Raw genomic sequence first — 124393 nt, 5'->3', positions numbered from 1 at the left:
CACACAAGGCAAGGCTTTGCAACCCACCCACCCCCCAGCTGTGACACAGAGATCTTTCACGGTCTTCCTATCCACATCCCTGTCGTGCTTCTGCCGCACCAGAGCCGCAAGGAGACCCCCCCACCCATCTTTGGGCCTTCTGATCCAAGGTCCCTGGCAGCCACAGGCAGGACTCACATCGGCCTCCGGCGTAAGTTGGCCTCACCCATCTGCCGGCTCTTGACGATGAGGACGGTGCCCACGATGATGCCCATGATGCCCCCGGCCAGGCCCAGGCCACACACCACGTTCTCCCCGGTCTCTGGGAGGGGCTCAGCCATGTTGGCATCTGAGAGAGGAAGGCAGGTGGCTTACCAAAAGCAGGTAAAAGGGCCAGTTCCCGCGCCTCCTCTGCGATTTCTTTCCCTGGGATTCAGGGGCATCTCGAAGCATTCTGCTCCCCAGAAACTCTGTCTGTGTGCAGCTATTTAAGAGCAGCCCCCGCCCCCCGGTCCTTACTCCACTCCTTGGTGAGGGGCTGGGCCAGGCCCCAGTGCTCCACGCGGCAGTAGTAGATGTCCTCGGCCTCCGGGACGAAGGGCAGGTAGGAGAACTTGCGGAAGGCGTTGTCCGTCCTGGGGTAGAAGTCCGTCTCCTCCATGCCGGCCTCTACCTCCTGCCCGTTCTTCAGCCAGGTGAGCTTCACCACTGGGGGCGAGAACTCGTCCGCCAGGCAGACCAGCATGTTGGGCTCCCCCACCTCCACCGGCCTCTCTGGGTACAGCGTCACCTTTGGGGGGACTACATGGGGGGGGGGGACAGGGAAGAGTTTGCGTTGCAGGTCTGGATTGCAGACCAAGGGCCCCTTCACAGCTCCCCAAGGGCCCCAGAAGGGAATTTCACTCGCTCAGCTGATCATTTGGGTCAGTTTCAGTGTCTGAGCCATTAATTGGCCCTGCCTGTTGAAAGGCAGTGTGGTGTTATGGTTACCCTTAGTAGGATCTAGGAAGCCCCGGTCCCAACGTAGGAAAGCTTGCTGGCTGGTTGTCTCCCAGCCTCACCTACCTCACAAGGTTGTTGTGAGGATGCAGTGGAGCAGAGGAGAAGGATGTGAGCCTCTTTGGGCCCCCGCTGGGGCAGAGGCAGGGCGTCAAGCAAGCCAATAAAGTGTTGGACCCCTCGGGGGGGGGAGCTCGACAGAGACCCGCTTGGGGCAAGGTCTGCAGCCGGGCTCCAGGCGAGGCCTCCCAGCCCCGGGACACGAAGGGCCCTTCCGCGGTCCCCCCCCCCCTCCGCCCCCGGGCCCGGCGGTACCGTTCTGGGCCGGCGTGTAGTTGGAGCGGCGCATGAGGATGGCGAGGTTGGAGCGCAGCACGGCCACGTTGCCCGGGACGCCCTCGGCCTGGAAGCCGGCGATCTGGCGGAAGCGCGGCAGGCGCCACACCGTCTCCTGGCGCTGCAGGTCCATGTGGAAGAGCTCGTCGCCGTCCAGGTCGAACATGAACTCGGCGGGGCCCTTCTCGGCCGCCAGGCTGCGCTGCACGAAGGCCACCTGCGACAGCACCTGCTCCGCTGCCCGGGCAAGGAGCGGGGAGACCGGCGGGGCGTCAGCCGCGGAGGCGCTCCGGAGCTTCCCGTTCACACGCGCAAGATCCGGGAGAACGGAGGCCCGGCGCGCAAGCGAGCCCTCCGGGTGCACCCGAGCGCAGCTGCGTGGCGACGGGCCCCGGGCCCCAGCCTCGCCAGTACCGGCCCTGAAGCCTCGCCCTGCTGGAACTGGTCACGGAAACCCCCGCCCGCCTCGGGGCTGCGAGCCGGAGACAGCGGCTGCTGCCCCTTCCCTCCCCTGCGCGTCCCGGACGAAGAGGAGGAAGGGCGAGGAAGGAGGCGGCCCTCCCCTCCGGGCAAGGAGACAGGATCGGGGCCTCCCACCCACCCCCCCTGCAGCAGGTAGCAGGGCAGGGACCCCCCCCCCCCACACACACACACCCCATCCCCATCGGTCCTGTGGGGCTCCCTCGTCGCCTGTCCCAAGCCGGAGGAGAAGCGGGGAGTCTGGTCTCCGAACCGGGAGAACTTGCACCGGGTCTCAGAGGGGTGTGTGTGTGTGTGTGTGTGTGTGTGTGTGTGTGTGAGAGAGAGAGAGAGAGAGAGAGAGAGAGACACACACACACACACACAGAGGGGGAGGTCTTGGGGAGCCCACGGGGGGTAGGAAGTCCGGAGGGGGGGGCTGCTCCCCAGCCAGATTCCTGATTCTCCTTCCTATTAAACCCCCTGCAAGAAGATCTCTTGTGGGGGAAGCAGGAGAGGCCATTTCTAAGCCTGGAAGACTGAGGCTTCACCGCCCCCCGCCCCCCAGCTACTGAGAAAGGAAATGGGGGAGAAGACGTGTCATTCAGAGCAGAGAATCTGGTCCCTCCAATGTCGCTGGGGGGGAGGGGGAGGGGGAGTGATTGTGGGTTCCTTTTGCTGTTTGTTTGGCTTTTTTTTTTTTAGAAAGGGAAAGGTTTAAGGAAGAATTCCAAGTTGCAAAAAAGGAAATATTTTCTAATTTAAAGTGACCCTGAGATCCCAACATATTCCCTCAGAGAGAGCCGAAAACTGCCCACCAATTCCATGCCTGCCAATCTTCCTCATGCCCCCCCCCCACACACACATGTACCTTGGGGAGCTCTTACCTGCCACAAGGTGGCCACGCAGGAGCGGCAACAGGAGCCACAGGTACCCAGCCAAGCCCCCCATTCCTGTTGCCATCCCAGAGGCTCAATAGGGCCAGTGCAGAGGGCCAGGGGGCGATGGAGGCTGTGGGGCAGAGCCTGGTTCTAGCCCCATATGGGCGTTAACAGGGCCAAAACAGCCAATGAAGAAAGGTCTTGGTGCTGACCACCCTGTTGCTGGGTAGAAGAGCCATAAAAGGCAGCCCAAGCAGCAGATAAACAGAGGGAACTCCCGGCCACTGGAGCCAGGAGCTGCCAGCCCTCTGGACCCGAGGCAAGGGGAGAAAGCCAAGGGGATCCGGATCCTCTGCCTGGGCTGTCCCCCTGTGAGCATCCTGGGTGGGGGCGGCATCCCCTCCAGGCTTCGCACGAGGGCTGATTGTGAGCGCCCCCTCCCCCATCAGCAGTGTCTCCTCTTCCTGATGACTGCAGCCTCCCATGGTGCCAACGGTGCTAAAGAAGTTCCCCTGGAAACACGCGAAGCTGCGTCAGGCTCCGTCTGACCAGGAACAACTCGGGCCGGCTGGGCTCTGCGGGGTCTTCCCCACGTCTCTGGCACTGCCAAGGACGGAGCCAGAGGCCTTCAGCATGCCAAGCAGGGCTCCCCCACCACCCCCTGAGCTCCCAGGAGGCCGGCTGCCAGAGTGTCTGGATCCTGCCCCAATGGCTGCTGCTCTGCCTCCTGCCCTGACCTTGCCAGGAGGGAGGGACCTGTGGGAATCGGCACCGCCAGTGGGGGCTGACTGAGCATTCCCAGCCAGCGGAGAGGCTCCGCCTGCTCCCCCAAGTCCCGCCTGCTCCCCCAAGTCCTTGTTGACAGGCAGAGTGGCAGGAAGGGGGCGGGATCTCTGCCTTTGCTCCAGGCAGTGGGGAGGTGAATGGCAGCAGGTGGCCCAGGCGGCCTCTGATCCCCCCCACCCCCACCCCCACCCCTGGTGCCCCATAGCAGTGGCACCATCAGCTCCGTGGGCCCTTCCTGGGCTCTGAGGACCAGCACTGGCCCAGCCTGCCTTGCGTGGGCTCTGTGGGCCAGACCCCCTCTGGCTTCTGGGTGCCACCAGCCCACCCTTCCTGACCCGTCCCTGGACAAGCCTCCGTCTTCTCCCTCTTCTCTTTTGTACTCTCCCAGGCTGAGATGGGTCAAGACTGCAGGGGCAGAAGGGGGGCTCTTGGGGGGCCTCAGGGTTCAAGGCCAAGAGATCAAGGGAAGCAGGGGCCTGCCTGAGAAAGGGGGGGTGTTTGCCCCCTCCCCAAAAGAGGTCCCACGGCCTGCTGATCAGACCTACAAAGCTGCCCTACTTGAACAAAACAGGGGTTGGGGGCGGGGGGACTGCAGAGGTGGCCTGCGGTAGGAGAGGAAAGTGGCGCCCTTAAATGTGCCCCCTCTGGGCCCACAGACACCCGCACACACAGCCCCCTTGTCCTCTGCCTTCTCTTAAGGCTATCTTCCTTTGGGGAGCCTTTAGTGGAACTTCTGCCCAGAGACCAATGATGCTGCCTCAGAGTGAACTCTCATTGGTGCCTCTCTAGACTTGGGCCCCTCCCACTCCCCAGGATCGGAGAGGCAAAAGTGTCTCCCTGTGGCACAGAACAGAGAGTTCTCCCCCCAGGGCCGCAAGTGGGTTTCCCCATGGGGCAGCCATGGGGCCTGGCCGGATCCTGCCAGTGCCTCTCCTGCTAATGGTGCTTCTGGGTCCCTCCCTGGTCCATGGAATGGAAGGAAGATTTCAGCCCCCTGGTAAGCAGAGCTCCTGGGGGAACTGAGGGAGGATGCGGGGGGTGGGGTGCCATTGGCACAGGTACAGCTTAAAGGACATCAGACTGTCCTCCCTGGCAAATCCCTGGAAGCACCTCTGTTTCCTTATTTATAGTCCACTTTTCTTTCTGAGACTCAGGGCGGATTATGACATCTTACTATTTAAAAGATTCAAGATGACTCACTTCCTACCCTGGTGCACCACCAGAGGGTGCTGCTGTGGAGGGAGCCCTCCAGAGAGCATGTGGTGGTGGGAAGCCCAGGCCAGGATCAGGAGGGGAGCAGGTGGCAATGCCTGCCTCTGCCTTCACCCAGGTGGGATCAGGAACGGAGCAGGTGGCAATGCCCACCCCCTGCCTTAACCCAGCTGGGATCAAAAGAGGAGCAGGTGGCAATGCCTGCCCCCCACATTCACCCACCTCAGATCAGGAGTGGAGTAGGGGCAATGTCCAGCCCCCCTTCACCCAGCTGAGATCAGGAGAGGAGCAGGTGGCAATGCCCGCCCCCCACATTCACCACCTCAGATCAGGAGTGGAGCAGGTAGCAATGCTCACCTGCTGCCCTCATGCAGCTGGGATCAGGCGCAGACCAGGTTGCAATGCCCGCCCCCACCTTCACCCAGCTTGGATCAGGAATGGAGTAGGTGGCAATGCCCGCCCCCTGCCATCACCCAGCTTGGATCAGGAGCGAAGCATGTGGCAATGCCCCCTCACTTTGCCCAGCTGGAATCAGGTGCATATCAGGTGGTAATGCCCGCCCTCGCCTTCATTCAGCTGCTATCCGAAGTAGAGCAGGTGGCAATGCCTGCCTGTCTTTTACCCAGCTGGGATCAGGCATCGAACGGGGGAATACCTACTCTCTGCCTTCACCCAGGTGGGATCAGGTGCAGAGTAGGTGGCAATGCCCACTCCTGCCTTCAGCCAGCTGGAATCATGCACGGAGCAGGTGGCAATGCCTGCCCCCCCTTCAACCAGCTGGGATCAGGTGAGGAGAAGGTGACAATGCCCACCTCCTTCACCCAGTCAGGATCAGGAGCAGAGCATGAGGCAATGCCCGTCCCCCATCAGGTGTGGAGCAAGAGGCAATGCATGCCCCCTGTTCAACCTGCCTGAATCAGGTGCGTAACAGGCAGCAATGCCTCCCACCACTTTACCCAGCCAGAATCAAACGCAGAGTAGGAGGCAATGCCCACCCCCACTTCACCCGTTTGGGATTAGGCATGGAGCAAGCGGCAATGACCCCCCCCCCTTCACCCAGCTGGGATCAAACTTGGAGCAGGAGGCAATGCCTGCCTAAACTACACACAAGAGGGAGGTCCAGAGTAGGAGGCAAGGCCCATCCCTTCTTCACCCAGCCAGGATCAGGTGTGGAGTAGGTGGCAATGCCCACCCCCGCCTTCACCCAGCTGGTATCAGGAGCAGAGCATGTGGCCATGCCCGCCTCCCCATTCATTCCACTGGGATCAGGTGCAGAAGAGGTGACCATGCTCGCCCCCCATCCCACCTTCGTCAGGCCAGGATCAATGACAAAGGAGGAGGGAATGCCCGCCTGCCCGCCCTTTCCTTTCTAGAACCTGTTGTATTATTTACCACAAGGGGCTTTGTTTCTAGTTTCAAAATAATGGAATTGAAACAGGATCAGCCATAACCTACAAACAATGCAATCCCGGATCACCAAAGTTTGAAAGCAATGCTGTAAGAGCACAATAATAAAACAAAGTCAGCCATCAACCACGTCCCTTGCCTCTCCATAAAAGAGTCCTCCTGACCAATTCCAACTTTACTGTGCCCTAAATAAATCTGTTTCCACAATCTGCAGAATGGTAGAAGTGTGGGAGCCTTCCTCACCTCAGGCAGGCCATTCCACAGGGTGGGGGCCACAACCGAGAAGGCTCCGGTCTGGGCAACTGTTGGCCCTTCCCATTTGCGGGGTGGCTCCTTCGGAAGGCCCTGCTCAGAGGAGAGAAGCTGTTGAGACAGGGCATATTGGTGGTCTTGCAGATGTGTGGGTGGGTTTCAGGTGGTGAAGGGCTTTGGAGGTGATAACCAGTACCTTGAATTGAACCTGGGAACTAATCAATAACCAATAGAGTGCCTGCAGAATGGCACTCTCTGCCTAACTCCCTGTGAATAAGCCATGGAATTCTGTACTAAGCGGAGTCCCCAAATTGTTTTCAAGGACAGACCCAGACCCCCCCCTCAGCCCAGCTCCCCAGCTGCATTGTGGAGACTACAACAACACTGACTTCGTTCACTGCTTTGAGTGTGCCACTAATCTGTTCATCGGATGTTATATAAGCTCATTGCTTTTATTACAAAGAACTCAATACACTTCTTTATCATCTCCCCATCTTCCTTTAGCAATCGTTTTATTCCTTGGTCATCCAAAGGCCCAACTTGCCTCTCTGGCTGGTTCTTGTTCTGGATATATTTAAAGAAATGTTTGTTTTGAAGCTTTTAGCCATCTGCTCCTCAAATTCTTTTCATGTGCCTAATTATTAACTTACCCTTCTTTTGCCAAACCCTAGGGTGCTTCTGTTCACTTCATTGAGACAGTTTCAGGTGGGCGGCCATGTTTGTTTGTAGCAAAAGAGCAAGATTTGGGTCCAGTAGTACCTTAGAGACCAACTAGATCTCTGGGATATGAGCTTTTGATAGAGCGCTCCCTTTGTCAGATACATGGAGTGTAAAGAGGAAGGAGTCCTTATAATTCAGGCAGAGGGTAGGAGGGGTATTGCAAATTAGAGAGTCAGGAAGCTAGCTGTAATACTCTACTTTGCTTGACAGTGCAGGGGTGTGAAGTGCAGAAAATTAGCATCTATAATGCGAGAAAAATGCAATGTCCTGATTCAACCCTGGGGGATCCATTGTTCCAAATTTGCAATAATTTCAGCAACCTAGTGTTCTCATTTTTCTGTTGAAGTTGTTTTTTTAAGCTTCTCTGCTTGAGAGCGACGACTCTGAGGTTCGCGATGGAATGTCCTGGCAGATTGAAATGTTCTTCCACTGGTTTTTGAATGTGGTGGTTTTGATAGTAGATTGATGTCCATTTGGTCTTTTGCAAAGGGATCGGCCTGTTTGTCCCATATAGAGAGCTGAAGGGCATTACTGACACTTGATGGCATTTGTAATGTTGGAAGATGAACAAGTGAGTGAGCCTGAGATGGTACAGCAGGTGCCCACTGGGCGCAGTGCCCCTGCTGCTGGAGTACACATACAGAGCTGGCACCCCGGTTTATGGCAGGCCCTGGTCCCAGAGTTCAAGTCCCTGTTGGGAAGTGCCTTGTTGTGAGTGAGGAGTTGTTTAAGGCTGGGGGGCTGTCTGTGGCCAAGAAAAGGTCTGCCTCCCAATGCTCCTGAGTTGTCTAGCAGGACCTGCAACCTTTGCTGGACTTCAAAGGAAAATGACGTGGTGAGACTGCGGAAACGGGGTTTATTGGCAAATTTGGAACAATGGCTCCCCCAGGGCTGAATGGGGAGATAGGAGTTTTGTCACATCACAGATGCTAATTTCCTGCATTTAGCACCCAGGCGCTATCAACATGTATTATAGCTAGCCTCCGTCCTGACGCTTTCATTTGCAGTACTCTCCCACCTTCTGCCTGGATTATAAGGATTCTTTTATTTTTCCACTCCATGTATCTGAGGAAGGGAGCTCTGATTTTCCAAAGCTCACCCCCTGGAAATCCAGTCGTCCTTTCAATTGCCCCTGGGCCTCTTCTTCAGCCAACAGGGCTACCCACCTGAAGCTACCCGTTCTGCAGTTGCGCTGCCGGCTTCTCCTTCAAGGGGCTGGTTATCACCTACCGGCTATTAGCGCCTGAGACAGGTCCGCTCATGTGCTCTAAGAGCCTAGAAAATTGCACGCAGCTCCCCAGCGAAGGGGCTGGCCCGCTGCTTGCCTGCCTGCACGGCGCCCGCCCCCGGGCTAACCAGGTTCGTTCCCAGGGGGTTCCGCAGGCACGCAGGGGGTCCCTGCCTGGTGTGGAGGCAGCGGGGTGGGCGGGCGGCAGGAGGAGCAGCCGGGAGCCCCGGAGGCCTCCGGGGGGAGGCTGGGCGGGGGGCGCCTCCCAGGGGCAGGGAAGGGCAGGGGCTGCTTCCCGGCCTCTCCTCAACCCTCCCTCCCCGGACTCCGCAGCCGCCCAGTTCCTGCACCAGAGCAAGGCCGAGTGCCGCTTCGCCAACGGGACTCACGGCGAGGTGCGCTACCTCTACCGGCTCATCTACGGCCGCCGGGAGTTCGTGCGCTTCGACAGCCGCCGCGGGACCTTCGAGGCCGTCACGGAGCTGGGCCGGCCCGAGGCCGACGCCTGGAACAGCCGCAAGGACATCCTGGACTACAAGCGGGGCGCGGTGGAGCGCTTCTGCCACCACAACTGCCAGGCGTGGGAGGGGATCCTCACCACCAAGGGTGAGCGGGGGGGGGCATTGGGGGGGTCTTCCCTCCCCATCTGACCCTTCTTTGGGGGCACCTGGCCGGGAGCGGCTTTGGGGGGGGGCGATGGGCCGAAGGAGGAAAGTAGGGAGCCCCCCCTCGGAGAACCCGCAACGGGTCAGGATGGGGGGGGGTCTGTGCCTATAACGCCCCCGAAGTGGGGTTGCTTCTGGAAGGGAGGGAAACGCTGTGGCGCCCCAGTTCCATACAGAGGGGAAAGTCAGGAGAATAGGACCTTGCCTGAATTCCGCAGGCAGCTTTTCCGGGGGCGGCCCCTCGCCTGCGGAACGCCCTGCCCCTTGAAGCTCGCCTGGGACTACTTTGCTTTCTCTTTCGATTAAGGAGTCGAACCTTTAAAACCATTCCATAGCCTGCTTTTAGTCTGAAGTTATTAAAGTCGTTTTAAACTGATCAAACAAAAAAATTCTGCAGCTGGGCTTTCGTTCATAACTTTAATGTTTGTTTTTGGTCGTTGCTATTTTGTACGCTGCCTTAGGCTGGTTCCCCAGGAATGGGGGCATACAAATCCCCTGAACCAATAAAGTAAGAGCCAGACACTCACAGGATTAACCCCCCCCCCCCCCCATCTCTTAGAGGTGCGAACAGAGCCAGAGGCACACTTGTTAAAAAGGGGTCCAGAGAGGAACCGGGAGAGTACAGGCCAGTTGGCCTAAGGGCTGCCCCAGGCCAATTCACATAAACTGTAATCAAAGAGAGAATTATTAGGAACTAGTAACAAAGCTCGTTGTGTGTGGGGGAATACAACGGGCTTTGTCAAGCCGGCCACCGGCTGGGGTGCGTTTGTCCGCCAATCCAGGCGGCAAGGGGCAGGCGGGCGGCCGCCCCTCTTGCCGGCCGCCAGTTTGCAGGCGGGCGGGTTCCCCCCCCTTCCGATCCCGGAGTGGGTTTGCCCAGAGGGCGTGGGGAAGGCGAGCGGCCGCCCCTCTTGCAGCCTGGCCATCCGGATTCGGCCAAGCCACTTCAGAGGCGGGCCGTTTGTTTCCCCAGCCTATCAAAATGAGGAAGGGAGGGAGGTGGAAGTCTTTCCTTCAGGCACCCAAAAGGCGCATGCTCCAGCTATCCTTGTGAGTCGTCGGATAGACGCTAAGGGAATTATGTTATAGGATAGGATGCAGAGGAATGGAATAAAAACTGGTGAGGGAAAATCAGCCTGGCTCCTGCCACAGGGAAGTCCTGCCTCACCAGCCTCTAGGAATTTTTTGAGGAAAGTGAACAAGCGTAAGAAATCGCTGCTGGATGAGGCCAGTTCTCGGTGAATCTGTTTAGTCCCCTTTCAAAGCCAGCTGTGCCTCCGGCCCCACAGCATCCTCTGGCAGCGAATTCCACCTCTTATTCACTCGTCCAGTACAGAAGTATTTCCTCCATCCTGAATCTACAGCCCATCAACTTCATTGGATGCCCTCGACTGACGGTATTATGGGAGAGGGGGAAGTTCTCTCTGTCCACCCTCTCTACCCCATGCACAGTTTCGTAGACCTCCCTTTGGTCATGTCCCCCTTTGGTCATCTTTTCTAAACCCAAAAGTCCCAGAATCTTCCAGCTTTCTTCTCCACCAGAATTCACAGGCCCTCCTCAGAACACCTCTGTGCTGTTTCTTCTTGCCCTAATCTCAATATATTTAGGCTGAAATTAAATACATTTATAATTTCTTCCTTGTCCAGGCCAAACATATATGACTACTTCAACAATATAAAAATGCAGCCTTTAGAAATTAGTTGTTGTATACAGTTGTGCTATTGGCCATACTTACCCAATTTAAAACAATACATGGTTTCGTTTTCTACAGGCAAAATCACAAATGCATCCAATATCAGCTAGAGAGAGAGTCCTGCAGGCAGCTTCCCCTTCTGCTGCCTTAGCAAAAGCAGCAACGTTTTTCCATTTTAAGAGGCAAAAAGAAACACAAGTTAAAAACAGAAACACGCATTTGGTAGTAGAGAAAGGAGGGAGCGTTACTTGGAAATTCAGCTCCAATAGGAGCAGCAGCATTTTGGGACATGAGTTCAGCTTCAGCTTATCTATTCTGAGTAAGCAAAATCTTGTCTTAAAGAAGCATTTCGCTCCTTCCAAGGGGGAAAACATTTCCTAGAAGCTTTTCCTGTGATGCCCCAAGTCCCACATGTTTCCACTGGAAGAAAAACAAAAGAGTCTTTGACTAATTGTACTTTTTTTCATGGATTTCTCTGGGCCTCCCCAGCTCTCCTCGGGCCTTTCCTTTCCTGTCCAGGCAGCCCCTCACAGCATCTCTCTTGAAGTTTCAAACCTGACTCCACTCTGCATCTAACAGCAGGATATAAACATTTTAATGTTTCTGAAAGGGTTACTCGTGATATTTCAAAGTCCATTATACTTTGTCATTTTATTGCTTTCATATCCAGTATTTGGAGGAAAGGCATTGTAGAAATGTTTTATTTATTAATAAATATTATCGTCACTATTAATGACCACACAATAATAATAATGTTCTTAACAAGGCAGGTCTGTAGGATCACGCCCTTATTTCCAGGGAGTGATGAGTCTAGGGAAAGAGATTCCTTCCTTAACCCTGTAAAATCCAGTGGTCCTTCAAGACAGTGCAAGTATCGGGGGGGGGGGGGGTGCAGGCAATGAAGCACCCCAGGGCATTTTGGGAGGGGCCATTCAGCAAGGCCTTCTTCTCTCAGCCTGAGAAGCCCCCCCCATCTTTGATAGAAGGGGCATTGCTACACGTTTTGGACTTGCATAAAGCATTGGATGGACTCCCTCTCCAAAGGCAGTCCTAGGAGGAGAAGACCGGTCCTTTTGTAGAACACAGTTGTGCATGAATTGGAACCTGGGTCTAAGCTCTGTTGGCAGCTATGAGCCATGGTGGTAAATTAGAACCTCCCTGTGCAGAGGCAGTCTACGCTGAGCACCAAGTGCTGGAAACAAGCAAGTGGAGAAGGCCTCCTTCTTCGGAGCTGCCCAGAGGCAAGAACAGACCCCCCCCCCCACATATAGGTGACCTTCAGATAGGAGCCAAATTCTTATCAGAAAGAAAATACAAGACTGGATGGATGTTTTATCCTGCAAGGCAGGTTTGGGAAGCAGTCTGGAACTGATGGGGGGGGGAAGAGGTGTGTTTATGTACATGAGTAGTGGATCATCAGCTGTCCTGGGGAGGGGAAGAGACCAATGGATGGGGTCATTAGATATATTATCAGCTGCATACAGGATAACAGCTCCCTCTTCTTGGTCTGTCTGTGCTTTCCCAGTTCTCCTGCATCACTGAAGTTTCCCCCGTTCTTTCCCCCCTCCAGCACAGCCCACAGTGAAAATCTCCTTCACCAAGGCAGAGACCCTGTCCCACCACAGCCTCCTGATATGCACCGCGACAGGCTATTATCCCTCAGAGATTAATTTCAAGTGGCTGAAGAATGGGCAGGAGCAGACAGAGGAGGTGGGGTACTCAGAGGAGTTCCAGAACGGGGACTGGACCTTCATGAACCAGGTGATGCTGCAGACGGTGCCTGAGCGGGGGGACGTCTACGCCTGCCAGGTGGAGCACAGCAGCCTAACAGAGCCCATCACCGTGCAGTGGGGTAAGAGACTGGAGGGCTTCCCCCTTCTCCCCTTTCCCACGGGGACACAATCACACCAAGTGGGTGGGAGTTCCAAGGGCCTATGTCTGTAAGAACTGTGGCTAGATAATGTCCTTACTCCAGACTACCTTCTGCAATCAGACAAAAGCCCGTTGGGATCTGCTGGGATCTGTTACTTTGTACCTCATGCTCTGCCTGTCATTGGTAACAACTCACATGTTACCAATGGGAACATCCTGGCACCTGTGAAGAAAGCACTCATAATACTGAAAGGATTAAATGGAGTCTCTTTAGCACAAGCATGTCTGAAAGTATTCTGAACCTGACATTCTGCCCCCTCTAAGATGCTCCCCCCCCAGGTTTATAGGGATAGCGTTTATGAAATGCTCTGACTAGCCTAGGAGCATGTACATGTACAGAGTTCACCCACTCATCGAACCCAGAGTCAAAGTCCTTCCACCTGATGAGGTAAAAGAGCTGATTTCGTTTTAGTTTAGAGTCCAAAATTTGTTGTACTTCATAATGGGTCTGATCATCAATTAGAGTTGGAATAGGAGGGGCTCGGGTGTGCCATTGGTTTGCTGGAGGAGCTTGTTTCAGCAAGCTGACATGGAAGGTGTCATGTACGTAACGTAAATTCTTTGGTAAGTCTAGGGCTACAGTCACTTTGTTGATTACTTTACAAACAGGAAAAGGCCCTAAGAATTTCAGAGCTAATTTGCGGCTGGTTTGAGTTACTTTCAGATTCTTTGTAGAAAGATAGACAAGATCACCAGGTTGTAAATCCCATTCGGCTGCACGGTGGCGGTCAGCATACTTTTTGTAATCCTGTTTGGCTTTGTCGAGGTGTTTTTTAATTTGAGTCCATTGTTGAGCCACTTCCCCCCACCATTCTGTGACGTCTTGGGAAGCTGAAGTAGGAGGAGGGAGCGCATCAAACGGGAAGGGTTTGAAGTGGAAGCCATAAACTACTTTGAAAGGAGTCTCCCCTGTGGAGGCGTGTACGCTGTTATTGTAGGAAAATTCTGCTAATGGGAGCAAATCGACCCAGTTGTCTTGCTGGAAATTGATATAACAGCGGAGGAACTGTTCCAATATTTGATTAGTTTTTTCTGATTGTCCGTCGGTTTGAGGATGATGGCTTGAACTTAAACCTTGTTCAATACCCAGCATTTGTAAAAGCTCCCGCCAGAAGTTGGCAACGAATTGTCCGCCGCGATCCGAAATCACCTTGGACGGAAAAGAATGTATTTTTACAATGTGTTTTAGAAAGATATCAGCTAGTTTACGAGCGGAAGGTATAGTGGTGCAAGGTATAAAATGAGCTTGCTTGGAGAATAAATCCACTACGACTAAAATACAGTTGTGCCCCTTGGAGGGGGGTAAATCAGTAATAAAGTCCATAGATATTACTTCCCACGGTCCCCTAGGCGTTTCCAAAGGCTGCAATAATCCTGGTGGCTTGCCTTTGCGGGACTTGGCACTGAGGCAAACGGGGCAGGACACTACATATTGGGAAATGTCTTTGCGCATGCCTGGCCACCAAAATTGACGTTGTACTAAATGCAGCGTTTTTAAGTACCCATAGTGTCCTGCCGTAGGGGCGTCGTGACATCGTTGTAAAACTTCTTTTCTTAAACTTTTGGGTACGTAGAAGCGATCTCCCCAAAGCCATTCTCCTTGTTCAGATTGTTGCAGTTTGTCTTTGGGTACATTCCCCCCCTCCTTTTCCACTTCAACTTTCAGTTTTTGTCTCCACCCCTGATCGGGTTGAGGGGATTGGGTTGTGCAACTGCGCGTAGTTACCACACCCCCTAATTGCGTAGGCGAAAAGACGGTGTCAATTGTCTCCTCCCTTTTGCTTTTGTGCTGGGGCATGCATGATAGAGCATCGGCCAGAAAGTTGGTTTTGCCCGGTAGAAAGTTTAACGTGAAATTGAATTTGGAAAAGTATTCTGCCCACCGCAGCTGCTTGGCATTTAGTCTTCGGGGGCTGCGTAGGGCCTCTAAATTTTTATGGTCCGTCCAAACCTCGAAAGAATGGCGGGCTCCTTCTAACCAATGTCTCCAGGTAGTGAGAGCTGCTTTTACCGCAAAGGCTTCCTTTTCCCAAACATTCCAGTTCCTTTCTGCTTCAGAAAACTTTCGGGAAAGGAAGGCACAGGGCTTAAGCTTTCCGTCCTCCCCCCGCTGCAACAGTACGCCTCCAATTGCGGTATCGCTGGCGTCGACCTGCACTACAAAGGGGCGATTCTCATCGGGGTGTTGTAGGACGGGTTCTGAAACAAACTGCATTTTGAGGTGGTTGAAAGCTGCTTGGCATTCTGGTGTCCAAGGCAATTTGGCACTTGGTTTTTTGGCTTGGTCCCCCTTGTCTTTGGTTTTTAACAGTTCGGTTAGAGGGAGTGTAATTTGAGCAAAGTTTGCAATGAACTCCCTATAGAAATTGGCAAAGCCCAAGAAGGACTGCAGTTCTTTGCAGGTAGTAGGGGTTTGCCAATTTTGTACGGCTTGTACCTTGCCTGGGTCCATTTTTAAGCCATCTTTGGAGATGCAGTAACCTAAGTAAGTGAGTTCTGTTTTGTGGAACTCCCATTTAGATAGCTTAATGGGCAGTTTGTTACACATGAGAGTGGTCAAGACTTTTTTTACAAGTTCTATGTGTTCTTCCTCGGTTTCTGAATAAATTAACACATCATCTAGGTACACCACAACACCTTTGTATAAGAATTCATGCAGTACTTCATTGATCATGGACATGAAAACCGCGGGAGCCCCAGCCAGGCCAAATGGCATCACTAAATATTCATACTGGCCGTGGGGCGTGTTAAAAGTGGTTTTCCATTCGTCCCCCCCTCTGATACGAACATGGAAGTAAGCGTCTTTCAAGTCCAATTTCGTAAAAATCTTACCTTGAGCCACGACGTTGAGTAGATCTCTGATGAGCGGGATGGGATAGGCGTTGCTGGAAGAGACAGCGTTAAGTCCCCGAAAATCTGTGCACAGTCTTAAGCCCCCATCCTTCTTTTTGACGAAGACGAGGCGCCTGGTAAAATTTCCACGGCACAGTCCGTCCTCCTATGGGGAGGTAAGGTATTAGCTTCTTCCTCTGTGAAGGCTTGGGTGTAAGCTCTGTATTGCTTGGGAATTTGGTTGATTTCTTCCTGGGTGAGGAGAGCAGGTTCAGTGATGGTAGGATTATTACCCCAATTTTGATTCCAACGATGACTTTTGCAAGCTTCATGGGTGAAGGTGATGCTTCCCTCCGCCCAGTTGATGTAGGGGTTGTGATCGCATAACCATCGGCTTCCCAGGATCAAGGGGTATTTGGCAGTGGCACTAATAACGAATGATCTCACTTCCCAATGTTGTCCCATGCCGGTTAAGACCGGAGTGGTTTCAGTAGTGACTGGATTCATGTTAGTGCCATCCATTTGCTCAAAAATGACGGGCGTTTCCAAATCTTTAATGGGAAGTACTAGTCCATTCACTAGGGCTGGTGCAATAATGTCTCTAGAGCAGCCCGAGTCTATCAGAGCTTGCACACGGACGTGCATTTTTCTATCTGGGTTCACTAAGGTTACCGGTATGAAGAGTATGGACCCCTGGGGTCTGTTCGGATTAGGAACTGACTGAGGTTTGATCTGTCGTTTGGGTCCTTTTACGACAGATCCATTTCGTTTCCCGAGGTGGGACTCTCTGGATTCTCCTCCCCGGTTAGAGCTGTTGGGTCATATTCCATAACTTCTTCCAACTCTAACCCACGTTCGGGAGGGTTTTTTCGAGCTCCTCTGCCTCTCGCTGCTCTAGGAGCTGGTATTGAGCGCAGTGGCGCGGGGTAGGCTGTGGGGGCTGGGCGTCTCAATTGGAGCGGAGGTCTTTGCACAGGCCGGTACGGACATTGCGCCGCAAAATGACCACTTTGGCCACACTGCAGGCACAACCCTTGTTGCCATCTAGCATCTCTCGCTCCGCGAGTAGCATATCCAGCACCTCTGCCTCCTCTGACCAGAACTGAGGAGCGCCTTTGTCCCGTATGTTGCTGTTGTTCTACTAACCGGACTTCTAGCATGCGGTTTTCAACTTCGCAAGTTAATTGAATCCAACCTAGTAGAGTGGGAGGATTATCTTGCATAAGGGCTCTATCCAACAGCTTGGGATTTAAGCCTTGTTTGAACAGAATGATTTTGGTCGATTCTTCACACCTTGGGCATTTAGCGGCCAGTTGTCGGAATTTCGTAACATAGTCTCTAGCCGACATACTGCCTTGCCTAATAGACTGCAATTCAGTCCGGGCTCTGGTTTCTTCTAGAGGGTCTTCATATTGGGCTCGGAGTGCATCCACTAGCCCTTGAAGAGTATTTAACTCGGGGGCACCAGTATCATATAACCCTACATACCAGTCTGCAGCTTTGCCTTGAAGTCTCGATCCAAGGTGTTCGATTTGGCTGGCCTCACTTCCGAAAAGATGTCCCCACCGATTGAAGAATTGCACCGCTTGCACTAGAAAGAACCCCAACTTGGATGGGTCTCCATCAAAGGTAGCTTCCAACTTCACCCAGCCCATGGGGAGTTCTTGTCTGGGAGCTGGTGCTGGCATCGGATAAACATCGAGCGGGACGAGTTGCGGCGGAGGTTGTCGCGGAGGGGGGCCCCTCGGGATCGGCTGGGGAGGCCCTCTAGGCACGGGTTGTAGCGGCGCGGGCCGGAAAGGTGCTGGCTGGACTGGCGGAGTACCACAGGGCGCCGGCAATCTGGGCGCTGGTAACAGAGGAGCAGGAACCGGTCCTTGGGGTGCCGGTCGGAACGGGGGTGGGCGAGGAGAAGTAGGCTGAAGAGGTACCGGAGTTCCTCCTGGGACTGGCTCTCTCGGCCCCGGCGTTTGGTGAGGCCGGGGAGTGGCCCCTCTTCCCGTCTCGCTCGTCTCCGGGACAGGTCGCGGCGTGCCCCCGCTTGGTAGAACTGGTGGCTCACTGTCTTCAGTCGTGGGTGGCAGTACTATAGGAGAAGCAGACCCCGTAGGGCGTTCTGGCTCTTCCCCTCCGCCGCCGGCTCCATCGTCATCTGGCACGATCGGAACTTCAGGACAGGGGTTTTCTGGACAGGGTCCTACCCCGGTATCAGGCTCCGAATCTCCGGTTTCATCTGGCTGTTGCGGCCACGGCTGGATTGGGCCCTCAGGATGGGGCACTAGGCTTTGTAAGGTAGACAAACTTTGACTGATGTCTGGTAGTCCAGCTGGCGGTTCTCGCCCACCGTCTCCTGCCACCAGTACGGACAGAAGGTGCACGGCGTGGGCTAAACTTTCTTCCATGCTTGCTAGTCTGGTCTCCAACACTTGCACTCGGTCAGGATTTTCCCCCTCCTGTACCGTGTATCCAGTAGCCTGCGAGGTCGGCACATACTCGGCATGTGGTCTCGTGGCTTTCGTCTGTTGCCAAGGCAAAGGTTCTTCCATGCTTTGTTCGTCTTGGGATTTGGCAGCTAAGATCCCTTTCGCCAAACCAGTGACCGCTGAAATACCAGAGTCAATGGCAATAGTTCTGCTTTGCAGCTGCATCCAATGGTGCTCACTTACATCCGGTCGCCCCGACCACGGGGTAATTTCCGAATAATCCCAGTTTAGGGCACCGCGGTGGGACGTCTCCCACTCCGTTTGCTCGGTTGTCCTATTCCAGTAGAGCCACGGTTGGCTGCTGGCCTGCTCGGGTATCGACTCTAAACTTCGCCGAGTGTCCATCTGTGATTGCGTGAACACCTCACTAGCCCTTTGTTCCCTCGTCTCCTTTGGTCTCGCACCCCACTGCGTTGGGGTGGGTACGGAAAATGGTGGTTCGGCTGTAGCTCTAGGCCGGGTATCTGCACTGCTGGGAGCAAGGGTGTAGAGCGTAGTAACCGAGGAGCCGTTTCCACTTGGTACGGGTCCTTGAGGTCCCAATCCTTGAGAGCCGGGGGAGGCATACAGATCAAACAAAGGGTCCCTGACTGGAACTGCTTTGGAGTCTGTCTGATCCGGCTTAGGCATTGGAAAGGTGTGATTGGTAACAAAATGTCAGAACTGTGGCTAGATAATGTCCTTACTCCAGACTACCTTCTGCAATCAGACAAAAGCCCATTGTTTCCAAAAGTTTACTGAAGAAAGAATGCATTATAGTCCACGAGCCTGAATACAATATTCAGGATGGTACATGTGAGTTGTTACCAATGACAGGCAAAGCATGAGGCACAAAGTAACAGATCCCAGCAGGCCCAACCTCCCCCTATAGTTCTCAAAACAATCCCTTTGAAGCTTGGAAAGCGAAAGTCCTTCGAGGCTGGAACAGCGGTAGCCAAAACATTCCTCTTCTGGGAGATAGCTGCCTGGGAACGTCCTGGCACCTGTGAAGGAAGCACTCATAATACTAAAAGGATTAAAATGGAGTCTCTTTAGCACAAGCATGTCTGAAAGTATTCTGAACCTGACAATGTCAACTCTGACCAGCTCACAGTTTGAGTTGCCATCCCAGGTGATTTCCCAGGGAGGCTTCTGGCTGGCTGGAATGAGAATGCCGGATCTTGTTTGCATCCAGCAAAGAAATTCTTAAGAGATTGGCAAGCAAGATGAAACCGGAGGAGGGGGAGAGAATGATGGTGGTGGATTTTTGAGCTGTCCCCCATTCCGTGTGGAACGTCCTTGCTGTTCACTGGGGATTCCTGGCCCGGATTCGGATATTCTGACATCCTTCTGAAAACTGCCTTGTGGTCCCTGCAAACGTAACTGCAAAATCCCTTCAGGCTCTCCTCTGCTTTCTGGGAGGCTCATAATCCTGAGGAAGAATTCTTTATTTTGGGAGGTGGCTGTTAGGCAGAACGGGCTCCCCATAAAGCCACCTGGAGTCAGAGGCACTTCAGGCCCTGGAGGCCCCCTCTTTATCCACCAGCAAGGGGGAACTCCAAAGACCTCCTAACCCTCTGCAAAGTGTGGCTTTGCCTCAGTTTCGAACAGTTTTGTGTCCCTGAACTCTGTCCATTTCTTGCAAATGAATTACCTTTTGTTGGAGTTACCTCTGGACGTCTCCCTTTTCTCCCAGTTTAGTGCTTCACATTGAGAGCAGAAACACGGAAAATACCCTTGGAATCTAGTCCCCACTCCCTGGGGGTGGGGGGGTTCAGAATCTGAATGCAAATCCAGCCACTCCATCCTCATAGGTCAGCCTAGTCTCTGGGATCCAGATGTGGGCCGTGCCTTCGTATGCCTCATGGACCAAATCTCCTTTTGTGAAATCGAGAGGCCAAATCTGGCCCTGATCCATCTCCTCTCTTTCCACAGAGCCACGGAGGTCGGACTCTGCCAAGAGCAAAGTGTGGACGGGGGTCGTGGGGGCTGTGCTGGGGGCGGTCTTTGTGGCCGTGGGACTCTCCCTCTACCTGAAGAAGAGAAAAGGTAATGGGGTGGAGGGGTGGCCAGTGGAGGGGCGAGGATTATTCCACCCCACTGCCCAGTGCTCTTCTAGCTTCTGCTCCTCTGTGGTCCATCTGAACTGGACCCCCATTAAGATCAAGGGGTCTGGGCCTAAGGGGTGTGTGTGGATATTGGTCAGCGTTCTCCCTCTTCTCCGGGCAGTTCTAGTTCAGTTCTGCGTACCAAGCTGGCCTCCTACAATGACATTAACCCCTTCCCTCCCTCCAACGAAAACTGCACATGCTGGGTACCAAAGCCTGAAATAGGGTGGAAAATGCTGCGTGTTTTGCAGCCCTCTGGTATTGATATAAAACAGAGGGGCAGAGGTCTGCGGACGTGGGGTGGGGTGGAGGGTGGCTTTTGTACCTCTCCAGGGCGCATCTTGAGGGCCAGAGGGAATGTCTGGTTTGGTATTCAAGGTGGATTTAGCGGGAGGCTCTTCCTGCATCTCTCTCTGGGAGGGAAGAAGTGCCGGGGCCGGGCAGGGAGTGGGCTGAGACCTCAGAAAGGACCTCTTGACCAATGTAGGTGGGCTACTGGTCGGGAGCAGCCCTTAATCCCCAGGCAGAGGGTGGCACAAAAGGGCCCAGGACAAGGGGAGGGCCCAAGAATTAATGTATAAAGGATGCCCCATCTGGCAAGAGAACTGGGAAGCCTTTGCCAACAGGGCTGGCAACGTGGCATGGTCACCTACCTCAGACATCATCTTCTAGTTCCAAAGGTTCTTTTAGACAGGGCTCTTGTGCTTTGGGGGCTTGGGGGTCATGGCAGATAGTTCCATGGAAGTGATAGCAAAACATGCCACAGTGGTGAAAGAGTCAAAATCTACAAGGAAAGGGATTGAAAATAAAACTGCCAATATTATGGGACTCCTATAATAATGGGGCCGCCTCATTTGGCATACGGTGTCACCATATCTCCACAATGACATAGCAGAGCCAGATGAAAGGTTCAGAAGAGGGCAGCCAAGGTGGCCACGGGGTTGGGGTCCCTTTCGTATGAGGAAGGCTAAAAAGTTTGGGACTTTTCTGTTTAGATAAAAGAAGTCTAAGGAGGGACATGAAAGAAGCCTATAAATTTATTCGTGGAATGGAGAGGGCAAATGGGCACTTCTTCTCCCTCTCCCAAAATACGAGAGCTTGAGGGCTTCCAATGAAGCCAATGGGCAGTCAACTCCGGACAGACCCAGTGAGAGATTAAGATGTGGAATTCGCTGCCAGAGCGTGAAGTGAGGGCCGCAGGAATGGACAGCTTTAGAAGGGGATCAGACGGGTTCACGGAGGAGAGGTCCATCAGTGGCTACTACCTGGAGATTGAAGGGAGCCTCCACATTCAGAGGCAGTCTACCTTGGGACACCAGTGCCAGGAGCCAGCATCAGGGGAAGGCCTCGGCCTCCATGCCCTCTTATTGGCCCTCCATAGCAACTGGTTGGCCACTGGGCGAGATGGGAGGCTGGACTGGATGGGCCCCCACTGGTCGGAGCCAGCAGGGCTCTGCTTACAGGCTTATGGGGCAGGGCAGTTCATAGCAGGGGAAACCCAAAGACTTCAACACCCCTTCAAGGGCTTTGATTGTGTCTTCCTCTCTCTTTCTCCACAGCGCTTCCCACCGCACCTGCTGCAGGTAAGGGCCCCCCTGTGCATCTCCCCCAATGATTTTGTCTTTCTCCTGCCTGGGAAGCAGGAAAGGCCCACAGGTTAAAAGGGTTGTGCAGAGCTGTGAGACGTCACAATGACTAGGAGTGTTCCAAATGCTTCAGATACAGAATCTCTGTCATCCTTCCAAGAGCCCTGTGAGGTAGGCCAGTTGTTTTACGATTCAGACTACTGACCGCCACGTAGCCCCTGTGGCAGGGCCTGGGGACTGCTCCATCCCCGCATCCCAACACACACGACTCAGACCCACCTGCCTTTCTCAAAGTAAGAACAAGGGGTGAGATGAGAGAAGCATGTTGGATGCTGCTTGGAGACCCTCTTGGGGAGAAAGGTGGGGTATAAAATGAATAAATTCTCGCCCAGGGAACAGGGGGCCTTTTCTCTGCCTGTCCAGGGGGTCTTAAGATAAGATGCCCTTTGCATTCCATTGAGTCCCCCTGAACAACCCCCTGAACAGGAGATGGTCAAACTCTGGCTTCCTTCACAGTCTGTTGGAGTTAGGCTTGCCAGTTCCCCGCTGGGTTTGGGGATCCCCTGTTCCCACTGTCCACCTCTGGCCCCTGTTTACCTGGCCAATGGGGGGGGAATGCACCTCCTGGGGCATGCTCCCAGGCCCTATGGCGTGCCCCCGGGCCATGCAGTGTCTTCCTGGGCCACGAGGCACACTCCTGGGCCTTGAGGCTCACTCCCAGGCAAGATTGGGCCAAATAGGGGCAGATCCAAGCCAAATCAGGCCAGATTCAGGCCGCATCAAGCTGTTAAAAGCACACTGGCTTTGCATACACGGGGTTTATTCTTTTCAGTGCCGGCAGGTGGTGCTTTTACTTACAGGGTAAGAAAACATTTTGGTCAAATGCTGGAGGCCTGTCACATTTCTGATTGGGTAGAGGACGGATGGGAACGCCGCCGGATTGCCCGGTTGTGCTTTTTTTTGCTTTGCGTCCTATTTATTTATTCTTCCTCTTCAGCCTCTAAGGACCTTCCTCCCTCTTTCCTGACAGGCCTCATCAGTTAGTCCTCTGACGGTTCCAGATCTTACATCCTGAAACATCATTTTTTAACAAAGAAGATGCTTGCGTCATTCTACTGATTCCCCGCCAACACACACGGGACGTAATCTGCGTTCAGGCCGCGTTTTGACCGTCTGCGGCTAAAACCGCGGCGGAGATGGCTGGCACGTCCGTCGTTTGTCAGGATCTCCGGCTGACAACTGCGACTGGGCTGCAAAGAGGCATTCATGAATTATTGATGGCTTTAACTGGAGGAGAAGTTTCTATTTTTGTTTAATTAAAAAATACTTAATATGGAGGTTGTCTGTGTGAGTTTCAGCCCTTAGCCAGGTCTGCCGTCCTCTCCTTTTGGATTCTGTCCCAGCCTTCCTCGGATGAGCTCTGAGCAGATTGCAGTCTTATCACCTCCCTCACCCTATTTCCCCCACAACAGCCCTGTATGGTGGGCTCGGCAGAAAGCGTGAATGGGCCCAGTTCATCGTAGGGGGATTTAAACTTGGCTTTCCCAGGTCTAGAGTGCTATACCAGATCCTGTCTTTTCAAGGAAGGAAACAGGTGCAGACTCGGAGCATGAGCGCACCCCCAGATGCATCTGAGCCGAGCTGGGGGGCGACGCATCCCCACAACCCCCTCCTCAGTCCTGCTGGCCCTGAAGCCTAACCCTGCTGGGACTGGATGGTGGAAGCCCTTCAGCCCCCAGCCAGCCTCAGGGCTGGAATCCATAGACAGCAGCTGCTGCCCCTCGTCTCCCTTGCATGTTCCAGATGAAGAGGAGGGTGAGGAAGGAGGCAGCTGCTGTGGGGATGGGTCACCCTCCAGCTTCGCTCAGATGCATTGCGGGGGGGGGCGCTCACGCTCCCAGTCTGCAGCCCTCCCCTCCGGACGAAGGGAAAGGATCAGGGCCACCCACCACCTTTGCAGCAAGCAGTAGTGCAGGGACCCCTCCAAAGCCGGAGGTGAAGCAGGGAGCTAGCTCTCCGAACCAGAACTTGAATTGGGTCTCAGGTGAGAGAGAGAGAGAGAGAGAGAGAGAGACCCCTCCCCCTGCAGGTAGAGGGCTTGGGGGAGCCCATGGGGGGCAAGGGAGCGAGGGGCTGCTTCTGGCAGGGCTGGGCTCCTTTCCACCACCCCCTGGGCTGTCCATTACCAGCCAGATTCTTGATTCTCCTTCCAGTTAAACTCCATGCCACAAGACCTCTTGTGGGGCAAGCCCTGGAGTTATTGAGAAAGCAGTGGAGAAAATGTGCCAGGCCCTGTAAGTGGAGTCCCTGGACCCAGGCAACTGGCCTTCTCTATGGGTGACCTCTCTCCCCCCGCGCCCCCATCAGTCAGAGCATAGAATCTGGTCCACCCCTTAGACATTTGACATCGCTGCTGGTGTTTTAGGGGGTGGAGGGGTTCCTTTTGCTCCGCTTGGCATTTATTGGAACGGCAAGGTAGAAGTTGGAAGAAGAATTCCAACTTGCAAAAGAGGAGATGTTTTCTGATTTAAACTGGCCCTGGGAACAGCCCTTAATCCCCCCCACCCACCCTGGAAAATAAATCACAGCATCCGCCTCTCTCTCATCTCACGTGGCCCCCAAGCTGTTTATCAGCAGCTATATTAAGTATAGGAGTGCTAAGTATACAAAGTGTAGGAGTGCATCTCCTTAACTTTTAGGAAAAAGATGAACCAGGACCGAAGAGATGTTTTGGCTTTCGTATGTTCACCACTCTGTTTTGAGGAGCAGCTGATCTGTTTTATCGTATTCCGTGGCTGTGACACAGAATATCGGCCTGTCTGTCACACCGAAACCAGCTGTGTGTGTCCGGCTTGATTTTCCTCATGTTTTCTCCCTATAAATGCTGAAGCGATAAAGAGCCAAGGAGAGACAAGCGAAGGGGATCCTCATTCTTGACGCTCCTTTTGTCTGTGTTGCCCCCCCTCCTGTGAGTATCTTGGGTGGGGGCTGCAAAGGGGCTGATTGTGAGAGACCCCCCCCCCAGCATCTGCAATGGCTGCTCTTCACCCCCAAAGAGGCTTTAACGGCTCCCTCCAGGGCTCTTGCTCTGGGCTTTTGAAACAGCCCCCCCCCCCCAGGCCTTCCAACAGCTTCTTCTTTTTTGGGCTGCTCACCATCACCCCGCCTATGGCCAAGGGTGGTGGGGGGGGGTTGCCAAGGGCAGCATCCCCTGCATGGGACCCCTTCTGCTGAAGAAGCCCCCCCCCTTGAAACACACACAGCTGTCTCCTGCCCTGTTCGACCAGGGGCAGCTCTGGCCGGGTAGGGTCTTCCCTACCCGTCTGGAAATGCCAAGGACGGAGCCGGAGGCCTTCCGCTTGCCTGGCAGGGGCTCCTCCACCCTCCCTCCAGAGAAAGGTCCTCTTGAGCTCCCAGGACACCCGTTGCCAGAGTGTCTGGATCTGTGGCCCCACGGCTGCTGCCACCTGCCCTGACCCTGCGAGGGAGGCCCAGGGGGAACACACACCACCCCTGAGCGCTGGGCATCCGAACTGCTGTTCCCAGCGGGGACCTCCGCCTGCTCCCCCAAGTCCCGCCTGCTCCCCCAAGTGCTTGTTGACAGGCAGAGTGGCAGGAAGGGGGCGGGATCTCTGCCTTTGCTCCAGGCAGCGGGGAGGTGAATGGCAGCAGGTGGCCCAGGCGGCCTCTGATCCCCCCCACGCCCCCCCCCCGGCTGCCCCATAGCAAGTGGCACCATCAGCCCTGTCAGCCCTTCCTGGGCTCTGAGGACCAGCAGTGGCCCAGCCTGCCTTGCGTGGGCTCCATGGGCCAGACCCCCTCTGGCTTCTGGGTGCCACCAGCCCACCCTTGCTGACCCGTCCCTGGTCTGGAAAAGCCTCCGTCTTCTCCCCCTTCTCTTCTGGATTGGACCAAAATTGTCCCAGGCTGAGGTGGGTGAAGACTGCAGGAGCAGAAGGGGGGCCCTTGGGGGGCTTCAGGGCTGGCCAAGAGATACCAAGGGAAGCAGGGGCCTGCCTGAGAAAGGGGTGTTTGCCCCCCCCATCGAGGTCCCACGGCCTGTTGAACCTCCCCATCCTAAGCAGATCAGACCTACCCAGCTGCCCCACTCCCACAAAGCAGGGCTTGGGGGGACCCCACTGCAGAGGTGGCCTGCCAGGGATGAAGAATGGGGGTAGGTCAGGAAAGTGGAGCCCTTCAATGTTCCCCCTTTGGGCCCACACACACCGGCACACACACACAGCCCCCCCTCCCCTTTGTCCTCTGCCTTCTCTTAGGGCTCTCAGTAAAAAAACTAGAGGAGTTAGCCGTGTTAGTCTGTAGTAGCAAAATCAAAAAGAGTCCAGTAGCACCTTTAAGACTAACCAATTTTATTGTAGCATAAGCTTTTGAGAATCAAGTTCTCTTCGCAAGAGAAGCAGCTGTTGGTGCTTCTGCCTGGAGACTGATGATGCTGCCTCTGAGGGAATTCTCATTGGTGCTCCTCTGGACCTGGGCCCCACCCACTCCCCAGGGCTGAAGAGGGAAAAGTTTCCCCCTGCAGCTAGGAGCAGACCAAGTCTTCCCCCAGGGCTGCAAGTGGGTTTGCTGTGGGGCGGCCATGGGGCCTGGCCTGATCCTGCCAGCGACTCCCCTCCTGATGGTGCATCTTTGTCTCACCCTGGTCCATGGAGCGGAAGGCAGACTCCCGCCCCCTGGTAAGCAGAGCTGCTGGGGGAACGGGTGGAGGATTAAATGAGGGGCCTGGAGGCACACGCCCGTCATTATTTTATTCACAGACTTCCTTTATACCCCGCCTTTCTCCCCAGGGGGAGGCTGTTGGTGGGCAAGAAAAGGTTTGCCTCCCAATGCCTGCGAGAGAGCAGCAGCATTATTGAGCAAGACCCGCCACTTATGTTGAACTTCAAAGGAAAATCACGATGTGAGATTTCTGAAACGGAGTTTATTTGCAAATTTGGAACAATGGATCTCCCAGGGTTGAATTGGGAAATAGGATTCCTGTCTGAACCAGGCTTTTTTCTGGGAAAAGAGGTGGTGGGACTCAGTGGTTTGCCAGCACAGGGGGGAACTCCTGGAGAGAGGTGGTACCCCTGGTACCACATGCACACACGCAAAGTGCGCGCATGCTCCCAGGACGGCACAATGATGTCACTTTGGGTCAGCTGGAACAAGGAGTGGGGTTAAAGTTTAAATCGCCCTTGGCGAAAATGGTCCCATGGCTGGTGGCCCTGCCCCCTGATCTCCAGACAGAGGGGAGTTTACTCCGGGGGACGGGGCCACTGGCAACGTGCCCATTTTTAAGAGATGCTGGAACTCTGTTCCACCACGTTCCAACTGGGAAAAAAGCCCTGCTCCTGAAACTCCTGACATCTGCAATGCCCTCCCACCCTCTGTCTGGCTTATAAGGACTCCTTCCTCGTTCCACTCCATGTAATGAAAGAAAGGAGCGTTGACGTTTGAAAGCTCACCCTCTGGAAATGTAGTTGGTCTTTCAGGTGCTCCTGGACTCAGGGCTGGTGCGTCCACTGAGGCGGTGCTGGTAGCCACCTCGAGCGCTGAATTCTGAAGGAGGCGCTGTGCCAGCCCCCCCCCCCCCGCCCCCCCAACAACCAGGGTTCCCTGTGCGCTCGCGCAGGAATTCTCCTCTCTTGGCGCAGGGTATTTCTTCTGGAGCGCAGAAGGGCAGCCCTGCCTTCCCGCTCAGCTGGTGCCTGAGGAGAGGAGGAAGACGATAGAAGGCAGGGCCTGCCTGCCTGTCCAGCTCTCCCACCAGACGCACGAGGGCAGTGAACTGCCCAGAGCGGAGCTTCGAGTTCAGTCCCATCAGCGGGGACATGTCTCTCTCTGCCCTTTTCCCCCTCCCCCTCCTCTCTCTCTCTCTCTCTCAATTTAAGCCAATTTAAGCTTCCACAATGGAGCAAAGAAGAGACACTCTAGCTAGCTGGGGGGCAGCGAGCTCCCATCTGACCTTTTCTCCTCCCCTGCTGTGCTCCCTCCTTTCTTTGTTGCTCCCCCCCCCCTCCTGCCATGTACTAAAAGGAATGACAGGGGGATTGCTCATTGGAAATAATAGGAGAGGCTTGAAGGCTCATTGGAGATAATGGGAGCCAGGGAGGCCAATTTACTTGCCTGGGCTTCATTGACATGAATCACAACACAAAAAAAGTTGAAAAGAAAATGCGGAATGGATTTTTTTCCATAAAGGTCTCTGGGACCAGATGGAATACTCTGGCAGTGGAATGGCAGCCCCCAGAGTGCAATGACAGTCCCTAGCTATAGAGTTTGTGCTCCAGGACCAGAAGGACAGGTTTCAGAGTGGAATGACAGTCCTTGGAATAGGCTCAGTGCTCTAGGGCTGGAAGGACAGCCCCCAGAGTGTAGTGCAATGACAGCCCCTGGGAGCAGAAGTAGTATTCGGCAACTGGAATGACAGACCCTGGGAGGAGCAGAAGTGTTCTGGGACTAGAATGACAACTCCCAGAGTGCAATGACAGCCCCTCAGAGCAGAATCTGTGTTCTGGGAAGGAATGACAGGTTGCACAGTGGAATAACAGCCCCTGGTAGTAGAAGAAGCATTCTTGGAGTGGAATTACAGTCACCACAATGGGATGACAGCCCTTGGGAGGAGCAGAAGTGTTCTGGGACTGGAGTGACAACTCCCAGAGTAGAATGACAGCCCCTAGGAACAGAACCTGTGCTCAGGGACTGGAATGACAGGTCGAAGAGTAGAACGACTGCGCCTGGGAATAGGGTCAGGGCTCTGGGACTGGAATGACACCCCCTGTCATTCCACACCCACTGCCATTCCAGTCCCAGACCACTGATTCTTCTCCCAGGGACTGGCATTCCACTCTGGGGCCTGTGTTGATAGATCAAGATGGGTAGCTGTGTTTTTCTGTAGCAGTAGAAAAAAGCAAGAGTCCAGTAGCACCTATAAGACTAATAAAATGTGTGGTAGGGTATGAGATTTCATGAGCCACAGCTCACTTCTTCACTTCTGGACTCTTGCTCTTTTTTTGTGTTGTAATGCATTTCAATGGAGCCTATGCAACTAAATTGGCATTCCCAGCTCCCATTTTCTCCAATGGGCCTTCATGCCCCTCCCATTATTTCCAATGAGCAATCCCCCTGTCATTCCTTTTAGTACGTCCCTTTCCCCCTCCATGGCTGGCATCAGTTCTACTTCTTACCTTTCCTCCGGCTTTTGTGTGTGGGGGTTGCCGTTCACTTCAAACCCAAGGCGGGGGGCGGGGGGGGGGGGCGGGGAGAAGGATGAGCATAGAGGGTAGTACCTGGAAGGGATCTCTGGCAAAAGTGATCAAGGGGGCCCTGTAAGGGAAGCCCTCCTTCTACTGCCAAGAGTCTCTGGGTTCAGAGAGAGGGGGGAAGAAAGAGAGAGGGAAACTTCCTTACACACACACACACACACACAAAAGGAGGTGTGCTCAAAACTTTAATGCAAGTTGCTGTTTCTGCTCACAAAATAGATTTTTAGCTCACAAAAAGAAAAACAAAGATTGTTGTTATTTATTCTCACACTTACTTAAATAATTAAAACTTAAAACAAGAAACAAAAATTAAATTAAAAATGTAAAAAGTTTCAAGTTTTGTGCTTTTCATTTTTCCTACATTTCTTCTGTTTTTTAAAATTGGTTAGTGGGGATGGGGGCACAAATAGGTATCTCGCCTGGCCCCGGCCCTGCCTGGACTCCAATCTTGCTCCTCCACTGGAGGCCAACACCACTGCCCACGTGGAACTATATCGCTTTCCATTCCCTTCTGCAAGGTGCGAAGAGCCTAGAAAATTGTGTGAGGCTCCCAGCAAAGGGAGGGTCCCTGGGCTGCCAGCCTGCGTGCAGAGCCCGCCCCTCTCAGGCTGCCCCGGTTAGTTCGGGGGGGGGGGGGCTCCAAGGACATGCTGTAGGGTTGCCAGCCTCCAGGTGATGGCTGGAGATCTCCCATAATTGCAACTGATCTCCAGACCATAGAAATCAGTTCCCCTGGAGAAGATGGCTGGCCAGGAGGTGGACCATACGGCATGACACATGGCTAGGTTCTCTCCCCTCCCCAAACTCTGCCTTCACCTTCAAAATCTCCAGGAATTTCCCAGACTGGAGCTGGCAACCCTAGCAGCCCGGGGGGGGGCAGAGGCAGGGGAGGGTCTTCTTCACGGCCCTTCTCCCCTCCCCCTCCTCTCCCCCCGCAGCCGTCCAGTTCCTGCACCAGGCCAAGGCATCCGGAGGGGAGGCGGGGTCCTCCGCCCGCTGCCCCCGAGGCCGAGTGTGTGTGTGTGTGGGGGGGGGGGCTGCTGCTTCACGGTTTCTCCTCCCCCTCCTCTCCCCCCGCAGCCGCCCAGTTCCTGCTCCAGCACAAGTGCAACTGCCGCTTCGCCAACGGGTCTTCGGGCGAGGTCCGGCTCCTGGACCGCTACTTCTACGACCGGCAGGAGCTCGCGCGCTTCGACAGCCGCCGCGGGACCTTCGAGGCCGTCACGGAGCTGGGCCGGCCCGCCGCCGACCTCTGGAACAGCCAGCCGGACGTCCTGGACTACGAGCGCGCCCAGGCGGAGAACTTCTGCCGCTACAACTACCGGGCGTGGGAGGGGATCCTCACCACCAAGGGTGAGCGGGGGGGGGGCATGGGGGCTCCTGGCCGGGAGCGGCTTTGGGGTGGGGGGACGATGGGCCGAAGGAGGAAAGTAGGGAGCCCCCCCCCCCTCGGAGAACCCGCAATGGGTCAGGAGGGGGGAGTTTCTGGAGGGGAGGGGAAGGCTGCAGGCTGCGGTGCCCCAGTTCCGTACGTCGGATCTCCCTCCCCTCCAAGTGCAGAAAGGCCGAAGAACGGGATCTTTCCTGACTTCTGCAGGCAGCTTTTCCAGGGGCGGCCCCTCGCCTGCGGAACGCCCCGCCCCTTGAGGCTCGCCGAGGTCTACTTTGCTTTCTTTCAGCTGCCTAGCCCAAAACCTTTCTCTTCATCTAGACTTTCAATTAAGAGGTTGAACTTCTAAAAGTTCACGGCCCAGAGCCCCTGAGGATGGGCGGTTTATAAATCAAAGTAATAAAGAAATAAAACCATTCTATAGCCTGCTTTTAGTCTGAAGTTATTAAAGTCATTTTAAGCTGATCAAACAATTTTAAAAAAAATCTGCAGTTTTGCAAGTTTGGGTTTTAATTGATAACTTTAATGTTTTTTTATCAGGCTATTTTATGCACCGCCGTGGGAAAGGGGGCATACAAATCCCATAAATCAATAAAGAGCCAGACACTCCCAGGTTAAACACACACACACACACACCCATCTCTTAGAGGTGCGAACAGAGCCAGAGACACACTTGTTAAAAAGGGGTCCCGAGAGGAACCGGGAGAGTACAGGCCAGTTGGCGTAAGGGCTGCCCCAGGCCAATTCACATAAACTGTAATCAAAGAGAGAATTGTTAGGAATGCAGAGGAACAAACCCTGGTGAGGGAAAATCAGCCTGGCTCCGGCCAAGGGAAGTCCTGCCTCACCAGCCTCTAGGAATTATTGGAGGAAAGCGAACAAGCGTAAGAAATCTCTGCTGGATGAGGCCAGTTCTCAGTGAATCTGTTTCGTCCCCTTGAATCTGTTTCGTCCCCCTTTCAATGCCAGCTGTGCCTCTGGCCGCACTGCATCCTCTGGCAGTGAATTCCACGTCTTGTTCATTCATCCTGTACAGAAGTATTTCAATTCGTCCATCCTGAATCTACTGCCCATCAGCTTCACTGGATGCCTTCTACTAATAGTATGATGGGAGAGGGGAAAATTCTCTCTGTCCACTTCTCCACCCGATGCATAATTTCATAGACATCTATCATGTTCCCCGTTAGTCATTATTACATTTCTAAACTGAAACATCCCAGAATCGTCCAGCTTTCTTCTCCATCAAAATTCACAGGCCCTCCTCAGAACACCTCTGTGCTGCTGCTTCTTGCCCTAATGTCAATATATTTGGGCTGAAATTAAATATATCTATAATTACTTCCCTGTCCAGGCCAAATATATATCACTACTTCAATAATATAAAAATGCAGCCTTTAGAAATTAGTTGTCGTGTACAGTTGTGCTATTGGCCATACTTAGAGCAGAACCACAAGTGACAAAAAGGCACAGATTGGACACTTGCCAGCTTCCCTCAAGTTTTGATGGGAAATGTAGGCGTCCTGGTTTTACAGCTTGGCTCTCCATTACAGCTGCAAGACCAGGACGCCCACATTTCCCATCAAAACTTGAGGGAAGCTGACAAGTGTCCAACCTGTGCCTTTTGTCACTTGTGGTTCTGCTCTTACAGAATTTAAAACAACAAATGGTTTCATTTTCTACAGGCAAAATCACAAATGCATCCGATATCCCAGCAAAAGAGTCCTACAGGCAGCTTCCCCTTCTGCTGCCTTGGCACGTGCAGCTGCGTTTTGCCATTTTGAGAGGCAGGAAGAAACAAAAGTTGGAAACAGAAACACACATTTGGTAGTAGAGAAAGGAGGGAGCGTTACTTGGAAATTCAGCTCCAATAGGAGCAGCAGCATTTTGGGAGGCTGAGTTCTATTCAGAGTAAGCAAAATCTTGTTTTTAAAAAGTATTTCACTCCTTCCAAGGGGGAAAAACTTTTTATAGAAGCTTTTCCTGTGATGCCCCAAATATCCCATTTTTCGTTGGAAGAAAAACAAAAACGAGAGACTCCTGGGGTACCTGTCCTTTTCTCATGGATTTCTCTGGGCCTCCCCAGCTCTCCTCGGGCCTTTCATTTCCTGTCTAGGCAGCCCCTCACAGCATCGCTCTCGAAGATCCTAAATCTGCTCTGCGTGGAACAGCAGGATATACAAATTTTAAATTATCTAAGACTTGCTACAGGGAGGGGAAAGTTTTGGGGCCAATTAGATGGACACCAGAGTTAATCCTTGCCGCAATGAACGTCATGTACTCAAATGATTGCAATTCAATTCTTGCCGAATATCAGAATTCCAGGAATAGCATGGAAATGATTGAACTATTATCTAGTATTCTCAATCGATTTAAGCCAGTTTGCATAAAATCTTCATTGTCCTCCAAATTTAAACAGAAAATAACTGGTTCAATGGGGAATGCAGAGGTCATATCAGAAGAATAAGATCTAAACTCCGTCTATTTAAGACCACTAACTCATATAACCATTTATCAGAATTTATTTTATTGACGAAAATGTTTAGGACTTTGGTAAAGCACAAACAGTGGATTGCCGTCTGGAAAAGAGATCAGGTTGAACACCCCCCCCCCACTGACTTTTGCCCCCCAGTTCTCCCAGAGACACTGAGTCTCTTAATTAAACAAATGCACTCAGGCAAAGCCCCAGGGCCTGATTTAATACTAATCGGCCTCCTGAAAACTAACCTATCCTGGTGGAGGAACATATTGGCTCCCCTCTTCACTCAAATTAACAATATTGGAATTATTAATGTGTCCCAGAAACATGCGATGATATACAAAAAAGGTTTTAAAAATGACCCCGTAAGTTACTGACCTGGCGGTCTGCTTTAACAATGGGCAAAGTGTACGCAGCTTTTTTACATTCCAAACTACAGAATTGGATTGAAATAGAAGGTATAACATACCCCAAACAAGCCTCGTACTTAATCATCTAGTCCATAAATACTCCCCCTATCTGGGAGGTCGTCTCGATGCAGCTTTTAAGGATCTGAGAGCTGCTTTTGATTCAGTCCCTAGATCCCATCTTTTAACTAAATTGACTAAAACGACTATGGCTGATTTTTAAACTGTATGAGAAACCCACTGCTCAAATCCGTTGTGGTTCCGAGGGTCAGCTTACTAGAACTGTTCACCTCTTAAAAGGTGTAATGCAAAGGCTTCTTTTTGGCTCCTATGCTTTTTAATCTTTACATAAATTATATGATCCCCTACATATAGAAATCAGCACACCACGCACCTCTACTGGCTGGTTTTGAAATTCCCACACTGCTCTACGCTGATGATACAGTATTTCTATCTAGATCTAATGTTAGTGTCTGTGAAATGCTAAATGCGTTTATTGACTGTTGTAACAAAGAGGGGCTAACAATAAATTATGATAAATCCAAAATAATGGTATTTTAAAACAAACTGTGCTCCAGGCAGAAAATGTAGGCTGTTAACAACAACAACAACAACAACAACATTCAATTTATATACCGCCCTTCAGGATGACTTAACACCCACTCAGAGTGGTTTACAGAGTATGTTATCATTATCCCCACAACAACAAACACCCGTGAGGTGAGTGGAGCAGAGAGAGCTCCTAGAAGCTGTGACTAGTCCAAGGTCACCCAGCTGTCTTCAAGTGGAGGAGTGGGGAATCAAACCCAGGCAGTGAAATATCATGTGAAATTGAGTGAGAAGACGCTGTTATCACATCTTCTCATGCGATAACAGTGTCTTCTCGTGAGATTTCACTGTTTTCCAGAACAAGGTAAGCTGTGTGGAAATGGCCCAGATTAGAGTCCCACCGGTGAGAAAATAGAGCAGGTGCCCCACTTTAAATATCTGGGAGTAATACTTACCTGGAACCTTTCTTGGAGAACTCATATTCGCTCAGCAACCAGAATTGCTAGAGCAAATTCAAAGGCTCTCCTAAGATTTTTCTGTTCAAAAGGTGGTCAGTACATACCGGTGACCATTATAGCCTTCAGTGCCAAAATAATTCCCCAGATTCTATTTGGACAAATCAGGTTTCTGAATCCTTGGACCATGTGCTCACTCAATTCTTAGGACGGATGGCAGGAGCCCCCAATTGTATTGCAGGAACTGTGCTTAGCGTGGAATTTGCGCCATGTTCTCTGGAATCTCGGGCCTGGAGAGTGGCTACAAATGACGAATTACATGAGGACTCCACATGAAGGGATTCACAATGTTAGCCGGGAAGCTGAGTTTTAAAAGAGATCAGAAGACTTTGTCAATTTTGCCTCTCTACAGAGCTGGGAGATGCTCCTCAGAGGGTTTGTTAATTTCCTCTTCTCCTCCTAGGAGGGGAGGTGAAACTGACAGAGCCTTTGGGAGGCAAAGAAGAAATTAACCAACCCTCTGAGGAGCCAACTCCTCTGCTCTGTAGAGAGGGGAAATTGACAGAGCTGATCTCTTTTAAAACTCAGCTTCCCAGCTAACATTGCGACTCCCTTCCTTGTGTAATTCATCACTTGTAGCTTGGCTCTAAGACTGAAGGTTCTTTATTCAGTCTCTAATGCCCAAGGAAGTTTTCTATACTTATTAAAGGAGGATAGAAGCATGTGGGTGAGTGATTTGGTGTAGTGGTTAAGAGCGGCAGGACTCTAATCTGGAGAGCCGGGTTTGATCCCCCACTCCTCCACTCGAAGCCAGCTGGGTGATCTTGGGTCAGTCACAGCTCTTCCAGAGCTCTCTCAGCCCCACCTACCTCACAGGGTGTTTTGTTGTGGGGATAATAGGAACATACTTTGTAAAGTGCTCTGAGTGAGTGTTAAATTGTCCTGAAGGGCGATACACAAATCGAATGTTGTTGTTGTTATTTTAAACGTCAAACTCGAGTTGCTGGGCTTTTCTGCCACAAGGTTTAATAAGATAAATTATCAAGAACCGTTGAAGCAGATTAGACGGTGGGTGACTAACATTGATCAGGCCAGCGCTCTGACCCGTGCAGGATGGGTTTGTTCTACCTTTGCACCAGGGATTCCTCCGCCCACAATCCTCGCTTCATATATGAGATCCCTTACCACGCCTAGCCATAGACGTGCTTTTGCCCTGGCTAGGCTAAATGCCCTTCCGACTGCAGAACTAACGGAAAAATTTGCTAAGATACCGTACTCGGGTCACCTGTGCAACTGTGCATCTGGTGCAGCAGAGACCCTGAGCCATCTCATATCAGCAGTGGGCAGCTCCCAGATCTCTCTGGATGACCCCGGTTCTGCTCAAATATCATAGAATCATAGAATCATAGAGTTGGAAGGGGCCATTCAGACCATCTACCATACAGACCATACAGACCTGGGTGATATCCCTTCTATTAGCAGACTTGACCCAGGACTGACTCGCTCTGTGACGCAGTTTCTGACAACGGCAGTCTCTTTAAAACATCAGAAGAGTGGATCGTGTTAACTATAAATGGAAGTGGGTAAATTTACTGGATTTGCAAGTGGGCTCTTAGTTATAACTAACTTGCAAGTCTAGCGATTTTAATATCAGAATAAATTTTATCTTTATTAGATTTTATCTACCTTTTATTATCTATTTTATGATATATATTTATTATTGGGATATTTTAGCCTGAATCACAGAATCACAGAGTTGGAAGGGGCCATACAGACCTTCTAGTCCAACCCCCTGCCCAGTGCAGGATGAGCCTAAAGCATCTCTGAAAAGTATTCATCCAGCCTCTTCTTGAAAACTGTCAGTGAAGGGGAGCTCACCACCTCCCTAGGCAGCTGATTCCACTTTTGAACTACTCTGACCTTGAAAAAGTTTTTCCTAATATCCAGCCGGTACCTTTGTGCATGCAGTTTAAGCCCATTGCTTCGCGTCCTACCCTCTGCTGCCAACTGGAACAGCTCCTCGCCCTCCTCCAAATGACAGCCTTTCAAATATTTAAAGAGAGCAATCATGTCCCCCCCTCTTCTCCAAACTAAACATTCCCAAGGCCCTCAGCCCTTCCTCTTGGGTGCACCCCATCCGGCCTAGGGGATTTGTGTTTGTCCCATGCAGCCAGGTGCCTCTCCACAACCACTCTGTCAATATCAACTAGCCCCGCAGGTGTCCTGTCTTCTGCTATCTCTAGATGTGCCTGAGTTCTTCAGGGAGAAAACAGAGGCAAAAAAGTCATTAAGCCTGTCTGCTTTTTCTCTGTCCTGCATCAGAGTTTCTCCATCTACTCCCAGCAGCGGTCCAAGTGCCTCTTTTACCTCGCGTTTGCCTCTCACATATCTGTAGAAGTTTTTCTTGTTGTAGCGAGCCCCCCTGGCCAGGCCCAGCTCATACTGAGCTTTGGCCTCTCTGATGGCTGATCTGCAGTGCCTAGTAACCCTCATATACTCCTCTTTAGAGGTCTGTCCCCCTCTCCATTTCCTGAACATTTCCTTTCTCTCCCTTAGCTCATTCTGGAGCTCTCTGTGCATCCACATCAGATGTTTTAATGATTCCATTATGACTACATTTTCATTGATGTAACTGTTAATTCAGCTTAAGACCTATGGTTAATCAAGCTTGTAAATATAAGGAGGAAGAGAGAGAATACAGGACTGGACGGATGTGGGTCTAATACCGGGAAGCAAGACTGGGAAACAGGCTGGGACTGATTGGGGGAAAGAAGTGTGTGTGTTTATGTGTCTGTGCAGGGACGGGAAGGTGAGTTAGTGGATCAGCTGTGCTGCTGAGGGGAAGAGGCCAGGGGGTGGGGTCATTAGAAATATTATCAGCTGCATACATGATGACGTCTCGGTCTGCCTGTGCTTTCCCAGTTCTCCTGCATCTCTGAATTTCCCCCCTTTCTTTCCCCCCTCCAGCTCAGCCCACAGTGAAAATCTCCTTCACCAAGGCCGAGCCCCTGTCCCATCCCAGCCTCCTGATCTGCACCGCGGCAGGATATTACCCCTCGGAGATTAATTTCAAGTGGCTGAAGAACGGGCAGGAGCAGACGGAGGGGGTGGGGTACACGGAGGAGCTCCAGAACGGAGACTGGACCTTCATGAACCAGGTCATGCTGGAGACGGTGCCTGAGCGGGGAGACATCTACGCCTGCCAGGTGGAGCACAGCAGCCTAACAGAGCCCATCACTGTGCAGTGGGGTAAGAGCCTGAGCGCTTCCCCCTTCTCCCCTTTCCCATGCAGATACAATCACACCAAGTGGGTGGGAGTTCCAAGGGCCTGTGTCAACTCTGACCAGCTCAGAGTTCGAGTTGCCATCCCAGGTGATTTCCCAGGGAGGCTTCTGGCTGGATGGAATGAGAATGCCGGATCTTGTTTGCATCCAGCAAAGAAATTCTTAAGAGATTGGCAAGCAAGATGAAACCGGAGGAGGGGGAGAGAATGATGGTGGTGGACTTTTGAGCTGTCCCCCATTCCGTGTGGAACGTCCTTGCTGTTCACTGGGGATTCCTGACCCAGATTCGTATATTCTGACATCCATCTGAAAACTGCTAGTGGTCCCTGCAAACGTAACTGCAAAATCCCTTCAGGCTCTCCTCTGCTTTCTGGGAGGCTCATAATCCTAAGGTGGCTATTTGGGGAGGTGGCTGTTTGGCAGAAGGGGCTCCCTGTAAAGTTACCTGGAGTCAGAGGCACTTTAGGCCCCGGAGGTCCTCTCTTTATCCACCAACGAAGAGGAGCCAGTCCAAAGACCGTCCTAACTCTGTGCAAAGTATTCCTTTGTCTCAGTTTCAAACAGTTTTGCATCCCTGAACTCTGTCCATTTCCTTTAAATTAATTACCCTTCCTTAGAATTACATCTGGACATCTTCCTTTTCTCCCAGTTTAGCGCTTCACATTGAGAGCGGAAGCACGGAAGATGCCCTGGGCATGGGGTGTCTCTCTCTCCACTCCTTGGGGGGGGGGGGCGGGCAGGTGATGCAGGATCCAAATGCGAATCCAGCCACTCCATCCTCATAGCTCAGCCTGGGATCTTTGTGGGCCATGCCTTCGTATACCTCTTGGACCAAATCCCCTTTTGTGAAATCGAGAGGCCACATCTGGCCCTGATCCGTCTTCTCTCTTTCCTCAGAGCCACGGAGGTCGGACTCTGCCAAGAGCAAAGTGTGGACGGGGGCTGTGGGGGCTGTGCTGGGGGCGGTCTTTGTGGCCGTGGGACTCTCCCTCTACCTGAAGAAGAGAAAAGGTAATGGGGTGGAGGGGTGGCCAGTGGAGGGGCGAGGATTATTCCACCCCACTGCCCAGTGCTCTTCCAGCTTCTGCTCCTCTGTGGTCCATCTGAACTGGACCCCCATTAAGATCAAGGGGTCTGGGCCTAAGGGGGTGGTGTGGATATTGGTCAGCATTCTCCCTCTTCTCCGGGCAGTTCTAGTTCGGTTCTGCGTACCAAGCTGGCCTCCTACAATGACATTAACCCCTTCCTTCCCTCCAACGAAAAGGGCATGTGCTGGGTACCAAAGCCTGAAATAGGGTGGAAAATGCTGCGTGTTTTGCAGCCCTCTGGTATTGATATAAAACAGAGGGGCAGAGGTCTGCGGAGGTGGGGTGGGGTGGAGGGTGGCTTTTGTACCTCTCCAGGGCGCATCTTGAGGGCCAGAGGGAATGTCTGGTTTGGTATTCAAGGTGGATTTAGCGGGAGGCTCTTCCTGCATCTCTCTCTGGGAGGGAAGAAGTGCCAAGGCTGGGCAGGGGGGGGGGCTGAGACCAGGGCCGGCGCCAGAGGTTCCGGTGCCCGTGGCGGCGTGTGTGTGCGCCACGGACTGCGTGATGACATCATCACAGACATCATCACGCGCCGCAGGGGGGCTGGGCGCGCGCGGAGGAGTGCCAAGCGTAGAAGCTGCGAGCCACAGCTGCAGCGGCTCGCGGAGGCTGCTCCATGCGCCGCCCCAGCAGCTTCTGCACTCGGCTGGGGCGGAGGAGCGTGCAGCGGAGGTGGTGTGGCTGGCTGCAGCTGCTGCTGCAGCCAGCCAGCCCCATGCTTCTGCTGCCACCGCCACGCGCCCCAGCCGGGCACAGAAGCTGTGCTGCGCACTCCTCTGCCCCCGACACCCCCTCCTGTGCCCCCCCCAGTGCCCTCGCGCCCGAGCCCAGTGCCTACCTGGCCTCACTGTGTGAGCCGGCCCTGGCTGAGACCTCAGAAAGGACCTCTTGACCAATGCAGGTGGGCTACTGGTCGGGAGCAGCCCTTAATCCCCAGGCAGAGGGTGGCATAAAAGGGCACAGGACAAGGGGAGGGGCCAAGAATTAATGTATAAAGGCTGCCCCATCTGGCAAGAGAACTGGGAAGACTTTGCCAACAGGGCTGGCAACGTGGCATGGCATCATCTTCCAGTTCCAAAGGTTTTTTAAGACAGGGCTCTTGTGCTTTGGGGGCTTGGGGGTCATGGCGGATAGCTCCGTGAAAGTGTTGGCAAAACATGTCGCAGTGGTGAAAGAGTCAAAATCTACGAGGAAAGGGATTGAAAATAAAACTGCCAATATTATGGGACTCCTATAATAATGGTGCAGCCTCATTTGGCATACGGTGTCACCATATCTCCACAATGACATAGCAGAGCCAGATGAAAGGTTCAGAAGAGGGCAGCCAAGATGGCCACAGGGTTGGGGTCCCTTTTCTATGAGGAAGGCTATGTTAGAAATAACAATGTCTGGTGTACTGCAGCAGCAAGAAGTAAGAAGAGCCTACCATGCAGGGGGCAGCAAGGATCACTTAGTTAGGACAGTGAGAGTAGCACCTCTCTTGTTTCCTGGGGGTCATTTCCTTGTCTCCTATTGGGCTCAACAGGGCAATATCCTGCTTCTTCTCTCTCCTGCCACACTTCTTCTCTCTCTCTGCAAGATGTAGTCAGATAGCTAGGATCTATCTCTCTTCCCTTTCCCTCAAGTATGTAACTTCCTCAAATAAAGCTTTTGCCTCTCTGACCAGCTCGGCGTTTAATTCCGCAGCGTAGTTTAACACTCGCTCTAACAGGGTAATGGGCCACAGAGGCAATTAACGCAAGCTGAAGTTAAGAGAGAGCAATAAAAGTTCTGCCGTAGCCGCAGGCTAAAGCACAGAGGGCAGACAATAGAGGAAAGATGGCAGACTCCTGGGGAGCACAGCAGGGGTTCCAGATCGACCGACTACAAGACAGGAGAAACTACGATCTTTGGGCAGAAAGAATAAAAGCCCATCTTATTCAACTGGACGTCTGGTCTGCAGTAACAGATGAAAAACCGACTGGAGATCCTCAGAAGGAAGCCAAATGGGTCAAGCACGACAATAAGGCAAGATCTATTATCATTAATGCTTTAAGTGATAAACAATTGATAAGAGTTATTCATGAGCCCACTTCTAGACAAATGTGGACGTCTCTTCTAGAAATAAACCGTCAAGAATCAATTAAAACTAAAATTTTGCTAATGAGGCAATTGTATCGGATTGAGATGAAGCCACAGGAAAAACTGAAAGATCATATTGCAAATTTCATGGAATTAACACAGAAATTAAGATCCCTTGGAAAGGAGATCCAGGATGAGGATCTAGCTATAATTTTGCTATCTAGCCTTCCTCAATCTTATACAAACATAGTACATGTTTTGGAAATGAGAGAAAATTTAAGCTTAAACTATGTACTTGCAAGACTGCAAGAGGAAAGTTTTAGCAAACTGGATCATATAAGTGAGCCAAGAGAGCTAGCTTTAAGAGTCAGTTCAAGAAGGGATTTCTCCTGCAGCGTCTGCAGAAAGGAAGGACATTTAAAGGAAGACTGTTGGTTTCGTGATTCACAGAGAGTTAGCAAGCAACCGCCACGAGGGACGGGAACAAAGGGCTTTAGGAATGCTAATGCAGCCATTAAATCACCTAATGCCGATGGTCAAAGGAAAAGCAGATCTGATAAGAATTGTTTAAATGTTGGTAAAAATGATCAAAGCATATGCAAATGGGCAATTGACAGTGCATGTACTAACCATCTTTGCAACAACAAGAAGTTTTTTAATGAGATGAAAGAAAGCCACGACAAATTGTATACGGCAAATGGAGAGGCTTTAACGGCTCAGGGACAAGGGACCGTATCTGCATGTTGTGCACTACCCAGTGGCCAAACTAGAGAAGTGCAGATCACTGATTGTCTATACGTACCTGAACTTAAATCTAATTTAATTTCGGTTTCTGCAATGGCCAAAAGAGGAATTGCGACTGTATTCAAAGGAGAGAAATGTTTTATTAGCAATGATGGTGAATTAATTGCACAAGGCACATTAGAGGATGGCCTGTATATGCTGGATTGCTCTGAAGGCGCAGTGAATTTAATTGAAAAGTGCACTCACAAGAATTGTACTAGTCTTATCCATAGAAGGCTTGGACATGCTAATATGGATTATATATATCAGCTTGAAAGGCAGAATCTGACTAATGATTTGCAAATGAGAAAATGTCCTGATGCAGAGAAATGTGTTTGCTGTATTCAAGCCAAAGGCACAAGACCTTCTTTCACCAAACAGAGTGAGAAGCAGATGACAAGACCACTGGAGCTGATTCACAGTGATGTCTGTGGACCCATGGGAACAGAAACACCCAGTGGAAGTAAGTACTTTCTGACTTTTACTGATGATTTTTCAAGATTTACTGTGATTTACCTGCTCAAGGAAAAGAGCCAAGTACTGGAAAAATTCAAGATGTACCTAGCAATGGTGCAGAACAGATTCCAGAGAAAACCAATGGCTATCCACACAGACAATGGAGGCGAATACGTGGGGAAGGAGATGACAAGCTTCCTAGCAGATGAAGGAATAGAGCATCACCTGACCGTGCCATACACCCCCGAACTCAACGGGATCGCAGAGAGGAAAAATCGTTCTCTCACAGAGATGTGCAGGAGCATGCTGCAAGAAGCACAGCTACCTCAAAAATATTGGGGAGAAGCTATCAACACTGCTGCCTATCTGCAGAACATGCTACCTACAAAGGGTGCAAGCAGCACACCATTTGAACTGTGGTACAACCGCAAGCCCAATGTAAGGCATCTGAGAGTGTTTGGATCAAAAGCCTACACTTATGTTCCAAAGGAAAAGAGGTCTAAGATGGATCTCAGAACAGAAGCAGGCATATTTGTTGGATATGCACTGGGATGCAAGGGATATCGAATCCTCAACCCAGAGACAGACACGGTGAAGATCCGCCATGTGGTGCACATTGATGAAGAAGAGAAGGCAAGCAAGCCTGACACCAGAGAGTCTACACCAAAGGAAGCTGATGCAGCACAGCAGCCAGAGATTGTGCAACTCTGGGACCTGACTGAGACGCAAGAGACACCTGCAGAGGCCACAGAAAGAGAAAGGGAAGCAGAGCCAAGTGTCAGACGCTCAGACAGGACAAACAAAGGAGTTCCACCACTGAAATTCTCCTACCTGGCAAAAACAGAAGCTGTACCAGAACCTTCTAGCTGGGAAGACATAGAAGGAATGCCAGCAAGAGAAGCAGAGAAATGGAGAAAAGCTGCAAAAGAAGAAATTGACTCTCTGATCCAGAACAAGACATGGATTCTCACAGAACTACCACCTGGAAAAAGGACAGTAGGATGCAAATGGATTTTCAAAACCAAACTTGATGCAGATGGAGAAGTACAAAAGTACAAAGCAAGACTAGTTGCAAAGGGATATTCCCAGAAGTATGGAGAAGACTATGATGAAACCTTCGCACCAGTAGTGAAACACACTTCAGTGAGAACACTACTGAGCATAGCAGCCGCAAGGAAGATGCATGTGGAGCATCTGGATGTGAAAACTGCGTTTCTCCATGGAGAGCTGGAAGAAGATGTGTATATGACACAGCCTCCTGGATTTGAACAGTCCAAAGACAGAGGACTTGTATGCAAACTACAGAAGAGCATTTATGGACTAAAACAGGCTGCAAGAGCCTGGAATCAGAAACTGAACCAAATGCTCATCAAAGAAGGATTCAAGCAAGGCGGGGCAGAACGCTGCCTATACTCAAGAAAGAAAGACAACAAATGGACTTTTATTCTGATTTATGTAGATGATATTCTTCTTTGTTATGAAGATCAACAAGATTGTGATGAAATAATTCAGCACCTGAACCAAGAGGTTGAAGTAAAGCGTCTTGGAAATGTCAGCTTTTACCTTGGAGTTCAAATAGAGCGAGAGGAAGATGGAAGCTATCTTCTCAATCAAAAGCAAAAGATCATGGATTTCCTAGACTACATGGACATGAAAGATGGAAAACCAACATGTACTCCAATGGAAACAGATTTCCTGAAACAAAGTGGAAACAATGAACCTCTGAGAAACATCAAAGTATACAGAGAAGCAATTGGAAAACTGCTCTACATAAGTACAGTGACCAGACCTGACATAGCAGCAGCAGTTGGAATACTGTGCAGGAAAAGTGCATCACCAAGTGTGAATGACTGGCAAGCAGTCAAAAGACTGGCAAGATACCTGAGAGGTACTGCACAACTGAAGCTCAAGCTACCAGCAAGCGACAATCCCAGACTAGTGGGATTCATGGATGCTGACTGGGCAGAAGACATCACAGACAGAAAGTCTACCAGTGGACGAGTATTCTTTTATGGTGGAGGAGCAATCAGTTGGACAAGCAGAAAGCAAGACCTAGTAGCGGCATCAACTACAGAAGCTGAATACATATCAGCAGCAGAAGCATGCCAAGAACTCAAGTGGATTCTACAACTATTAGAAGACTTTGGGATAAATGAACCCAAACCTATACAACTCTTTGAAGATAATCAATCTTGCATAAAGCTTGCAAATACAGAAAGAATTGGATCAAGAACCAAGCACATCGACATAAAGAATCACATTGTGAGAAATATGCAAGAAGATGGACTTGTTGAGCTACAGTACTGCCCTACAGAAGAAATGATAGCAGACATCCTCACCAAGCCACTTGCCAAAGAGAAATTTCAAAGTCTACGAGAAAGACTGAACTTTGTGGACTTTGTACACTAGACATTGAGAAGGGTTGTTAGAAATAACAATGTCTGGTGTACTGCAGCAGCAAGAAGTAAGAAGAGCCTACCACGCAGGGGGCAGCAAGGATCACTTAGTTAGGACAGTGAGAGTAGCACCTCTCTTGTTTCCTGGGGGTCATTTCCTTGTCTCCTATTGGGCTCAACAGGGCAATATCCTGCTTCTTCTCTCTCCTGCCACACTTCTTCTCTGTCTCTGCAAGATGTAGTCAGATAGCCAGGATCTATCTCTCTTCCCTTTCCCTCAAGTATGTAACTTCCTCAAATAAAGCTTTTGCCTCTCTGACCAGCTCGGCGTTTAATTCCGCAGCGTAGTTTAACATTCGCTCTAACAGGGTAAAGAGTTTGGGACTTTTCTGTTTAGATAAAAGAAGTCTAAGGAGGGACATGAAAGATGCCTATAAAATTATTTGTGGAATGGAGAGGGCGAACAAGCACTTCCCCCCCCCCCCTCCCAAAATACTAGAGCTTGAGGGCGTCCAATGAAGCCGATGGGCAGTAGACTCCGGACAGATCCAGTGAGAGATTAAGATGTGGAATTCGCTGCCAGAGGAAGCAGTGAGGACCGCAGGCATGGACAGCTTTAGAAGGGGATCAGACGGGTTCACGGAGGAGAGCTCCCATCAGTGGCTACTAGCCCTGGAGATTGAAGGGAGCCTCCACATTCAGAGGCAGTCAGCTGTGGGACACCAGTGCCAGGAGGCAGCATCAGGGGAAGGCCTCAGCCTCCATGCCCTCTTGTTGGCCCTCCATAGCAACTGGTTGGCCACTGGGCGAGATGGGAGGCTGGACTGGATGGGCCCCCCCTGGTCGGAGCCAGCAGGGCTCTGCTTAGAGGCTTATGGGGCAGGGCAGTTCATAGCAGGGGAAACCCAAAGACTTCAGCACCCCTTCCAGGGCTTTGATTGTGTCTTCCTCAGTGCTTCCCACCACACCTGCTGCAGGTAAGGGCCCCCCCGTGCATCTCCCCCAGTGATGTTGTCTTTCTCCTGCCTGGGAAGCAGGAAAGGCCCACAGGTTAAAAGGGTTGTGCAGAGCTGTGAGACGTCACAATGACTAGGAGTGTTCCAAATGCTTCAGATACAGAATCTCTGTCATCCTTCCAAGAGCCCTGTGAGGTAGGCCAGTTGTTTTACGATTCAGACTACTGACCGCCACGTAGCCCCTGTGGCAGGGCCTGGGGACTGCTCCATCCCCGCATCCCAACACACACGACTCAGACCCACCTGCCTTTCTCAAAGTAAGAACAAGGGGTGAGATGAGAGAAGCATGTTGGATGCTGCTTGCAGCCCCTCTTGGGGAGAAAGGTGGGGTATAAAATGAATAAATTCTCGCCCAGGGAACAGGGGGCCTTTTCTCTGCCTGTCCAGGGGGTCTTAAGATAAGATGCCCTTTGCATTCCATCGAGTTCCCCTGAACAACCCCCTGAACAGGAGATGGTCAAACTCTGGCTTCCTTCACAGTCTGTTGGAGTTAGGGTTGCCAGTTCCCCGCTGGGTTTGGGGATCCCCTGTTCCCACTGTCCACCCCCTGCCCCTGTTTACCTGGCCAATGGGGGGGGAATGCACCTCCTGGGGCATGCTCCCAGGCCCTATGGCGTGCCCCCGGGCCATGCAGTGTGCTCCTGGGCCACGAGGCACACTCCCAGGCAAGATTGGGCCAAATAGGGGCAGATCCAAGCCAAATCAGGCCAGATTCAGGCCGCATCAAGCTGTTAAAAGCACACTGGCTTTGCATACACGGGGTTTATTCTTTTCAGTGCCGGCAGGTGGTGCTTTTACTTACAGGGTAAGAAAACATTTTGGTCAAATGCTGGGGGCCTGTCACATTTCTGATTGGGTAGAGGACGGATGGGAACGCCGCCTGGCTGCCCTGTTGTGCTTTTTTTTGCTTTGCATCCTATTTATTCCTCCTCTTCAGCCTCTAAGGACCTCCCTCCCTCTTTCCTGACAGGCCTCATCAGTTAGTCCTCTGACGGTTCCAGATCTTACATCCTGAAACATCATTTTTTAACAAAGAAGATGCTCGCGTCGTTCTACTGGTTCCCCGCCAACACACACGGGACGTAATCTGCGTTCAGGCCGCGTTTTGACCGTCTGCGGCTAAAACCGCGGCGGAGATGGCTGGGATGTCCGTCGTTTGTCAGGATCTCCGGCTGACAACTGCGACTGGGCTGCAAAGAGGCATTCATGAATTATTGATGGCTTTAACAGGAGAAGGAGTTTCTATTTTTGTTTAATTAAAAATACTTAATATGGAGGTTGTCTGTGTGAGTTTCAGCCCTTAGCCAGGTCTGCCGTCCTCTCCTTTTGGATTCTGTCCCAGCCTTCCTGGGATGAGCTCTGAGCAGATTGCAGTCTTATCACCTCCCTCACCCTATTTCCCCCACAACAGCCCTGTATGGTGGGCTCGGCAGAAAGCATGAATGGGCCCAGTTCATCATAGGGGGATTTAAATTTGGCTTTCCCAGGTCTAGAGTGCTATACCAGACCCTGTCTTTTCAAGGAAGGAAACAGGTGCAGACTCGGAGCGCGAGCACACCCCCAGATGCATCTGAGCCGAGCTGGGGGGCGACGCATCCCCACAACCCCCTCCTCAGTCCTGCTGGCCCTGAAGCCTAACCCTGCTGGGACTGGATGGTGGAAGCCCTTCAGCCCCCAGCCAGCCTCAGGGCTGGAATCCATAGACAGCAGCTGCTGCCCCTCGCCTCCCTTGCATGTTCCAGATGAAGAGGAGGGTGAGGAAGGAGGCAGCTGCTGTGGGGATGGGTCGCCCTCCAGCTTGGCTCAGATGCATTGGGGGGGGCGCTCGCTCTCCCAGTCTGCAGCCCTCCCCTCCGGACGAAGGGAAAGGATCAGGGCCACCCACCACCTTTGCAGCAAGCAGTAGAGCAGGGACCCCTCCAAAGCCGGAGGTGAAGCAGGGAGCTAGCTCTCCGAACCAGAACTTGAATTGGGTCTCAGGTTCGAGAGAGAGAGAGAACCCCCTCCCCCTGCAGGTAGAGGGCTTGGGGGCGCCCATGGGGGGTAAGGGGGCGAGGGGCTGCTTCTGGCAGGGCTGGGCTCCTTTCCACCACCCCCTGGGCTGTCAATTACCAGCCAGATTCTTGATTCTCCTTCCAGTTAAACTCCATGCCACAAGACCTCTTGTGGGGCCAGCCAGAGAGGCCACTTCTGAGCCTGGCAGACGGAGGCTTCGCCCCGGAGTGATTGAGAAAGGAGTGGAGAAAATGTGCCAGGCCCTGTAAGTGGAGTCCCTGGACCCAGGCAACCGGCCTTCTCTATGGGTGACCTCTCTCCCCCCGCCCCCCATCATTCAGAGCATAGAATCTGGTCCACCCCTTAGACATTTGACATTGCTGCTAGTTTTGTAGGGGGTGGAGGGGTTCCTTTTGCTCCGCTTGGCATTTATTGGAACGGCAAGGTAGAAGTTGGAAGAAGAACTCCAACTTGCAAAAGAGGAGATATTTTCTGATTTAAACTGGCCCTGGGAACAGCCCTTAATCCCCCCACCCACCCTGGAAAATAAATCACAGCATCCGCCTCTCTCTCATCTCATGTGGCCCCCAAGTTGTTTATCAGCAGCTATATTAAGTATAAGAGTGCATCTCCTTAACTTTTAGGGAAAAGATGAACCAGAACCGAAGAGATGTTTTGGCTTTCCTATGTTCACCACTCTGTTTTGAGGAGCAGCTGATCTGTTTTATCGTATTCCGTGGCTGTGACACAGAATATTGGCCTGTCTGTCACACCGAAACCAGCTGGGTGTGTCCGGCTTGATTTTCCTCATGTTTTCTCCCTATAAATGCTGAAGCGATAAAGAGCCAAGGAGAGACAAGTGAAGGGGATCCTCATTCTTGACGCTCCCTTTGTCTGTGTTGCCCCCCCTCCTGTGAGTATCTTGGGTGGGGGCTGCAAAGGGGCTGATTGTGAGAGACCCCCCCCCCAGCATCTGCAATGGCTGCTCTTCACCCCCAAAGAGGCTTTAACGGCTCCCTCCAGGGCTCTTGCTCTGGGCTTTTGAAACAGCCCCCCCCCCACCAGGCCTCCCAACAGCTTCTTCTTTTTTGGGCTGCTCACCATCACCCCGCCTATGGCCAAGGGTGGTGGGGGGGGGTTGCCAAGGGCAGCATCCCCTGCATGGGACCCCTTCTGCTGAAGAAGCCCCCCCCTTGAAACACACACAGCTGTCTCCCGCCCTGTTCGACCAGGGGCAGCTCTGTCCGGCTGGGGTCTGCAGGGTCTTCCCCACCCGTCTGGCAATGCCAAGGACGGAGCCGGAGGCCTTCCGCTTGCCTGGCAGGGGCTCCTCCACCCTCCCTCCAGAGAAAGGTCCTCTTGAGCTCCCAGGACACCCGTTGCCAGAGTGTCTGGATCTGTGGCCCCACGGCTGCTGCCACCTGCCCTGACCCTGCAAGGGAGGCCCAGGGGGAACACACACCACCCCTGAGCGCTGGGCATCCGAACTGCTGTTCCCAGCGGGGACCTCCGCCTGCTCCCCCAAGTCCCGCCTGCTCCCCCAAGTGCTTGTTGACAGGCAGAGTGGCAGGAAGGGGGCGGGATCTCTGCCTTTGCTCCAGGCAGTGGGGAGGTGAATGGCAGCCTCTGATCCCCACCCCCCCTGGCTGCCCCATAGCAAGTGGCGCCATCAGCTCCGTGGGCCCTTCCTGGGCTCTGAGGACCAGCACTGGCCCAGCCTCCGTCTTTTCCCTCTTCTCTTCCAGATTGGACCAAAATTGTCCCAGGCTGAGGTGGGTCAAGACTGCAGGGGCAGAAGGGGGGCCCTTGGGGGGCTGAAGGCCAAGAGGCTGAAGGCCAAGAGATCAAGGGAAGCAGGGGGCTGCCTGAGAAAGGGGGGGTGTTTGCCCCACCCCCAAAAGAGGTCCCACGGTCTGCTGAACATCCCCATCCTAAGCAGATCAGACCTACCCAGCTGCCCCACTCCCACAAAGCAGGGCTTGGGGGGACCCCACTGCAGAGGCGGCCTGCCAGGGATGAAGAATGGGGGTAGGTCAGGAAAGTGGCGCCCTTCAATGTTCCCCCTTTGGGCCCACACACACCGGCACACACACACACACAGCCCCCGCCCCCCCCTTTGTCCTCTGCCTTCTCTTAGGGCTCTCAGAAAAAAACTATTTTCCCCAAGAGAAGCAGCTGTTGGTGCTTCTGCCTGGAGACCGATGACGCTGCCTCAGAGGGAATTCTCATTGGTGCTCCTCTGGACTTGGGCCCCACCCACTCCCCAGGGCTGAAGAGGGAAAAGTTTCCCCCCGCAGCAGGGAACAGACCGAGTCTTCCCTTGGGCCAGAAGTGGGTTTTCTGTGGGGCGGCCATGGGGCCTGGCCTGACCCTGCCAGCAACTCTCCTCCTTGTGGTGCATCTTTGTCTCACCCTGGTCCATGGAACAGAAGGCAGACTCCCGCCCCCTGGTAAGCAGAGCTGCTGGGGGAACGGAGGGAGGGTTAAGTGAGGGGCCTGGAGGCACACACCCGTCATTATTTTATTCATAGGCTTCCTTTATACCCCGCTTTTCTCCCCAGGGGGGGGCAAAAGGGTGTACTTCATTCTCCTCTCCTCCATTTCATCCTCACAACAACCCTGCAAGGAAGGTTAGGCCAAAGCGGCTTCCTTGCTTCCTTCCACCAGGGATGGACCTCGGAGTGGCTGGTTCTTTGCCCCACTTGCTGCTCTGCCACCTGCCCAAGCCCTGCGGGGAACAGCAGGAAAGCCGTGGTGTTCTCGACTAACCGGAGTCCTCAAATTGTTTTCAAGGACAGACCCAGACTCCTCTCCGCCCAGCTCCCCAGCTGCATTGTGGGGATAATAATAACACTAACTGGTTCGCTGCTCTGGGAGCTAAGCAAGGTCAGCCTTGGTTAGTAATCGGATGGGAGACCTCCAGGGAAGACCAGGGCTGCAGAGGCAGGCAATGGCAAGCTATGAAAACCCTGCCAAGAGTCACCGTAATTCAGCTAAGACTTGAGGGCACTCTCCGCTACCATGTCAAATAAACTCGGTTTCGGCAATCTCCCACTGTAATTTCCCTTTGAAGTTTCTCTGCCTGAGAACTGCCACTCTTCGGTCAGCGATGGAATGTCCTGCCAGACGGAAAAGTTCTTCCACTGGTTTTTGAATGTTGTGGTTTTTGATACCAGGTTTATGTCCATTCATTCTTTTGTGAAGGGACTGGCCTGTTTGTCCAACATAGAGAGCTGAAGGGCAATGCTGATTTCTGATGGCATACAGAACTCTTGAAGATGAACAAGTAAAAGGGTTTGAGGAGGTATCGCTGGTGCTGTTGGGTCCAGCAGTTGTGTTGTTGAGGTGTTTATGGGGGCAGAGCTGGCATCTTGGTTTATTGCAGGCCCTGGTCTCAGAGTTTGTGTCCATGTTGGGATGTGTGTTGTTGTGAGTTGTTTAAGGTGTGGGGAGGCTGTTGGTGGGCAAGAAAAGGTTTGCCTCCCGGTGCCTGTGAGAGAGCAGCAGCATTATTGAGCAAGACCCGCCACTTATGTTGGACTCCAAAGGAAAATCACGATGTGAGATTTCTGAAACGGAGTTTATTTGCAAATTTGGAACAATGGATCTCCCAGGGTTGAATTGGGAGATAGGATTTCTGTCTGAACCGGGCTTTTTTCTGGGAAAAGGGGTGGTGGGACTCAGTGGGTTGCCAGCACAGGGGGGAACTCCTGGAGGGAGGTGGTACCCCTGGTACCACATGCACACACGCAAAGTGCGTGCACGCTCCCAGGACCGCATAATGATGTCACTTTGGGTCAGCTGGAACAAGGGGGGAGTTTTTTAAAGTTTAAATCACCTTTGGCGAAAATGGTCACATGGCCGGTGTCCCCGCCCCCCTGATCTCCAGACAGAGGGGAGTTCAGATTGCCCTCCACACCGCTCCAGGGTGCGGGGCTACTGGCAACGTGACCATTTTGAAGAGGTGCTGGAACTCCATTCCACCACATTCCAGCGGGGGAGAAAGGCCCTGTTCCTGAAACTCCTGACATCTGCAGTGCCCTCCCACCCTCTGTCTGGATTATAAGGACTCCTTCCTCGTTCCACTCCATGTAGCGAAAGAAAGGAGCGTTGACGTTTGAAAGCTCACTCTCTGGAAATGTAGTTGGTCTTTCAGGTGCTCCTGGACTCAGGGCTGGTGTGTCCACTGAGGCGGTGCCGGCAGCCACCCTGAGTGCTGAACTCTGACGGAGGCGCTGTGCCAGCCCCCCCGCCCCCCCAACAACCAGCATTCCCTGTGCGCTCACGCAGGAATTCTCCTCTCTTGGCGCAGGGTACTTCTTCTGGAGCGCAGAAGGGCAGCCCTGCCTTCCCGCTCAGCTGGTGCCTGAGGAGAGGAGGAAGACGATAGAAGGCAGGGCCTGCCTGCCTGTCCAGCTCTCCCACCAGACGCACGAGGGCAGTGAACTGCCCAGAGCGGAGCTTCGAGTTCAGTCCCATCAGTGGGGACATTTCTCTCTCTGCCCTTTTCCCCCTCCTCCTCCTCTCTCTCTCAATTTAAGCCTTGGGCGAAGCTTCCACACTGGAGCAAGGAAGAGACACTCTAGCTGGCTGGCGGGCAGTGAGCTCCCGTCTGACCTCCCCCCCCCCCCGCCGTGCTCCCTCCTTTCTTTGTTGCCCCCCCTCCTGCCATGTACTAAAAGGAATGACAGGGGGATTTCCCGTTGGAAAGAGATCCTGAAAGGGATCTCTGGCAAAGGTGATCAAGTGGGCCTTGTAAGAGAAGCCCTCCTTCTACTGCCAAGAGTCTCTGGGTTCAGAGAGAGGTGGGAAGAAACAGAGAGGGAAACTTCCCTACACACACACACACACACACACACACACACACAAAAGGAGGCATGCTCAAAACTTTAATGCAAGTCGCTGTTTCTGCTCACAACATAGATTTTTGGCACACAATAAGAAAAACAAAGATTGTTGTTATTTATTCGCACACAAGAAATAAAAATTAAATAAAAAATGTAAAATGGTTCAAGTTTTGTGCTTTTCATTTTTCCTACGTTTCTTCTGTTTTTTAAAATTGGTTAGTGGGGATGGGGGCACAAATCGGTATCTCGCCTGGCCCCGGCCCTGCCTGGACTCCAATCTTGCTCCCCCACTGGAGGCCAACACCACTGCCCACGTGGAACTATGTCCCTTTCGATTCCCTTGTGCAAGGTGCGAAGAGCCTAGAAAATTGTGTGAGGCTCCCAGCAAAGGGAGGATCCCTGGGCTGCCAGCCTGCGTGCAGAGCCCGCCCCTCTCGGGCTACCCCGGTTAGTTCTGGGGGGGGGGGTCCAAGGACATGCTGTAGGGTTGCCAGCCTCCAGGTGATGGCTGGAGATCTCCTGGAATTGCAACTGATCTCCAGGCCATAGAAATCAGTTCACCTGGAGAAGATGGCTGGCCAGGAGGTGGACCATACGGCATGATACACAGCTAAGTTCTCTCCCCTCCCCAAACTCTGCCCTCCCCAGGCGCCACCTTCAAAATCTCCAGGAATTTCCCAGACTGGAGCTGGCAACCCTAGCGTGCCGCCCTCCCCAGTGTGGAGGCAGCGAGTGGGCGGGTGGAAGGAGAAGCAGCCCCGGGGGGGGGAGCAGAGGCAGGGGAGGGTCTTCTTCAAGGCCCCTTCTCCCCCTCCTCTCTCCTCGCAGCCGCCCAGTTCCTGCTCCAGATGAAGTCCGAGTGCCGCTTCGCCAACGGGACTCGCGGCCAGGTGCGCTTCCTGGAGAGGCACTTCTACGACCGCCAGGAGACCCTCCGCTTCGACAGCCGCCGTGGCATCTACGAGGCCCTCACGGAGCTGGGCCGGCCCGACGCAGACGACTGGAACAGCCAGAAGGAGTGGCTGGACAACAGGCGGGGCCGGGTGGAGCTCTACTGCCGCCACAACTACCAGGCGTGGGAGGGGATCCTCACCACCAAGGGTGAGTGCGGGGGCGGGGGGCTATGCAATAATAAAAATGATCTCAACAAGGTGGGTCTGTAGGATTATCCCCATATTCCCTGGGAGTGGGGAGGGATGAGCCGGAGGGAAGAGATTGCTTTCCTCATGCCTGTAAAATTCAGGGGTCCTTTGGGAAGACAGAGCAGGTAACTGAGTGGGGAAATGAGGGTGAGGGAGCTGCAGCCTCTAAAGCACCCCGGGGCATTTTGGGAGGGGCCACTCAGCAAGGCCCTGTTCTCTCAAGCTGAGTCGCCCCCCCCCCATCTTTGACGGAGAGCATTGCTACACGTTTTGGACTTGCACAAAGCATTGGATGGACTCCCTCCCCAAAGGCAGTCCTGGGAGGAGAAGACTCTTGCAGAACAGAATTGTTCATGGATCGGGACCTGGCTCTAAGCTCTGTTGGCAGCCCTGAGCCATGGTGGTGAACTGGAACATCCCTGAGCAGAGGCAGCCTACTCTGAGCACTCACTGCTGGGGACAACCAAGCGGAGAAGGCCTCCTTCTTGGGAGCTTCCTAGAGACAAGAAAGCTGGGACTGATTGGGGGAAAGAAGTGTGTGTGTTTATGTGTCTGGGGAGGGACTAGAAGGTGAATTAGTGGATCAGCTGTGCTGGTGAGGGGAAGAGGCCAGTGGTTGGGGTCATTAGAAATATTATCAGCTGCATACATGATGACGTCTCCCTCTTCTCGGTCTGCCTGTGCTTTCCCAGTTCTCCTGCATCTCTGAATTCCCCCCCCTTTCTTTCCCCCCTCCAGCTCAGCCCACAGCGAAAATCTCCTTCACCAAGGCCGAGCCCCTGTCCCACCCCAGCCTCCTGATCTGCACCGCGACGGGCTATTATCCCTCGGAGATTAAGATCAAGTGGCTGAAGAACGGGCAGGAGCAGACGGAGGGGGTGGGGTACTCAGAGGAGCTCCAGAACGGAGACTGGACCTTCATGAACCAGGCGATGCTGGAGACGGTGCCTGACTGGGGAGATGTTTATGCCTGCCAGGTGGAGCACAGCAGCCTAACAGAGCCCATCACTGTGCAGTGGGGTAAGAGCCTGAGCGCTGCCCCCTTCTCCCCTTTCCCATGCAGATACAATCACACCAAGTGGGTGGGAGTTCCAAGGACCTGTGTCAACTCTGACCAGCTCACAGTTCAAGTTGCCATAGCAGATGCTTCCCAGGGAGGCTTCTGGCTGGCTGGAATGAGAATGCCGGATCTTGTTTGCATCCAGCAAAGAAATTCTTAAGAGATTGGCAAGCAAGATGAAACCGAAGGAGGGGGAGAGAATGATGGTGGTAGATTTTTGAGCTGTCCCTTATTCTCTGTGGAACGTCCTTGCTGTTCACTGGGGATTCCTGACCCGGATTCGGATATTCTGACATCCCTCTGAAAACTGCTAGTCGTCCCTGCAAACGTAACTGCAAAATCTCTTCAGGCTCTCCTCTGCTTTCTGGGAGGCTCATAATCCTGAGGTGGCTATTTGGGGAGTTGGCTGTTTGGCAGAAGGGGCTCCCTGTAAAGCCCCCTGGAGTCAGAGGTGCTTCAGGCCCCAGAGGCCCTCTCTTTATCCACTAACAAAGTGGAGCCAGTTCAAAGACCTCCTAACTCTGTGCAAAGCGTTGTTTTGTCTCAATTTTGAACAGTTTTGCATCCATGAACTCTGTCCATTTCCCGTAAATGAATCGCTCTTCGTTAGAGTTACCCCTGGACATCTTCCTTTTCTCCCAGTTTAGCGCTTCGCATTGAGAGCGGAAACACAGAAGATGCCCTGGGCATGGGGTGTCTCTCTCCCCCCTCCCTGGGGGGGGGGCAGGGAAGTGATGCAGGATCCAAATGCGAATCCAGCCACTCCATCCTCATAGCTCAGCCTGGGATCTTTGTGGGCCATGCCTTCGTATACCTCTTGGACCAAATCCCCTTTTGTGAAATCAAGAGGCCGAATCTGGCCCTGATCCGTCTTCTCTCTTTCCTCAGAGCCACGGAGGTCGGACTCTGCCAAGAGCAAAGTGTGGACGGGGGTCGTGGGGGCTGTGCTGGGGGCGGTCTTTGTGGCCGTGGGACTCTCCCTCTACCTGAAGAAGAGAAAAGGTAATGGGGCAGGGCGTGGCCAGTGGAGGGGCGAGGACTAGTCCACCCCCCTGCCCAGTGCTCTTCTAGCTTCTGCTCCTCTGTGGTCCATCTGAACTAGACCCCCATTAAGATGAAGGGGTCTGGGCCTAAGGGGGTGGTGTGGATATTGGTCAGCGTTCGCCCTCTTCTCCGGGCAGTTCTAGTTCGGTTCTGCGTACCAAGATGGCCTCCTACAATTACATTAATCCCCTCCCACCCCCAACGAAAACGGCACATGCTGGGTACCAAAGCCTGAAATGAGGTGGAAGATGTTGTGTGTTTTGCATCCCTCTGGTATTGATATAAAACAGAGGGCCAGAGGTCTGTGGGGGGGGGGGGGCAGTCTTTTGTCAGTCTCCAGGGTGCATCTTGAGGACTGGGGGCTGGGGCTGGTTTGAGATTCCAGCTGGATTTGGGGGGAGGCCCTTGCAGCATCTGTCTCTGGGAAGGAAGAAGTGCCAGGGCCGGGCAGGGGGCAGGGGGGGGGACGCCCGCTGGCTGCCCAGTGGTGCTTTTGTTTTGTTTTGTGTCCACCTTATTCATTCTTCTTCTACCACATCTGATGACCTCCCCCCCCCCCGCCTCTTTCCTGACAGGCCTCCTCAGTCAGTCCTGATGGCTCCAGATCTGACACCCAGGAAAGGATTTTCTTTCGCAAACAAGATGGTCGCGTAGTTCTACGGATTCCCCTCCGGCACACATGGGAAGCAACCTGTGCTGCTCAGGCCGTGTTGAGACTGACTGCTGCTGAAATCATGAACTTTCCAGCAGAAGTTCGTGATTTCTCAAGATCTCCTGCTCACAACTGCAGCGGCAAACGGGCTGCAAAAAGGGCATTTATTCATCTTCATGGGTGACTTTAACTGGAGGAGCAGTTTCCTCTTTCAGTCTAATTTTGAAAAATACTTTTTATAGAGAGTTCTCTGTGTGAATTTCTGCTAAATGGAAGCTGCCCCTGGGGAGCCGCGGAGGTTCAGCTTTTGTAGCTGAGCCCTTTAGTCACCATCTGTCTTGCTCCTGGGAAAGTATTCTTAGGACTGAAGCAGAATTTTAATTAAACATTTATCAAAATGCCCCCTCTCTACAAGACTCGGGGGTGGGGGGCAGGTTGTCACTGGCAGGAACCCTGTGCCGCCCCCACCTGAATCCTCAGAGGGAATTTACCACCAGAATCTCTCGCTCTTTCTCCCCCTCACACACACACCCAGCCCAGACCAGCCGAGCCCTTCACTCTTTGCTTCCTGAGGCTGGCAATGAGCTTAGCCCCAGCAGGATGAGAGCAGCAAGGCCCCCCACCCTCCACAATGAGCCCCAAGTTGGATGCTGAGGGTGGAATGAAGGGGGAGGTATTCAGGGGTTTTACTGCTCTGTGACGGTTGCCAAACCCCTGGAGAAAGGACAGGCTGTCCCTTCAGTCCAGGCTGGATGGGACATGATGGACCAAGCTAAGGAGGAAGGCTGAGTGAACCGGCTTCCGCCAGGATCGAACTCAGGTCGTGAGCAGAGCTTGGGCTGCGGTACTGCAGCTTACCCCTCTGCGCCACGGGGCTCCTATGACGGACCTCCGTCTGCCCATTTCCACTCATTAAGGTTTCTGTTAACAACCATCTGACACTCGCAGATACTGGGATGGAGCCGAGGCCTGTGGCTCTGTGGCTGATACTTCGGTTCTCCACTCTGTCATGGAATCTCGCCTGGTGCCCTCGGGCTGGTCGCACACTCTCCGCCTGACCTACCTCACAAGGTTGTTGTGAAGATAAAAAATGGAGGAGAGGAGACTGATGTGAGCCATTTGGGGTTCCCGTTGAGGAGAAAAGCGCAATATGAATGAAGTAAAAACAGAAATAAAATCATAAAACAAAGAGTGATGTTTTGGGCTCTTGTAGGTGTCTGTGGGAGAGAATTCTGCCCTTGAAGTTGCCCTGAACAATGGGCCCCACGTGAGACAAGGATGGAAGAGGAGATTCCACGTTACCTGGGATGTTGCATGTATTTGCGGCAGGATTGAAAACCAGCCTCCCCCCCCTGCCTGCCTTCGCTCCCTCCAGCCTCCCTTTCGCCTTCCGCTGCAGCCAGGAGTTCCCGTTCATTCCAGGGTGCCCGGCGCTCCCCTGACCCCTGTGGGGCACCGCGCAGTCTGTGGGGAAGCCAAAATGAAAGAACCTCAGACGGTGTGCCCTGCTGGGTCATACACCTGGGCGGTCTACTCCAGCACCCTGTTCCACACAGCAGCCCCTGATGCTCCCTCCTGAGGACTGAGATTCGGAGGCGGACTGCCTCTGACTATGGAGGCTCTCTTTATTCACCAGCACCCCTGACGGGAGGGTCTGGGCAGGATTTGAGCATTGCACTTGGCAGCCAGCCCTTCCCCCCCATGCTGCCCCTCTGGATGCTGAAACTGAAGGCAGAGAGACACCGGCAGGGCTGGGCACATCCCCTCTCAAGGGGGAGCTCCCAAGGCAGGCGTCTTCCACCTTTTCGCACCTGGTAGAACCCCACCCCCCCGTCATGCCCCCTGTCAAGTATGCAGGGCCCCCACGGCACTGCAAGCTGGTGACGAGGGTGTGTGCCAGAAAGGGGGAGCAGTGTTATGGCTATGTTGGTGTGGGGGGATTCTCTGGTGCAAGTGCCTGGAGAGCATTGGAAAAGCAAGTGGGGGTGGTTAGGCGGAGGGGAGGATTGGGGGACCTGTGGGGGGGGGGAGTCTCTGAGCTGGCCTGTGCTGAGGATCCCCCCCCACTCCTCTCCTGGTGCATCCCAAGGGGGCAGGAGGGCAGGGGTGCCTGTCCCCTCGTGAGGCTGGTAGCCAGCAGTAGCCCACCTGAGACTTCGATTCTGCAGATCACTTCAGGCCCCTCCTGTGCCCCCCACTGTACCTCCATTCCTCCCAAATCACCCTTCTTCATCTTCCTGATGGCGTGTGTTACGATGAATATGCAAGGTTTTGTCAGAGGAGGGGGCCTGGGAAGGGAGGGGGCCCAGAGGGGAAGAGCTGGAAAGAAGGAAGAGGGGGTAAAGTTTGGGGGAGTTGGGAAATTGTGGTGGGTGTGGGGACCAAAACGGGGAGGGGGAAAGAAGAAAAAGGATAGGGGGGAGGAAAAGCAAAGCTGGGGCGGGGGGGGGCTTTCAAAGCACGATGCCCTCAAGGTACACAAAAACACAATTATCTGAAATGCAAGTTAAAATTCACAATGTTAGCCAACGGGCTCCGCCGCTTGCCTGTTTCCTTTCATTCTTCCTCTTTCCAAGGGAGGGGACTTTTTTCTCCGGGCTCGTTTGTTTGCTCGCTTCGATTCTGTCCCACCTTCCTCCCAAAGCAGTTTACTTCATTCTCCTCTCCTCCATTTTATTCTCACAACAACCCTGCGAGGCAGGCTAGGTCGAGACTGCTTGACTGGCCCAAGGCCACCTTCCATGGCAAAGTGGGGAGTCAAACCTGGGCCTCCCAGATCCTCGCCCGACACTCTCACCACAATGCCACGCTGGGTCTCTGGCCTGTTGGCAATCTTGACACCCAAGCATATTTTTGGATGGGTTTTGCTTCACTGTGTGGTCAGCACCATCTCCCGGGTCGGGGCCAGTTTCTCTGTTTCGTTTTCCCAAAGGCTGAGTTGGGCTCGGGGCGTCAGGAAGCAAAACCCGAGCCCCTCTGCAGCAGCATTCAGCCGGTCTCCAAGCAGGGGCTCCTGGCAAAGGAAGCACGGGCGGGGCGGGGGGGGGGGGGTGTCCCTGACAAAGGACTTTTTCCATGAGGGCTTGACTGGGGTGTGTGTATTTCTTTCTGCTGCAACTGTGCAAGTAGAAAGATTTCTAGAATTGGGGTAGTGTCTTATCTTTCACACTCTTCACAATTCGGGAACTCTCCCCTCCCAGCATCTTTATGTAGTCCAGAAAGAGCTTTTCTTCCCAGGCAGGTTCTACTCGTACAGCAGAACGAAGTGGTGGAGGGGACTGGGTGACTTCTGAATGCAGAAGGGGTGATATTTTTGTAAATGCACCCCCCACACACACACCCACAAAACCCTTCTACTTCCTGCAGGCAGAAAACTAGTGCATGGTTGCTTTAGCCCCGTCTGTCCCTGTTGTGCTGCCTTTCTGCTTGCAGGGACCTCAGACTGGGATGGCATTACTTGCAGTGGCAGTCATTTAAAACTTCAGCATTCCTTTTTTTTTAAAAAAAAAATTTTTATTGGATTAGAACATTAATATTTTTACATTACATTCAATTTTCCCCTAATTTTTCGTTTCTAACCCCCTCCCTTTCCCCCCCTTTTATTGACTTCCAACAGCTTTCCCACCCTCTGTCCCTTTTCCCTTACTTCTATTAACTTCCTCTGTCTAAAACAAATATATATTCTTCATTATATTAAGCAGTACATCTTTAACTCTTTTACTTGTTATACATCCAAACTATACTTCTTTAGATAAACAATTTATCCCATTTTCCAGTTTTGAATATTTCTATATATCATAAACCATAAAAATTTCCCACATTTAAATCAAGCAATTTGATTTGTTCTCTATATATTACCCATTTTTTCTTTTTATGGTATTTCTATATAACTCATCACATAATCAGTCGATTTAACTCTTCTATACATTCAGTTTGGTGCATATAAACCTTATCAAAAAAAGAAAATATTATTAATTACTCAATCCTCATGTTTAAACCATTAATTATTCTCTATTAATATTCTATCAATTAACCTTTGCATATCTATGTATATCTCAATCAATTAATCTAACTGCTTATAAATTCACATTTCTCTTCCTCCCCCGGTAAAGTCACCCCTCTCTTTTATACTTTTATTGTACTTCAGTAGTTCTCAAACTGCCACAGTTTTCCTCCCACCTCCCACTTCTTCTCCAGATATTGTTTCAGCTTCTCCCAATCTGTGTTAAACTGCCCTGAGTCCAGATCTCTCAGTTTTCTTGTCATCTTGTCCATTTCAGCCATATACAGCAATTTGTAGATCCAATCTTCAATAGTTGGCACTTCTTGTACTTTCCATTTCTGCGCATACAAAAGTCTAGCTGCTGCAGTCATATAGAATATCAACGTCCTATGATGGGCTGGAATTCCCTCCAATCCCAAGTTTAGCAGCAGGAGTTCTGGGTTCTTATTTATTTGAAACTGTAAAATTTCACTCATTTCTCTTATTATTTCCCCCCAGAACTGCCTAGCTACCTCACACGACCACCACATATGATAGAGGGAACCCTCATGCTTCCTACATTTCCAACATTTATTAGAAGTGTTCAAGTTCCCTAGCGCAATCTTCTTCGGTGTCATGTACCAACGATAGATCATTTTGTAAATGTTCTCTTTAATATTAATACATATCGTTGTCTTCATTGTAGTTTTCCACAAGTATTCCCATGCCTCCATTGTTATTTCTTTATTGAAATTTATAGCCCATTTCACCATCTGTGTTTTAACTATCTCATCCTCTGTATACCATTTCAACAGTACTTGGTATACCTTGGATATTCTTTTCCTGTCTTCTTTAAGAAGGGTCTGCTCTAGTTCCGAGTTCTCTATTCGTATTCCCCCTTTTGCAGAGTCCGAGTTATATAAGTCTCTAATCTGTCTATACTGGAACCAATCATAATTAGGTGATAGTTCCTCTTGCGTCTTTATTCTAAGTTTAGATACTTCGATTTTAGTTATATCTTTGTATGTTAAACATTGTTGTTCATTATCAACAGCTCTCGGATCTATCACCTCATATGGAACTACCCACAAGGGGGTTCCTTCTTGTAAGTAAATTCTGTACTTCTTCCAGATTGTATATAAACTTCTCCTTACAAAGTGATGCAGGAACATCGAGTTGACCTTTACTTTGTCATGCCATAGGTATGCGTGCCATCCAAAAATTTTTTTATATCCCTCTAGGGCTAATAATTTCTTATTCTTTAATGTCATCCACTCTTTTAACCAAACTAGGCAGATTGCATCATGATAAAGTCTCAGGTTGGGCAGTTGCATTCCGCCTCTTTCCTTTACATCTTGTAGAACTTTTACTTTCACTCGAGGCTTCTTGCCTGCCCAAACAAAATCTGATATTTTCCTCTGCCATTTTTCAAATTGTTTAGAGTCTCTGATGATTGGTATTGTCTGTAGCAAAAACATTACTCTTGGTAACACATTCATCTTAACTGCTGCAATCCTGCCCAACCATGACAAGTTCAATCTGTTCCATTTGATCAAGTCTCTCTCTATCTGAGTCCATAATTTTTCATAATTATTCTTGAACAAATCTATATTTTTTGCAGTCAGCTCAACTCCCAAGTATTTCACCTTACTAGTTACTTCACAATCCGTTATTTCCATTAACAATTGTTGTTTCTGCTTAGTCATGTTTTTGCATAATATCTTTGACTTCTTTTTGTTAATGAAGAAACCTGCCAAATCACCAAACTCCTTGATCTTATCTATCACTTTTGGCATGTTCTCCAATGGATCTTCTACAATTAACATTATGTCATCTGCAAATGCTCTAACCTTATATGAATAGTCCTTTATTTTTATTCCTCGTATCTCCTCATCTTGTCGTATTTGTATCATCAGGATCTCCAATACTAAAATGAACAACAATGGAGATAACGGGCAACCTTGTCTTGTTCCTTTACTAATCGTCAATTTCTTGGTCAGTTCATCATTCACTACAATTGCTGCAGTCTGGTCTCTATAAATTTCTTTAATTGCTCTGATGAATCTTTCTCCCAGTTGTAGCTTTTCCATAGTGGCAAACAAAAAATCCCAGTTTAAATTGTCAAACGCTTTTTCAGCGTCTACAAAGAAGAAACCAACCTCTTTATCACAACGCTTGTCATAGTATTCAATAGCATTGATCACTGTCCTTAAGTTGTCTCTTATTTGTCTGTCTGGCAAAAAGCCTGCTTGTTCTTCCTCTATGACTTCCGAGAGCCACCCCTTCAGTCTCTCCGCCAATATCTTCGCAAAAATTTTATAATCATTGTTAAGTAATGATATAGGCCTGTAATTTTTCACATTAATCAGATCTTGGCCCTCTTTTGGGATCAATGATATATTCGCTTCACTCCAAGTGTCTGGAATCCTTTGATCCCTAAAAACTCCGTTCATCACCTCTTTTAGGAATGGTGCCAGTTCATTGGCCATTGTCTTATAAAATTTTGCCGTAAGTCCATCTGGCCCTGGCGCCTTTCCTAGATTTGCGGATTGTATTGCCTTACTTATTTCCTCATCAGTTACTTCACTGTTCAACTTATTTCTCCAAGCTTCCGAGATCTCTGGAAGTTTGGTTTTCTCCAAATATAATGCTATTGATTCTTTGTTTACTTCTTTTTTATTATACAGCTTAGCATAGAATTTATAAAAGGCTCTACTAATGGTAGTCTGCTCCAGATACGTTTTGTTTTCTTCACAGATTTTATTTATTATTTTCTTTTCCCTTTTCTTCTTCAATTGCCATGCCAAATATTTCCCAGGTTTATTAGCACCCTCAAACGCTTTTTGATTCAGTCTTTTAAGGTTCCACTCCAATTCTTTATTACTCATTGCTGTTAGCTGTTCTTGAAGAATTTTGATTTCCTGATGTATTTTCTTTTTCCCTGGTCTCTTTTTTAACTGTACTTCTTTGGCCTTTATTTTCTCCTCAATCTCTTGTCTTTTCTCCTCTTTCTTTTTCCTTGCTCTACCATTTAAGTCCATTAGTATGCCCCTTACAACCGCCTTATACGCGTCCCAAACTTTACTGGTTGGTACTTCTTTATTCACGTTGTATTGTATAAAAAACTTTGTCTCTCTTCTCAATATTTCCATATTCTCACTTTCCTGTAACAAGTCCTCATTTATTCTCCAGGCTTTCCTTTTTCTCCTTTTTCCAAATTTCCACATAATTGGGTTGTGATCTGAGCCTACCATCGGCATTATTTCTGCCTCCTTAGTCCATAACGCTAAGTCCTTTGAGGCCCAGATCATATCAATTCTTGATAATGTAAGATGCCTTGCAGAATAAAAAGTAAACTGTCTGGTTTTAGGATATTCTCTCCTCCATACGTCTTCGAGAGTCTCTTGTTGAATCAACTCAAAAAAAAGCTTTGGCAATAGTCCTCTTTTCTTTTGTGCTGTTGTAGTCTTTTTGTCTAGTTCCAAATCTGTCACTCCATTGAAATCTCCAGCAAGAATTATCTGGTCATATACAAGATCGTCTAAGTGCTTCCTTAAATCCTCAAAGAAGCTTTCCTTTGCACCGTTAGGTGCATAAAGTCCGACTACCAACACTCTCTTTAAATTCCAATTACATTCCACTGCTACAAATCTAGCTTCCACATCTCTCATAACAAATTTTGGTTGCAGCTCCTCTTTTATATACAACACCACTCCTCTTTTTTTCTTGTTGGAGGCCGCTACAAATTCTTTGCCCAATTTTCCAGATTTTAAATATTTTACATCCTGTTTTCTAATATGGGTCTCCTGCAAACAAACAATATCACATTTTTGTTTTAGTAGCCAATGAAAAATATTTTTCCTCTTATTCGGTGAGTTTAGTCCATTTACATTCCAAGATAATACTTTACACTCCATATTCATGGTTTTGTTGGTAAGTCTTTTTCATTGTCCTTAATAAATCTCTCCATCTCCCGCTCAGATCTGATGCGTTTTTTTGCCCCTCCAAACTCAAAGGACACTCCTTCCGGTAGCTCCCATCTGTACCTGATGTTCATGTCCTTCAAAGTCTGAATTAACACTCTATATTTTTTCCTGTCCAGTAACACTGATCTGGGCAATTCCTTCATTATGATAATCGTCTTGCCATCAATCTCCAATGGATCTTGAAATTGTTTTGTCACAATCCTCTCTTTCATGTTTCTAGTTGTAAACTGCACGATCACATCCCTTGGTAGTTTCCTCTGGGTTGCAATTCTCGAGTTCACACGGTACGCCACATCTAGGATAGCCACAATTTCCTCCTCCTCCTTCCCCAGGTATTCAGCCAACACCTCAGTCATCTGTTCTTGCGCTGACTTCCCTTCCACTTCTGGCAGACCACGAAAACGAAGCTGCTTCTCCATGTGTTTAGTTTCTGCAACTGACATCCTCCCCTTCACCAGTCTCATCTCTGTTTGTTGCGTGTCTATTAAATTCTCCATCGCGTCTTCTACTGTTTTGACTCTCTGCTTCGTTCCTTGTAATTCACTGCTAATCGTTTCCACGCCTTTTTTCACTTCTGACAGCTCCGACTTTACTGTCTGTGTAACTTCTTTGACCTCTTTAATAAGCTCCAATTTCGTGTCCTTAAGTTCTTTCATCATGTCTATAAGTTTTTTGTCCAAATTTTCTATTGCCGATTGCCACTCTTTTTTCGACATCGTGGGGCTTGCTTTAGCTCGCTCCCACGAATCTGCTCTCTTCCTTAGCTCCGTGGCGTATAATTAAACGTTTTCCTTTTTTTCAAATGTCCCAATCTTTGCCAAAATTAATTTTTTTGTATCCAAAATGTCGGGCGTCTTTTCTCTATGGTTTCTCTATGTTATTATAATCCAAGATGGCCTACTTCCTCTTCCGCTGAAGCCGCGACCCTTCCCCTTTCAAAAATGGCGATTCCCCACTTCCTGTCCGTCGGCAAGGGCCGCTTCCCTCCAGCCACTCTATTGTTGTTACGCACTTCCTGTCTCCCGTCTTCCCACAGCAGGTCTCGCGATGGTGTCTTTTTCCCACAGCTCCAAAACCACAGGTATTCAAAACAATAGTCCGATTTTTGTAATAACTTCTTTAAACTTAGTCTCTTTTAAAATACAACTCCTGCCGAGTCTTCACCTCCTTTTCACTAGTCTGTTGCAGTTTAAAAATCTACTTTCTTTCCTCTCTGTTTTTGTCAATCTGTCCCGTTTCAAAAGATAGCGATCTTTACCTTCTCTTCAACTTTCTCGGGTTGTAATCGCTGTTTCGATCTTAAATTCTCCTCTCGACTTCCCTCCCCGATCGAAGCTTGGGTATGTAGGTCTTATGCCAGCCGAATTGGCCCCAAAACTGCCGCAGAGATTATAGCCGACCCGTCGCAAGGTGGGACCTCAAGGATCGGGGGGGAGACTCCTTGTGTAGAGCCCCCCCTCGTCCGAGATCTAGCTCACCCTAGGGTCTTGAGCGTTCTTTGCCTGCTCCCCGCCTGAGAGCAGTCGGCCGCGGGTTATTTTCACCCCTCCGGCCGGTTAAAACGGCAGTCCGGTCAGCTCCACAAATGGAGCTGCGTTAGACCTCCATGGATCCCAAACCGGAAGTCAAAACTTCAGCATTCCTTTCTTTCTCATGGCTGGGACTCCCAATCCTTGTCTCGGGGCCCCTGGGGGGCTCTTGGCCTACCTGGATGGGTGGGATGCCCTGGAGCAGAGTCCAAGGCAAGAGACACTTGAGAACCTGTGATTGGCTCAGAGAGCTCGAATTCTGGCTTCAGTGAAGTGTCCCCCCCCCCAAACTTCAATGCCAAGCCCTTATCAGGTGACAAGCCAGCCCTGGGATGTCCCTGGCAGGCCTCCAGCAGGCAGGGGGTGGTGGAGGGAGTGGCAAAAAAGGAACGCTCAGCAGGGCCAGCATCAACAAATCTGCCTCACCAGCAGGGACAGTCAAGGGGCTTAGCTGCTAGCACTGCCGAGCGGCCTTTCCAAAAATACCGGAGGGAGGCCCAGGTACTTGCCCTTCAGCTACTTTTCTCTGAAAGTCCCATCATCGCTGGAAGGCAGGAGGCCCATGGGCAGTTGCCCCAGTGTGCCACGAGGAGGCTGGGAGGGCCAGCTGGTCACATCCCAGGTGCACGGTCTGTCCAGTGTTTTAACCCTGTTTTCACTGGACAGTCTGGGAAGGTTTCAAAACTGGCCACCAGCTTCAGGCTGACGGTGGGACTTGCAGTGCCAAGAATGAAGGGCATCGGAATAGCCTGGCCCAAGTTATGTCAAATACTCTGCTTGGAGTGTGACCGGCTCCAGCGTTTTGCTCAGTCACCAACATACATTCGCGAACACACAACATGCAGAGCGGCCGCGGTGCGTATGTGGTCCTGATACACTTTTGGTTCTGCCAGATTCATGCTGTAAAGCAAAGCAGTAAGACTCAGCAGCACTTGGACAAGACAAAGATCCAATTTATTCCTTTTTCAGAAAAATGGCAATAGGGAAATGTTGGGAGGGGCATCGCTACGGAGAGGCCTCGCCCCCCCCCCCCCCGAGCAGATTTATATAGCGAAATCATTCCCCAAACGCCTCCCCAGCCCTGAACCATGGAAGAGGAGCCTGGCCGGAGTGTGGGAGTGATTTCCTCTAGAGGAAGCGGCTTTGGCTTCATGCTGCAGGCTACGGAAGGGTTCCTTCCCAGGACCAAGTGCAGTATTATGGGATGGGGGGGGGTGCTGAGTTCACGGTGAGCACTGAACCTTCTGGTGGCTTCTCTGCCTCTCCACACCTGCACGGATCGTGTCCGCTCCCTCCCTGACAGGGACTTCCTGGGATTCCTCTCCAGGTTGCTTCTTTTTCTACTGGTTCTGCTCCTGTGCCATTAACAGCAGCGAAATTGAACATCTTCCTCCATGCCAAGTTTCACCTGCATTACATCTGCCTGCCAAACTGCTGTTAAAGTCCCAGGAGAGAAGCCAGTCCAAAGGAGGCCCAGCCAGCTCCCCTTCCTCACCAACTGACCTCTACCAGGGACACTGAATGCTACCTAATAGTATAATGCCCAGAACCAGAGCAGGCTCTCTCCAAATCCCAGACACGGTAGGAATAAAATGGCCGGCATGTTCTACTCAGGAGTCCAAGCAGGTTCTTCCCAGAGGTTCTCTGGGCCCAGAAACAGGGCAGGAGAAGTTACCCCCGCACCCCCACCCCCACCACACACCAAAAGAAGTGGGGAGGGACAGAAAGCATCTCACTGCAAATCTCTGCCCGGCCCCCTGGAGTGATGAGCGCCTCCGAGCAGTGACCAGGGGATGGAGGCCCCCCTCTCTTGGGAAGGGCCACAGGAACAGACCTTATGAGGGCCATTAAGGCACGCTTGAAAGAACCGTGTCCCACCTGATCATGGCAGAAATGGAAAGCAAACTGGTGGGCCCATTGGGGGCAGGAGCTAGTGGTCCTTGGGGGGCACTGCTGAGAGGGCACTCTGGCCCCTTTCTGGCTCACTGCCTAGCTAAGCCCCTGCAGGGCCATTTCAGTGTGGGCACCATATTGGTGGGAGGGGCCTCATTGAAGGGTGTGGAGGATCAGGAAATTGCCCCCCTCACTCAGGTTCTCTGAGCTGAGCTGATCCAGGAGGAGGGGGCTTTGCCAAGGAAGGAGCAGCAACGGATGCGGGTCGGGAGAGAAGCAGGTGCAGATCTCAACAGGAAGGGAGTGGCACGATTACCTGGAAGGGAAGAAGGTGGCACGAGAATGCGCGTGGCCAGGACATGCCCCTATGGAGCATGTGATGCAGCCAGACCCCCCACACTTAAGGCAAGGATTTGCAATCCCCGCTTGCAGCCATGATACAGAGATCTTTCACGGTCTTCCTGTCCACATCCCTGTCGTGCTTCTGCCGCACCGGAGCCGCAAGGAGACCCTCCCCCCCCCCATCTTTGGGCCTTCTGGTCCAAGGTCCCTGGCAGCCACAGGCAGGACTCACATCGGCCTCCGGCGTAAGTTGGCCTCACCCATCTGCCGGCTCTTGAGGATGAGGACGGTGCCCACGATGATGCCCACGATGCCCCCAGCCAGGCCCAGGCCACACACCACGTTCTCCCCGGTCTCTGGGAGGGGCTCAGCCATGTTGGCATCTGAGAGAGGAAGGCAGGTGGCTCAGCAGAAGCAAAGGGAAGGGCCAGTTCCCGCGCCTCCTCTGCGACTTCTTTCCCTGGGATTCAGGGGCATCTCGAAGCATTCTGCTCCCCAGAAACTCTGTCTGTGTGCAGCTATTCAAGAGCAGCCCCCACCCCACCCCCCCAGTCCTTACTCCACTCCTTGGTGAGGGGCTGGGCCAGGCCCCAGTGCTCCACCCGGCAGTAGTAGATGTCCTCGGCCTCCGGGACGAAGGGCAGGTAGGAGAACTTGCGGAAGGCGTTGTCCGTCCTGGGGTAGAAGTCCGTCTCCTCCATGCCGGCCTCCACCTCCTGCCCGTTCTTCAGCCAGGTGAGCTTCACCACTGGGGGCGAGAACTCGTCCGCCAGGCAGACCGGCATGTTGGGCTCCCCCAGCTCCACCGGCCTCTCTGGGTACAGCGTCACCTTTGGGGGGACTACATGGCGGGGGGACAGGGAAGAGTTTGCGTTGCAGGTCTGGATTGCAGACCAAGGGCCCCTTCACAGCTCCCCAAGGGCCCCAGAAGGGAATTTCACTCACTCAGCTGAACATGTGGGCCAGTTTCAGTGTCTGAGCCATTAATTGGCCCTGCCTGTTGAAAGGCAGTGTGGTGTAGTGGTTACTGTTAGTAGGATCTAGGAAGCCCCGGTCTGAAAGCAGGAAAGCTTGCTGGCTGGTTCTCTCCCAGCCTCACCTACCTCACAAGGTTGTTGTGAGGATGCAGTGGAGCAGAGGAGAACGATGTGAGCCGCTTTGGGGCGCCGCTGGGGCAGAGGCAGGGCGTCAAGCAAGCCAATAAAGTGTTGGACCCCTCGAGGGGGGGGTCCACTGGGGGCAAGGTCTGCAGCCCCGGGCTCTCATTCCCCAGCCAGATTCTTGACTTTCCTTCCTCTGAAACCCCCTGCAAGAAGCTCTCTTGTGGGGCAAGCAGGAGAGGCCATTTCTAAGCCAGGCAGACTGAGAGAGGAGGGGAGAAGACGTGCCGGGCCCTGTAAGTGGAGCCCGCAGACCCGGGCAGCTGGCCTTCTTCATGGGCGACCCCCCCCCCAGTCATACAGAGCAGAGAACCCGAACCTGAACCCTCAGCACTGGACATCGCTGCTGTATTAGGGGGGTTAATTGCGGGTTCCTTTTGCTGTCCTGGGTTTGGCATTTCTTGGAACGGCAAGAGAAAAGTCTGAAGAAGAATTCCAGTTGCAAAAGAGGAAATATTTTCTAACTTGAAGTGACTCTGAGATCCCAACTTGCCCCCCCAGGAACAACCGTTAACCCCCCTCCCCCTGGAAAATCAATCAAGGGCTGCCACTTGCCCTTCTCCCTGCCCATGAATTCTGCCCTCCAACTCCATGCCCGTGCCAATCTTCCCCATGCCTTGAGGAGCTCTTACCTGCCACAAGGTGGTCACCCAGGAGGGGCACCAGCAAGCACAGGTACCCGGCCAAGCCCCCCCATCCCTGCTGCCATCCCAGAGGAGAGACGTGCCTAGCGCAGAGTGCCAGGGGGGCAATAGAGGCAGCGGGGCAGAGCTCGGTCCTGACCCCAGAGGGGTGCGAAGGGTGGCAGGGCCAAGGCAGCCAATGAGAAAAGGCCTCGATGACGACCTGACTGTTGCCGGGTAGAAGAGCCCTAGAAGGCAGCCCAAGCAGCAGATAGGCCGAGGGAACTCCCGGCCTCTGGAACCTAGAAGTTGCTACCCCTCCCTTATTTCATTCATTCATTCTCTTCAGTTAAGATCTTGAAGCAATAAAAAGCCAAAGGGAGACAAGCAAAGGAGATCCGGATCCTTGAGGCTTCCTTTGCCTGGCTTGCCCCTGTGTGAGCATCCTGGGCGGGGGCTGCAACCCCTCCGGGCTTCGCACAAGGGCTGATCCTGAGAGCCATTCCCCCCACCCCGCACCGTGCATTTGCAGTGGCTCTTCTGGACCCCCAAAGAGGCCCAAGCCAGCCCCTCCTGGGCTCTTCCTCTGGGCCTTTGAAACAGCCCCCTGCCCCCCAGCCTTCCAACGGCTTCTTGTTTCTTGTGCTGCTCACTACCCCTCCCCCCCAGCTGGGGGGTTGCCAATGGCTGCATCTCCCCCCGCCCCCATGGGGCTACTCGTACCAAAGAAGTCCCCCTGAAAACACACGAAGCTGCCTCATGTTCCCTCCGACCAGGGGCAGCTCTGGCCAGCTGGGGTCTGCAGGGTCTTCCCCACCCACCTGGCAATGCCAAGGATGGATTCTGAGGCCTTCCGCTTGCCTGGCAGGGGATCCTCCACCGCCCCTCCAGACATTTAGGTCTGAGGATGGCAGCTGGGTCTGTCCTCCAGGCTCATATTCTGTCACCTGCCCTGAACCTGCAGGGAGGGCCTGTGGGAATCTGCACTGCAGCTGAGTGCTGAGCATCCAAATCTCCGTTCCCAAGGAGAATGGTCCATCTGCTCCCCCCTGGCCTTGTGGATAAGAGACTTGTAGGGCAGGAAAGTGGCAGGACCTGTCCCTTTGCAGAAGGGGGGGGGGGGGCCTTGGGGGGCCTCAGGGCTGAAGGCCAAGAGATACCAAGGGAAGCAGGGGCCTGCCTGAGAAAGGGGGGGTGTTTGCCCCCTCCCCAAAAGAGGTCCCACGGCCTGCTGAACCTCCCAGTCCTAAGCAGATCAGACCTACCCAGCTGCCCCACTCCCACAAAGCAGGGGCTTGGGGGGACCCCACTGCAGAGGTGGCCTGCCAGGGATAAAGAATGGGGGTAGGTCAGGAAAGTGGCGCCCTTCAATGTTCCCCCTTTGGGCCCACACACACCGGCACACACACACACAGCCCCCGCCCCCCCCCCCCTTTGTCCTCTGCCTTCTCTTAGGGCTCTCAGAAAAAAACCATTTTCCCCAAGAGAAGCCGCTGTTGGTGCTTCTGCCTGGAGACCGATGACGTTGCTTCAGAGGGAATTCTCATTGGTGCTCCTCTGGACTTGGGCCCCACCCACTCCCCAGGGCTGAAGAGGGAAAAGTTTCCCCCCGCAGCAGGGAACAGACCGAGCCTTCCCTTGGGCCAGAAGTGGGTTTTCTGTGGGGCGGCCATGGGGCCTGGCCTGACCCTGCCAGCAACTCTCCTCCTTGTGGTGCATCTTTGTCTCACCCTGGTCCATGGCACAGAAGGCAGACTCCCGCCCCCTGGTAAGCAGAGCTGCTGGGGGAAGGGACGGAGGATTAAGTGAGGGGCCTGGAGGCACACGCCCGTCATTATTTTATTCATAGGCTTCCTTTATACCCCGCCTTTCTCCCCAGGGGGGGACCCAAAAGGGTGTACTTCATTCTCCTCTCCTCCATTTCATCCTCACAACAACCCTGCGAGGAAGGTTAGGCCAAAGCGGCTTCCTTGCTTCCTTCCACCAGGGATGGACCTCGGAGTGGCTGGTTCTTTGCCCCACTTGCTGCTCTGCCACCTGCCCAAACCCTGCGGGGAAGAGCAGGAAAGGCAGCCCACTTGGTGTCTGGCTGCTGGGAAGGGCAGAAGCCGGGGAGCCTCCCCCCTGCCCCGTATGTTGCACCCCACACACACAGAGTTCCCATTTAGCCCCCCACCCCACCCCCAATATGTGCATCCTTGTCGATATGAAAACGGGGCTGGAGGAGCTCTTCCTCTCCAGGTAGTGGGGAGTTGAATGCAAGGGGAGGGGCCCGTCCAGGCTGCCTCCACCCTTTCCAGGGGCCCTGTGTGGCTAGAGAAGGGGGGCGCCCTCAGCCCCATGGGCCCCTCTCAAGCTTTGAAGCACTTGCTCAGCCTGGGGGCTCCTGTGCCCCGTCACCATCTGCTTCTGGGTGCCACTGGCACAGACTCAGCCTGAAGGACCTCGGACCCTCCTTCCTGGCCCGTCCCTGGAAGCGCCCCCGTTTCTTTCTCTACAGTCCCCCCTTTTCGCTGAGACTCGGGGTGAGTCACAACTTTTTAAAATAATGGAAGAGAAAGAGGATCAGCCATAACCTACAAACAATGCAAACCTGGATCACCAGAGTTAGAAAACAACACCATTAAGAACACACTAATCCAACAAACACAGCCATCAACCACACCCCTTGCCTCTCCATAACACTACAGAGTGAGTCCTCCTGAACAATTCCGATTTTGCTACAGCCTGAACAATTCCATTTTGCACATTCAATGGAGCGCTAAGAATGTGGGGTCCTTCCTGGCCTCTTCAGGCAGGCCTTTCCACAGGGTGGTGGGGCCCAAAACCGAGAAGGCACGGATATGGGCACCTGCTGACCCTACCCATTTGTGGGGTGGCTCCTTCGGAAGGCCCTGCTCAGAGGAGAGAAGATGCTGTCCAGACAAGGCATATTGGTAGCCCTGCAGATATGTGGGTGGATCCCAGGTAGTGAAGGGCTTTGGAAGTGCTTTGGTTTGACCTGGGAACTAATCGGTAACCCACAGAGTGACTGCAGAATAATAGGCCCACTACCGAACTCCCAGCAGTAAATAAGCCGTGGTGTTCTCGACTAACCGGAGTCCCCAAATTGTTTTCAAGGGCAGACCCAGACTCCTCCCAGCTCCCCAGCTGCATTGTGGGGATAATAACAACACTAACTGGTTCGCTGCTCTGGGGGCTAAGCAAGGTCAGCCTTGGTTAGTAATTGGATGGGAGACCTCCAGGGAAGACCAGGGCTGCAGAGGCAGGCAATGGCAAGCTATGAAAATCCTGCCAAGGGTCACCGTAAGTCAGCTAAGACGTGAGGGCACTCTCCACTACCATGTCAAATAAACTCGGTTTCGGCAATCTCCCACTGTAATTTTCCTTTGAAGTTTCTCTGTGTGAGAACTGCCACTCTTCGGTCAGCGATGGAATGTCCTGCCAGACGGAAAAGTTCTTCCACTGGTTTTTGAATGTTGTGGTTTTTGATACCAGGTTTATGTCCATTCATTCTTTTGTGAAGGGACTGGCCTGTTTGTCCAACATAGAGAGCTGAAGGGCAATGCTGATTTCTGATGGCATACAGAACTCTTGAAGATGAACAAGTAAAAGAGTTTGAGGAGGTATCGCTGGTGCTGTTGGGTCCAGCAGTTGTGTTGTTGAGGTGTTTGTGGGGGCAGAGCTGGCATCTTGGTTTATTGCAGGCCCTGGTCTCAGAGTTTGTGTCCATGTTGGGATGTGTGTTGTTGTGAGTTGTTTAAGGTGTGGGGAGGCTGTTGGTGGGCAAGAAAAGGTTTTCCTCCCGGTGCCTGTGAGAGAGCAGCAGCATTATTGAGCAAGACCCGCCACTTATGTTGGACTCCAAAGGAAAATTACGATGTGAGATTCCTGAAACGGAGTTTATTTGCAAATTCGGAACAATGGAACTCCCAGGGTTGTATTGGGAGATAGGATTTCCTCCTGAACCGGGCTTTTTTCTGGGAAAAGAGGTGGTGGGACTCAGTGGGTTGCCAGCACAGGGGGGAACTCCTGGAGGGAGGTGGCACCCCTGGTACCACATGCACACATGCAAAGTGCGTGCACGCTCCCAGGACGGCACAATGATGTCACTTTGGGTCAGCTGGAACAAGGAGTGGGGTTAAAGTTTAAATCGCCCTTGGCGAAAATGGTCCCATGGCTGGTGGCCCTGCCCCCTGATCTCCAGACAGAGGGGAGTTTACTCCGGGGGGCGGGGCCACTGGCAACGTGACCATTTTGAAGAGGTGCTGGAACTCCATTCCACCACATTCCAGTGGGGGAGAAAGGCCCTGTTCCTGAAACTCCTGACATCTGCAATGCCCTCCCACCCTCTGTCTGGCTTATAAGGACTCCTTCCTCGTTCCACTCCATGTAGCGAAAGAAAGGAGCGTTGACGTTTGAAAGCTCACCCTCTGGAAATGTAGTTGGTCTTTCAGGTGCTCCTGGACTCAGGGCTGGTGCGTCCACTGAGGCGGTGCCGGCAGCCACCCTGAGTGCTGAACTCTGACGGAGGCGCTGTGCCAGCCCCCCCGCCCCCCCAACAACCAGCATTCCCTGTGCGCTCACGCAGGAATTCTCCTCTCTTGGCACAGGGTATTTCTTCTGGAGCGCAGAAGGGCAGCCCTGCCTTCCCGCTCAGCTGGTGCCTGAGGAGAGGAGGAAGACGATAGAAGGCAGGGCCTGCCTGCCTGTCCAGCTCTCCCACCAGACGCACGAGGGCAGTGAACTGCCCAGAGCGGAGCTTCGAGTTCAGTCCCATCAGTGGGGACATTTCTCTCTCAGCCCTTTTTCCCCTCCTCCTCCTCTCTCTCTCAATTTAAGCCTTGGGCGAAGCTTCCACATTGGAGCAAGGAAGAGACACTCTAGCTGGCTGGCAGGCAGTGAGCTCCCGTCTGACCTTTTCTCCTCCTTGCTCCCTCCTTTCTTTCCTGCTTCCCCCCCCACCATGTACTAAGAGGAATGACAAGGGGATTTCCCATTGGAAATAGCAGGAGAGGCTTGAAGGCCCATTGGAGATAATGGGAGCCAGGTACGCCAATTTACTTGTCTGGGCTCCATTGACATGAATCACAACACAAAAAAAGTTGGAAAAAAATGCGGAATGGATTTTTTTCCATAAAGGTCTCTGGGACCAGATGGAACGCTCTGGGAGTGGAATGGCAGCCCCCAGAGTGCAATGACAGCCCCTAGCTATAGAGTTTGTGCTCCAGGACCAGAAGGACAGGTTTCAGAGTGGAATGACAGTCCTTGGAATAGGCTGAGTGCTCTAGGCCTGGAAGGACAGCCCCCAGAGTGCAGTGCAATGACAGCCCCTGGGAACAGAAGAAGCGTTCTTAAACTGGAATGACAGGCACCAGACTGGAATGACCCTAGGAGGAGCAGAAGTGTTCTGGGACTGGAATGACAACTCCCAATGACAGCCCCTCAGAGCAGAATCTGTGCTCTGGGAAGGAATGACAGGTTGCACAGTGGAATTACAGCCCATGGTAGTAGAGATGCAGTGGAATTACAGGCACCACAATAGAATGACAGCCCCAGAGTGGAATGACAGCCCCTAGGAACAGAACCTGTGCTCAGGGACTGGAATGACAGGTCAAAGAGTGGAATGACTGTTCCTGGGAATAGGGTCAGGGCTCTGGGACTGGAATGACACCCCCTGTCATTCCACACCCACTGCCATTCCAGTCCCAAACCGCTGATTCTTCTCCCAGGGACTGTTATTCCACTCTGAGTGCTGTGTTGATAGATCAAGATGGGTAGCCGTGTTTGTTTGTAGCAGTAGAAACAAGCAAGAGTCCAGTAGCACCTATAAGACTAATGAAATTTGTGGTAGCGTATGAGCTTTCAGTAGCCACAGCTCACTTCTTCAAATATGTATCTCACCTCAGGCGCCAGAAACCCCAGCACCAACCCTGCCTCGACTCCAGTCTTGCTCCCCTGCTGGAGGCCAACACCACTGCCCACGTGGAACTATGACCCTTTCGATTCCCTTCTGCAAGGTGTGAAGAGCCTAGAAAATTGTGTGAGGCTCCCAGCAAAGGGAGGATCCCTGGGCTGCCAGCCTGCGTGCAGAGCCCGCCCCTCTCGGGCTACCCCGGTTAGTTCTGGGGGGGGGGGGTCCAAGGACATGCTGTAGGGTTGCCAGCCTCCAGGTGATGGCTGGAGATCTCCTGGAATTGCAACTGATCTCCAGGCCATAGAAATCAGTTCACCTGGAGAAGATGGCTGGCCAGGAGGTGGACCATACGGCATGATACACGGCTAAGTTCTCTCCCCTCCCCAAACTCTGCCCTCCCCAGGCGCCACCTTCAAAATCTCCAGGAATTTCCCAGACTGGAGCTGGCAACCCTAGCATGCCGCCCTCCCCAGATTGGAGGCAGCGGGTGGGCGGAAGGAGAAGGGGGCCAGAGGCAGGGGAGGGTCTTCTTCACGGCTCTTCTCCCCCTTCCCTTCCTCTCTCCCCACAGCTGCCAGTTTCCTGGCCCTCCAGCTCATTTTTGCAGGAATGTTCTGCAGAAAGGGGGGGGGGGGGGAGAAAGCGGGAGGGTGGGGCAGAGGTGAGGCTGCCCATTTGGGAGTGGGATTGCTTGGTTAGTTTAAGGGGTGATGGGAGGGGATGCAGGTCCTGGCCTTGTTGATATCTAAGTGTCAAAAGCCAGTGTGCAGAGGCTTTAGATCAGAACGATCAGTATGACAGGTAGACACATCAGGTGATGTGGAGTCAGATGGTTAACATAAGGGTCAGGAGACCATGAAGTGAATGACTCAGCTAAACTCATGCATGTATCTGATTGGGTGTCTACATGTATATATAGCTACCATGTACAGTATGGTTGGGGCTTCTTGCAAGTCCAGGTGTAGGCGAAGCACTTTGTCTCTCTGGACTGTAAACTTGTATATATATTGCTCTTTATCCACCTATAAATAAATTGTATTATACACCTTTACTAAACAAACAAGGTGTGGACTCTTTGTGGATCCTCCTTAAGCTGGTGCAGTCACGCTGAATACACACTATCCAACAGGCCTAGCTCCCCTGCAGGGGAGATGGACAAAGAGGCAAGGCAGGGCGAGTCATACTAAGGGAGAGGCAGCTGGAATGGCAAGGGGCGGAGAAGCCCTGGTCTGGGTTGAAGCCAGGACTGTACTGGTGGTTCAGGGAAGGCGCTGGTGGGGGGTGGGGGCATCATTGCACTTTCCAGCATGCGGAGGCCCCTCCTCGCAAGGACTCCCGTGCTTGGATCAGACCGGGGGGGGCTGCAACCCCCCCTTGCGCTTTGTATGCGAGTGCGGAGGGGGCGGATGGTGGGAGGGGGGGGCTTCTTGCTTCCTTTTCGCTGCGCCCCCCCGGGAGTTGTGCAGTCCGGGCGGGGCAGGGGCGGCGGCGGCTCCTCTCCCGCCTGGCCCCGGGGCGCCCCCTCGGCTTCTCACCTCCCCGGCCCGCTTTCTTGCGGGGGGTCCTGGAGCTGACCGGCCTTGGTGCGCCTTCTCCCTCCTTTCCCCCCACAGCCGCCCAGTTCCTGGCCCAGTTCAAGTCGGAGTGCCGCTTCACCAACGGGACAGTGGGCGAGGTGCACTTCCTGGAGAGGTACTTCTACGACCGCCAGGAGACCCTCCGCTTCGACAGCCGCCGCGGCACCTACGAGGCCCTCACCACGCTGAGCCGGCCCGAGGCCGACGACTGGAACAGCCAGAAGCAGACCCTGGACAGAGTGCGGGGCGCCGTGGAGTTCTACTGCCGCTACAACTACCAGGCGTGGGAGAGGATCCTCACCACCAAGGGTGAGCGGGGGGGACATGGGGGGGGTCTTCCCTCCCCACCTGACCCCTCTTTGGGGACTCCTGGACGGAGCGGCTTTGGGGTGGAGGGATGATGGGCCAAAGGAGGAAAGTAGGGAACCCCCCTCGGATAACCCGCAATGGGTCAGGAGGGGGGGGGGGTCTGTGCTCATAACTCCCCGGAAGTGGGGGAGTTTCTGGTGGGGAGGGGAAGGCTGCAGGCTGCAGTGCCCCAGTTCCGTACATCGGATCTCCCTCCCCTCCAAGTGCAGAAAGGCCGAAGAACGGGATCTTTCCTGACTTCTGCAGGCAGCTTTTCCAGGGGCGGCCCCTCGCCTGCGGAACGCCCCGCCCCTTGAGGCTCCCCAGGGTCTACTTTGCTTTCTTTCAGGTGCCCAGCTCAAAACCTTTCTCTTCATCTAGACTTTCAATTAAGGAGTTGAACTTCTAAAAGTTCACCGCCCAGAACCCCTGAGGATGGGCGGTTTATAAATCGAAGTAATAAATAAATAAAACCATTCTATAGCCTGCGTTTAGTCTGAAGTTATTAAAGTCATTTCAAGCTGGTCAAACAGTTTTTAAAAATATGCAGCTAGGGTTTTGCAAGTCTGGGTTTTGATGGATAACTTTAATGTTTTTATCAGGCTATTTTATACAAATCCCATAAATCAATAAAGAGCCAGACACTCCCAGGGCTCCCCCCCATCTCTTAGAGGTGCGAACAGAGGTATACTTGTTAAAAAGGGGTCCAGAGAGGAACTAATAGATTACTGGCCAGGTAGCCCAACGGTTGTCCCAGGCCAATTCACATAAACTGTAAAGAAAGAGAATTATTAGGAACTAGCAACAAAGCCCATTGTGGAGAATAATACAAGGGGGTCTAGAAAGGGGAGGGTGGATAGGCAGGCATTCCCTCCTCCTCCGTCACTGATATTGGCCGGTGAAGGAGGGAGTGGGCATTGCCACCTGCTCCACATGTGATCTCAGCCACGTGAAGATCTGCTCCACTCCTGATCCCAGCTGGGTGAAGGGGAAACGGGCATTGGTTCCTGCTCCACGCCTGATCACGATCATGGGTGGGGGGCTTTGCTACCTGCTCCACACCTGCTACAGACCAGGTAAAGGGGGAGTGGCATTGCCACCTGCTCCTAATCACAGATGGGTGAAGGGGAAACGGGCATTGCCTCCTGCTCCACACCTGATTGCAGATGGGTGAAGGGGGTGGGTATGGCTGCCTGCTCAGGGCCTTATTCCAGTAGGATGAAGGGAGTGAGTATTGCCACCTGCTCCGCTCTTTATCCTGGCTGGGTGAAGGGAAGAAAGGCATTACCTCCTGGTCTGTGCCTGATCCCAGCCAGGTGAAGGTGCAAGGTAGACACTGCCACCTGCTCCACTCCTAATCCCAACTGGGTTATGACAGGGGGACGGGCATTGCCACCTGCTCCGCTCCGGATCCCAGCTACTGGAAGTGGGAGTGGGCATTGCTATCTGCTCTGCTCCTAATAGCAGCTGTGTTAAGTCAGGCGGTGGGCATTGCCACCTACTCCCCTCCTAATACCAGATGGGTGAAGGAATCTAGGTATTGCCACTTGCTCTGCTCCTGATTCTGGCAGGTTGAAGGGGGACAGACATTGCTGCCTGCTTGGCGCCTGATCTCATCTGGGTGAAGTGGGGCAGGCATTGCCTTCTACTGTTCCTGATCTCAGCTGGGTGAAGGGTAGTGGACATTGCCACCTACTCCACTCCTAATAACTGCAGCATTATGGTGGGGGGGGCATTCCCATCTGGTCCTCTCCTAATATCAGCTAGGTTAAGGCGGGGGTGGGAATTGCCAGGGGTGGGCATTGCCACCTGCTCTGCTTCTAATATGAGTTGGGGAAGGCATTGCCACCTTCTCCATTCCTGATCCAGCTGGCTGAAGAGGGGTGGCCATTGCTACCTGCTCTGCTCCTTATACCAACTGAGTTAAGGTGGTGGATGGGCATTGCCACCTGCTCCGCTCCTAATACCACTTGGGTGAAGGCAGAGGGCGGGCATTGCCACCTTCTCCGCTCCTGATCCCAGATGGCTGAAGGGGAAACAGGCATTGCCACCTGCCCCGCTCCTAATACCAGCTGGATTGTGAGGGACGGCCAATACCACTTTCTCCACTAATAATACCAGCATTGGACAGGCATTGCCACCTACTCTGCTCCTAATACCAGCTTGGTTAAGGCATTGGATGGGCATTACCACGTACTCCACTCCAAATACCAGCTGGGTTAAGATGGGGGTGGGCATTGCCACCTGCTCCGCTTCTAATATTAGCTGGGTTAAGGCAGGGGGTGGGAATTGTGATTCATAACAAAATGTCAGACTGTGGCTTATTAAAAGTTGCAATCCAGACTATCTCTTGCAATTAGACATGAGTCCATTGGTTCTAAAAGATTTTACTGAATATAAACAACCAGTATAGTCCACTGGCCAAGATTCAATATCCTGGCTGGTACACGTATATTGTTACGAATGAAGGTAAAGGTTAAGATACAGAATAGCATAGCCCAGCAAATCCCATCCTCCCCCCACAGTTCCCAAAACACGCGGCATGAAGCTGAGAGAATGAAACTTTCCCAAGGCTGGAAAGGCTGTAGTCAAAACATTCCTCTTCTTTGAGATAAGTGTTGCTGTACTGCTTGGCACCTGCTAAAGAAGAGCTTAAAACACTGACAGTATTAAAATGGAGTCTCTCTGGTTAGAACATAAAAGGAACATATCCCAGACCTGACACAAAGAACTCCGTTCCCACCACGGCGCCCAGCCCCTGCCACCCTTCCCCAGCCATCCCGCCCGATGCCCGCTCAGCGAACTTCGCGTGGGAGAGGTACGTTCCGAAGGAACCCTCCTGAAAGAGGATTAGAGCTAGAGGAAGTTATGGACCTTGACCCAACCGCTCTAATCGGCGAAGACGCGCCCTAGAGTCCTAATTCAGGAAACGAGATGGATCTGTCGTAAGCGGACCCAAACGGCAGATCAACACTCAGTCAGTTCCCATAGTGGATAGACCTCAAGGGTCCATACTATTCATGCCTGTTACATTAGTTAATCCTGAACGAAAGACTCATATTCGGGTGCAAGCGCTTATCGACTCTGGGTGCTCCAAAGACATAATTGCACCAGCTTTAGTGAATGGACTAGTACTCCCAGTAAGACAACTTGAAAACCCGGTCATTTTTGAACAAATGGATGGCACCAATATGAATCCAGTTACTACCTAAACAGTACCGGTCATTACAGGCATGGGCCAACACTGGGAGACAAGATCCTCTGTAATTAGCTCTACAGCAAAGTACCCGTTAATTTTGGGAAGCAGATGGTTGTGGGATCACAACCCGGACATTACTTGGGCAGCTGGAAGTATCACTTTCAAAACGGATATTTGCAAGTCTCATCGTTGGGACCAGAACTGGGGTAATAATCCTACCCTCACAGAGGTTGCACTCCTGACCCAGGAGGAAATCAATCAAATACCCAAACCGTACAGAGCCTATTTACAAGCTTTTACTGAAGAAGAGGCCAACACCTTACCTCCCCGTAGAAGAACTGATTGTGCAGTGGAACTTATCCCAGGAGCCACCTTACCCAAAGGTAGACTTTATCCCATGAGCCCAAATGAGAGAGAGGAGCTCCGCAAATTCATTGACACTAATCTCCAAAGGGGATTTATCCGACCAGCAAACAGCCCCCATGCTGCACCGGTGCTGTTTGTTAAAAACAAAGATGGGGGATTGAGACTGCGCACGGACTTCAGAGGACTTAATGCAGTCTCCTCCACAAACACCTATCCCATTCCTCTCATCAGGGATCTCCTCAACGTCGTGGCCCAAGGTAAGATCTTCACAAAATTGGACTTAAAAGATGCTTATTTCCACGTTCGTATAAGAGAGGGGGATGAATGGAAAACCGCGTTCAATACGCAATTGGGACAATATGAATATTTAGTTATGCCTTTTGGCTTGTCCGGGGCCCCTTCGGTTTTCATGTCCATGATCAATGAAGTACTGCATAAATTCTTGTACAAGGGGGTAGTTTTTTACCTAGATGATGTATTAATTTACTCTGATTCTGAAAAGGAACATGTTCGCCTAGTGCAGCAAGTATTAACTACTCTCATGTGTAATAATCTACCCATCAAACTGTCTAAATGTGAATTCCACAAAACTGAACTTACTTATTTGGGATATTCTATCTCGAAAGATGGGCTAAAAATGGATCCGGGCAAAGTCAAGGCTGTTCAAGACTGGCAAACCCCCACAACTCGTAAAGAATTGCAATCCTTCCTGGGGTTTGCCAATTTCTATAGAGAATTTATACAAAACTTTGCCCAAGTTACTCTTCCCCTTACTGAACTTCTAAAAACTAAAGATAAAGGGGAACAAGCTAAAAAACCAAAAGCTAAACTGAATTGGACGCCACAATGCCAATTACCTTTTAATCAATTAAAACAGCAATTTGTATCCGAACCAGTGTTGCAGCACCCCGATGAAAATCGCCCATTCATAGTGCAGGTGGACACCAGCGATACGGCCATTGGAGGCGTCCTTCTCCAGCGGGGAACAGACAATATCCTCAAACCCTGTGCATACCTTTCTCGTAAATTTACTGAAGCAGAAAGAAACTGGAATGTGTGGGAGAAGGAGGCATTTGCCGTAAAAGCGGCGCTCTCCACTTGGAGACATTGGCTAGAAGGGTCGCGTCATCCGTTTGAAGTCTGGACAGACCATAAAAATTTAGAAGCGTTACGCAGCCCTCAGAGGCTCAATGCCAAACAGTTAAGATAGGTGGAATATTTTTCAAAATTCAACTTCACCCTCCAATTCCTGCCAGGCAAAACCAATTTCCTAGCGGATGCCCTTTCGCACATGCCCCAACATAAAAGCAAACGGGAGGAGACAATAGACACAGTGTTTTCGCCTACCCAGCTAGGGTGTGTGGTTACCACGCACAGTCGCACAGCACAACCTCCTCAGACAGACAATGGGTGGAGACAAAACTGAAAAGCAAAGTCGAGAAGGAGGGGGACAATATATCCAAAGACAAATTAATTCAATCCGAACAGGGGGAATGGCTTTGGGGTAATCAATTCTATGTCCCGAAAGCTTTAAGAAAAGAAGTACTACAACGCAGTCATGATGCCCCAACAGCTGGCCATTATGGATATTTGAAAACTCTTCATCTGGTTCAGAGGCAATTTTGGTGGCCGGGCATGCGCAAAGACATTTCACAATATGTAGCTTCATGCCCCATTTGCCTCAGCGCCAAAACGCGGAAGGGAAAACCCCCTGGGATTTTACAACCCCTTGAAACTCCAAGTAGGCCGTGGGAAATTATTTCTATGGATTTCATCGCAGATCTTCCCCCCTCCAAAAATCACACCTGCATTTTAGTAGTCGTGGATCTGTTTTCTAAGCAAGCCCACTTCATTCCTTGCACCACAATGCCTTCGGCAAAAAGATTGGCGGATATTTTTCTGAAATACATTGTAAAACTCCATTCTTTTCCATCTAAGGTGATATCCGACCACGGCGAACAATTCGTTGCCAACTTCTGGCGGGAGCTTATGCAACTAATGGGAATTGAACAAGGTTTAAGTTCCGCACATCATCCGCAAACCGACGGGCAGTCTGAAAAAACTAATCAATTGTTAGAACAGTTTCTTCGTTGCTATATCAATTTTCAACATTCAATTGGATAGATTTGTTGCCTTTGGCTGAATTTTCTTACAACAATAGTGTACATGCATCTACCGGAGAAACACCCTTCAAAGTAGTGTATGGCTACCATTTTAAACCGTTTCCATTTGAAGCTCTGCCCCCTGCAACTGCCTCCCGTGATGTTTCAGAATGGTGGGGGGAGGCAGCTCAGCAATGGACTCTTATTCAACAACATCTTAACAAAGCCAAGCAAGACTATAAGAAATACGCTGATAGCCATCATGCGGCCGACTGGGAATTACAACCTGGAGACCTCGTTTATTTGTCTACAAAAAATTTGAAAGTCGCCTAGACCATCCGTAAATTAGCACTGAAATACCTGGGGCCTTTTCCAATCCGAAAAATCATCAATAAAGTGACGGTAGCACTCGATTTGCCAAAAAACCTTCGCCACGTCCATCCGACTTTCCACATCAGCTTATTGAAAAAGGTCCCTCCAGCAGACCAATGGCACACCCGTGCTCCTCCCATTCCAACTCTAATCGATGACCAGGTCCATTATGAAGTACAACAGATTTTGGACTCTAAAATTAAATGTAATAGACTGTTTTACCTTATCAGGTGGAAGGACTTTGATTCTGGGTTTGATTAGTGGGTGGAGGATATTCATGTTCATGCCCCCCAATTAATTAAATCCTTTCACAACCTCTACCCTCTCAAACCAGGGGGAAGAGCATTTTAGAGGGGGCAGAAATGTCAGGTCTGACATAGGTTGCTTGTATGTTCTAACCAGAGAGACTCCATTTTAATCCTGTCAGTGTTTTAAGCTCTTCTTTTGCAGGTGCCAAGCAGTACAGCAACATCTCAACGAAGAGGAATGTTTTGACTACAGCCTTTCCAGCCTTGGGAAAGTTTCATTCTCTCAGCTTCATGCCGCGTGTTTTGGGAACTGTGGGGGGAGGATGGGACTTGCTGGGCTATGCTATTCTGTATCCTAATCTTTACCTTCATTCGTAACAATACCCATGTACCAGCCAACATATTGAATCTTGGCCAGTGGACTATAATGGTTGTTTATATTCAGTAAAAGTCTTTTGAAACCAATGGACTCATGTCTAATTGCAAGAGATAGTCTGGATTGCAACTTTTAATAAGCCGCAGTCTGACACTGCCAACCATACCTAAACGGTAAGTCCTCGTGGGCCTTCATTTTAAAAGAATCTCTGTCTATCCACAATAGTTCTTTGTAGGTTATCCAGTCTTCTCCCTTGTACTCAGTATATGGATTTACAACTTCTGCCAGAACAATCCACATGGGCCTTTTCTCCCCAATAAACTTCTTATACTTTTGCCAAACCATAAAAACATTTCTTCTCACAAAATGATGTTGAAACATACCGTTCATTTTATGCTTATCATACCATAAATATGCATGCCAACCAAACATTGTTATGACCCTCCAGAGTTAACAATTTATGATTAGATAATTTTGCCCAGTCTCTCAACCATGTTAAACATATCGCCTCATGGTACAATCTCAAATTTGGTAATTGCAATCCACCCCTTTCCTTTGCATCACACAACACCTTCATCTTGACTCTTGGCTTTTTCCCCGCCCACACAAATTCTGATATTTTCCTTTGCCATTTATCAAAATGTTTCTTGTCTTTTACAATTGGGATAGTTTGTAACATGAACATAGCTCTAGGTAACACATTCATTTTTACGACTGAAATACACCCCAGCAACGACAAATTCAATTTGTTCCATTTCAGCATATCTCTTTCTATCTGCGACCACAGCTTTTCATAGTTGTTCTTAAATAAAGCTATATTTTTCATTGTTAATTCTATTCCCAGGTCTTTTGTTTTTTGAACCACTTCACAATTTGTAACATTCATTAGCTCCACTTCTTTCTTTTTCGTCATATTTTTACAGAGCAGTTTAGACTTTAATTTGTTAATATAAAACCCTGCCAGATCTCCAAATTCTTTAATTTTTTCTAACAATAATGGTAAAGTCTGGACTGGTTTTTCCACTATAAACATCACATTGTCTGCAAAAGCTCTGAATTTATAAGAAAAACCTCTGAGTCTTATACCTTTAATACTGTCATCTTCCCTTATTTGCCTCAGCAATATTTCTAACACCATAACAAACAACAAAGATGAAAGTGGACATCCTTGTCTTGTACCTTTTCTTACCTCAAATTTTTCTGTCAGGTCGGAATTTATACATAATGATGCTCTTTGATCTTTATAAATTGCTTTCACGGCTTCTATAAATTCTTGCCCCAATTCCATCTTTTCCATTGTTAAAAACAAAGTTCCAATTTAAATTGTCAAAGGCCTTCTCCGCATCTACAAAGAAAAAACCCACCTCCTTTTCGGGGTGCTTGTCATAGTTTTCGATGGCATCCATCATGACTCTTAAATTGTCCCTAATTTGCCTGCTAGATAAAAATCCGGTTTGTTCGTCCCCCACAAAGTCCATTAAAAATCTCTTCAGCCTTTCCGCTAAAATTCTTGCAAAAATTTTATAATCATTATTTAATAGAGATATGGGCCTATAATTCTTCATGTCTGTTAAATCTTGCAACTCCTTTGGGATCCATGAAATATTTGCTTCATTCCACATATTTGGTAGTCCTTTTTTTCTTCATAATCTCATTCATCAGCTTCTGTAGGGTCTGCACCAGGTCTTTTTTCATTACTTTATAAAATTTTGCAGAAATTCCGTCTGGACCTGGTGCTTTCCCTACCTTAGTTGACTCTATGGCTTCTAAAATTTCTTCTTCAGTAATTGGAGCATTTAATATTTCTTTCATAGTATTTGAAATATTAGGTAACTTAGCCTTTTCCAAATACCTATCTATTTCTCCTGGTTCTATTATCCTTTTCTGAAATAGTTTGTCATAATACTTGTAAAATGCTCTTTTTATAACCTGATGTTCCATTAGTTCTTTCTCTTCCTCCACTATCTTACCAATTATTTTTTTCTCCCTTTTTTTCTTCAGTTGCCATGCTAAATACTTCCCTGGCTTATTTGCCCCTTCAAAAGATTTTTGCTGTAAACTCTTTAATTTCCATTCTATTTATAAAGGCCCTTAGCTGCTCCTGTAGTATCTTAATTTCTTGAATTGTTTTTTTCTTTCCTGGTCTCTTCTTTAATTCTTGTTCCTTCTTACATATTTTTTCCTGAATATCTTGGAATTTCTTTTCCCTTTCTTTTCCCTCTCATCACTGCTTTATAGGCATCCCAAACTGTATGTATTGGCACTTCCTGCCCGATGTTATATTGAAAAAATTACTTTGTCTCCCTTTGAACAAATTCCATATTCTCTTGACTCTGAAGGAGGTCTTTGTTTAGTCTCCACCTAAATTTTTTGTGTCCCGTCGAGGCTTTCCACACCATTGGATTATGATCTGAACTCACCTTTGGCATTATCTTTATTTTCTTTGTCAATAGACTTATATCATTAGTTGCCCAAATCATATCAATTCTTGAAAAGGACTGATGTCTTGCAGAGTAAAACGTAAAGTCTTTTATTTTAGGATTCCATTTTCTCCAAATATCTTCCAAATTTTCTTGTCCTATCAGTTCGAAGAAAGATTTTGGCAGCTTCCCTGTTTTTCTTTGAACTGACTTTAGCTCTGTCTAACTGTAAATTAACAACACCATTAAAGTCCCCAGCCATTAAAATTTGGTCATAAGAGTATTGATCCAAATTTTGAATTATCTCCTTATAAAAATCGTCTTTAGCCCCATTGGGCACATAAATTCCTAGAACCAGTCTTTTTGAAATTCAACATTATTTCTACCGCCAAATATCTTCCATCTTTGTCTTTAAAAATGAATTTGGGATCCAATTCTTCCTTGACATATATCACCACTCCTCTTTTTTTCTGTTTTGCAGAAGCCAAAAATTCTTTTCCTAACTGTCCATTTTTAAGAAATTTAAAATCTTGGTCTTTAATGTGTGTCTCTTGCAAACATACTATATTGCAATTTTGTTTCTTTAGCCAATGAAAAATTGCTTTACATTTTTGGGGTGAATTTAGTCCATTAACATTCCAAGATACCAATTTGTACTCCATAATACTATGTTTTAATAACTCCAGGAAAGTCTCTTTCATTATCAAGCAGGAACACTGTCATTTCATGTCTTGACTTGATGCTGACTCTTGCAGATTGAAAATGGAAGCTCAAACCTTCGGGTATTTCCCACCTATACCTGATATTCTTCTCCCTCAATTTTTCTGTTAATTTTCTATATTTCTTTTGTTCTTGGAGTATTTTTTTAAGAAAGTTCTTTCATGATTCTAATTCTACTTCCTTCCATTATCAAAGGACTTGCATAGTGCTTTCTCAAAATTTCCTCTCTCATTCTTTTAGTTGTCAGTTGTACAATTACATCCCTCGGTAAATTCTTCTGTTGTGCATAGCTGGAGTTCACTCTATATGCTAGATCCAAGTTTACTTCTATTTCTTCTGGCTGCTTGTTTAAAAATTCTACCAAAATAGCAATAATTTGCTCTTGCACATTCTGCGTTGTACTCTCTAGCACTCCTCTAAATCTCAGCTGATTTTCAGTGACTTTACACTCTATCACTGCCACACATTCCTGGAGTCTTTGATTTTCCTCTTTTAAACTGGTAGTCTTTTGCTCCACCTCCTGGACTGTTTGGGTAGTTGCTTGCAGCTCCTTCTTCATTTCATCTATATTCTATAACTCTGTCACCTCTGCCTTTATCAACTCTTTCATATTTTTAATCAGGTTTTCTTCCCATTTTTGAATAGATTGGCCTATTTCTTTATTACTATCCAGCACTTTCTTTTCTAGCGCGTCCGTGGCATTCTGCCAATCCCTATCCGCTATCCTTGTCATGCCTGGACTGACCTTTGTACCACCCCAAGTCTCGGCTCTCTTTCTAAGCTCTGTTTTTAAAGTCCGCCTTGTTAACTGCTTTAAGCCAATCAGTCTTTCCCCCCTTTTTTCTTCTTTTTTTCCCTTTTTATTTTATAAACTTTTCAAATTTGACCTCACCAAAATGTCGGGCACAATTTCTCTATGGTAAATTCCTTTCTCCTTTTCCCTTCTTGAAATGGCGGGCATTCGCTTCCTCTTGACCTCTTGTCTCCTCTGTCTCGCGATCTTTCCCCGCCTTCTCTTCCCTGTTCTTCCGCACTCTCAGCGCTTCCTTCACAACATCCTGTATTGACTCCCATCTAGGCAAAAATTCACTGCCCTCAATTTCCTTAACAGTCTCGCAATAGTTGCTCCATCTCCTCTCGCGCTCCCTCCCCTTTCTCACTGCCAATATCTCCACCAAAACCACAGGTATGTGTAAACAATTCTATTTTTTCTTCTTTAATGCTTTAAAATTCCATCGAATTCTCCCAATTTTCCCTTGATTGCCTTCCTCCTCTTTTCTGCAACCAGCTCAGTCCATTAGTTTCACTTTTTACTGGCTCTTTCTTTCAATTTTTAGTCCAAAAAATAGATAGTAATCTTTACCTTCTTTTGTTCCGTTTGGATTGTTCGTGCTGCTTCTTACATTCAAAGTTGATCAAATCCGATACTGAAGCCTGGATTCTGGAGGCCTTACGCCAAATTTTGACTCAAAAGAGCTCTGCAGAGATTGTAGCTCGCCCTTCTCAGAGGGGACCTCAAGGCGCCAGGAGAAATCCTTTATTCAGAACCCCCCCCCCCAGTGCCGAGATCACTCGCTTTCAGGGTCTTGTAGCATCCCGGCCCCTCTCCTGCCTGGAGAGGGGTGGCAGCAGGTAATCTGTGCACCTGGCCTGCCCGAAACAGTCGCTCTTGATTGCCCAGCTCCCTAGGCAACGTCAGGTCTCTATTATTCCAGACTGGAAGTTCTGCCATCTGCTCCACTCCTGATCCCAGATGGCTGAAGGGGGGTGGATATTGCTACCTGCCCGCTCCTAATACCAGCAGGGTTAAGGAGGGGGCGGGCATTTCCACGTGCTCCACTCCTAATAACAGCCGGGATAAGGCATTGGGTGGGCATTGCCACCTGTTCCACTCCTAATACCAGCTGGGTGAAGACAGGAAGTTGACATTGCCACCTGCTCCACTCCTAATACCAGCTTGATTAAGGCAAAGGCAGGTATTGCCACCTGCTCTGCTCCTAATATTAGCTGGGTTAAGGTGTGGGGGGGGGTGATTATTGCCACCTGTTCTGCTCCTAACACCATCTGGGTGAAAGCAGGGAGTTGGTATTGCCACCTGTTCCCCTCTCGATCCCAGCCTGGCCTTCCTGTCACGGCCCATTTTCTGGAGGGACATGGTGCCTTGCCTGGGCTTCCCTGTGTGGCAGTGCCTTCTGGTGGTGTACCAGGGTATAAAGTGAGTTGTCTGAAACACGCTTACTCAATTATATAGTAGGATGCAAAGATACAAACCCTGGTGTGGGAAAATCAGCCTGGCTTCAGCAAAGGGAAGTCCTGCCTCACCAGTAGAGATGGGCATGAACCACAATACAAACTTCAAAAACCCACAAAATTGGCAATCGCGCGATCGCAATCTGGCAGTTCGTGATTGTCCTCGTCCAAGGAACCAGCGATCGGAAGAAGCCTAGTTCGGTGCTTTCGGCTGCGGTTTGGGAAGCCAGACAGTCAGGCACCAGCAATCAATTCCCCTGGAAACAGAGCCGGGGGAATGCCTGAACTCTGTCTGCGCTCCTTCTGTTGCCCTGGAAACCCAAATGGAAGCCCAGCTTACCTTGATTGCCAGGACTTCCTTCCAACCACAGAGCTACAAAGCAGTTACAAGTTGGGAGAAGACTCCCAGAGAAGGGAGGGGGAATGGGGTGTTCTGTAGCCATGGGCATTCCAATCTCATCCCTGCAAACCCTGATAGGCAGCTCTGACGGCCAAACACAGAACTCCTGCATTGCTCAATGCTACACATTTTGGACTTGCCCAAGCTTCAGATGGACTTCCTCCACAAAGGCAGTCCTGGGAGGAGAAGGCTGTTCCTTTCGTAGAACGCAGTTGTTGTTGTTGTTGTTTTTTTAAAAAAATTATTGGGCGAGTAATAAAGTATAATATTACTTCTTATATCTCTAATTAACTTGCTTAATTAATTCTTATACCCTTAATTACCTTCTTTAAGTACTTTCTTTAATAAAATACATTTCTCAACTAGATTACATTTCTAACTTATCTATATTTCTTGTAAAGATCAGCATCTCCTCTTTTATTGCCCAATTAATAATTATCAAACAACCATAACTCTCCCTTCACGTCCCATTTCTTCTCTAAATATTGTTTCAATTTCCCCCAGTCATTAAAAAATTCTTTTGAATTCTGTTCTCTTAACTTCCTCGTTAATTTATCCATTTCTGCCATGTGCAGCAACTTTTGTATCCAGTTTTCTATAGATGGTACTTCTTGCGTCTTCCAAACCTGAGCATATAAAATCCTTGCCGCCGTTGTCATATAAAATATTAATGTCCTGTCTTGTATAGAATTTCCTTCTAAATTCAGATTTAGCAGTAGCAATTCTGGGTTTTTATTTATTTGCTTTTGTAATATTTCTGGCATCACTTCTACAATATTCCCCCAAAACTGCTTTGCTATTTCACAAGTCCACCACATGTGATAGAAAGAACCTTCCTTTTTCTTGCATTTCCAACATTTATCTGACATTTGGTTATTCCCATTTGCTATCTTCTTTGGCATCAAGTACCATCTATACATCATCTTATAAACATTTTCTTTAATGTTGGTACACGTAGATATCTTCAGTGTATTTTTCCACAGGTATTTCCATGCCTCTATTGTTATATCTCTATTACAATTTATAGCCAACTTCACCATTTGTACTTTAACAGTTTCATCCTCTGTGTGCCATTTTAACAAAATCTTATAAACTTTAGATATCATTTTTTTGGCATCCTGCAATGTACATTCTTCTAATTCAGAGTCTTTCAATTTAAATCCAATTCTCTGGCGATCCGAATCATACAAATCCTTAATCTGTCTATATTGAAACCATCCATATTGAGAGGGTAACTCCTCATTCGTTTTAAGGTTAATCTTATTTTGTTCCACTTTCAACACTTCCTTATAAGTCAAACATTCTTCTCTATTGTAAATTGTTCTTGGGTCGATAACTTCCAATGGCACCACCCACATCGGCATACCTTCATCTAAATATTTTTTATATTTTAACCAAACAGTGAAGAGGCTTCTTATATAGTGATGCAGAAACACAGAATCAAATTTAATTTTATCATGCCATAAATAAGCATGCCAACCAAAGAGCTTTTTGTAACCTTCGAGTGTTAAGAGCTTAAGATCCTTTAATAACATCCATTCCCTAATCCACACAAGACATATTGCTTCATGGTACAGTCGTATATTTGGTAATTCTAGTCCCCCTGTTTCTTTGGCATCACATAACACTTTCATTTTCACTCAGGGTTTCTTCCCTGCCCATACAAAGTCCGATATTTTCCTTTGCCATTGATCAAATGGTTTATGATCCCTTATTATTGGTATCGTTTGCAGTAGAAACATGATTCTTGGTAACACATTCATTTTGATTACTGCTATTCTTCCTAGCCATGACAGATTCAACTTATTCCATTTAATCATATCTCTATCTATTTGCTGCCATAGCTTCTCATAATTGTTCTTAAATAAGTCAATATTCTTTGCAGTCAATTCTGTTCCTAAATATTTTACTTTCTGTGTTACCTCACAACTGGTAATATCCATTAGTTCTTGCTGTTTTTGTTTAGTCATGTTCTTACACAAGAACTTTGACTTTCTTTTGTTGACATTGGCAGCCCAATCCTAAGAGGGGCAGGGAAACTGAATAGGAACTGAACTAAGGCCTGTGACGGCGTATCTGGGCTTTACGCCCACGTAAGTTGCCCTCTGCCGGCGGGCCGGCACCAGCGCAAGCCTCAGGCGGCTGGGCAAAGGCGGAGGAGCGGCGTAGAGCCCTGCGCCAGCATGGGGGGCATGGGGGGAGGGCAGGGCCAGAGTTAGTCTGCTCCCTAAGCCCCTCCAGAAGCAGGAACGCCCACAGCAGCACAAAAAAGCTACGCCACGGAAAAAGAAGGCATAGCCCATAGGCGCTCATGGAACGGCGAAAAACCGTCCCCCTCTCCGAGCGCCCAGCCCCGCCTCCATGGCCCGAAGGAGCATAGGATGAGAACTATCCCGGGGACCAATCAGCGTGCGCGCCCGGCGTGGACGAGCCCCCCTCTCCGCACCCAATCACCTGCGACCGCGCCCTACAAAACATCTGGCCTGCGCCGGCCAAAACCCTCAGGTAAGTGAGCACGTCGCCGGAGGCTCTGTCCCTCTGTCCGTGTGCTGAGCGGTGTGCTGAGTGGCATTGCCCCTTTGAACACCGAACGGGGGTGAGGGCATTCACGGTGGCAGGCACGGAATGCACTCGGGGGACTTTGCGAAAAAGTGGGCGGACTTCTCGTAAAAGGGAAGAAGTGCAAATGTCTGCCTAACCCCCTTTCTACCCTGACAGGAAGAACAACTCAGCATCTAACTGGACTCATGCAAGCTAGTTGCTTCTAACTAAGCACAAACAAATTAACCCTTCCGTGACAGAAGGGAATTCCGCAGATTAGTGCAAACCGCCCATTCACCTGAACCCACCCGCTCACTTGCCGCTTTGGGTGAGGCCCAGCAGGGGTGGGGGGCAACCATGGCCGCCCCTGGCTGCCTCAGAGGCAGGCGCCTCGAAAACCACATGTGGCCAGGTGTTTGTTGTGACCAGCTCATTCTCTCCCTTAGAGGTAAAGGCTTGCCAAGGCCGAGTGCATCCTCACCAGACCGTCATGCATCAGCTGCTGCCCTCGACCATGTGCAACCCCCCCCCCGGATGGCGGAGTGTGGGGCTTGCCTTGCCAGTGGAATGAGGCAAAGCCCACACGTGTCTTTTTCCCCCACAGGCACGTCCAGGGCATGGCTGCTCCCCCGCGCCCCGCCCTCCCCAAACATCTCTGACGGACGGTTGGCTGCAGCCCAGGAAGCACCGTCGCGCCGCGGCCTGCATCCCAGCCCCGCCCCTCCGAGCGGGAAGGAGGGCTGTGTGGAATGCTCCGGCTCCCTCGCCAGCCTAAACGCAAGCCCGCTCTTTCCAGTGCAATAAAACGAGATGTACAACAACTGTTTTCTGTGTCTGCGAGTCTGACTTCGTCCTCCGCCCCTCCCCCAACACTCCCGTCACATCTCCCCACCTGCACATTGCCACAAATGTATCCGACACACCCCGTCTTGCCTCCCCGCCCCCTCCCTCCCTCCTCCCCCCCTCCTCCTCTGTATTTGACCAGTGTCTGTACCACCCATCTGCCGAAGAGAACTTGATTCTCAGAAGCCTGTGCCACAATAAAATTGGATAGTTGTAAAGGTGCTACGGGACCCTTTTTGAATTCGCTACCACAGGCTAACACGGCTAACCCCCCTGTATCTATGGCCAGGTAGAGGGTTGGGGCGGGGCATGTGAGCGGGGATCCCCGGTGGGGAGAGTAGCTGGCACACGATAAGCCAGGGAGAGGGTGGTGCGAGCTGCAGCTGCAAGGGGGCGGGAGATGGCAGGGCAAACGGTCCGCTCGCTGGAACCCTAGCCCCCACCAATGGAGAATCCAGGGTGGTGGCAGGTGGATGCCATATCCCGGGCAGGAGGTCTCGCGCGCCTGGGGAGGGTCGCCCCCATCGCAGCCGCAGCCCCAGCAACACAGTCCCATGAGCGGCCGCCTCCCAGAGTGGGTCCAGCCCCTCGGGCGTCTGCAGCAGCCCCATTGGTCATTCCAACACCTTCCACCCCAGGGCGTCCTGCCTCGCATCCAATCCCGTGGAGCAGTTGCCAGCCTCCCACGCCAACAGGCCATGGTTGTTGGGAGGGGTGGGGTGTGCCTCTCAAGTCCGTGCCGAAGCCCTGCTCGGGCGGCTCGTCGCCATCCTCGACCCTCCGGCCCCACCCGCTGCAGCAGCTCCACCCGCCCCAGAGGCACCCCTCCCTCGGGCCCAGTTGCGTGCGAGAGGCCGGGCCCGTGGACGGCCAAGGGGGTCCGGCCGCCGGCCTCGCCGGTGACCGCCGCTGCCGCCTTGGGGGTGGGGTGGGGTGTTTTGCTGCACAGACGGCTCTCCTACACGCCTCCCCTTCCTCACGTCTGCTGGGGGAGGTGGGATGATATAATAATAAAGGCTGATTTCTGTGCAATGGGTGTCTGTGTTCTTTGCCTTGGGATGGGGACGAGGGGGCAGGCCCGCTGTGTCTGCCTCTTGGTGGCGGCCTCAGGCCAGCCCTCCCCTTCGGCACCACTTGGGGGCTGTCCCCTGCTGCCAGAGACTGGCTGCTGCCCTGGATTCCTCATGGCAGGGCGCCTGCCAGTCCCATGCCAACCTCTCTGGACGCGGCCGCCAGGGACTTGGTGCTACATTGGGCAAACGGGGGAAAGGCTTCTCAGACTACGCCCACCCCTCTCCTTCCCGACTGCGAGCCCCGCCCGACACACGAGCCGAGGCAGTCTGCCAGCATGGGCGCGGTTTGCCTGCTGCTCTGGGGCCTGGCCGGGATCGCGTGCTGCCCATAGGCTGCGCCTTTCCTGGCCCCTCCCCCTGACGCTTGTCAGGAACAGCGCCCTTTGGCTGCGCCTGGCGGCGGCCGTGGATCAGACCCGCCCACAACACTTTCTGGTTCTCCAAAATTGCATCTCTGCGCTGCTGCGGGCGCCGCTGCGGCCACACTTTGCTGGCACAGGATCCGGCCCGGCGGCGCCGCCACACCACCAGTGCAGCCGCGTCGGCGTTGGGGCCGGCCATAGGATTGCGCTGTTAGTCTAGTTGTTTCAATAATTCCTTAAAAAAATTGTCCTTAGAGCCATTTGGCTCATAAATCCCCACTATCAATGTCTTTTGGGAGTTCCAAATAAATTCCACCGCTACATATCTGCCTTCCAAATCATTAAATATCATCTTGGGTTGCAGCTCGTCTTTAATATATAAAACAACTCCTCTTTTCTTTTGCTTTGTTGCAGTTACAAATTCTCTACCCAATTTACTATTCTTTAAGTACTTTAAGTCTTGTTTTTTTACGTGGGTCTCTTGTAGACAAATTATACTACATTGTTGCTTAACTAACCAGTGAAAAATAGCCTTACGTTTGGAAGGTGAATTTAGTCCATTTACATTCCATGATACTACTTTACACTCCATGATTATAATCTAGGTCTCTTAGGTAAGTCCTTTTCATTGTCAAAGAAGAACATCTCCATCCCATGTCGTGATCTAATGGTTCTTCTGATTGTTTTAAATTCAAAGCTCAGACCCTCTGGAATCTCCCACCTATATCTTATATCTAACTCCTTCAGAGTCTGAGTTAAGTTTCTGTATTTCTTCCTTTCCATCAAAATTCTCTTGGGTAATTCTTTCATTATTCTCACCTTTTCCCCCTCCATTACCAATGGATTTTGGAATTTCCTGCTAACGATTTCTTCTTTCATTCTGTTTGTAATAAACTGTACAATCATATCTCTAGGCAGATTCTTTTGGGCTGCATATCTTGAATTAATTCTGTATGCCAAATCCACATTGCTTGCAATCTCCTCCATTGTTTTGTTCAAAAATCGTGTTAATATCTCCAATATCTGTTCTTGGACCATTTTCCCCTCCTCTTCCGGGACACCTCAAAATCTAAGTTGCTTATCCATATATTTACACTCCATCACAGCCAATCTGTTACTTAGGACTGAAGTTTCCACTTTGAGAGAAGTAGCTAGTTTCTCTGTCTTTTCTTCAACTTCTTTAACGTTTTGCTGCGTCGTTTGTAGTTCTTTCTTAACCTCTTCCATGTTCTTCGCCAGTTCAGCCACTTCAGATTTAATTGTTTCCTTAAGATCTTTTAACATCTCTTGCATGGTGTCTTTTAACTCTTTATTGCCTTCCATCATTTTTTTATCCAAATTGTCAAAAGCTGATTGCCAGTCTTTTTTTGACATCATGGAGCTTGATTTACTCCGCTCCCACAAGTCCGCTCTCTTCTGCAACTCCATGGTTTAAACACTTTATTTCCGCTGTTTTATGTGTTAAAATCCAAATACTTTCTTAAAATTTGCACTTTATGTCCAAAATGTCGGGCGTCTTTTCTCTATGGTTTTTAAACTGTAGTTTTGCCCTTTCCCTGCTTCAAAATGGAGCACTTCAGTTTTCAATGAAGCTTTGCCCTTTCCCTTTTCCGAAATGGCGCTCTTGCACTTCCTTCCCCGTCAACGATCCCTCTATAGTCGCAGCTCGATGGTTCTTGACGCACTTCCTATTCCTTCTTTCTCTTCACTCAGCTACCCTCTCTCAATGTTTCCTCTGTTCCCACAGTTTGCTATCTCTCCAAACCACAAGTATGTAAACAATTAACCTTTTTTTGTGTCTAGCTCTTTTAAAAAGTCTTATTTTCATATAATTTCCCTTCCGGAGTGAACTTAATTAGTTTTTGCTTAATTTCAAAGTCTAATGTCCGATTCAACTTTAATCTTCCGATCCAAATTCAAGCTTACAGAAGAGATATTGATCTTTACCTTGCCGGTTCTTTTCTGGGTTGTAAACACTGTTGCAGATGTTCAAATTAGTCCAGATTTGTTACTGAGGCTTGGGTACGGTGGTCTTAAGCCAATCCGATGACTCCAAAGCTGCTGTAGAGATTTCAGCCACCCTTCTTTGAGCGGGACCTCAAGGCTGGAGGGGAGTCCTTGATTCAGGGCCCCCCTCAGCCGAGATCAACTCACTCTCGGGATCTCAAGCGTTCCTGCCTGTTCTCCGCCTGAGAGCAGGGGGCCGCGGGCGATCTAGCACCCCACCAGCCCAGAAAAACAACAGCTCGGACAGCCCAGCTCCCTGAGCTGCATCAGACCACCATGAAACCAAACCGGAGTTCCTGTAGAACACGGTTGTTCATGGATTGGGACCTGGCTCTAAGCTCTGTTGGCAGCCATGGTGGTGAACTGGAACCTCCCTGTGCAGAGGCAGTCTACTCTGAGCACCAAATGCTGGAAACAAGCAAGCAGAGAAGGCCTCCTTCTTGGGAGCTTCCCAGATGCAAGAACAGACCCCCCCCCCACATATAGGTGACCTTCAGATAGGAGCCAAATTCTTATCAGAAAGAAAATACAAGACTGGATGGATGTTTTATCCTGCAAGGCAGGTTTGGGAAGCAGTCTGGAACTGATGGGGAGGGGGAAGAGGTGTGTTTATGTACATGAGTAGTGGATCATCAGCTGTCCTGGGGAGGGGAAGAGACCAATGGATGGGGTCATTAGATATATTATCAGCTGCATACAGGATAACAGCTCCCTCTTCTTGGTCTGTTTGTGCTTTCCCAGTTCTCCTGCATCACTGAAATTTCCCCCGTTCTTTCCCCCCTCCAGCTCAGCCCACAGTGAAAATCTCCTTCACCAAGGCAGAGACCAAGTCCCACCACACCCTCCTGATATGCACCGCGACAGGTTATTATCCCTCTGAAATTAATTTCAAGTGGATGAAGAATGGGCAGGAGCAGATGGAGGGGGTGGGATACTCGGAGGAGTTCCAGAACGGAGACTGGACCTTCATGAACCAGGTGATGCTGGAGACGGTGCCTGAGTGGGGAGACATCTACGCCTGCCAGGTGGAGCACAGCAGCCTGACAGAGCCCATCACCGTGCTGTGGGGTAAGAGCCTGAGGGCTTCCCCCTTCTCCCCTTTCCCACGGGGACACAATCACACCAAGTGGGTGGGAGTTCCAAGGGCCTATGTCAACTCTGACCAGCTCAGAGTTCGAGTGGCCATCCCAGGTGATTTCCCAGGGAGGCTTCTGGCTGGATGGAATGAGAATGCCGGATCTTGTTTGCATCCAGCAAAGAAATTCTTAAGAGATTGGCAAGCAAGATGAAACCGAAGGAGGGGGAGAGAATGATGGTGGTAGATTTTTGAACTGTCCCTCATTCTCTGTGGAACGTCCTTGCTGTTCACTGGGGATTCCTGACCCAGATTCGTATATTCTGACATCCATCTGAATACTGCTTGTGGTCCCTGCAAACGTAACTGTAAAATCTCTTCAGGCTCTCCTCTACTTTCTGGGAGGCTCATAACCTGAGAAAGAATTCTTTATTTTGGGAGGTGGCTATTTGGCAGAACGGGCTCCCTGTAAAGCCACCTGGAGTCAGAGGCTCTTTAGGCCCTGGAGGCCCCCTCTTTATCCACCAGCAAGGGGGAACCAGTCCAAAGACCTCCTAACCCTCGACAAAGTGTTGCTTTGCCTCAGTTTCGAACAGTTTTGTGTCCCTGAACTCTGTCCGTTTCTTGTAAATGAATTACCTTTTGCTGGAGCTACCTCTGGACATCTTCCTTTTCTCCCAGTTTAGTGCTTCACATTGAGAGCAGAAACACAGAAACACAGAAAATACCCTTGGACTCTAGTCCCCACTCCCTCTGGGTGGGGGGGGTTCAGAATCTGAATGCGAATCCAGCCACTCCATCCTCATAGCTCAGCCTAGTCTCTGGGATCCAAATGATCTGATGCAGGTGGGGGCCGTGCCTTCGTATGCCTCATGGACCAAATCCCCTTTTGTGAAATCGAGAGGCCACATCTGGCCCTGACCCATCTTCTCTCTTTCCTCAGAGCCACAGAGGTCGGACTCTGCCAAGAGCAAAGTGTGGACGGGGGCTGTAGGGGCTGTGCTGGGGGCGGTCTTTGTGGCCCTGGGACTCTTCCTCTACCTGAAGAAGAGAAAAGGTAATGGGGTGGAGGGGTGGCCAGTGGAGGGGCGAGGGTTATTCCACCCCACTGCCCAGTGCTCTTCCAGCTTCTGCTCCTCTGTGGTCCATCTGAACTGGACCCCCATTATGATCAAGGGGTCTGAGCCTAAGGGGGTGGTGTGGATATTGGTCAGTGTTCACCCTCTTCTCCAGGCAGTTCTGCATACCAAGCTTGGGGGCTTGGGGTCATGGCGGATAGCTCCATGAAAGTGTTGGCAAAACATGCCGCAGTGGTGAAAGAGTCAAAATCTACGAGGAAAGGGATTGAAAATAAAACTGCCAATATTATGGGACTCCTATAATAATGGGGCCGCCTCATTTGGCATACAGTGTCACCCTATCTCCACAATGACATAGCAGAGCCAGGTACAAGGTTCAGAAGAGGGCAGCCAAGGTGGCCACAGGGTTGGGGTCCCTTTTCTATGAGGAAGGCCAAAGAGTTTGGGACTTTTCTGTTTAGATAAACGAAGTCTAAGGAGGGACATGAAAGAAGCCTATAAAATTATTTGTGGAATGGAGAGGGTGAACGGGCACTTCTTCTCCCTCTCCCAAAATACGAGAGCTTGAGGGCTTCCAATGAAGCCAATGGGCAGTAGACTCCGGACAGACCCAGTAAGAGATTAAGATGTGGAATTCGCAAAGAATTAAAAGACTTTAAAGTGACCCTTAAATTGGAGATGGCAGAACTGACAAAAGGTATGGATAAAATACAAAATGATCTACAAGTTACACAGCAGAGAGTCAACACAGTAGAGGAATCGGTGGAAACTTTAGCAGATGTGCAAAAGACTGAAATGAGGGGGATGAGAGACAGAATGGCCGTGGCAGAAAGTAAACAGATGGAAAAACAACTCAGATTTCGCTCGGTCCCAGAGGTAGAGGGAAAACCAGCCCAAGAACAGATTACAGAAATTTTGGCAGAATACCTGGGGAAAGAGGAGGAAGAAATTGCAGCTTTCCTGGGCGTGGTGTATAGAATCAATTCCAGATTCGCAGCTCAGAGGAAGTTACCAAGGGATATGATTGTTCAATTTACGACTAGAAGCACAAGAGAATTAATTGTGAGCAAACAATTTCAAGATCCATTGGAAGTCGATGGAAAAGTGGTGAGAATCATGAAAGAGTTGCCCAGATCGGTGTTGTTTGAGCGGAAGAAGTATAGAGAACTGGTTCAGATGCTAAAGGAGTTGAAAATCAGATACAGATGGGAAATACCAGAAGGACTGACATTTGAGTTTGGTGGAGTCAGAAAGAGCGTCAGATCTGGACATGAGATGGAGACTTTTATTAGGGAAAATGAAAAGGACTTACCAAAAACTACAAGAAAGTGATCATGGAATGTAAAGTTATATCTTGGAATGTTAATGGACTAAATTCACCTTGTAAACGCAAAGCTACTTTCCACTGACTATCAAAGCAAAAATGTAATATAGTTTGCCTGCAAGAGACACATATTAGAAAGCAGGATGAAAAATATTTGAAATTTGTTAAATTGGGAAAAGAATTTGTTGCTGCTTCTAAAAAGAAAAAGAGGGGAGTTGTATTGTACATAAAAGAAGAATTGCAGCCCAGACTAGTTTTAAAAGATGCAGAAGCCAGATATTTAGCAGTGGAAATCATTTGGAACTCTAAGAAAATATTGATGATTGGGATCTATGTACCTAATGGTGCAAAAGAAAATTTTTTTAAGGACTTAGAGAAACAACTAGATGAATTGACTTATGATCACATAATATTGGCAGGTGACTTCAATGGTGTCACAAATTTGGAAGAGGACAAGCAGTCTAAAGCTGCTCACAAAAGAAGAGGACTATTACCAAAAGTATTCTTTATGCTTAAGGAACAAGAGAGTTTAGAAGATGTGTGGAGGAGACAATATCCTAAGAACAGACAATATACATTTTACTCTGCAAGACATTCTACATTATCAAGAATAGATATGATCTGGGCCTCTAAAGAACTGACGTTATGGACCAGAGAGGTGGAGATAATGCCAAAGGTAGGCTCAGATCATAATCCAATCATGTGGAGATTTGGGAAAAAATAATAAAAGAAAAGGATGGAGAATAAATGAGGACTTGTTACAAATAGAGGAAAATATTGCATTGCTGCGAAGGGAGACCAAATTTTTCATACAATATAACCTGAATAAAGAAGTGCCAACCAACAAAGTTTGGGATACATACAAAGCGGTGGTAAGAGGCATACTAATAGACCTGAACGCAAGAAATAGGAGGAAAAAGGAGGAAAAGAGATCTGAAATTTTGGATAAAATAAAAGCCAAAGAGATACAACTCAAGAAAAGACCGGGGGGGAAAAAGATATATCAGGATATTAAAATTCTGCAGGAACAATTGACAGCAATGGACAATAAAGAATTAGAGTGGAATTTAAAGAGGATAAATCAGAGGTCCTTTGAAGGTGCAAATAAACCTGGGAAATATTTGGCGTGGCAACTAAAAAAAAGGAAGGAGAAGAAAGTCATAAGTAAAATCCTAGAAGACGATAAGGTGCTTATGGACCAAGCGGCTATTAGTAGAGCCTTTTTCAAGTTTTATGCAAAACTGTACCCAAAAAAAGAAGTGAGTAAAGATTTAATAGCGGAATACCTGGATAAGATGAAAATCCCGACAATTCCTGAAAAATGGAAAGAGAAACTAAATAGGGAAGTGATGGAAGAAGAAATAAAGGAAGCTATACAATCAACGAAGATAGGAAAGGCGCCAGGTCAGATGGACTAACGGCAAAGTTCTATAAAGTGATGACTAACGAACTGGCGCCATTCCTGAAAGAGGCAATGAATGGAGCGATGCAAGACCAAAGGATTCCTGACTCATGGAATGAAGCTAATATATCGCTGATACCGAGGGAAGGACAAGACTTGACTAATGTTAAAAACTACAGACCAATTTTGTTGCTGAATAATGACTATAAAATATTTGCAAAGGTCTTGGCAGAGAGACTGAAAGGATGGATGTCGGAATTCATTGCTGAAGAACAGGCGGGATTTTTACCTAACAGACAAATTAAAGACAATTTGAGGACAGTAATAAACGCTATTGAATACTATGACAAGCACTGTGACAAAGAGGTTGGTTTTTTCTTCGTAGACGCGGAAAAAGCATTTGACAATCTGAACTGGGATTTTATGTTTGCCACTATGGAAAAGCTGCAGATGGGAGAAAAGTTCATCCAAGCGGTTAAGGAAATTTATAGAGACCAGAGTGCAGCAATCATTGTGAATGAGGACTTGACAAAAAAATTGAAAATTCGTAAAGGAACTAGACAGGGATGCCCGTTGTCTCCATTGTTGTTTATTTTGATTTTGGAAATATTGATGACTCAAATACGTGAAGATGATACAATCCGAGGTATGAAAATAAAAGAGTTTTCCTACAAGGTCAGAGCTTTTGCGGATGACATAATGCTAATAGTAGAGGATCCAATTGAAAATATGCCAAAGGTAATAGAGAAAATAAAAGAGTTTGGAGATTTGGCTGGATTCTACGTGAATAAAAAGAAGTCAAAGATCCTATGTAAGAACATGACCAAACAGAAGCAGCAAGAGCTAATGGAGATAACAGACTGTGAGGTGACTAATAAAGTAAAATATTTTGGCATTGAACTGACTGTGAAAAACAGATTTGTTCAAAAATAACTACGAGAAATTGTGGATACAAATAGAGAGAGATTTAATAAAATGGAACAAATTGAATCTATCATGGCTGGGAAGAATTGCAGCAGTAAAAATGAACGTTCTACCACGTGTGATGTTCTTGTTACAAACCATACCAATTATCCGACAAATGGCAAAGGAAAATCTCAGACTTTGTGTGGGCAGGCAAGAAACCACGAGTGAAAATGAAGGTCTTACAAGATGCGAAGGAAAGAGGTGGCTTGCAACTGCCCAACATAAGACTGTATCATGAGGCAGTATGTCTTGTATGGCTGAAAGACTGGATAACTTTAAAAAACCGTAAGTTACTGGCCCTGGAGGGACACAAAAAAATATTTGGATGGCATGCATACATGTGGTATGATAAAGTAAAAGCAGACTCTTTGTTTTTGCACCATTATATTCGGAGAAGCCTCTTCACGGTCTGGAAAAAATACAAGCTGTATATGGAAGAGGGAATTCCTTCATGGGTGGTTCCGTATGAAGTAATAGATCCGAGAACTGTCGACAATGAACAGCAACGTCTAACTTACAAGGAGATTACGCAAATAAAACATTCAAAATTGAGAATAAAGACAGAAGAAGAATTGTCTCCTTGTTATGGATGGTTCCAGTATAGACAGATCAGAGACCTTTATAATGCGGACTGCCAGAGAGGAGGAATAAGATTGGAAAATTCGGAGTTAGAGGAAGTGTTACTACAGGAAGGCAAGAAAGAAATATCCAAGATTTACAAATTACTTTTAAAATGGTTTACGGTGGATGAAACAGTGAAAGTTCAGATGGTGAAGTGGGCAATAAATTTTCATAAAGAAATAACAATGGAAGCATGGGAATACCTATGGAAAAATACAGTGAAGATCTCAATCTGTACGAACATTAAAGAGAATGTGTACAAAACGATATACAGATGGTATTTAACGCCAAAGAAAATTGCGCTAGGAAATACCAATATGTCAGACAAGTGCTGGAAATGTAAAAAACATGAAGGATCATTATATCACATGTGGTGGACATGTGAAGTAGCTAAACAGTACTGGGGAGAAATAATTGAAGTAATAAATGAGATTTTACAAATACAAATAAATAAGAACCCAGAACTGTTGCTACTGAACTTGGGAATGGAGACAGTTCCAATGCAGCACAGAACATTGTTATTTTACATGACAGCAGCGGCAAGACTTTTATATGCGCAGAAATGGAAGACACAAGAAATACCAACTGTAGAAGACTGGATTTACAAATTGCTGTACATGGCAGAAATGGACAAAATGACAAGGAAACTTAAAGATGTATTGTCGAAGGCTTTCACGGCCGGAGAACGATGGTTGTTGTGGGTTTTCCGGGCTGTATTGCCGTGGTCTTGGCATTGTAGTTCCTGACGTTTCGCCAGCAGCTGTGGCTGGCATCTTCAGAGGTGTAGCACCAAAAGACAGAGATCTCTCAGTGTCACAGTGTGGAAAAGATGTTGGCAGGTCATTTGGCAGGTCTTTTCCACACTGTGACACTGAGAGATCTCTGTCTTTTGGTGCTACACCTCTGAAGATGCCAGCCACAGCTGCTGGCGAAACGTCAGGAACTACAATGCCAAGACCACGGCAATACAGCCCGGAAAACCCACAACCACCAAACTTAAAGATCTTGACCTAGGGCAATATATTGTTGATTGGGGGAAACTGAAACAATTTCTGGGAAAAAAATGGGATGTAAAAGGAGAACTGTGGCAGTTTGAAAATTGTTAAAGAATAGTGTTGTAATGAGCGTGGACAGCTTTAGAAGGGGATCAGACGGGTTCACGGAGGAGAGGTCCATCAGTGGCTACTAGCCATGGAGATTGAAGGGAGCCTCCACATTCAGAGGCAGTCTACCTTGGGACACCAGTGCCAGGAGGCAGCATCAGGGGAAGGCCTCGGCCTCTGTGCCCTCTTGTTGGCCCTCCATAGCAACTGGTTGGCCACTGGGCGAGATGGGAGGCTGGACTGGATGGGCCCCCACTGGTCGGAGCCAGCAGGGCTCTGCTTAGAGGCTTATGGGGCAGGGCAGTTCATAGCAGGGGAAACCCAAAGACTTCAGCACCCCTTCCAGGGCTTTGACTGTGTCTTCCTCTCTCTTTCTCCACAGCGCTTCCCACCGCACCTGCTGCAGGTAAGGCCCCCCCGTGCATCTCCCCCAGTGATTTTGTCTTTCTCCTGCCTGGGAAGCAGGAAAGGCCCACAGGTTAAAAGGGTTGTGCAGAGCTGTGAGAGGTCACAATGACTAGGAGTGTTCCAAATGCTTCAGATACAGAATCTCTGTCATCCTTCCAAGAGCCCTGTGAGGTAGGCCAGTTGTTTTACGATTCAGACTACTGACTGCCACGTAGCCCCTTGTGGCAGGGCCTGGGGACTGCTCCATCCCCGCATCCCAACACACACGACTCTGACCCACCTGCCTTTCTCAAAGTAAGAACAAGGGGTGAGGGGAGAGAAGCATGTTGGATGCTGCTTGGAGCCCCTCTTGGGGAGAAAGGTGGGGTATAAAATAAATAAATTCTCACCCAGGGAACAGGGGGCCTTTTCTCTGCCTGTCCAGGGGGTCTTAAGATAAGATGCCCTTTGCATTCCATCGAGTCCCCCTGAACAACCCCCTGAACAGGAGATGGTCAAACTCTGGCTTCCTTCACAGTCTGTTGGAGTTAGGGTTGCCAGTTCCCCGCTGGGTTTGGGGATCCCCTGTTCCCACTGTCCACCCCCTGCCCCTGTTTACCTGGCCAATGGGGGGGGAATGCACCTCCTGGGGCATGCTCCCAGGCCCTATGGCGTGCCCCCGGGCCATGCAGTGTGCTCCTGGGCCACGAGGCACACTCCCAGGCAAGATTGGGCCAAATAGGGGCAGATTCAAGCCAAATCAGGCCAGATTCAGGCCGCATCCAGCTGCTGCAGAGCTCAGCAGCACTCGCACACACTGCAGAAACCCAAATCGGGCCACTGCGGAGTGCAGCAGAATCGGCCCTTTGCGCAGCTCAGGAGCACTTCCAGGGCAGAGTGTGGGCTGCATGATGACGTCACTTCCGGAAAGGTAAGGGCCAGGTCTCCAGCCTCCCGCCAGGATGGTAACGGGACCTAGCCACCCTAGTTGCAGTTGATTAAATACTGTTAAAAGCACACTGGCTTTGCATACACGGGGTTTATTCTTTTCAGTGCCGGCAGGTGGTGCTTTTACTTACAGGGTAAGAAAACATTTTGGTCAAATGCTGGAGGCCTGTCACATTTCTGATTGGGTAGAGGACGGATGGGAACGCCGCCGGATTGCCCGGTTGTGCTTTTTTTTGCTTTGCGTCCTATTTATTTATTCCTCCTCTTCAGCCTCTAAGGACCTCCCTCCCTCTTTCCTGACAGGCCTCATCAGTTAGTCCTCTGACGGTTCCAGATCTTACATCCTGAAACATTTTTTAACAAAGAAGATGCTCGCGTCGTTCTACTGATTCCCCGCCAACACACACGGGACGTAATCTGCGTTCAGGCCGCGTTTTGACCGTCTGCGGCTAAAACCGCGGCGGGGATGGCTGGCACGTCCGTCGTTTGCCAGGATCTCCGGCTGACAACTGCGACTGGGCTGCAAAGAGGCATTCATGAATTATTGATGGCTTTAACTGGAGGAGAAGTTTCTATTTTTATTTAATTAAAAATACTTAATATGGAGGTTATCTGTGTGAGTTTCAGCCCTTAGCCAGGTCTGCCGTCCTCTCCTTTTGGATTCTGTCCCAGCCTTCCTGGGATGAGCTCTGAGCAGATTGCAGTCTTTCGCCTCCCTCACCCTATTTCCCCCACAACAGCCCTGTACGGTGGGCTCGGCAGAAAGCGTGAATGGGCCCAGTTCATCATAGGGGGATTTAAACTTGGCTTTCCCAGGTCTAGAGTGCTATACCAGATCCTGTCTTTTCAAGGAAGGAAACAGGTGCAGACTCGGAGCGCGAGCACACCCCCAGATGCATCTGAGCCGAGCTGGGGGGCGATGCATCCCCACAACCCCCTCCTCAGTCCTGCTGGCCCTGAAGCCTAACCCTGCTGGGACTGGATGGGGGAAGCCCTTCAGCCCCCAGCCAGCCTCAGGGCTGGAATCCATAGACAGCAGCTGCTGCCCCTCGCCTCCCTTGCATGTTCCAGATGAAGAGGAGGGTGAAGAAGGAGGCAGCTGCTGTGGGGATGGGTCGCCCTCCAGCTTGGCTCAGATGCATGGGGGGGGGGCGCTCACGCTCCCAGTCTGCAGCCCTCCCCTCTGGACGAAGGGAAAGGATCAGGGCCACCCACCACCTTTGCAGCAAGCAGTAGAGCAGGGACCCCTCCAAAGCCGGAGGTGAAGCAGGGAGCTAGCTCTCCGAACCAGAACTTGAATTGGGTCTCAGGTTCGAGAGAGAGAGAGAACCCCCTCCCCCTGCAGGTAGAGGGCTTGGGGGAGCCCATGGGGGGTAAGGGGGCGAGGGGCTGCTTCTGGCAGGGCTGGGCTCCTTTCCACCACCCCCTGGGCTGTCCATTACCAGCCAGATTCTTGATTCTCCTTCCAGTTAAACTCCATGCCACAAGACCTCTTGTGGGGCAAGGCCTGGAGTTATTGAGAAAGGAGTGGAGAAAATGTGCCAGGCCCTGTAAGTGGAGTCCCTGGACCCAGGCAACCGGCCTTCTCTATGGGTGACCTCTCCCTCCCCCCGCGCCCCCATCAGTCAGAGCATAGAATCTGGTCCACCCCTTAGACATTTGACATCGCTGCTGGTGTTTTAGGGGGTGGAGGGGTTCCTTTTGCTCCGCTTGGCATTTATTGGAACGGCAAGGTAGAAGTTGGAAGAAGAACTCCAACTTGCAAAAGAGGAGATGTTTTCTGATTTAAACTGACCCTGGGAACAGCCCTTAATCCCCACCCCCCGCCCTGGAAAATAAATCACAGCATCCGCCTCTCTCTCATCTCACGTGGCCCCCAAGCTGTTTATCAGCAGCTATATTAAGTATAGGAGTGCTAAGTATACAAAGTGTAGGAGTGCATCTCCTTAACTTTTAGGAAAAAGATGAACCAGAACCGAAGAGATGTTTTGGCTTTCCTATGTTCACCACTCTGTTTTGAGGAGCAGCTGATCTGTTTTATCGTATTCCGTGGCTGTGACACAGAATATCGGCCTGTCTGTCACACCGAAACCAGCTGTGTGTGTCCTGCTTGGTTTTCCTCATGTGGCCCAGGCGGCCTCTGATCCCCCCCCCCCACACACACACGGCTGCCCCATAGCAAGTGGCGCCATCAGCCCTGTGGGCCCTTCCTGGGCTCTGAGGACCAGCACTGGCCCAGCCTGCCTTGGCCTGGGCTCCATGGGCCAGACCCCCTCTGGCTTCTGCGTGCCACCAGCCCACCCTTCCTGGCCCATCCCTGGGAGAGCCTCCGTCTTCTCCTCCTTCTATTCAGGATGAGGTGTGTGAAGACTGCAGGGGCAGAAGGGGGGGCTCTTGGGGGGCTTCAGGGCTGAAGGCCAAGAGATCAAGGGAAGCAGGGGCCTGCCTGAGAAAGGGAGGGTGTTTGCCCCCCCACCCAAAAAAGAGGTCCCACATCCTGCTGAACATCCCCATCCTAAGCAGATCAGACCTACCCAGCTGCCCCACTCCCACAAAGCAGGGCTTGGGGGGACCCCACTGCAGAGGCGGCCTGCCAGGGATGAAGAATGGGGGTAGGTCAGGAAAGTGGTGCCCTTCAATGTTCCCCCTTTGGGCCCACACACACCGGCACACACACACAGCCCCCCCTCCCCTTTGTCCTCTGCCTTCTCTTAAGGCTCTCAGTAAAAATCTATTTTCCCCAAGAGAAGCAGCAGTTGGTGCTTCTGCCAGGAGACTGATGATGCTGCTTCAGAGGGAATTCTCATTGGTGCTCCTCTGGACTTGGGCCCCACCCACTCCCCAGGGCTGGAAAAGTTTCCCCCTGCAGCTAGGAGCAGACCGAGTCTTCCCTTGGGCTAGAAGTGGGTTTGCTGTGGGGCAGCCATGGGGCCTGGCCTGATCCTGCCAGCGACTCTCCTCCTGATGGTGCATCTTTGTCTCACCCTGGTCCATGGAACAGAAGGCAGACTCCCGCCCCCTGGTAAGCAGAGCTGCTGGGGGAAGGGACGGAGGATTAAGTGAGGGGCCTGGAGGCACATGCCCGTCATTATTTTATTCATAGACTTCCTTTATACCCCGCCTTTCTCCCCAGGGGGGGACCCAAAAGGGTGTACTTCATTCTCCTCTCCTCCATTTCATCCTCACAACAACCCTGCGAGGAAGGTTAAGCCAAAGCGGCTTCCTTGCTTCCTTCCACCAGGGATGGACCTCGGAGTGGCTGGTTCTTTGCCCCACTTGCTGCTCTGCCACCTGCCCAAACCCTGCGGGGAAGAGCAGGAAAGGCAGCCCACTTGGTGTCTGGCTGCTGGGAAGGGCAGAAGCCAGGGAGCCTCCCCCCTGCCCCGTATGTTGCACCCCACACACACAGAGTTCCCATTTAGCCCCCCCACCCCACCCCCAATATGTGCATCCTTGTCGATATGAAAACGGGGTTGGAGGAGCTCTTCCTCTCCAGGTAGTGGGGAGTTGAATGCAAGGGGAGGGGCCCGTCCAGGATGCCTCCACCCTTTCCAGGGGCCCTGTGTGGCTAGAGAAGGGGGGCGCCCTCAGCCCCATGGGCCCTTCTCAAGCTTTGAAGCACTTGCTCAGCCTGGGGGCTCCTGTGCCCCGTCACCATCTGCTTCTGGGTGCCACTGGCACAGACTCAGCCTGAAGGACCTCGGACCCTCCTTCCTGGCCCGTCCCTGGAAGCGCCCCCGTTTCTTTCTCTACAGTCCCCCTTTGTCGCTGAGACTCGGGGTGAGTCACAACATTTTAAAATAATGGAAGAGAAAGAGGATCAGCCATAACCTACAAACAATGCAAACCTGGATCACCAGAGTTAGAAAACAACACCATTAAGAACACACTAATCCAACAAACACAGCCATCAACCACACCCCTTGCCTCTCCATAACACTACAGAGTGAGCCCTCCTGAACAATTCCGATTTTGCTACAGCCTGAACAATTCCATTTTGCACATTCAATGGAGCGCTAAGAGTGTGGGGGCCTTCCTGGCCTCTTCAGGCAGGCCTTTCCACAGGGTGGGGGGGCCCAAAACTGAGAAGGCACAGGTATGGGCACCTGCTGACCCTACCCATTTGTGGGGTGGCTCCTTCGGAAGGCCCTGCTCAGAGGAGAGAAGACGCTGTCCAGACAAGGCATATTGGTAGTTCTGGAGATATGTGGGTGGCTCTCAGGTGGTGAAGGGCTTTGGAAGTGCTTTGGTTTGACCTGGGAACTAATCGGTAACCCACAGAGTGACTGCAGAATAATAGGCCCACTACCTAACTCCCAGCAGTAAATAAGCCGTGGTGTTCTCGACGAACCGGAGTCCCCAAATTGTTTTCAAGGACAGACCCAGACTCCTCTCAGCCCAGCTCCCCAGCTGCATTGTGGGGATAATAATAACACTAACTGGTTCGCCGCTCTGGGAGCTAAGCAAGGTCAGCCTTGGTTAGTAATCGGATGGGAGACCTCCAGGGAAGACCAGGGCTGCAGAGGCAGGCAATGGCAAGCCCCCTCTGTTCGTCTCTTGCTATGAAAACCCTGCCAAGGGTCACCGTAATTCAGCTAAGACTTGAGGGCACTCTCCACTACCTGTACCTTAAAGACCAACTTGTTTTCCAGGGTATGAGCTGACATCTGCCATACCCTTCCCACCCTCTGCCTGGATTATAAGGGCTCCTTCCTCTTTCCACTCCTTGTATCTAAAGAAGGGAGCGCTGACTTTTGAAAACTCATCCCTTGGAAACGTGGTTGGTCTTTCAGGCGCTCCTGGACTCCAATCTTGCCCCTCTACTGGAGGCCAACACCACTCCCCCCCCCCCCCGCGAAATTATATCCCTTTCGATTCCTTTCTGCAAGTTGTGAAGAGCCTGGAAAATTGCACGCAGCTGCCCCCCCCCCCGGCTGCCAGCCTGCATGCAGAGCCCGCCCCTCTCTGGCTACCCCGGTTAGTTCTGGGGGCTCCAAGGGCATGTCATAGGGTTGCCAACTTCCAGATGATGGCTGGAGATCTCCCGGAATTGCAACTGATCTCCAGGCCATAGAAATCAGTTCCCCTGGAGAAGATGGCTGGCCAGGAGGTGGACCATACGGCATGACACACGGCTAGGTTCTCTCCCCTCCCCAAACTCTGCCCTCCCCAGGCGCCACCTTCAAAATCTCCAGGAATTTCCCAGACTGGAGCTGGCAACCCTAGCGTGCCGCCCTCCCCAGTGTGGAGGCAGCGGGTGGGCGGGCGGAAGGAGAAGCAGCCCGGGGGGGGGCAGAGGCAGGGGAGGGTCTTCTTCCCGGCTCCTTCTCCCCCTCCCTCTCCTCTCCCCCCCTGCAGCCGCCCGTTTCCTGCACCAGGGCAAACTCGAGTGCCGCTTCGCCAACGGGACTCGGGGCGAGGTGCGCTACCTGCAGAGGTACATCTACGACCGCCAGGAGTTCGTGCGCTTCGACAGCCGCCGCGGGACCTACGAGGCCGTCACGGAGCTGGGCCGGCCCGAGGCCGACGCCTGGAACAGCCAGAAGGAGACCCTGGACTACCTGCGGGGCGCCGTGGATCGCTACTGCCGCTACAACTACCGGGCGTGGGAGGGGATCCTCACCACCAAGGGTGAGCGGGGGGGGCACATGGGGGGGTCTTCCTTCCCCATCTGACCCCTCTTTGGGGGCTCCTGGCCGGGAGCAGCTTTGGGGCGGGGGGGGGGGAGGATGGAAAAGTCCAAACATTGGGATCTTGCCTGACTTCTGCAGGCAGCTTTCCCAGGGGCGGCCCCTGGCAGGCAGAACGCCCTGCCCCTTGAGGCTGGCCCAGCTCTCCTTTGCTTTCTTTCTGGAACCCGGCCCAAACCCTTTCTCTTCGTCCAGAAGGAACTAAACTTTTAAAACCAGCCTATAGCCTGCTTATAGTCTGAAGTTATTAAAGTCGTTTTAAGCTGGTCAAACAATTTTTTAAAAATCTGCAGCTGGGGTTTTGGAAGCCTAGGTTTTAATCGATAACTTTAATGTTTGCTATTGGGCTATTTTGTTAGCTGCCTTGGGAAAGGGGGCATATAAATCCCCTGAACCAATAAAGTAAGAGCCAGACACTCACAGGATTACCCCCCCCACACACACACACCCATATCCCTTAGAGGTGCGAACAGAGCCAGAGACACACTTGTTAAAAAGGGGTCCAGAGAGGAACCAGGGGAGTACAGGCCAGTTGGCCTAAGGGCTGACCCAGGCCAATTCACATAACCTGTAATCAAAGAGAGAATTATTAGGAATGCAGAGGAATAAAAACTGGTGGGGGGAAATCAGCCTGGCTTGAGCAAAGGAAAGTCCTGCCTCACTAGCCACTAGGAATTATTTGAGGAAAGCGAACAAGTGTAAGGAATCTCTGCTGGATCAGGCCAGTTCTCCATGAATCTGTTTAGTCCTCTTTTAAAACCAGCTGTGCCTCCGGCCATCACTGCATCCTCTGACAGCGAATTCTACCTCTTATTCACTCGTCCTGTAAAGAAGTATTTCCTTTCCTCCATCCTGAATCTACGTCCCATCAGCTTCATTGGATGTCTTTTTGGGACAGAGATAAAAAGTTCTCTCTGTCCACTCTCTCTACCCCATGCATTGTTTCTTTTTTATATATAATAAGTTTTATTTTATTAATAAGATTAAAAGCCAAATAAAGGGGTGGAGAAAGGGGAAAAAATTTAAAAAGGAAGAGAGAGAGAGAGAGAGAGAAAGAAAAACAAAAATTAAAGATAGGAAAAACAAAGAAAAATTATATATATTTCATTTTCTTCTACAATACCTATTATATCTTTACACACATTTTAATACCTCTAAAATTTACCTTTTCAATACTGCCCTCCCCCTCTATTTATTTTTCCCAAGTTTAACTTCTTAGAAATCAAATCCACAAATCATCCATTCATGTTTTCTCGGCACATGCAATAAGTCAATAAGGGATTTCCAATTAAGCATAAGACAGTGTTTTATCTCTGTTCATAGCTGTTAGTTTAGCCATCATTTGTACAAAGCTCTTTTTCAAACTCTGTTTTATCATAGTCAAAGCCCCATATTTTTTTTATCTAATTTAAACTTTTCTAACAATTGTGCATAGAAGAACCATTGACATTTATAGCCTTTAGCTATTAGATCTTCCCTTTTCTTCAATTTACAATCCCCTTGTGAGAACTCTAATAATTCTCCATATGTCAACCATCTCTGTTTAATCATTTCACTTCTATAGAAAGCTTCCTGTGTTGAAATCCAAAGCGGTGTCTTCTGTGCTAATCTTGGTTTGTATTTATTCCAAATTCTCAAGACGGCTCTTCTAATATAATGATTTTTGAAGTCTTCATTGACCTTTACTTTATCATACCACAAATAAGCATGGCATCCATATCTCCGGTTATGACCTTCCAATGTCAAGAGCCTCTCATTTCTCAGAAGCATCCGTTCCTTCATCCACATTAGACATGAGGCAGCGAAATACAACTCCAAGTCTGGTAGACCTAAGCTACCTCTCTCTTTTGCATCTTGTAAAATTTTGTATTTAACACTTGGTTTTTTCCTTGCCGTATAAATGTTGATATATCCTTTTGCCACTGTTTAAATGTTACTTATGAAATTAAAACACGTATTGTCTGGAACAAAAATAGCATCCTAGGTAAAACATTCATCTTGATAACAGATATTCTCTCCAACAAGGACAACAGTACTTTATCTCATCTTAAATCCTTTTTAATTTCTTTCCATGTCTTAACATACTTATTTTAAAATAGCATACAATTCATCCCTGTCAGCGTGATACCTAAACATTTTACCTGTTTTCAACCTTGAAACCTGTTATTTTCATGGGATCATCCTGGCTTTTAGTATCCATATTTTTCGTTAACATTTTTGTTTTCTGTTCAGTTATTTTGAAACCTGCCAGAGCACCAAATTGTTAATTTCTCTATCAATGTTTTTCTTAATTGTAATGCCTCTGCTGCTTTCCTCCTGTTTAATGCCTCTATTCAAAATTTCCAACACCAAAGAAAAAGAAGTGGTGACAATGGACATCCTCTTCACGTGGTTTAGTTACTTCTCCATTAACAATAATTTTAGCAGTCTGTGAGGTGTAAATTGATTTCACCCATTTGATAAAATTCTCCCCAAAATTAAACTTTTCCAATACTTGGAAGAGGAAAATCTAATTCAGATTGACAAAGGCCTTCTCCGTATCCCAGAAAATTAGAGCTCCTTGTTTCTCGTTATGTTTATCCAAGTATTCCACTAGATCCAATACAGATCTAACATTATCTTTCAACTGTCTTTTGGGCAAAAAACCACTTTGATCTTCATGAATAAAGTCTTTGAGAACATACTTAATTCTTTCTGCTAATATTGTGGTAAATAGTTTGTAGTCATTGTTCAACAATGATATATGTCTATATTTTTTTTGCTAGTGTCAAATCGTGCCCTTCTTTGGGTAGAAATGTAAAGGTAGCAACTTTCCAATTTTCTGGCATCTTTCCTCCCAACAAAATCGAATTCATTGTATTTTGCAAAGGTACTAAAATCCCATCTTCAAAGCATCATGATTCCATGATGACTAAATTGATGTAACTGTTAATTCAGCTTGTAAATATAAGGAGGAAGAGAGAGAATACAGGACTGGACGGATGTGAGCCTAATACTGGGAAGCAAGATTGGGAAACAGGCTGGAACTGATGGGGTTGGGGAGGAGGTGTGTTTATGGGTCTGTGCAGGGACGGGAAGGTGAGTTAGTGGCTCATCAGCTGTCCTGGTGGGGGGAAGAGGCCAGGGGGTGGGATAATTAGAAATATATCAAGTGTAGTCATGAGACCCCCTCCCTCTTCTCGGTCTGCCTGTGCTTTCCCAGTTCTCCTGCATCTCTGAATTTCCCCCCTTTCTTTCCTCCCCTCCAGCTCAGCCCACAGTGAAAATCTCCTTCACCAAGGCAGAGACCCTGTCCCACCCCAGCCTCCTGATCTGCACCGCGGCAGGATATTACCCCTCTGAAATTAATTTCAAGTGGCTGAAGAATGGGCAGGAGCAGACGGAGGGGTTGGGATACTCGGAGGAGTTCCAGAACGGAGACTGGACCTTCATGAACCAGGTGATGCTGGAGACGGTGCCTGAGCGGGGAGACGTCTACACCTGCCAGGTGGAGCACAGCAGCCTAACGGAGCCCATCACCGTGCAGTGGGGTAAGAGCCTGGAGGGCTTCTCCCTTCTCCTCTTTCCCTTGGGGACAGAACCACACAAAGTGGGTGGGAGTTCCCTGTGTCAACTCTGACCAGCTCAGAGTTTGAGTGGACATAGCAGGTGCTTTCCAAGGGAGGCTTCTTGGTGGATGGAATGATAATTCCGGATTTTGTCTGCATCTACCAAAGAAATTCTTAAGGGTTTGGCAAGCAAGGGAGAATCAAAGGAGGTAGATTTTTGAGCTGTCCCTCATTCCGTGTGGAACGTACTTGCTGTTCTCTGGGGATTCCTGACCCGGATTCGGATATTCCAATGTCATTGTGAAAGCTGCATGTTGTCCCTGGAAACGTAACTGTAAAATCCCTTCAGGCTCTTCCTCTCCTTTCTGGGAGGCTCATAATCATGAGAAAGCGCGTCTTATTTTGGGAGGTGGTTTTTTGGCAGAACTGGCTCCCCAGGAAGCCCCGTAATTCTCCCTGGAGTCAGAGGCGCTTCAGGCCCCGGAGGCCCCCTCTTTATCCACCAACAACCTGGAGCCAGTCCAAAGACCTTCTAACTCTCTGCAAAGTGTTGCTTTGTCTCAGTTTTGAACAGTTTTGTGTCCCTGAACTCTGTCCATTTCTCATAAAGAGTGTTCCTTTTATTGGAAATACATCAGGACATCTTCCTATTCTCCCAGTTTAATGCTTCACTTTGAGATGGGAAACATAGAAAATGCTCTGGGCATGGAGTGTCTCTCCACACTGCCTGGGGTGTGATGCAGGATCTGAATGCAAATCCAGTCACTCCATCCTCATAGCTCAGCCTAGTCTCTGGGATCCAGATGTGGGCCGTGCCTTCGTATGCCTTATGGACCAAATCCCCTTTTGTGAAATCGAGAGGCCCAATCTGGCCCTGATCCGTCTCCTCTCTTTCCTCAGAGCCACGGAGGTCGGACTCTGCCAAGAGCAAAGTGTGGACGGGGGCTGTGGGGGCTGTGCTGGGGGCGGTCTTTGTGGCCGTGGGACTCTCCCTCTACCTGAAGAAGAGAAAAGGTAATGGGGCAGGCCGTGGCCAGTGGAGGGGTGAGGACTATTGCAGGGGGGGGCAGACACCCCACCGCCCAGTACTCTCCTAGCTTCTGGTCCTCTGGGATCTGTCTTAACTGGAACCCCTCCCCTTAAATTAAAAACAAGAGACCTGGGTCTGAAAAGGTGGGGTGTGGATATTGGTAATTATTCTCCCTCTTCTCCAGGCAGTTCTATTTAGGTTCTGTGTACCAAGCTGGTCTCTTTACTGTTAAATTAACTCCTTCCCGCAATGAAAAAAAAAAGTTGTACAGTGCAGCCATCTGCTTTTTTGAAAATTTGCCATAGAAGTTGGGGAATTCTTTTGTAAGATTTGTGGTACAGCCTCCTTTGGAATACTGTGTGCAATTCCGATCACCGTCTCTCAAAAAGGACCGGCAGAGCTGGAAAAAACACCAAAGAGGGCAACCAAGATGATTATGAGGTTGGGGCAGGAAAGGCTGCCAAGTCTGGGACTTTTCAGTTTGGAAAAGAGCCAGCTGAGGGGAGACAAGACAGAGGTGTATAAAATTATGCGCGAGGTAGAGACGGTAGACAGAGCAAATTTTTTCTCCCTCTCCCAATGTACTAAAAATCGAGGGTATCCACAGAAGCTGATGGGCGGGAGATTCAGGACAGTCAAAAGGAGCGATTAAGATGCGGAATTCGCTGCCAGAGGTTATAGTGAGGGCCACAGATATTAGACAGCTTTCAAAAGAGATGAGACAGATTCGTGGAGGAGAGGTCTGCCAGTGGCTACTAGCTGTGGTGGCTGAAGGGAATTTCCACGTCCCAGGAGGCGACAGCAGGGGCAGGCCTTGGGTTCTCTGCCCTGCTGTTGGCCCTCCGTAGTAACTGGTTGGCCCCTGTGTGAGACAGGAGGCTGGACTGGATGGGCCCCCACTGGTCGGATCCAGCAGGCCCCTGCTTATATTTTTAGGGGGCTGGGCAGATCATAGCATGGGAAACCCATAGAAATCAACACCCCTTCAAGGGCTTTGACTCTCTCTCTCTCTCTCTCTCTTTCTCTTTTTGTCCGCAGCACTTCCCGCCACACGTGCCACAGGTAAAGGCTCTTTGTGCATCTCCCACAATAATTTCATTTGTTTTTATCTTGCCTGGAATGCAGGAACGGCCCGCAGGTTAAAAGGGTTGTACAAAACCTTGAGACTTTGCACTGACTTTTATTGTTCCAAACACTTCACAGACAGTATCTCTGTCATCCTTCCAACAGCCCTGTGAGGTAGGCCAGTCATATTAACCTTCAGACCAGGGACTTCCTCGTAGCCCCTGTGGCAGAGCCTGGGGGACCTCTTCCTCTACCCCCACCAGCCCAAGGTTGTGTGTAACTCACAAACCTTTCCTCATGACTTGCCTGCCTTTCTCAAAATAAGCGAGAGGGCTTTGATGAGAGGCGGACGTTGGAAGATGCTTGGAGTCCCCACTGGGGGAAAAGGTGGAGTGTAAAATAAATAAATTCTTTGCCAGGGTGCAATGGGGCCTTTCCCCTGCCTAGCAGAGGGGGCTTAAGATAACATTCCCTCTGCATCCCATTGAGTCCCCCTTAACCACCCGTGAACGGGAGACGGTGAAACTCCTGCTACATTCAATGACTGTTGGAGTTGATTAAATATCATTAAAAGCGCACTGGCTTTGCTTATATTGGGTTTATTCTTCTCAGTGCCAGCAGATGGTGCTTTTACTTAAACGCTAAGAAAATATTTTACTCAAATGGAAGAGGCTGATAAAATTTCTGATTTGGTAGAGGGCGGAGGGGAATCCTGGCTGGCTGCCCAGTTGCACTTTTTGTTTTATGATTTATGATTCTTCTCCAGCATGACCTTCCCCCCACCACGCTCTTTTCTGACAGGCCTCATCAGTTAACCCCCTAACAGCTCCAGATCTTGCATCCGGAAATCCTTTTTCTTTAGCAAAAAACAAAAAGAGGAAGACTGAAAGATCTAAACTCTCCCCTAGAGTCGTCCACCATCCTGAATTCTTGTTCTTGATCCTTCTCAAGTAGCACTTACTGGCTGCCCTCTGGTTATTAATTTATTGTACTGAAGGGCTTGAATGTTTTTTGATGTTTTTACTGTTTTATAATGTACAATTTTTATACATGTTTTTAAATCGTCGTAATATGCCCTGGGCCCGCCTGTGGGGATGGCGAAATAAAAATCTAAAATAAATAAATAAATAAAATGCTTGTGCAGCTCTATTGATTCCCCTCCGATACACCTGGGGAGTAACCTGTGCTCAGGCCGTGTTCTGACCGACTGTTCCTAAAATTGCTCTTGGGTGTTGCTGAGATGGCTGGCAAGTCCCTCGTTTGGCAAGATCTCCCGCTAACTGCAAACAGGCTACAAAAGGGCATTTATTAACCTTCATGGATGGCTTTAACTGGAGGAGCAGTGTCCCTTTTTAGCCTGTTTTTAAAAATACTTTATATAGGGAGTTGTGTGAATTTCTGCAAAATGGAAGTTGCCCCTGGGGAGCCGTGGAGGTTCAGGGTTTGCAGCCGAGCCCTTAGCCAGGTCTGCTATCCTCTCATTTTAGATTCTGTCCCAGACTTCCTCTGATGAGCTCCAGGCAGATTGCAGGCTTATCGCCTCCCTCACCCTATTTTTCCCACAACTCCCCTGTAATGTGGGCTAGGCAGAAAGTGTGAATGGCCCCAGTTCATCAAGGAAGGAGGATTTGAACTTGGCTTTCTCAGGTCCAGAGTGCTATACTAGATCCCCCCTTTTAAAGGAAAGACATGGTGGCGTGGGGGCGCTTTTCAACTTGGAGCGAGAAAGAACCCCCTAAATGCTGGGGAAGCTGGGGAGCCACACCTCCCTGTGCCACCATCCTCGGTCCTGCCAGCCCTGAAGCCTCAACCTGCTGGGTGGGACTGGATGAGGGAAGCCGCCCAGCCCACCTCAGGGCTGCAGTGTGGAGATGGTGGCTGCTACCCTGCTCAGTCTGTGCGCGCGACTGGAAGGGTCTGGATCCTGTCTCTGCCCCCCCCTCCCCTGCATGTCCCAGATAAAAAGGAGGGTAAGGAAGGAAGCGGCCCTCTCCTCTGGGGAACGGGAGAGGATTGGGGGCCACCTACCACCTTTGCAGCAAGCAGGGCCGGAACTCCCCATCAGTTCTGTGGGGCTCTTTCATCGCCTGTCCCAAGCTGGAGGAGAAGCAGGAAGCCACGTCTCCGAACCGGGAGAACTTGCGCCGGGAATCAGGTGAGAGAGAGAGAGAGAGAGAGCACCTCCCCCCACTACAGGCAGAGGGCTTGGGGGAGCCCGCACGGGGTGGGGGGTGGGAGCCTGGAGGGGGCTGCAGCTGGCAGGGCTGAGTTCCTCCCCCCCCTCCGCCCCCTGGCCATCTTTCCCCAGCCAGATTCTCGATTCTCCTTCCTATTAAACCTCATGCAAGAAGGCCTCTTGTGGGGCAAACAGGAGAGGCCATTTCTGAGCCTGGCAGACTGAGGCTTCACCCCCAGAGGTACTGAGAAAGGAGACGAGGGGAGAAGGCGTGCCAGGCCACGTAAAGGGGCTGCCCCGACCCAAGCAAATGGCCTTCTCTATGGGGGACCCCCCAGTCATTCAGAGCAGAGAATCTGGCCCCTCCCCAGGGCACTTGACTTCACTGCTGTTTTAGACTGTTTGATTGCGGGTTCCTTTTGCTCCCCCCTGTGCGGCATTTCTGGGAAAGGCAAGAGAAAAATTTAAGGGAGAAATCCAAGTTGCAAAGGAGGAAAGGTTTTCTAATTTAAAGTGACCCAGAGGTCCCAACTTGTTCCCTCAGAGAGAGCTATAAACTGCCCCCCCCCGAAGTTGCTACTCCTCCCTCATTCATTCATTCATTCATTCATTCATTAGATTTTGCACAGATTCTCTTCAATTAGGATCTGGGAAGCAACAAAAAGCCAAGGGGAGAAAATGAAGGCAAACCAGATCCCCAAAGCCACCTCTGCCTGGGTTGTCCCCCAGTACTCATCCTGGGTGGGGGCTACATCCCCTCCGGGCTTTGCACAAGGGAAGATTGTGAGAGAGCCCCCCCCCCAGCATCTGCGGTATCTCCTCTTCACCCCCAAAGAGGCTCCAAACCATTCTCTCCCGGGCTCTTCCTCTGAGCCTTTGAAACAGCACCCCCCACCCCCCCCGCCGTGTGGATCAGCCTTCCAATGGTTTCTTGTTCCTTGGCTGCTCATCAAGGCCCCTTCCACAACTGTGGGGTTCCCAATGGTCGAATCCCCCTCCCATGGTATTACTAGTACCAAAGAATTCCCCCTGAAAACACACAAAGTTGTCTCCTGCCCCATTTGACCAGGGGCACCTCTGGCTGGGTGGGGTCTGCAGGGTCTTCCCCACCCATCTGGCACTGCCAAAGACAGAGCCCGAGGCCTTCAGCTTGCCTGACAGGGGTGTATGCAGATGACCCCAGCCAATGCAAGGAAAAGAAGGAAGAGAGAATTCTCTGTCGTACCGTTTATGAGGACTGTTTTGGAGTTCTGGGACATAGTGCGGTGTTGCTCATGTTAATTACTTTTCTACAACTTGTATATTGTTCCAAATTTATTAGTTCATTGTGATTTATACTAGCACCTTGCACTTTATATGTCAAAAGAGAAATAGGAGTATTCTGTCTGTAAGAGTCAAGAGTGTTTTTTGACTGCACGGTGCCCTTTAAGCTATTTTCAATTTAACTAAGTGGGGCAATATGGACACTATGCAGCAATTTTGCTATTTAACACTTGGTATCTCCTATTGGCTTCTGTTGGGATTACGTGATTTTGTTAATTACTGTTTGACTTTGGAATATCCTTTTATTCTTTGTATTTCAGAAGCGACAGTATAACTGAGAATACTTTCAAATTGATATTAATAGATGTAGTCATGGTAAGAAGTTTTGGACTTTATTTAATTCATATTTACATTCTGATGTGATATTGTTATTGAGTGTCTGCATATTGTATTTTGTCATAGCACTGCCTTTTGTAATTTGGCAACATTTAACAATTGAAGATATTTACATGCGAGGAAGTGAATGTTACTGGTTGAAGAACCCTGTATACTTTACCTTAAGAAGAAATTCAGAAACGGGACTTTTACCAGAAGCCCATCGTATTTCTGTTTGGCTGTGTCATTAATTGTTTATATCAGACTATTGTCAAACATACTGTAATGTACTTTGTTTAATTGACATAGGCACCTCATTATGTTTAAGATATTCATGTAGTTACTTTTTACTACCACACGGTGGCACTGTTTTACTGGTTGGGTCTTTCCACCTGCCTGGCACTGCCAAGGACGGAGCCTGAGGCCTTCAGCATGCCAAGCAGGGCCCCTCCACCACCCCTTGAGCTCCCAGGAGGCCAGCTGCCAGGGTGTCCGCATCTCTGCCCTAGTGGCTGCTGCTCTGCTGCCTGCCCTGACCTTGCTGGGAGGGAGGGACCTGTGGGAATCGGCACCGCCAGTGGGGGCTGACTGAACATTCCCAGCCAGCGGAGAGGCACCGCCTGCTCCCCCAAGTCCCGCCTGCTCCCCCAAGTCCTTGTTGACAGGCAGAGTGGCAGGAAGGGGGCGGGATCTCTGCCTTTGCTCCAGGCAGTGGGGAGGTGAATGGCAGCAGGTGGCCCAGGCGGCCTCTGATCCCCCCCACCCCCCCTGGCTGCCCCATAGCAAGTGGCACCATCAGCTCCGTGGGCCCTTCCTGGGCTCTGAGGACCAGCACTGGCCCAGCCTGCCTTGCGTGGGCTCCGTGGGCCAGACCCCCTCTGGCTTCTGGGTGCCACCAGCCCACCCTTCCTGGCCCATCCCTGGACAAGCTTCCGTTTTCTCCCTCTTCTCTTTTGGACTGTCCCAGGCTGAGGTGGGTGAAGGTTGCAGGGGCAGAAGGGGGGGCTCTTGGGGGGCCTCAGGGCTCAAGGCCAAGAGATCAAGGGAAGCAGGGGCCTGCCTGAGAAAGGGAGGGTGTTTGCCCCCTCCCCAAAAGAGGTCCCACGGCCTGATGAACATCCCAGTCCTAAGAAGATCAGACCTACCCAGCTGCCCCACTCCCACAAAGCAGGGGTTTGGGGAGGCCCACTGCAGAGGTGGCCTGCCACAGAAAATGGCACCCTTAAATATACCCCCTCTGGTATACACACAAACACACACACACACACACACACGCATTGTCTTTTGCTTTGTCTTAGTGCTGAGTAACAAACCAATCTTACCTGTGGGGAAGCACCTCGTATCACTTTTGCCCGGAGACCGATGCTGCTGCCTCAGAATGAATTCTGATTGGTGCTCACCTGGGCCTCACCCACTCCCCAGGACTGAAGAGGCAAAATTTTCCCCCTGCAGCTGGGAACAAAGTTATGCCCCAAGGCTGCAAGTGGGTTTTCCTAGGGGCAGCCATGGGGCCAGGCCTGGTCCTGCCAGTGACTCTCCTCCTGATCGTGCATCTGGGTCCCTCCCTTGGCCATGGAACAGAAGGAAGACGTCAGCCCCCTGGTAAGCCAAGCTCCTGGGGGAATGAGTGGAGGATTGGTGGGGACTTGGAGGCACACTCCCATTATTTTATATATAAAATATAAAGCAGAGGGTCCTCTCCTCCATTTCATCCTCACAACAACCCTGAGAGGTAGGATAGGCCAATGGGAACCTAAAACAGCTTCCCTTGTTTCCTTCCACCATTGCTGGGCCTCAGAGTGGCTGCTTTTTTGCTCTACTTGCTGCTCTGCCACCTGTTCACACCCTGCAAAGAACAGAAGGAAAGGCAGCCCACTTGGTGTCTGGCTGCTGGGAAGGTCAGAACCAGGGGAGCCTCCCCCTTGGGTTGGAACCCACCCCCAGGGTCCCATTTAGCCCCACCCCACAGGCGAGTGCTTGTTAATATGGAAATCACCTGGGGGTTGGAGGAGCTCTTCCTCTCCAGGTAGTGGAGAGTTGAATGCAAGGGGAGGGGCCGTCCAGGCTGCCTCCACCCTTTCCAGGGGCCCTGTGTGGCTAGAGAAGGGGGGCGCCCTCAGATCCATGGGCCCCTCTCAAGCTTTGATGCACTTGCTCAGCCTGGGGGTTCTGGGTGCCACTGGCACAGATTCAACCTGAAGGACATCAGATGATCCTTTCTGGCACATCTGTAGAAATGCTTCTTTCTTTCTTTCTTTCTTTCTTTCTTTCTTTCTTTCTTTCTTTCTTTCTTTCTTTCTTTCTTTCTTTCTTTCTTTCTTTCTTTCTTTCTTTCTTTCTTTCTTCCCTTCCCTTCCCTTCCCTTCCCTTCCCTTCCCTTCCCTTCCCTTCCCTTCCCTTCCCTTCCCTTCCTAGTCTACCAGACTGGGTTTAAACATTTTAAAATAATGGAAGAGAAAGAGTATCAGCCATAACCTATAACCAAAAGAGTGATTGCAGAAGGGCTGTAATGTGCGCTCTCTGCCTAACTCCCAACCGTGAATAAGCCAGGGCATTCTGTACTAACCGGAGTCCCCAAATAACTTTCAAGGACAGGCCCAGGTAAAGCGTGGTATAATAGTCTCTCCTCAATGTCTCCATGGCCTGGATCCACATGGCCAGCCTGGTCTGCTCAAAGTAGGGAGCCATCCTCCGGGCAGAGTGAAGTTGGGAAAAAGTGTCTTTTGCAGCTGCATTAACTTGCTTCTCCAGCAATAATTCTGGGGGTCCAGTATAACCCCTAGGCTCTGAACAGGGGAGGGGATGACCAGCTGAACTCCATGGAAAGCAAGAAGAACGACGCCTTTCAAGAACTCAGGCTGTTTCTCCCAAGTGGATACACGTCTTTTCTGCATGGGACTTTTTTTATCAGTTCCGGCCCCACACGACATTGATTTCTCTCCAGACACATGGTCCAAATGCCCTAATCCAGTCTCCAAACTGCTTCCCAGACTTTTTTGGCCTTCTGCACAGAGAGAGGCTGCATCTGCAGCAAAATCAACCTTTCCCTTTTCAGCAGCTTTTCTCCCCAACCTCCTAATTCTGAGCACTGATCTCAGCCCCTCTAGCAATCAGGCAGGAGGGACGCGCCTCCCCTTTCGCTTGTGAGACTTTTCAGCCTCTGGGCTTGTCGTGGGGCGCTCCCACACCCATTGTATGAATTCCAGACTCAGCTTCAGTAAAATGTAATTTATTAGCTTAAGGAGTGTTGCAAAGCATAAAACACGCACAGGCAATAGACATAAAACAAGAAAACCTTACTGTTGCTTCATAAAGCCTGCCTAGTTAAAGACGAGAGAGCTTGTTACCTAAGCCCCTCTGCTTGGCATCCATCATTGAGGGTTGGGCTAGATGACCCTGGAGATCCCTTCCAGCCCTATGAGTCTATGATTGCTTATCCCACCCCTCCATTTAGAATGCGAGCCCTCTGCCATGCCTTGCTGGTCTGGCATAGGGACATGCCAAGGTGCTAAACTGCACGGAGCGCTCAGCTTCTCTCTGACATAGTTGGAATGGGGGAAAGATAGGATGTGTGCGCCACCCGGAAACTCAAGAGCCCATCAGGGCAGGGTGTCACTTAGCGCTTCCAGCTGGGCGAAAATCTAGGGGGTGCAGGCAGAGCCCCTCCCCGAACACTCTCCCGAGGTCCCGTCACAAGGAAACTGCTCTGCAGTTATCGGCAATCAGCCAAGCCAGCAGGTGTCTGAGCTAGGCCAGAATCCCCACAGCACTTACCGTTCTGAACCACGGGGCAGCCAC

The 124393-nt window shown here is 50.6% G+C and overlaps 5 protein-coding genes across 6 annotated transcripts in view; 3 read left to right on the top strand and 2 right to left on the bottom strand.

Annotated features, from left to right (window-relative positions):
• The window catches only part of LOC129328508 (HLA class II histocompatibility antigen, DR alpha chain-like), a 4053-nt gene extending 1329 nt beyond the window's left edge, over window positions 1-2724 (bottom strand). The window contains exons 1-4 of one of the 2 annotated variants that reach the window (XM_054977616.1): window positions 2661-2724; window positions 1294-1551; window positions 499-780; window positions 174-328 (exon numbers count right to left, since the gene is read on the bottom strand). In XM_054977616.1, coding sequence (XP_054833591.1) covers window positions 174-328; window positions 499-780; window positions 1294-1551; window positions 2661-2724 — 759 coding nt within the window. Of the gene's footprint in view, window positions 1-173; window positions 329-498; window positions 781-1293; window positions 1552-2660 lie in introns of those variants that run through there. The other variant, XM_054977615.1, reaches the window with a different exon arrangement.
• A 1588-nt stretch (window positions 2725-4312) lies between these two features.
• LOC129328499 (H-2 class II histocompatibility antigen, E-S beta chain-like) lies at window positions 4313-22873 on the top strand. Its single transcript, XM_054977606.1, has 6 exons — window positions 4313-4437; window positions 8593-8865; window positions 12189-12470; window positions 19780-19893; window positions 21512-21535; window positions 22569-22873. The coding sequence occupies exons 1-6, from the start codon at window positions 4341-4343 to the stop codon at window positions 22580-22582; spliced, it is 804 nt and encodes a 267-aa protein (XP_054833581.1). The 5' UTR covers window positions 4313-4340; the 3' UTR covers window positions 22583-22873.
• Window positions 22874-26108: 3235 nt separating this feature from the next.
• LOC129328497 (H-2 class II histocompatibility antigen, E-S beta chain-like) lies at window positions 26109-106019 on the top strand. Its single transcript, XM_054977603.1, has 6 exons — window positions 26109-26235; window positions 29887-30159; window positions 37051-37332; window positions 38265-38378; window positions 104496-104519; window positions 105752-106019. The coding sequence occupies exons 1-6, from the start codon at window positions 26139-26141 to the stop codon at window positions 105763-105765; spliced, it is 804 nt and encodes a 267-aa protein (XP_054833578.1). The 5' UTR covers window positions 26109-26138; the 3' UTR covers window positions 105766-106019.
• Window positions 67183-68883, bottom strand: LOC129326932 (HLA class II histocompatibility antigen, DR alpha chain-like). Its single transcript, XM_054975266.1, has 2 exons — window positions 68199-68883; window positions 67183-68022 (listed from the first exon to the last, which is right to left on the bottom strand). The coding sequence occupies exons 1-2, from the start codon at window positions 68422-68424 to the stop codon at window positions 67868-67870; spliced, it is 381 nt and encodes a 126-aa protein (XP_054831241.1). The 5' UTR covers window positions 68425-68883; the 3' UTR covers window positions 67183-67867.
• Window positions 106020-108328: 2309 nt separating the features above from the next.
• Window positions 108329-117900, top strand: LOC129328498 (H-2 class II histocompatibility antigen, E-S beta chain-like). The gene is made up of 6 exons (XM_054977604.1): window positions 108329-108470; window positions 110807-111079; window positions 114387-114668; window positions 115587-115700; window positions 116755-116778; window positions 117583-117900. The coding sequence occupies exons 1-6, from the start codon at window positions 108374-108376 to the stop codon at window positions 117594-117596; spliced, it is 804 nt and encodes a 267-aa protein (XP_054833579.1). The 5' UTR covers window positions 108329-108373; the 3' UTR covers window positions 117597-117900.
• Window positions 117901-124393: the final 6493 nt, after the last annotated feature.

The sequence above is a fragment of the Eublepharis macularius genome, chromosome 4, assembly GCF_028583425.1.
Source record: "Eublepharis macularius isolate TG4126 chromosome 4, MPM_Emac_v1.0, whole genome shotgun sequence".
NCBI lineage: Eukaryota > Metazoa > Chordata > Lepidosauria > Squamata > Eublepharidae > Eublepharis > Eublepharis macularius.
Note: the sequence above shows the minus strand (reverse complement) of the source record. Positions and strands in the feature narration are given on the sequence as shown.

Excerpts from the sequence above, each read along its gene's own strand:
- LOC129328498 (XM_054977604.1), top strand. The coding sequence starts at position 108,374 with ATGGGGCCTGGCCTGATCCTGCCAGCGACTCTCCTCCTGATGGTGCAT. Across the intron at positions 111,080-114,386 it reads GGGGATCCTCACCACCAAGG|CTCAGCCCACAGTGAAAATC; the intron begins GTGAGCGGGGGG and ends CCTCCCCTCCAG. Across the intron at positions 114,669-115,586 it reads GCCCATCACCGTGCAGTGGG|AGCCACGGAGGTCGGACTCT; the intron begins GTAAGAGCCTGG and ends CTCTTTCCTCAG.
- LOC129328497 (XM_054977603.1), top strand. The coding sequence starts at position 26,139 with ATGGGGCCTGGCCTGATCCTGCCAGCGACTCCCCTCCTGATGGTGCAT. Across the intron at positions 26,236-29,886 it reads AGGCAGACTCCCGCCCCCTG|CCGCCCAGTTCCTGCTCCAG; the intron begins GTAAGCAGAGCT and ends CTCCCCCCGCAG. Across the intron at positions 37,333-38,264 it reads GCCCATCACTGTGCAGTGGG|AGCCACGGAGGTCGGACTCT; the intron begins GTAAGAGCCTGA and ends CTCTTTCCTCAG.
- LOC129328499 (XM_054977606.1), top strand. The coding sequence starts at position 4,341 with ATGGGGCCTGGCCGGATCCTGCCAGTGCCTCTCCTGCTAATGGTGCTT. Across the intron at positions 12,471-19,779 it reads GCCCATCACCGTGCAGTGGG|AGCCACGGAGGTCGGACTCT; the intron begins GTAAGAGACTGG and ends CTCTTTCCACAG. Across the intron at positions 19,894-21,511 it reads CTACCTGAAGAAGAGAAAAG|CGCTTCCCACCGCACCTGCT; the intron begins GTAATGGGGTGG and ends CTTTCTCCACAG.
- LOC129326932 (XM_054975266.1), bottom strand. The coding sequence starts at position 68,424 with ATGCCGGTCTGCCTGGCGGACGAGTTCTCGCCCCCAGTGGTGAAGCTC. Across the intron at positions 68,023-68,198 it reads GCCCCTCACCAAGGAGTGGA|ATGCCAACATGGCTGAGCCC; the intron begins GTAAGGACTGGG and ends TTCCTCTCTCAG.